Raw genomic sequence first — 144,179 nt, 5'->3', positions numbered from 1 at the left:
GAAAGAAGGTTAGTAGGAAGGGGGTTGTGGACATGTTTAGAAGTAGTTCCTTGGGGGGATTCCACCCTTCACTGTCAGGATATCAGCAATTCAGTCCAATAGCAAATATCAAACACGAACTGCACCTCGATCCAGCAGAAACTGCAAGGCTCCGCTGAATTGGCATGAGTCAGCAGAGGCAGCCAGAAGCAGCTGGAATACCACAAGAAGTTCTTTGACGAGTTTCTCTCTACGCAGTGGAGATCAGCGAAGTGTCACATGGCACCACAGTGTAAGAACAACCTCTCACTGTCTGTGGGGTTCCATTTATACTCTTCCCACACATCACACACCCTCTCAAGCATCCGCTCCAGGAAAACATCACATGCCCTCTCACGTGTCTGCTTCAGCAAAACATCCCCTCACAAGACAGCTTCCAGACACACACACACACACACACACACACACACACACACACGACATAGTTGAGTTTCCAAAGAAACTAGAAATTTCCACTTCACCAAACACTCCGTTTTCTGTTTCTAAAATTAAGCCCCACCCCTTGGCATTCTATCTTTGATGTTAATGAATGACATTTCAGAACCTGGCTCTGAAAATACAGAATCTCATTATTTTATTAAAGTCTAATGAAGAGGTGGAGGAGGGGGAGTTTCCTCTTCACAGACTGTGCAAAGGGAGAGAGTTTCTTCTGTTTCATCTTCAAACTTGGTAAAGTCAGGTGTGAAGGTTTGTGATGAGGTCTGGTCAGTTGCTGTGTACGGCAATGCTAAATTCGGCACCTGCCGATGTAGGCCTATGGGTGACTTCTCATGGTTACCAACATTTTTGTGTGTGCAAAAACTGTTGAGGCTTAGTCTGTTGCTATGTGTTGTGATGCTAAATACTGGCTCTGGTTTCCTCTGGGATGCAGAGGTCTTCACTTACACCAGGCTATCCCTGATTGGTCAATAAAGATGCCTACAGCTTAAAGCTGGGCAGAAGAGAGGTAGGTAACATTTTTTTTTCTGTTTAGGGGGCTTGGGGTCTGAGGTAGGACTATGAGAAGAGAGACAGGGTGGCGAGAGAATCAAATGCCATGGTGTAGTTGAGTCATGAAAACATGGCCATAACGGCTGGCCAGTTGGAGTAAGAGCAGCCCAGGCAGAACATGACACGTTATAACTCGGGGTTATTGATGGGAAAGTAGATACTAATAGCTTAGAGGGTAATATCTGCCCATCTCTAGTGAGGTTAAGGCTTATTCTAAATGTAAAGGTGTGTGTCTTTTCTCTGGGAACTAAATGATCCAAGGTGGTGTAGAAACTCCCAATTAATATTGAATACTTACAACAGTTGGCCATCTCCCCACCACCACCTCTTCTGGCCTTATCTCCCCAGTGCTGGGGATTCTCCTGGAAACATTCCCAGCTGCTCCCAGCTCCTTCTAGTCTCTCTGTGTGTCCAGCACTGGGATGGCTATTCCAACAAAGGAGGCAATCAGACCATGACGGTCTTAGAAACTGTTATGGTGGTGTGTGAGCCCAACCCTTGGTGACACCTGGAATTGTGACTTCAGGTTGCTGATTGGTTGCCCTGGTGGTAAGGTTAGAGCTGCCACTTGGGTTCCCAAGCGTCATAGACAGGGCAGCGTTGTGCATTCACATCAGAACAGGACCTTGGTTCTCTCTCCTTTCCACTCACATAATGGACAAACAAAAGTCTGAGTCCTTGGCACAACAAAGGCCTTCAGAGTCCTGGGCTATTTATGTTTCCACGTAGGTATATGGTTGCCTCAGCAACATGGACCACAGCAATAACCTCGGTTGTGACAGAACTTTTCCTAGGGAGAAGCTACACACACATCTATCACCCCAGTTAGGGAAGCCATGACAGATCCAAGTACAGATATCACCAAAGTGCAACTTGGTGAACCATGAGTTTTACTGGAGTCCAGCAATCAAAAGCCCGCTCTGGCTCACCTGATTAACATGCCCAGTTAAAATTAAACACCGTATCCTAACACGGGGTTTCCCTTTTACCTTTATAAACTGCCATTTGTCTATGGGCCACGTCTTCTCTTGATTCAGAGGCAGTCCTTTCTACCCCTCCAGGACAAGGATCCTTGTTAGGAAAAGTAGCAGCTCAGAGAGTTTCATTTAAAGCCCTTCTAGATTATTCCACCGTCAGTATGTCTGTGCATCCCTTTCTTGAGCTGCTCCAGGGTACATGTTTGAGCATCTGGGTTAATTCTCCAACCTGCTTAAGGTTTGTCCTATACTTCCGTTTGCTTTCCCTTTCTTAGAAACATTGGAAGTTGCTCACCTTTATTTTTCAGATCACCAGTGGAGCTTTTAGTTGTATAAGCTCCAGTCATTATTCATTTATTTAACAATGAGTTCATGATGTATGACAGACCAGACACAATTTTAAGTATAGTTATTTGGCAGTAAACAAAGTTTTTTTTTTAATTGGGGGTTTCATTTTCTTTTTCTCTTTTTTGTTTCTTTTTTTTTTTTTTTTCCCCGAGACAGGGTTTCTCTGTGTAGCCCTGGCTGTCCTGGAACTCACTCTGACGACCAGGCTGGCCTCAAACTCAGAAATCTGCCTGCCTCTGCCTCACAAGTGCTGGGATCAAAGGTGTGCACCACCACGCCCGGCTGGGGGTTTCATTTTCTAAAAATCGTCCCTCCTTCCCTCACTACTCCCTCCCTCTCCTCTTTGTCCCCACGGCCTCACTGGTTAGGCCACTGCTCTCCCATTGAGCTACAGTCTCAGTCCCTAAGAACTTTTTCATGACCTAAGTATTCTTGTATGTGGGCAAACTATGCTTAAGTGTCCTGGAGTGTGCCTGAGTTCTTTGTTGGTATTATGAGAAGGTTTTATTTGTATTTCTTTTTTTCTCCCAAGGCAGGACAGTCTGTCCCAAAATGTTCACAAAACTGTGTTTGCTTCGTGTTTTGTGTTTGTGTTTGTTTTGTTTTTCATAATATCTGGTAATCCTGACTACATATGAAGAGCTGGATTTACAAATAAAGACCAGGCCCATGATGAGAGATCAGTGTCCCAGATTTTTTTTTAAAGATTTATTTATTTATTTATTTATTATATGTAAGTACACTGCAGCTGTCTTCAGACACTCCAGAAGAGGGAGTCAGATCTCGTTATGGATGGTTGTGAGCCACCATGTGGTTGCTGGGATTTAAAGATTTATTTATTTATTTATTTATTTATTTATTTATTTATTTATTATATGTAAGTACACTGCAGCTGTCTTCAGACACTCCAGAAGAGGGAGTCAGATCTCGTTATGGATGGTTGTGAGCCACCATGTGGTTGCTGGGATTTACTCCAGACCTTCGGAAGAGCAGTCGGGTGTTCTTACCCACTGAGCCATCTCACCAGCCCAGCGTCCCAGATTTTTAATCTCTTGTATAGATGTACACCTGATAGGCTTTCTCACATCTACAAGTAAGTTTCTCCTAGAGGGTGGATGGACATGTTCACAGGAAGCGTTTACTTACAGATGAGTAAGGGTGGGATAAACAAACGACTAGTCAGAATTCTTGGACCGGGAGGCAAAACACAGGAAGGGGTGTTAGGAAAAGCAGTCTGCAAGGAAGGGTGAACGCAGTGGGCTTCTTCAGTTGATTCCTGTGGGCTGGGTTTTTTGGTTTGTTTTGTTTTTTGTTTGTGTTGCTATTGTTTCTCTCTGTAGCTTTGGCTGTCCTTGAACTCACTCTGTAGAAGAGGCTGACCTTGAACTCAGAGATCCACCTTTCTACTCCTCCTGAGTGCTTGGATCAAAGGTGTGCATCACCACCTTCCTGCTGATTCCTGTTAGTGTATGCGGACGAGTTAGTGACAGGCTTTTGGTTGCTCACAAAATTGACCAGAAGGTTAACAATCAGACTTGGAACCAGAAGACCCACAGTCCAGGATGCTGTACAGAAACAGCTGTCAAGATGCGGGGGTATCTGTCGGGCAAGTGCAGTTGCCTAAGCTGGGCAAGACAATGCCCCGAGGCCCATAAGCCTGTAGTCACATTCCGTACTTGGCAAAAGGGAGTTTGAAGATATGACTGTTGAAGCATTTGAGACAAAGAGAGTATCACTGATTATGCTAGGACAGAGGATCTTCCCCAGCTGAACAGGGAGGGGTGTGGCTACAGAAAAGCACCAGAGAGCCACTCTGCCCCTGGGTTTGGAGATGGAAGAGGAGGAGCAAGGGGTGTGGGTGGGCACCAGGTAGATGGGAGTGCCTCCTTCAAACTTCAGAGAGGATGCACTTCGGATGATTCTAATATCTCAGGCTTGTGTTATACTTCTGACTGTAGGACTCTAAGGAAATAAATGTGTGTTATTGAAAGCCACGACACTCTCCGTCTGTGTCAGCAGCAATAGAAAAAATGAATGTTGGCACATCTGCCGGCTTCCTCCGTTGGGATGCTGAAGAAGCCCACTGCGTTCGCCCTTCCTTGTAGACTGCTTTTCTTAACACCCCTTCCTGTGTTTTGCCTCCTTGGCCTCTCTCCTACCCAGACTTCCTTATAGCTAGGTTAGAAGGTCATGGCTGTACATAAACTCCTCACACTAAAACTCTACCGGCTGATCCAGACCCTTCTGCAGTATCACCAAGTGCCTTCCTGAGTTTGGATCCTCTCTGGATTGGCTCTTGTTTCCCCATCTGCTTAATCCTTTAGTTTTCTCTCTTACTTTAATTTACTTTTAAAGACGGGGTCTCACTATGTAGCTCAGGATGGCTTCAAGCTCAGAATCTTCCTTCCATGGCCTCCCGTGTGCTGGGGTGATAGCCATATGCCATCACAGCAAGCTGCTCTAATAATCATTCGATGCATGCACTTTCTTCTGTTGAGTCTAGGATGTAGGTTTCTCCCCCACCCCCACTCTTATTGATATTGAGTTCATTTAACTTCTCTCCACCAGATATTTCAAAATTCCCTGGTAGTGACACCCGTTCCACTTCTGGGCTTTAAAAAATCTCTTTCCCCTATATTATTATTATTATAAAATTGAGGGTGAGTGGGGACACAATTTTGGTTCACCATCTCAAAGCAATTATTTGTCATTCATTCAAACTGGTTGTTCTCCTATGATGAAAAGGAATGCACAGTTCTCGTCAGCCTCAGCTACAGGAAATGGGCTAACTCTAGGGCAATCCAAGGGGGTGGAGGTTGGCGAAGATCTGAGTTGTCCTTTGGGAATCCTTTCTGTGTATGTGTGCGTGTTGGATGCATGTGTACATGTTGATATCTGTCAACATGTGCTCATGCGCAAGTGTGTGTGGTGGCCAGAGGTGGAGATTCAGTGTCTCAAAGTTGTTCCATCTCCATGTTTGAGGCAAAGACTCTCACTGAAACAGGAGTTCATTGCTCAGCGAGCCTGGCTGGCCGGCACACCCACGAATCCTCCTGTCTCCACATCTCCAGTGTTGGGATTACAGGCACATGCCGCCCTACTTGACTCTTGCATGGCTTTGGGCTCTCTGAGCTGGGGGCCTCACACGTTCGTGACAAACATTTTGCCAACCGAGCACCCCTCGAGCACCAGGGAAGCCTTTCGATAGGAAAAGACAAGCTGGATCTGGGTTCAAATCCCGATTTTGCCCATTTGCCAACTATGCACATCTGGTCTCCGGGCTCCACCTCTGGGACAGGGATGACAGCGTCTATCAGGTCACCTGCAAGGATGGCAGAGGTAACGCCAGCAAGTGCTACACCAGATGGGCATACGTGGCTTCGGGGTATTTCCTCAGTACACCTACATGGATTTGCCTTGCTGAATCCTCATCATTAATGCAATTACAGATTAGGAAGCTGAGGAACGGAGAGTGGAGGAAATTGGTTTAAGGTTATGATTGTAACGACAAGGCAGGAACTTGAACCTCAGGAGCCTGGGTCTGTCATCTCTTTAACCCCATGCTCACTCCCCTCCCTATGAAGAAGTCCTTTCCTGCTAGGGGCTCTCCTCCAGCCTAATGGGATTCATTAGCTAGATTCATTTTCAGAGTTATAATGGAATTGAGTCAGCAGAGTGAGGTAAGTGGCCCCAATAATAGGCGAGCTGGAGCCAGCAGGTCTATTGCTGTTTAGAATCAGTATTTGTTTATTGGCTTGCTTTCTTTTACGATGTTGCTTTAGTGAAGGTAACATTTCCATGACACTAAGGCATATGGATCACAAGTGGTGGAGCTCAGTGGATTCTTACACATGGCTCCTGTGGGATTGGCACCTGGTCCCTATAATAAGCTCCCCCCACCCCGTTTTTCTTTTCTTTTTTTAAAATTTTATTTTTAATATATTTTTTACACTCCATATTCCATTCCCTGCTCCCCCATCGACCCTCTGTCTGCTCCACATCCCACACCTCCTCCCCACACCACCCCAGCTCCTCGTGGATGCCCACCTGGCCTCTATAAACTCTCTGGGGCCTCCAGTCTCTTGAGGGTTAGTTAGGTGTATCATCTCTGAATGAACATGGACCTGGAAGTCCTCTACTGTATCTCTCCTGGTTTTTCAACAGGGTTTCTCTGTGTAACCTTGGCTGTTCTGGAACTCACCCCTGGAGCTCACTTTGTAGACCAGCTTGTCCTGGAACTCCCACAGATCTGCCTGCCTCTGCCTCCTGAGTGCTGGGATTAAAGGCATACATCACTACCACCCAGCTACTTTTATCCTTTTATATGATTTATTTTTCCTCAATTTGAATTGGTATTTTTCCTGCGTGGGCATCTGTGTGAGGGTATCAGACCCTTCATTGTGAGTTACTATGTGGGTGCTGGGAATTGAACCTTGGTCCCTCTGGATGAGCAGCCAGTGCAGCACTCTTAACTGCTGAGCCAGCTCTCTGGCCACACTTCAAAGAGGAAACTCTTTGAAGAGGCTTCAGGCATCCTCCCTTCTTAACTAAAAAGATTTTTTTTTCACTGCACATCTTTTCTTTTAAAGCTCAGTCAGGAAGTTAGCATGGCGGCTGTACCTGTGATCCCGGAATTTGGAAGGTTGTGATTGCAAGACTGAAGTAACAAGACTGATCAAAGGACTGGAGAGATGGCTCAGTGGTTAAGAGGACCTAAGTTCAATTCCCAGCAGCCACATGGTGGCTCACAACCGTCTGTGGATCTGATGTCCTCTTCTGGTGTCTGAAGGCAGCTACAGTGTACTCATATACATAAAATAAATACATCTTAAAAACAAACAAACAAACAAAAACGACTGACTCAAAAACACCAAAACCAAACTACAACCCAGGAAGTCCCTGAGTTGGACCGCACTAGCTCGGATGTGTAGTTAACTTGGTAGCAACTGTTTGATTTCTCAGTTGCAGGCTGAATATGCTGCCCAAGTTGGCTGTGCACCCTTCAGCTCAAGCCGTTCTCCTTCTTCAGTCATGACTACAGGCCCGCACATCTGTGCTCTGCACTTAGGGTGAGACTGTCTTAGACATTTTGAAAGCAGTTTAGAGAATCAGGCCTTGGGTGGTTCAAACTGGTTGAAACCACTGTTTTCAGAAACGTCTATAGAAAGTGTTCTGTGGGCGACATTTTGATGTCAGAGGGGCAAGCATATGCTGGTCGAGTTGAATCAATGCTCCTGTTTTCTCAAAGTGAAGAGCCACATTGTTTATACCTGACAGACCACCGTTATGTCATCTTCCCTCTAATTACCTTTTCTCTCACCTCAGACCACTTTGTTTATTCCACACTACAGACATCTCTAGGCCCTGTAGGAAGGGAATCAGGTCTTGGACTTCTAGCTCTTTATGCTTGGTTAACTCCTGAATTTAAAAATGTTCCCCTTGCCACCCCTAGCCCCGAAATGGGACAAGTCCAGGATGAGATTTGCCCAGGTAATGACCTAAGGATACCTGGTTTGGTAACATAGTCATCTTTCTCTCAAGCTCCCCTGTGCCCACTCCCAGTCAATGCCTGGCCAAAGATAACTTTTCTATTAAGCTTGATTTTCATAGGTGAATTTAGTTTGTTTTCTTCTTAAGATGTATTCATTTTATTTTGTATGTGTTTTGACTGCATGAAGAAGGCATTGAATCCCCTGGAATTTCCATTACAGGTGGTTGTGAGCCATCATGTGGCAGCTGGGAACTGAACCCAGGTCCTCTACGAGAGCAATAAGTTCTCTTAACCGCTGAACCATCTCTCCACCTGTGAATTTAGTTTGTCTTCAAACTTTATGTAAGTGGCACAGCGTTTATGTTACTTCGTGTTTGGTTTCTTTCACTCATCCAGTTTGTTTTGTTTTCTTATCAAACAAGAGGTCCAACAAGCCAGCAATGTGTTAACAGATGATCAAACCCTGTGGACAGATAACTAAGATTTCCTGGCATTGATGCCAAAGGCACTGAACCAAGTGCCTCTTGGCAGTTATGAGAGAGAGAGAGAGAGAGAGAGAGAGAGAGAGAGAGAGAGAGAGAGAGAGAGAGAGAGAGAGAAATGGAGACTGGAAGAAAAACCAGACTGGGCAGGTCTGTCATTTGCTTGATGTCCCCCGGAAGTTCTGGGCACTCCTGAGCCCTGGGCTGGGGAAAACAGTCTTGGAACATCACAGGTGAGCAGGGATGGACACACCTTTTGTCTTGCTATAGTTAGCATGAGTCAGATGGTAAGCTGCAATGACCACTGGGGTTGAGTTCAAAGTAGCTCATTCCTCGCCCTTTTGCAGCTGTGTTGCAGGGAACACTCCAGAGTTGCCGTACACACTACGTGCAGGAAGACCGTGCCTTTCTCACCACTTGGGGATGCCATTTCTGGGGTGTGTCTGTTTCTTGTTCCCCACTGGAAGCAATGTAGTGAGTTCCATGTCTCTCCGCCCCCCTCCCCTTCTTAGGAACATCCTTTTGAATATTCAAGAACTCTTAAAATTCCTAGCTTTTCCAAGATGGCTCTTGGTGCACAGACACTTGTGAAGCGGACACTTAGGCACATCAGGGAGAATTAAGGCAGGCTTCTTCTTTCTAGTAAGAAAAAGAAGAGGAAACAACTTTTTCCTTCTATCGGTAAGTTTCCCATAGAATAAAAACTGGGACACTAGTTACGGTGCCACTCACACACACTGGACCCTGCAGCTCACTCTATGACATCACCTTGGAGAGACTACAAAGAATGGAAGAATCACTTCTCAAGCCAGTTCGGCCCATATGTGTTACCAACCTTAAGGGATGTTGTGACTAGTAAATGAAGGTAGCTATTTGTCAAGCTTAGAGTCCTAACTAGTGTGTCTCCTGACTTTAATTCCCCTGCACTGGAGGAATCACCTGCTTCTGTAGGCCAACAAACACCTGGCCTGGATGGGGCTCTGGGAAGAGAGACGTGACTGATTCTGCCAGGTGCGACTCCTGTGGAGTTTGAAATTTGCTAACTGTCTCTGTGATGCTATTTAATAAGTTCCCTTATTTCCTGTGCTGCCTCTAAACTGGCTTTTAAAAGATCTAGACGTTTCATCTGATTTGGGGTATGTGTGTCTAAGGGGGTTTGGCAAGAGTACCTCACGGGTGACATGTTGGGCTTTTGAATGAAGGCATGTGACTTGTGCACTCTTCTGTTTCTTGATGTTTGCAGCAGCTAATGAGCCTTGTACAGTCTTTCTTTACTGATGACGACCCTCAGTCTGGTCCTTCTCAGTCTCACACCCCTTTTTCATGTGTTGTTGCAACAGGGGAAAATGGTTCCTTGGTCATAAGCTCATTTTTCCAGGTGAGACGTCATTGGAAAACAACCAAAAGGCTCTTTTAACTTTTAGTTCATTTAAGTCCATTTTTTAAAGTTCCCACTCCTGTCAGATGTTATTGGTTGTGTTTATTTAACTGCCACCTCCTCCCCACCCTAATGGAAATCTCATTTCCTGCTATGGCCCTACCACCTACTCAGTCTTTGAAGCTCAGATGGTTTCCAGGAAGCCCCCTCTGTTCTTACCAGGGATACTTACATCTTGTCCATGTAGCATGGAGAATATTTGGAACTGCAGCAGCCTTTTTTTTTTTTTCCTGAGACAGAGTTTCTCTGTGTAGTCCTGGCTGTCCTGGAACTCACTCTGTAGACCAGGCTGGCGCCTCAAACTCAGAAATTCAACTGTCTTTGCCTCTCAAGTGCTGGGATTAAAGGCCTGGGTTCAAATATATCTCTTTAGTGTTGATGTGTGCTATTTAAAACCTGGGTACTCGGAGAGGACGTCTATGAATCTTTCTTTTGAGTTTTAAGCACCCGAGTGGGAGAGAATTTGCCTAGCATACCCAGAGCCATGGGTCCAGGCACCAGCTCTGCAGAAAGAAACAAGAAGTGGGGGAGATGACTCAGTGGTTAAAGTGCTGAACACGCAAGAAAACTGTAGTTTAGAACCCACATAAATGCTGGGTGGGTGTGGTACCCACCTATAATTCCAGTCTTGGAAGGTGGAGGCCATATCCTCACAGCAAGCTGGCTAGTGAGACTAGTCCTATTGGTGAGCTCTAGGTTTGATTGAAAGACTGTGCCTCAAATAATAAGGTGGAAGACTTACTCAGGAAGGGTCTCCATATCACCTGTGTGCACACTGAACACACAGACTGAAAGAACACACAGAGTGCACACATTAGTGCAGGCCACTCATGCACACATACTGGAAAAAGAAGAATAAAGCTTCCTACTCTAGTAGAATCTAAAGCACCGAATTAGCAAAATTAACCGGTGGTGTTGCTATATTAATAAAACTAGCTTTGAGTGGAATACAGATTTCAAAAGACATAGAACTTAAGTAGAGACGGCAGTTTCGTGTCCTTTATCTATGTTGGCAATAAGTACTGAAACTAAAATATTTTTCAAGGACTATTCTCCAAGTACATAATAGAAGTGACGTGGAGTGGTGGTGAGGAAGGAAAGACTTAATGCATTTGGCTGGACAAAATATTCTCATTAAGTGGACGAATTTGACTTTCTGAATTGCATCCTTTGTAATGAAACAGCTGAGTTTAAAACAGAATGTTCAGGATTAACAGGCAGAGAGGTAAAGATTTAATTACAAGGAACATAGTGTGGACTGGGGCTGCAGCTTAGTGGTAGAGCACTTGGATATACGAAGCCCTGGTTTGAACCTCAGCACCGCACATATATGCATATATGGTATATATGTGATATACATACATGTATATGTATATATATATATATATATATATATATATAGTGTGTGTGTGTGTGTGTGCGTGTGTGTGTGTGTGTGTGTAGTATGATGTCTTAAGTCAAAAAGCAGCCATAGAGTCAACAACGTCTAGGACAGATGACAGATGATGATCTGTCTGTCCCCACTCTAGTTTCTAATCTTGCCATCCTAGAGTGAGCTGTCTGGAAGCAAAGCTTTATTGTGCCGTGGTCAGTAGATTGCACCTTTGTCCCTGCAGATAGCAAGGTGATGACAGTGCCGGTTCCAGGAAAGCCCTGCCAACAAACCCTCTTTGTGTTAGGTGAGGAAACACTGGCTCCTAAGTGGATGACATCAGCAAGGCTCACCACCCACCCCGTGGCTCTCTCACAGAGATTCATTGTTCGTGACTTTCACTCTGAACAGCTACTGGCTCTTGCTGGCTTCATCCACTGTGAAGATGGTGATCATAAACCCAGCTATCAAACGATCTGCCCTTTTGTCAAACTGTGGGTCAGGCCATCTGCCCTGGAGTCTCATTAGGAAAGTCTGATCACTCTGGTAATAGCACTAAGACTCCCAACTCTTCTACTCCCTTAGAGGGCTCCTCCGCACAACATTTTGAACATCTCTGTAGGAGGCTTCCTGTCTCCTGAGTCCTACAGGCAAAGTTCCCCATGCATCTTCAGGAGAAAGACTGGCTCGTCAGGGATCCTGCTGAGAAGGAATTTCAACTTAGTCAATATTAAATATTGAAATTAGACAAAGTAAGCTGGGAGGCAAACTCCTTGTGAAAAGGCACCTGATCAGAATTCTGAGAGAATAAAATGTCCAGGACCCCAATGAAGTTTAAAGCCGTTACACATGCACAGAGTGATGGACTCAAGCAATTGCATTGAACTTGCCATGGGAAAGTCACCAACGAGAAGGTAGCTTAGTTTCAGGCTAGGAGGGCAGAGAGGTGTAGAGAGTAACTTCTAAGCCCACCTCAGTTACTGTAGCTCTGATGCCAAAGACAGAGACTGTTCAGAATCACTGGTATTTTCTAAGATGGTACTGAGTGCAGGTACACAGGGCATCCATGGGTGCTCAGGAAATTCTTGCCAGCCTGTTTTGGTCACTTGCTGCCATCTCTGTAGCATAGAGCCAAGCAGACCCTCAATGCAATGAGGAGAGTTTGTATTTGAGGATAACTTTCATGAGGACAGGGGTTTTTGGCTTTTTTACTTTCCTGCTTGTTTTCCTTTCTAAGGGATTTCATGTAGGAACGATGGGAAATATAGAATTTAGGAGTCGACCGACAGACCTTGGACAGGAGATGGACAATAACTTGGGACAGCTGAATAAATACCATGTATTTATCTGGCTCTCTGGGCCTTACCCAAGCCTTTTTACAGCTACCCCTGGTAATAGGATACTTTCTCTTTTTTTTTTTTTAGATGAAGCAATCAAACTATAAAGAGAATGAATCTGGACTGATAATGTCTTTAAAAAAAAAAAAGGAAAGAAAGAAAGAAAATGGAAGAAAAGTATACCCCATCATTTTCCAACTGAAATGCCTGCTGTTTTCAGACTCACAGGGTTGTGGATGCAAAGACTTCTTTGGGACTGTGGACTGTCTGTCACCAATAGTGAGTTCTGTTTAGAACTGTCCAATACGTGTAACCACAATGCTCAGATTTAAAACTGCTATGCTCACTGCACCCCAGACTCAAGTCCAGTGACCCTTCTACAGTGTTTGGTATACAGAATAGGGGACTTTCCAGAATGCTTGCTGGGTAAATAAAACATCCTGCTTAGCTAGCATTAGCAGTACTTATAATGTCTACCTTCTCCTCCGTGTTTGTAAGTTCCTTGTGTCGAGGGCTACCTCTCACACACTCGAGTACTTCTTACCACACCAACATACATCCCCTTAACCGAGTGGCTGAGTCTGGTGTGGAGGAAGGCCATGGCTCTGCATGCTGGTGCAGTGTTTGTGTCCTATCACCAGCCTTGTCCAGTCATTAACAGAAAGAGTCCTGCCTTCCTTCCAGGTCTTACACACTCCTGAACAGAGTTGAGAATGGACCCGAGGGATTATTTAGGCTAAATGCCTTATGTCATAAGTGACTAGATGAGGGACTGACAAAATGGAGAGACTTACCTGCCTCTGGCACAGCTGAGATAAAAACTAACATCTCGTTGAAAGTAATTTTTCTCTTTGAAATATTTCAAATTTTATCTAAAATGTCCTCATTCCGTTGCTATATATGTCCTCAAATAGTTGTTATAATCAGTTCGCAAGAAAACTCTTAAAAGCTTTTTAGCTATTTTCCATATGACACATTTCAGAATATTAACTAAGAAGTTCTCACCAAGTTACCAAGGTGGAACATACGTGACAAGTCAGAGAAAGGCATCAAAAGAAAAAAAAAAGGTATAAAAAGGAAGAAAAAAAACATGACTCAAATTTTTCATGCCTACTTCCCACCTGTTTCTCCTTCTTGTTCTCCTTCCTCCTCACAACAGGGTCTCATATAACCCAGGCTGGCCTTACTATGTAGCCCAGGCTGGCCTTACTATGTAGCCCAGGCTGGCCTTGAGCTTCTGATTCTCCTTCTTCCACTTCCCAAGTGCTCTGGTTTTGACTGCATGGCACCATGCCTGGCTTCCCTGCCTACTTATAAGGCGAGAAGATGCTGGACCTCTGCGGAGATTTCTCTTCCCGTTCCAGGTTTTATACAGGTTGGAAAGGGAGGAGCGGGCTCAGTGGTTAGGAGCACTGGCTGCTCTTCCAGAGGACGGGGGGTTCAATTCCCAGCCCCCACATGGCAGCTCACAACTGTCTGTAACTACAGTTCCAGGAGAGCCCTGGCACCCACACACAGACATACACACAGGCGAAACACTGATGTCCATAAATAAACAGATAAATAGATACATGAATGAATAAACAAATAAAATTTGAAAAGAAAATGAAAAATAGATGGTAAGGAAAAATAAATATTACCTTTATTAATGAGAGAGGCAAGGTGGAGGCCAGGCTTGGTATGCCAACCAAGAGGACTGTTGGCCATCCTTGAGCTGTAGACTAGCCAACCTTCTAGCAGACTGGAACTTTTCGACTGAGACGGGCCGGGAGGAGGAAGCCAAGGGCTGGACCTTGTGCTCTCTGAGTGGTGTTGGTGTGCTTACTAAGTACTGTTGGTAAGTTACGGCTTACTGCGTGGAGTTAGTGAGTACATTAGACTTGGAGAGAGTGGTGTTGGCTAGGTGACTTGTAGTTCAAGTACAGGGCTCTTCACACAACTTCCTACAACCAAAACTCAGCCAAGTGAGGATTTGGAAGGATGGCAGGCCAAGAAGAGACAGGCTGACAGTTCAGTACCACTGCAAGCCAGCCTTCCCTGGAAGAGACAGTGAAGCAATGCTGGAGACTAGTGTACGGTTTGTTTTTTTGTTTGTTTGTTTTGTTTTTGTTTGGAAGTTCCTTCCTCATCCCTCACTCCCTACCCCCTATTCTCCACCCCCTGCCCCCTCCCACCATCCCACCTCCCATCTGCCCACCCAAGAAAATTCTCACTTTACAGCAAAAGGCTGGTTGCAGGACTGGCTGGGACCAGGGTTGGGCGGAATGGGTCAAAGGAGACGTTAACTTCTGTCCAACAGGGCCACCTAGAGGGGCTGCAAGGCTCCAACATGGGGAAGCTAAAGTTTGACTGCAGAGCTGAGGGAGTTTGGCTGGTCAAGGGGTGTTGGGGGCCAAGTCATGCCGCTGAGTAACAGCAGTGTCTATGAAGAACCAGCAAGGTGATCCCTGCAAGTAGGGGCAGCTTTACTATGTCACAGTGTAGCTCAGGAGGAGAGAAGCTGCTGCATGAGATGGCCAGTTAGTTTCAATCTTCCTGCTCGAGCCCCAAATTAACCACTGTCCATGAAGTGGGGGCACAGAGCTGGAGGGAGAGAGGAGCGGGTCTGCCTCACTGCCTGACTTTCCTGCTGCAGGAAGGCCTGCTCGAAGCAGATGGAGGAGTTCCAGCTGAGATGGCGAAGACAGAAAGTAACTATAGACTTCTTTTTCTTACTTAACATGGTGAAGTCATAGGATGTTGGAGGGGTTCATTAAGGAGAAAGGAGAGCACTGTTCCCCTGCTAAGGACTATGAAAAGAGGCGGTTATGGGCCGCCGTGTTTGAATGGATGGCTTTCTTCTGAGCTGAAAAGCCTATTCACTTCACTTTGTGAACCTTCATTCCTCTAAGTAGTCAACACTTTAGTACCACAGAACTTAGAAGGTATGAAGCCCGAGCCAGCATTTGGGACACTATGTACCGGAGAACTGAGAGACCAGGCAGGGGCTGCTACTTTCTCCTGGAGTGGCTTGGTGTGTTCACAGCAGTGCCGGGGCTGGTCCTTGATTTAGTTACGAACGCAAGGTGTTTAAATGTTAGATGCAGAGTATGTAGTTATCCATGGTTTCATAATTACACCAAGGAGATCTCTTTCTCTTATCAGGCAGCACTGATTTTGGTGTGAAATACCTTAAAAGCTCTGCCCAGTCCAGCCTGGAGCTGGCAGAGGTGGCTGGCTACCTCAAGCTCTTGTCCGTACATCCCTGCATCCTTTGTTGTTGGTTGGAATAGTTTCTGTCTATAGGACATTAATGATCCCAAGGCTGCTTTAAGAAGTTTCTCTATTTTACGGGAAGTGATTGAGGACTGCCAATCACGAAGCTGCCAGTCCCTGCTCATGAGCCTAAAGACTGTTCTGATTACGATAATTACATTTTTATGAATATCCTACCTAGAGAGCAACAATTTTACCATGTCAGGCTACACCACACAAAGATGCATCAATTTCATCTGCAATGAAAAATAGAGCCTAATAGCTCAGTTATATTTATGATAGTCAACATCAAGATGCAGTATAAGCACCTCGAGGGAAAGAATTCTGATCATTAGTTAACCCTGAGATGATTAAGGGTGAAGGCTTGTCAGCCTTTCTCGTGATTTTTTTGCTGTTTTGATTTGATTTTTTAAAAATCCATAATTAACATCTATTAGCATCTCGGATCCCACTACAAATGCCAGGCTATGTGGCGTAAAGGGAAAACAACAACGAAGTGAGGCTAGCAAGACAAGGAACTAGGACTCATGGTCAGAGAGGATGGCATAATTATGAGGCATAATTATGTTCTGAGCACACCACCACCATGCTGACGGCTTTACTCCTTTAATCAGCTTAGTCAGTGGAAATTGTGGACAATAGTTGAATGCAAATAAAACTATTTAATTATTATAGATGTGAGTGCTAGTTAGACAGGGGCCATCAAAGGCCCAGTAGTCAAGTCAGAACCGGTGGCTTCAGGCAGCATCCCAAAGCCTGTTGGACATACAGACTCTCAGGCTCTGCCCAGAGACTCTTGACTCAGAATTTCTAGCAGAGGGTCCAGGATCACAGGACTCTGTCCTAATACATTCTCAGGGGGAATCTCTCATGAGAACCAGTGCCCTGCATCGCTTAAGGGTTTCTCCCACTACTGGAGACACTTGGTGAGTGTGGAGGGGAACTATGAAGTGGGAATTCCCTGCTAATGGTGGGAGCATCATCCCCGGGAGGAGGCCATTCTAACAGGCTGCTCTGAGAGTCTCAAGGCTAGATTTCTCTCCAGTAGCTTCCTCTGTTTACACACCTAAGGTCCCAGGGCCTGACTTACCATGGTTTCTCTCCAATGTCCTTCATACTGGTGAGTCCACCATTGCTGGGGAGGAATGCTTATGATGGCCAAAGACTTCCTCCACCCCAATCCCTGGTGATCATCTCCCTTTGGTACCTACCATTCCTTAAAATCATCTTTTTTTCCTCTCTCTCTCTCTCTCTTTCTACAAGATCTCCTCACTGTGTAGCCCAGAGTGGCCCAAAACTCATCATTCCCCTGTCTCTGCTAAAGTAGCAAAAATTACAATGGTAAACCATGCCAGTTCTGACAGAAAATTTTAAAATTTTGTCATTCTTGTGTGTACATGATGCGCGTGTGTGAGTGTGGGCATGCACATGCCATGGAGTATGTGTGTAGAGGTCAGACAACAGCTGTCGGGAGTCAGCTCCCTTACTCCACGTTCTGGGTGTCTCCTTGGATGCCAGGCTTTCTAGGTAAGCTGGTTTTATCCTCTGTGGTGTTTGAAATAGCATGCTCCCCATAGACTCATCTATTTAAATACTTAGTCCCTGGTTGGTTTACCTGTTTGGGAAGGATTAGGTGTGGCTTTGTTAGAGGAGGTGTGTTACTGTGGGTGGGCTCTGAGGTTTCAAAAACCCGTGTCATTCCCAGTTAGCGCTCTCTCTTTGTGACTCACAGATGATGTCTCAACATATAAGCTCTCAGCTACTGTTCCAGCGCCATGCCTGCCTGCCTGCTGCCATGCTGCCTACCATGATGGTCATGGACTCACCCTCTGAAACTGTAAGCAAATCCCCAATTAACTGTTTCCTTTTATAAGTTGTCTTGGTCACAGTGTCTCTTCACAGCAATAGAACGGGAACTAAGACATGCTCTCTACCATCTTGGCACCCCCGACAGTTGTTAAGGTGGTTCCTTTAGAGACAGTGCCATCCTAATGGGTCAGCACATGCAGGCAGTGTGCCATGGAAGCAACGGGCCTGACAGAAAGCGAGGCCTTCGTAGTGCTTTGCTTCATATATCTCCATATGGGAATGTTATTCTAAAGGTTCAAGGCAAGGGCAAAGCCCAAAGGACGATAAGTCTGAAACGTGAATGTGCAAAGCCCTGGAAGCTCTTTGAGTTCTGGGGAGTTTTATTTTTGTGAGTCCTGGTGTCTGCACTTGACAAGCTCTCCGGTGGTCCTGGAGGCAGGAGTTCTCAACTAGTGCTGTGAAAACCTGCGAGTCCAAGCCAGGGAGACGAGGCACCGATGCGTGTGTGAATCAACACAGCACAACCCAGTTCCCAGGGCTCAGTCTTTCTTTGAGTTCTCGGGAGGAGATATTATTTCAGAGCAGTGGCGTGCCCTGCCTAGCTCTGGGGTTATAGGCTAGCCCTGTAAACTCTCTCAAAACATCATTATTATGTATTGCAGATCCTCATTTCTTCAGCTGACCTGACCCTTTGTGTTCTTATTATTGAGACAATACTCAGTAATATGTGTCAAATAAGTTAGTTCAATTATGATAAAACTGCCATGGAACAGTGTGAATGAAGTGGTCATAGTGATGTGATAGCACCCCTCTGTAATACTGGGGACTGAACTTAGAGTTCAGTATAGGCTAGGCAAACCCTCTACTGCTGAACCACATCTCAAGCCTTTTGTGAATTTTTAAAAATTTGCACAGGGTCTTGCTAAGTTACCCAGGGAGGCCTTGCCTCAGCTTGCAACACAGTTGGGCTCACAGGTCTGCCTGCATGCTTGCCACAATGCCTGACCCGACCCCCTATTTACCCGACACAAATGCTGTGGGATCTTGTCAGAACAGGACTGTAAACCCAGCACTCGATAGGTTTGATCATGAGTTGTAGGTCAGTGTGGGCTACTTAGCTAGTTCCTATCTCAACAGTACCAACCAACCAACCAACCAAGTCCACGAGACCTTGACTGGCTTGTCACTTCTCAGTGCTGCTAGCTCTGCATATGCAAAATGGGGACAAGTTCCTTCCTTCTGCTGCGGGTTCAGTGAGGTAAAGCACAGGGGAAGCCTTCGATACTGATGGCACTGTCTCAATCTTGTCAGACACGAGCCTGTCTTTTTGCTGTAACCTTACCTCCCCTCTGAATATGTGCAGGGCTGGGTGACTGAAGCGCAGAGAGACGGCTTCCAACTTTGATAAAAAGCAACTCCTATCATTTGGCATTTCATCGGGGCCACGTCGTGTTTTCCAACTCCAAGGAGAATCAAAGATAAATTCAGTACCACAGATTTACAATATGAACCCTACGAGCGCCCCACAAATATTGGATAGTCCAAACGAAGCGAGGTACACAGGAGAGAACATTAACTCTCTACATCACAGCTCAGCCCATCCACAGAGAGTCCCAGAAATCTGAAACTGTTCCGTGAAGTGTCGGCTGCTCCTCTGAGGTCATTTTAAAATGGCGTGGGTCTCTGACAGATGCAAGTGGAAGAGCACAGGCATAAACGTCTCTTTTAAAGCCTCAAGGCAAACATTAAGCTATCTGTGAGGGAAGGAAGAGAGAAGAGAAGGAAGTTAGATCACATACATGGAATAGTATGCAGGTAAGCAGGCTAGCCCTGCCTGTAATCCCAGAACCTAGGGCAACCTAGGCTGCATAGAAAGACCTGGAGGGGAAGAAGGAGGCGGAGAAAGAGGATAAGGGTGATGGTGATGGTGATGATGATGATAATGATGATGATGGAGGGAGCTATCAATGTATCCCAGATTGTAAATGCTGGTGTAGGGCTAGAGTCAGTCCAACCATGGTCCAGTGAGCAAAATAAGGACAATGTAAAGTTTCCCATTAAGCTATGCTGTTTAGCTGCACTTCCTGTCTTTATGGAATAGCAGTATTTTTGAGTTTGAATCCCAGATCCACTGGGAGCAATTGTCTTGAGGCAAATTTAGGCCTTGATTTCTCATTCCTTTTTTTTTCCTTTGTTTCATTTCTTCTCTTTCTTTTTTTAAAGACATTTTTGTTGATTTTGTGTGTGTGTGTGTGTGTGTGTGTGTGTGTGTGTTAGTGGTGGGCACATGTGCCAAAAAACATCTGTGGAGGGCTGTGTTGGTTAATTCTTGTCAACTTAACACAAACTAGATCACCTGGGAAGAAGGAACCGCCGTTGAGGCATTGCCTCCATTGGCATGGTCTACGGGGATGTCTCTGGGAACTTTTCTTGATTGCTGATCGATGTGGAGGACCCAGCCTTATGGGCAGTCTAACCCCAGACAGTCATTCCTAGGCTGCATAAGAAAGGCAGCTGAGCAAGCCATGGGGAGCAAGGCCTCCTCCAAGGCCTCTCTCTCCTTTAGTCTCTGCTCCTGGGTTGAGCTCCTGCCTTGGCTTCCCTCAGTGAAGGACTGTGATTGGGGTAAGCAAACCAACCCTTTTCTCTCCAAGTTGTTTTTGGTTATGGGTTTATCACAGCAACAGAAAACCAAAAAAACAAACTAGATCATGGGTAGAGGACAACTTCTTCCCACCATGTGCTTTCCATGAACCTTGTTCATTAAATATGTGTGTGTGTGTGTGTGTGTGTGTGTGTGTGTGTGTGTGTGTGTTCAGATGGGCCATTTGAATGTGCTCAGAGTAGGAGATCAGGTGTCTTCCTTTACTGCTGTCTCTGTTGTTGCTTTGAGACAGGGTCTCTCACTGAACTAGAAGCTCACTAGTTTGGTTAGGCTGGCTGGCCACAGGCTCTCAGTATCCATCTGTCTCTGCCTCTCAATACTGGGGTTATAGGCATGCAAAACCACACACAGCTTTTTATGTGGATGGTGGGGATTTGAACTCATATCCTCACGCTTGCACAGCAAGGGCTCTTAACCACTTAGCCACCTCTCCAGGCCTTGATTTTTCTATGTGTAAAGATACAAAGATTAGCAGTAATACATGTGGTAATAATTTGTAGAGACACTAGTTTAAGTTTACAGTACATCACAGATGATAAATAGTGGTTATTGCAGGAAAAATAACACACTACTGTTACTTAGATAAATAAATTAGGCAGAATTTTGATACCATAATATTACTATACCATCACTACAGTGTTCAGTATTCCCTGGCCCTATGGCCTCATTTGGGGACTTCTCAGGCCTTTGTCCCAAGAGCAAACCATTAGGGAACAAGCATAAGAGAAATTTCCCCTTTCATGTATACAGTCAACCCAACAGCCCCTATGTTGATGGTGAAGAATATTCCAGAACCAAGGAGTAGCAAGGTTGTGCCTACTTGTTGAAATTTTCTTACATGTATTTTCAACATACACTCTTGATACTTAAACTAACACTTACAAAATTATATATAGATGGCTTTTTCCTCTTGAGGCTTCACGAATACCATTCTTTCCTAGTGTTGGATGGCGTGAATGGGCGAGTAAGCATAGAAGAGCTTCCTGCTGCTCTTGGGTATTCTCATGTGGCCTGTTGCTGCTTTGTTCTGGGACTGGACTATCAGAAGCAAACAACATCTTGACGAATGACGTTTACCTTACGTAAGACGGTAAACAGGAGGGGGGCAGGGAGCTCCCGGCTGAAGCCCTGACATCCACGATGTGTATGCCAGGTGTTCAGCAGGCTTCTTATGCTGAAAATTTAAGCTAAGAACACCAGGCTTGTTTCCTCCAGGGGCCTCAAAGGTCAAATGTGTTTCCCTAGAGAGGTCACGTTGTGGTGGTGCTCAGATTCCAAAACAGTGTGGGCAGTTCAGTCGGCAAATTACCTTAGAGTGTTTCTGGTCATGCTGGGGGGTGAGCACCTGGCTGTCTCCCATCTGCCAGCATCCCCACCACTCCTGGGAAACCAGTAACTTAGAAAAGCTTTTAAAATGTCCTCTAAAGCTTAGTTTTGCACCTGAAGCTAACAAGAATGATAACTGAATGGCAGACTTGGGTGTCATGAGGCTCAAAGCTATGGCAGTTTAAGGAAAGCAATAAAGTGCTGTATAAAAATAGCTATCTCCAGGCAGTGGTGGTGCACGCCTTTAATCCCAGCACTTGGGAGGCAGAGGCAGGTGGATTTCTGAGTTCGAGGCTAGCCTGGTCTACAAAGTGAGTTCCAGGACAGCCAGGGCTATACTGAGAAACCCTGTCTCAAAAACAAAAACAAAAACAAAAACAACCCCCCCAAACAACAACAACAACAACAACAACAACTAGCTATCAAAGTCCTAGCCAGGTCTGGTAGGGGGTGCTCACTTCCCAGCACTTGGGAGACAGGAGCAGACAGATCTCTGTGAGTTTGAGGCCAGCCTGGTCTACATAGTGAGATCCCTCAGAAGAAAACCAATAAGGCCAACCCAAATCATAAAAACCTCCTTAATGAATGGATCCCTCTTGCAGTGTGTGTGTGTGTGTCCTTAAAGCCTGAGTTTAAGAAAAATGTACCTGGGCACTAACAGAAGCAAGGTTCTAAGACACAGGGATCTGTGTGATAATGTTGATGGGTGGGATCTGAATCCTGGCCAGCAAGAGAAGCGCAGCCATATGTTAAATGTAAGTCCCTGACTAGACACGGAGCAGCAGGTCTTCCAAGTGGGGCAGAGCAAGGCTCAAGAATGACAAGAGAGACAGGAACACCGGTGACGTTAAAAATCTAGGGAGCCTCTGGTTAGTTGGACTATTTAGAGAACTGGGAACCCTTAAGTTTACTTTTCAAATGAATCAAAACAACACCCCCCCCCCCCCCCCCGCACACCACCAACTGGCCACCAAAAACCTTTCTAAATAGTCTAGGCTTTTTTCCCCTCCCAAATTTACCATAAGAGTAAAAAATTGATATAATTTATCCACTGAGATGACAAAAACAAAGGAATCAAATACATTACTCAATTGGGCGGGGAGATGGGCACTGGAATGTTTATTACTATAGAGAGCCCCCTGCTGGCTGAGTGCAGTCACTCCATACCTGATGGCCTCTGCCGGACACAGGGGAGGTCACCTCACTGACATGGTGGTCTGCTCTTTTGTTGCCAGGAAGCTGACACACACCCAGTGTTCACTAGAATCTTACTGAATACATAAACAAACAAATGAACAGTTCCAGTTTGAACAAGTGAGGCCAGTTCTGAAATGTATTTTTAATTCTAACCATTCTGTGATTAGATCTCACCAGCCTCCTCGGTGCAGAGAATTCTTCCCTCACTGCAGCCTGTGTATGCTGTGGGAATAGCAGAATGATATACAGCCAACTGTTACTGAGCACCAGGTATGCGCTGTTTTCTCTGATGTTTGTATATGGATTGTTGTAAGCACTGTACACTGGATGAAGGCAGTGCAGAGGGCTTCAATAACCCATCCATGGCCTCACAGAGGAAGCGCCCAAGTCAGTATCCAAACCTATGTGTGTGTGTGTGTGTATGGTGTGTATGTACATGTGTGTGAGTGTGCATGTATGTGTGTGTGCATGTATGTTTGTATATGGTATGTATGTATGGTGTGTGTGCATGTGTGTGTACATGTACACATTTGTATATGGTGTATGTGTACATGTGTATATGTAGTGTTTGTGTATGGTGTGTATGTACATGTGTGTATGTGCATGTATGGTTGTATATGGTATGTGTGTACAGTATGTGTGTGTGTAGTGTGTGCATGTGTGTGTGTAGTGTGTGCATGTGTGTGTAGTGTGTGCATGTGTGTGTGCATAGTGTGTGCATGTGTGTGCACGCACGTACACATTTGTATATGGTGTGTGTACATGTGTATATGTAGTGTGTGTGTGGAGTGTGTGTATGTATGTGTGTGCACGTGCATTTGTATATGGTATCTGTGTACATGTATATGCGTAATTGTGTATGGAGTATGTGCATGTGTGTTTGTGTATACACAGAGCATCCTGACTCTGTGGACTCTCGATTGGCTGGCTTTCCTTTGCAACAGGAACAGGGACAGGGACAGGGCAGGGAGGACTTTCACCACTGCACTGTGTGTCTGCATGTTTGTAGCATGCCATTTGATGGATGTTAAATTGCCCCTCTGAGAGATGACAGTGACAGGACTGAATGACTTCTAAGAGGGGAGGACACATGGCCTAGTTTGCTGGGGTAGCCTCAGTGGCTACCTGCTGTGCCATGGAAGCTTACCATCACTTTCCACCCTGAAGTATCCCACTGCAGATGTGAGTTTTAGGGCTGCCCGATCTAGAAGGTTCTTTTCAGCTCTTAATTTCTGTGAGTTCAGATTGGACATAATTGACTGGTAACATGAGAGTGAGGACTAAACGTGTCTACAGGACCTGGATTGCCTAGAGACAAACCTTAGGGCATGGCTGTCAAGTTTCTAGATAGTTTTGATTAAGGTGGGAAGATCTACCCTACCATCCCAAGGTCTGGGCTTTCCAGACTGAATAGGAAGGAGAAAGCAAGCTGAGAACCAGTATTGGTTCTCTCTGCTTCCAGACTGCAGATACAATGTGACCAGCCTGCAGTGCTTCCTGTGCCACAACGGACCAACCACATCCTCCAACCGCGGGTCTAGAGCCTGCAGTGATGACGGAGGACGACGATGGAGTTGGTTCCCTGCTGGTGCTTGCTTCCTATAAAAGCCAATCCTTTACGAGCTGATTGTCTTCCAATAAATTTGGGGTCGCTGCATTCGTGCTTGCCTCCTGCTGCACACAGCTTCCTTGCTCTGGAAAGTCAGCCGAGTGCTTCACCCTGTCTAACACATGTTGATGCTGTTAGACAATTCCTCACTCTGTACACACACAGCACAGGGTTAGAGAAATGACTTTGAACAAAGAGATGAGGCCAGGTCTATGTGCTCATCTGCTGTGCTTTGCGGAGGCGTGTGCATGCAAGGCACACGTGCACCACAGATGACTGAGGAAGCTCTAAGCATTCCTGAGCTCCCAGAGGCTCTCCCAGATCTGTGTCTCCCTCTTCCATTGCTTCCAGGATCCATTTTACTAAGATGCAGTCTCAGTTAAAGACAAGCATCTTAGTAGGGATCCTGAGGTGTGGTGAATAACGAATATTTATGTCCTTAAAAGGGTTTCGTTGTTGTTGTTTTTTACTTTGTCTTTACTACCACAGTATAAAACATGAGGCAGACATTAACTTTTTTGTTTATATGTACACAGACAAGAAAGCCACAAGTCGACACTGTATCGTTCTGCTTTTTATTTATTGTCTGGATAATTTACAAACATGCAGGTGTCTATGGTAGATTCTACCCTACCATTTAACTACCCTGATGACACAGATGTCTGTGTCTGTTTACACAGTGCAGTGGTATGAAAAAATTCCTCTACAGCTCCTGCCTATAAACAGGGAAAGTTAAATTTCATACCAAAAGTTTGAGGAGACTTCAATAACCACCCTGTTTCTGGTACTAAAATAACAAAATCGATATTACAAGTTAAAATATAAAGGCCTAACAGTTTTTACAAATATGCAACAAATCCACTACTTAGACATAACAAGTCAATTCTTTTCAGATCACCAGTAAGGCACCATTGGGTTAAATATTTCTCAGCTTTCAGTAAATAAAATGCATAGTGAAATAGACACAGAACACTGAATTTTAATACTGCAATATATTTCCATATAAAATGAGTTGCAAATGTTAAAATACTGCATTGCCTCTTAAATACACATAACTGGAAATATTATGGAAAAACATACATGTAAGGTTTGATTTCAGGGAAGAAAATAGTCTTTTTTTTTTTTTTTTTTAAATGATCTACCATAGGTTAAGCTAAACCCAGAACTTCTCAAGAGTTTTAAATGCAATTGGGTCACTGACTTCCAAAGATAGGATGTAGGTGTATTAATGAAACATTCTTTGCAAAATGCATCCTAAACCTTCTTTATTATGAATGGCAACTTTGAGCTGTGACCCCACTCCTGACTTAGAAATGACCTGAAAAACTGGGATTTATTTACCAGAACGTGTCCAATTTTCACTATCCCTTAAAAACCTGAGACCCACAATTTTTGAGTCCAACCTTTCTCTTCCATACACAGCACAAGGAAGGACCAATTCTACTTTCAGTAAAGTAGGTCATTGAGCATCTATCAAAAGGATGTTTATCCTAGTGAATATCAGATCAAAGAATTCGAAATACATTTAAAAATGTTAGGAATAAAAAAATTGTCAAGCTTGTTAAACCTTTTATTTCTTTGTTCTCATGGAAGACCGACAAATGGCGGAGGAGAAGGGAGGAAAGCTACTCTTTAAAGAACTAGGTCTGGGCTTTGGCAAGGAAAGTTATAAAAATACAATATATTCAAATCAATCACTTTATAATTTATTAGACTTTTCATCTATTAGAACTCCTAAGTTATGCCTTTATATAAATGAAACAATCATTCTATAAATAGGAATGTCTTTCCATTTTTCTTTGGATTGTTTTTTTTTTATTAGTTTCTCTCAGCAACATGTGACAGCAACATGTGAGCAATACGCTGGACCCAAAATACAAAGTTCAGGTAGATACACATATGTGGCCATGTGCTTTAATAGACAATGGTAACATTAAACATGACAATATAAAACATCAAAATGGAAATCTTTTTCCAACTCTACAGCTAGGTTTGAAAGTCCCAGTAAAATGTTGTAAACAAAGTCATATATATATATAAAAGGCAAGCCTGGCCCTTTTTGTGGTCTGTCCTTTAGTGGAACTTACTTGCACAGATCCAAGACAATGATTCTCCCAAGAAATTCAACACCAATGCTTTCTAGGTTCCACTGGTAAGCTCCTTAATCTACTTGACCCCAGTCGGTTGTGTAGAGCTCTGCCCATCATCAACGCTATCCTCTTCTCCCATAGTTCTGATACATTCTCTGACTTTCTTCTCCTATCTTGCCCTACTAGCCTTTCCTGACCTGAGGAAGGAGTTTTCTCTGGGGTGGAGGACTGAAGAGCCACAGAAGATGCGCAAGGCCAGTGACCAGCGAGTGCACAAGCCAGCTGGTTCTGAGCCAGGGAGTGCCCACACAGTTTTGTTTTCTTGCAGTGGAGTTTGCAATCCACGGGACTGTAAACTCTACTAGATACATTTCTCACTAAGATACTTTGAAGAAACACCTGGACATACATATTAAGGACAAAGGCAGAATAAGGGTCAAAAATCTAAGGTCTCACTGCCTGCCAAACATTGTATCAAGTTCTCACTGCCTGCCAAACATTGTATCGAGTTCTGACTCTGTCTTGGGACATCTCCTGAATTGCTAAAACTCAATTTGCCTTTTTAGGCACAAGCTTTCTGTCCTAACTCCTGTCTTCCAGACCGTCTGACAGTGTGGTGCTGAGGCCCGTGTGGACACTTGAAATCTGGCAGTGTGCTTGTTCCAAGTACAGAATGGTAACTCGAGTGTGAGGACTTAGTACCAAAAATGTAAATAGCTCATTAATAATACAAGTCGAAGTGATATTTCAGATGCACAGTGCTGAGTAAAATGCAATTCTTTTCATCTGTTTCCTTCTACCTTTATAAAACATAGCTGCTGGTCATTTTCAGACGGGGGAATGGGGCTCACATTATGTTTCTGTTAAGACAGCTCTGTCCTGGAGCCTTCCTCAGACAGCCAAAGATCGGACATTCTGTAACCACAGGGCTTGCTCAGCAACTCGCTTGGGCGGACTGTGGTTCATGGAAACAGGCCAGAGGCCATGTGAGCAAGAAAGGCATAGAGAAAACCAGCTCTCAGGGAATTTAACAACTACAGTCTGTAGCAAAAAAGCAGTGAATGTCTGACCTTGTGTGGCTGAAAGCTGGGATACAATTCTTCTTTGCCTACTTAAAACAAAAGCTTATCGATCCCAGCGGCCATCCCTGGCAGGCTGCAGCTGATACAAGCAATAGCTCAGGAATATATACAACATAAACAGCTAGGCGCTTCTTTCCCCAATCCCCACCCCCCCACACAGGGATCCCCTCCTCAGCTTCCGTTCCTCCATCCTACTCTCTCTGAGGGTGGGGGCAAATCAAGAGGAGGGGTGAGCAGTTTTCAAACAGCAACAACAGAAGCAGCTTTGGAGCTTGGGTAGAAAGGAGCAGGCAGAGATCACCTCGGGATGGGAGGAAGGGGTGGGGCGCCCCTTTCTCTTCTGTTGGATCCACCTTGATGAAGAAAGCAGATAAAATATAATTTTGGTTAGATGCTTGTACTGGCTGGTTTTGTGTGTCAATTTGACACAGGCTGGAGTTACCACAGAGAAAGAGTTTCAGTTGAGGAAATGCCTCCATGAGATCCAGCTGTGGGGCATTTTCTCAATTAGTGATCAAGTCGGGAGAGCCCCTTGTGGGTGGTGCCATCTCTGGGCTGGTAGTCTTGGGTTCTATAAGAAAACAAGCTGAGCAAGCCAGGGGAAGCAAGCCAGTAAGGAACATCCCTCCATGGCCTCTGCATCAGCTCCTGCTTCCTGACCCGCTTGAGTTCCAGTCCTGACTTCCTTTGGTGATGAACAGCAGTATGGAAATGTAATCTGAATAAACCCTTTCCTCCCCAATTTGCTTCTTGGTCATGATGTTTGTGTTTCTAAGCAGCCTTGACTTCAGCTGGTATTCAGCTGCTCAAAGACTGGGCACCCACTGACCAACGGTTACTCAAGAGCTGTGTGCTGAGAGGGACTCAGCAGGCCCAGAGCTTCTCTGAGGTACTGTGCTACGGGTGCTATCTGACTTGAGGGATTAATTTCGAGGCTTAGGTCTCTTCGAGTCTGAGTCTTGTTGGAGCCTGATGCCCATCAGTAGCTCTTTCCATATTCCATGTTAATTTTCTCTCAGTCCTGTGCATACTTTGGTGTGAAATTCCATGCCATTCTTTTTCTTAGTCCTGTGCATATTTTGCTGTGAAATTCCAATGTTTCTATTCTACCTTTTGGTTCACATTTCTTCTCCAGCAGGGAGAAGATGATGGAGGCAGCATGCACGTTAGCAAGCAAGGGGAGACAATCCAAATGTGCAATGCTGGCAAGTTTTTGTATGGAGACTTAATGGACTCCCGTGGAATAAAAACCATGTGATAAAACAGGGGCGTGTTTACTAAGCAATGCTATGTAAAAACCTACCACCAGATATGGTCTACTGTCGTTACCACTGTGTAAAAAGTCAGAATTAGATGGAAAACAAGAGGAAGAGGATCTGGTGGAATGAAAATGTCTGTTCTGTGAGAATATACACACACACACACACACACACACACACACACACACGTATGTATATATGAACCTACACTGAATATATATGTATAAATGTTGAATACATATACAAATCTGTGGTCATAATGCATTTAAAAGATCAAGGCAGTATTTTGTTTTAATTTATATGACATTTTGCCAGTCTCAAACTAGTAGGAATAGAAGATGGACTGACCTTTCATCTCCTAGGAAGGTCAAAATGAAGCAGATGACCCAAAGAAGCAAAATAATATAATACTGGCCCACCAGATGTATTCTGAGATGGCAATGTCACCTTCAGAGAGCTACTGCTCATTCTGGGTGTGCCTGAGAGGCTACCAGAGTGCACACAGCTCTCAATGGAGCTTCCTGTTCAACCCCAGGCAAGTGGGCTGGCGTCCCCATACCCTGCCTCTGGAACCCAGGCTCTCACCGGGTGAGCCTGCACAGCGCTCAGCTCAGACAGCGACACTTACTTCGGCTTTCGTTTCTGGCCACTTTGCTGGGATACGTCTTGGTTGTTGGTACGTATGGCTCGGGAGGCGGCAAGTCAGAAATCGGATGGAAGTAGAATCTGCTTTCCCACTCATCTGTGGGAGAAACAAACAGAACCTCAGCACAGGGAATCTGCTGGGAGGATGTGGAGGAGAGACAGACAGACAGACAGACAGAGGGAAAGACAGTGGTGCACAGAAACCAGTTCCAGTTTTGTGGCTGGAAGTGCACAGAGAAGCCACAGGGAGATCCATGTGCCCGGCTGCCTCAGTGACCTCGATCCTCAGGTCTCGCTGGGGGCTAAGATACAGGGCACTTTAACTCCACCATTTATTTTTTTCATTTTATTTTAATTTTATGTGTATGGGTATTTGGGCTGCATGGATGCCTGTCCATCAAAAGGTTTTGGAAATCAAACTCAGGTCCTCTGGAAGAACAGGTAGGTGAGTCTAACTGGGACCTTTCTTGTTTTTTGTTTTGTTTTGTTTTGCTGTTTTTTTTTTTTTTTTTTTTTTTTTTTTTTTTTTTTTTGTTGTTGTTGTTGTTTTTCAAGACAGGGTTTCTCTGTGTAGCCCTGGCTGCCCTGGAACTCACTGTGTAGACCAGGCTGGCCTCGAACTCAGAAACCCGCCTTTCTGATAACATGACAGATGGAAGCAACTGGGCCTTACTGACAGATGTTCAGAAATGTAGATCATAAGATGGTTAATTTGCAGACACCAAAAAAAATTACAAAATCTCTGATGAATTCAGTTAACCACCCTGAAACTCAAACAAGGAACTAACTAGGAAAAAGAAAAAAATGAGCTGCCCTTTTGGAAAGTGGGAGGAAGAGGCAATCTTGCTAGGGCATCATGGCGAGCCCTAAAATGGAGTGTTCCGTGCAGGGTGGATAACAATGATGGAACGAGAGACATCACTTGAAATAAACGAATGTCACTTGCCTTCACACGATGAGTCTTGGAAGCCATTGCGAACTGATGTGGAGGGTGGGGGTGGGGGCGGCACCCCAGCACCAGGCCTGTCAGGAGGAAGAGGAGGCCTAGGCCCACTTCTGGGACTGTCCATTCCACTCCTGGATGGCAACTGAGGGGTGGCAGGCAAGGCCCGAGCTGTGCTTCCATTTCTGTTTATTGGAGGTGGTGGTGGGAGGGGGCCTGGAGCAAAAGACAAGACATCTGGTGAAGCATTGGTCATCATCACTGTGCAAGGTGGAGCTCCTGCTGAATATACACACCCTTGAGCTAGGGAAAAGGAGAAAAGGTGGACACGGATAGAAACCTGAAGGGGACATCCGCCCTGTGGATGTGTAAAGTCAGTGCATGCTGTCTGGCTTCAAGTAACCACTGAGGCTGGGGACTAAACAGTGAAATTAGAAACAGATAACTATATTGATAACCATGTCATTGAAAAAGCATTTTACCCTGTTAAAGACTTACTGAACTAATTATTGCGATACCACAAAAGAATTGTTTAAAAGGAGTGAGATGCTTATAAAGTTAGTTTAGGCCCTTAGAAAAATTAAGATTTCTAGATTTAAAAAAATTTAAAGCCAGGCAGTGGTGGTGCATGCCTTTAATTCCAGCACTTGGGAGGCAGAGGCAGGCAGATTTCTGAGTTTGAGGCCAGCCTGGTCTACAGAGTTCCAGAACAGCCAGGGCTACACAGAGAAACCCTGTCTCAAAACCAATATATATTATTGGTAAATTATTTGTGCGTATATGTGTGCACACACTATGTCACACTATGTCACACATACGGAGTTCAGAGAGCAGCTTTGGAAAGTTTACTTTTGTCTTCCACCTTCACCTGGATTCCAGGGGTCAAACTCAGGTCGTCAGGCGTGGGCCACAAATATCCTTACTGGCTGAGCCCATTGCCTTGCTGGCTCTAGTACTAAGTTTTTACATGTACAGTATTTTCCTCTGTGTGTGTGTGTGGTTGTATGTATGTGTGAGTGTTGCATGTGTTGTGTAGTGCATGTGTGGTTGTGTGTTGTGTGTGTAGTATGTGTGTGTGCTGTGTGTGTAGTGTGTGTGTGTGTAGTATGTGTGTGTGTGGTTGTGTTTATGTGTGTGTGTTGTGTGTGTGTGTGGTTGTATGTATGTGTGAGTGTTGCATGTGTTGTGTAGTGCGTGTGTGGTTGTGTGTGTTGTGTGTGTAGTGTGTGTGTGTGTCTGTATGTCTGTGGGGTGTGTGTGTTGTGTGTGTGTGTGTAGTGTGGTGGGTGTGTGGTATGTGTGTGTGTGTGTGTGTGTGGTGGGTGGGTAGAGAGGCACAGGAAATGAGAAACCGCTGATCTTATTCTCCCATTACAGACAGTAGGTGGTGGGTCCGGCTCCCAGGTATGCTCTTGGCAGTGGAGCGTGGGTCCCTGTCTACCAAGAATAAGGTAGTTGTCACCTTTGTCACAACAGTGCCAGGAGCAATAACTGAAAAGGCGAACTAAAAGTATTACATATAATCCAGCACTCCTAGGGCAGAGAGAGGTGGATCTCTATGAATTTAAGGCTAGCCTGGTCTACAAATCGTGTTCCAGGCTAGCCAGGGCTACATAGTGAGGGCCTGTCTCAAAATTACTTAGATATAAAATAAAGATATACATATATATATATATATATATATACATATATGTGTGTGTGTGTGTGTGTGTGTGTGTGTGTGTATTACCAACACATTTGAATAATGTTACATCTAAATAAGATGTAACATGTGAGGTGCGTTTCCTCCTGAGCCTGGGGCTCCCGCCACTCTCTGAGCTGAGCTACAGGCTTTTGTCCGGGTATTTGTTTCCACTGCTAGAAGTGCTCCTGACCTCTCTCTGAACATGCCACCTCTCCGGCTCGCCTGCACTGTGGGCAGAGATGTAGACTCAGCCTGGCGTAGGGAGAGGAAGAGAGTTAATTCTGGTTGTGATGTAACTGTTTTGTCTTTGGCATTATGGGCACTCTCATGGGGACTTTCTTCCAACCAAGACAACCCAGCTTCCCATTAGGGAGCAGGGCCGGGTGGAAGATGAAAGTCTGCTCGCCTCTTAGACACAAACTATCTGGCCCCTTTCTTGAGATGTCACGGCTCCACCGTGACATTAGACCATCGGTATGGGGCAGCATACCTGGCTTTACTCGGTTTTGTTTGAGACATTTGGGAGAGCAAGAGCAGGGTTTTAGGGAGGTGACATCCCCGGTCTTGCCATACCTGATCTGCCTGGTGGATCCCTTACAGGAGGAGGGGGCCTCTCGCTGGGTGGGGGAGGGAGAGGCCCCGAGCGTCCAGGTGAAGGCAATGGAGGTGCAGAGGACGTGAGGGACACGTTCCGCTGTGGCAGCCTGGGGATCTCATCGTTGGAAGCTGGAGGCAGAGGAGGGGGCCCTGGCCGGCTGGGCGGTGGCGGAGGAGGTGGTGCCTGCGAACCCAACCCAGGCCGCGGGGTGGAAGGCACTGGAGGTTTGCTGGTCTGTGAGGGGGGAGGGGGCACCGCTTCTCTGTGCATGGAGGGCCTGTTGCCCACGGGAGGAGGTGGTGGAGGGGGCTTGTCATCCAAGGCTCGGCTTGGGGTGGGGGGCAAAGGGGGCCTAGGAAACGGAGAGGAGGAGCCTGAGGGGTTCTGGCGCACAGAGCCTGCTCCAAAAGCAGCACCTCGGTTTCCGGGAAAGGGGGGCCTGGGGGCTCCCAGCCCTGCTGGGGATCCCCGGTTGTGCAGACTCGACGGAACAGGTCTTGGCGTATTTGGTACCGGAGGGGGAAGGCTATCTGGTTTTGAACCCACGTCAGGCCTCGAAGGAGGCATTCTGTTCCTGGGTGGCTCTGGGGGCCCACTCCTGTGGCCTGGGGAGGGTGCGGGAAACCTCCCCGGGCCACTCGGGGGTGAAAAGGGCTTGGCAGATGTGGCTCTTCCTCCCGGTGGCAAAATCGGTGGTCGGCTTCCTCCAGAATCTAAAGAACAAGAAAACGGATACCGGATTGAAAAGTGAGGAGCGCGCCCCCCCCCCCCAATCCAGAGGGCAAGGGTGCGTGCTGGCCCTTTCCCACTGAGCACTGATTACCAGTAACTAGTAGCTTTATAAACTTAAATTGTTTGATATGTTGGTGTGCGTCTTCTGGAGGCGGAGATATATCAGGCACTGGTTTTACAGCCAGAGTTTCAAAAGCATGCAATACTTCATCACCTGCTATAGTTCTGGAAATGTCTCTGTGACTAGAAGACAGAACAAGGCAGCATGGAGAGCCTGGATAGACTTCTGCTAATGGCTGTCATGGATCTCCCTGAGCCCACTGCTCAGATTTGGGGGAGGGGGGGGGAGATTTCAGTCAGACATTTTAGGTGTGTGAATGGAGTTACTCCAAAGAAAGTCTCTCTGTGTGTGAGGGTTTATCTAGTCCCTTTGAGGGAAAAAAAAAAAAAAAAGTTCAATAAATGTGGGTGGGGTGGAGTGGGAAGGATTTAGTGAAGAATTATGACTACATTAAAAATAATTAGGAAGGAAAACTTTGTATGAGTAAGAACTTCATTGCAAAGTAGGCAAGCTGCTTCTCAGGACTAGGCCCACCCTCAGTATTGGGAAGATGTAAGAATTCTGTAACACTTGCTGAAACAAGTGCAGTGGAATTTGGTCTCACTAAACTATGGTTTAAGGAGGAACGAAGTGGGGGAGAGAGGAGGGGGCTCTCAACAGCCTCTCCCCAAATTGGAAACCCAAGTTAATTTTTTTTAACATTCATTTATTTTTATTTTATGATTATGGGTGTTTTGCCTTCATGCACCAGATGTTTTACAGTGCCCTTGCAGGCCAGAAGAGGGTGTTGGATCCTCTGGGGTTAGAGTTACAGAGAGCTGTCAGTTGCTATGTGGGTGCTGGGACTCAAGGCCAGGTCCTCTGAGAGAACAGCCGCTGCTCTCAACCCCTGAGCTGCCTCTCCAGTCCCACAGGGTCATTCTTGAAAAAAGGTTACCATTGAAACATCTTCCACTTTAACCAGGAATTAAGTAACACACAAATATTTACCGCACACCCATTTTCCTAGATGTTAGAAACAGCTGGATGAGCAAAATAAAAAAAAAAGTTCTCTTTCTTGTCTTTTCTGTTCTTATGGGAAACAAATGATATGCAAGTGAAGAAGCATTTTCTAATAGTTATTAGCACAGAAAGGAAGCTGAGTGATCAAGAGTGCTCAGAGAGGCCAGGCCTGGTGGGGGAGCTGCAGACAGTGCCCCTGAGGAGAGGTTGTGAGTGGAGGCCTAACAAGTAGCCAGCATTGGGAAGATGAGGCAGTGCACACTTCAGGTAGAGAGAGTAGGTGGTATAATCCTGCCCACTGGCTTACTCTATGACTTCCAAGTTCACATAGAAGCTGAAGTTACCATCCACCTTAAAACAGCACAGGCCCCGAGCACTGACTTCAAAGCCTTCTTCATTTTCCTTTTGTTTAATTTTTCCATCTTTGTTAAAAGCACCGAGTGCATGCATCTGTCAGCTGCTTAGCATCCTTTTGTGTGTTTCAGGGGAATAATTTTATATTTGAACACAAGACTGGCAAGTTAGGACCTACAGCCAGCCAGCCACCTGAGGACCAGTGACTTCCCCTTTGGACGAGAGTGAGACTTTCATCCCAATACGGGAGATTACCTTCAAGCTGAGCATAACAGGCCTACTGGAAACCTACGTGAACTCTGTGTTTAGGCATGGATGCCATCCTCAGGAAAGCTCATCATGGTCGCGCAATAGCCGAGACTGAAAATACAACCTTCAAGGATCTCAGATAAGGGCTGCTCTATCTCTACTCAGAACACTGGCTTCTAATACCAAATGTCTGCCATGCAAAACACCTGTTGCTCTTTTAGTGAGGTCTGGAGCTGTGTCTTCTAGGACATGTTCCACAGTGTACTTGAAAATGCCTTCTGCGTGTTGCTATATATGGGTTGTCTGACAAAGAAAGCTGCACCCCTAGGTTACTGAGTAGAGTCTGGGGTGGGGGAGGCAGGTCCGATCCCTTCCTTCCTCTTTTCCACTCCCCATCCTTCCAGATCCAGTTCACCCTTTAGAAAAGCACTGGAGGATGGGTTACCACGAGGATACTGTCCAAATATTACATAGCTCTGCAGGACTGCCTGGTCCTCACTGATAAGAAGCCCCACCTGATCCCTCATAAAACAGGGTGACATCTTCAACAGTGTAACTGTTTTAAAGGGCAGAGCCCTTGTTTAGAACATCAGAGAAAGAGTTCTACTTACCATTATCCCTGTTGGCAGTGGACCTCAGCTTTGGCATTCCAGCCTGGAATAGTCCTCCCAATCCTGGAGGACCACCCCCTCCAAAATTTCCACCGCTGCCTCCTCCTCCTCCACCACCACCTCCACCGCCTCCACCATAGCCACCACCACCACTGGCACCGGCTCCCTTTGGTTCTGCAGATGGAAGGGAAGACCCTTGAGAACATGCAGGAGTATTTACCAGTCCTAACTCCAGGAAGCTGTAGCACAGGAATGAAACAGGATGGGCTGACCCTGGGCACTTAAAATAAAGGGACAAAAAATTTCCTCTTACATTTTATACTTATTATTGGCACCAAGAAATTTCATTTGATTTAGCCACTTTGCTGTATATTTTCAGTTAAAAATTACAAAAAGAGGATGACCTTTCATTTTCTAATAGGCACACAGTTTCAAATAATAAATGTTCCCCCTTTCTAAGAACTGTGCCCCTTCTTTCTGTTTTATATAAATAATTACTTTGATGGCTGAACCTCCTTAACAATGTGGATTATCAATGTTGCTATGGTAACAGTGTTCTGATTTTAATGAGACCGCTTCTGTTCTGAAGCTAAATATTAACTATTAGGTTACCATAGTTTTTTTTTTTTTTTAATATTTACTGTAGAGGAAGATTCTTCTATTTTAGGCTTAAATATAATATGGAACCTTATCAAATACCTACTTAGCATTTACTTAGCTGATTATATAATTTTTATTGTTTGATATTTAGTATAGATTTTAAGTATAGTATTAAAAATGGGATTATTTTTGGTCTTGGTCAGTTACTCTTACTACCTTTTTTGCTTAGGGTTTTCTTATCATTAATGCTATATGTCATTTTCTTTCTTATTTTTAAAGATATATTTATTTATTTAATTTATATGAGTACACTGTAGCTGTCTTCAGACACATCAGAAGAGGTCAACAGGTCCCATTACAAATGTTTGTGAGCCACCATGTGATTTCTGGGAGTTGAATTCAGGACCTCTGGAAGAAAAACAGCCTGTGCTCTCAACCACTGAGCCATCTCTCCAGCCCATATGTCATTTTCTTATTTCTGGAACTCCTTGCTGACTGTTTGGGTGGCTGTCCTGTCCTTGATAGAATGTTTACAGTGTCTCTGACCCTGCCCACTAGAAGCCTCCCATCTCTACCCAGGTAGAGAGGGCTAAGAGTGTCATCCAGGCTTGGCAGGTAGCTCAGCAGCAGAGCGCTTGCCTAACACGCTCTTGGCTATGGCTTTCATTCCCACGACAAAATGAAAACAAGAAAGAAGAAACAAAACGCTCAGAAGAACATCTGGAGACGTCACCACAGGTCCTCTGGGAAGCAGGATCGTTCCCAGGTAGAAAGTACTGGTCTGTATCTCACTGGTGTGTGCACTGCCTGGGCTACATTCTGGTATTAGGACGGTGGCAGTTTCATGACACCTACGAAAAAGCTTTCTGTGGCTTCCAGCTTGGGAAAGATTCATACAGCATTTGAATTAGCTGTTTATTGAGGACGGAAACACAGAACTTACCAATAAAAACCTTTTAAATGTGAAGTTTTTCAGAGAGAAACTAATCTTAGAACGTTTCTGTCTTTTTCCTTGTTTATACAGGCTTCCAGAGTAAAGTCTGACAAATTAATGATTTCCTAGGAAATTAACTTCAAGATTTTAAAATGAGCCAAGCATCGTGAAACACACCTGTAATCTCATCCCTCACAGGAGGAACCATCCGAAGCTGGCTCCGCACGGGGCTTCATTACTCTATCCCCGACTGTAGAAAATCCATCTCAAATCTCTTTATCGACTTGGGAGACTTCATTTTATTCATTAATGTGTTTTTCTAAATTAGCCATTCGTTCTCCATCTTCCTTACATGTACAGCTCTCTGCTGAAGACGTGGCTTGGTGAAGGATGAGTAAGGATTATTTTACCTAACACGCTAAACCCAATCACAGCAACAATTTCAGGAGTGTTTGTGACGCTGCTTTACTATGAGGTTTAAAATTTCACTAACTTTTAACTACCAATAGTATAACAATTGTCCTCACCATTCAAGTATTAGTCATTGCTGAATAAGACAGAACACCAAGCCGGGCGTGGTGGCGCACGCCTTTAATCCCAGCACTTGGGAGGCAGAGGCAGGCGGATTTCTGAGTTCGAGGCCAGCCTGGTCTACAAAGTGAGTTCCAGGACAGCCAGAGCTACACAGAGAAACCCTGTCTCGAAAAACCACAAAAAAAAAAAAAAAAAAAAGACAGAACACCACACACACACACACACACACACACACACACACACACACACACGACAGTGCTGTACTATCAGACACATCCATCAGCATTGTCTCCCTGGAGCGCCACCCATTGTTCATATAGGGAAGTGCTATATGGTTTAAATGTAGCCTTCAAGGCTCACATGTGAGAAACCTGGTCCTCAGTGTGTCCATGAGAGAGGGTGTGTAACCTTTAGGAAACAGGAACTGGTGGGAAATAATGAGGGCATTGAAGGGGTTGGCTACTACCCTCAGAAGGAGCTACTACGGTTTCACAGGACTCTAGTTAGTTCTGAAAAGGGTTATCAAAAATCAGCAAGACTGTCTGCTCGCCAATCAGGGTTTCTGTCTTGCTTTATGATCTGCCTTATGCCTTGACTTCTGCCATTGTTGTGACACCATACCCATGAGATCCTGATCAGAGCCAGGCCAATTCCAATGGCATACTCTCAAACCTCTAAACTATATATTAAATAAGTTTCCTTTCTTCATCAAATACTTGCTGTCAGGTATTTTGTTATAATAATAGAAAATGGGGGCTAGAGAGATGACTCAGAGGTTAAGAGCACTGACCGCTCTTCCAGAGGTCCTGAATTCAATTCCCAGCAACCACATGGTGGCTCACAACCATCTATAATGGGATCTGATGCCCTCTTTTGGTGTGTCTGAAGACAGTGACAGTGTACTCATCTGCATAAAAAATAAATCTTAAAAAAAATTAAAACAAAAAAAGAAAAGAAAATGGACTAGTAGAAAACAACTGAAATTGGGGATAGCTGACTGGCTTTAGGTCATTTGGTATATCCAGCAGGACAGGGCTAAGTTATAAAGCTATCGTTCATAAGCCTTTGATATGGCACCTAGGGAGGTTTTGCCTGCCATCAAATTCAAAACAGGGTGAATTCTGTTATTTGCAGGAGCTTGGACAGCAGTATAGGTGTCCAGTTCAGCACAGGACAACAAGCATACAGTGGATTATAGCTTGCTTCTGACAGATACTCACTCCTCAGCACCACTGAGCTGCTGGAGAGGAAAGGCTAGCATTATTTCCACACAATGGATGATGGGCCTGGAAGACTCTGAGGAGTTTCCACTAGAGAGTCAGGAAGCCCAGACTGTCCAGTTTCCTTCAAAGTTGGCAAGGATCTTGCACTCACTCCGCCAGGGCCCCAGATTCTTATAGTAAAGAGAGCAGGCATCCTCTCTCTGAGACTTGGTAGCTTCGCTAGTCAACAGCAGAGATCACAGGTCAGATATGGTTGTTGAACCAAAGCTTCCCAGACAGAACCCAGACAGAAACACTGTTCTGATCTAGAGATCAGACTGTTAGTCACGTACTGAGAACCCACAGTTCCTCTCCGAGTGCTGTGCATTCATTCCCATATGCACCTGACGAAAGAACCCTGGTCAAAGCCTTTGTTTTCCATTTCTCTTCCAACTCTGACTCCCCCAGCCCCTGCCACTTCTTCCTTCTCTACCTGTTAGCAGCATTCCCCCAGTGATCTCCTACCTACCTCGAAGCCTTCTAAATCCTGAATGTTTATTCACCTGCCTGCGAAGCTGTGTTTGGTGACTGTCATGTCATTCCATTTCCTGAGTCTAAATGAGAGCTGAGGCTATGATAAATCTGGTGAGACAGAAAGGACGGTGTCAAGACGTGGATCCAATCAGGGACGTTTTTTCAATTCATAAATGCCGACGAGGAAGCTTACATTGTGCCTACTTGCTTGTTTATAGAGATCCTGTGTTACTGCAGGAGGCTTCTCAGACTCAGATGTAGAGATAAGCAAACTTGTGATCTCATTTCCTGTCTTCAGGCTCCCGGGAATCACATCTTTCTCTAGAACTGCTCTTAGCAGACAAGAGAGCGTTGTACACGCATCATCTCGTGTGGCCAGCAGAGCGGTACCCGTCTCCACTTTACAAATTAAGACATTAAGGCTTGAAGTTGTGTCCTGGTGAAGTTGTGTGCCGGGCCCTGACTCCTGATTCCAAGGCCGGGACACTTCCCACGTTTCATGCTGCCTCATGGTCTCGGTCTCGGACGCCAGGAGCAATGGGTTAATCTCCAGAAGGCGCTGTGAATAATTCAGAGAATTGCTGCTGTGTGTTTCTTGGACAAAGAATTATTATGCTGGCTTCCTGTGGCATTAGAGGGGGCTCAAGCTAAAGCAGCGGCTACAATGACTAACTCAGTTCTGCCTTTCGCTAGCTCTGCAGCTGGTGTGTGTGTGTGTGTGTGTGTGTGTGTGTGTGTGTGTGAGAGAGAGAGAGAGAGAGAGAGAGAGAGAGAGAGAGAGAGAGAGAGATCTGGTCCAAGGCATAGGTTGACAATTAAGCTATAAACCATTTAGACTATGGAAAAGGGGTTTTTACTTACTGTCCAATATTGGGGCACTTCTGTCATTGGTGACCGTCTTCTTTAGCTTCTTCCCTTTGCTGATGTCAGAGAGAAGAGCATTCCTCCCAGCCTGTTCTGTCTTGTTCAAGGTGGGTTTCTCAGTGTTAGCCTGAAAGGCAACCACATGGACTCATCTGCTGTTCTTGGGGATATGACCATGCACTGGGGTGCTCAGTCAGACAGGGGGCTTGGTTTTGAGATTCTAGGCAATAAACTCTACAGGAGTTTTGGATTTCGTAGTCTCTTTAAGACCCAGATTCCTGGGAACAGATAACACCAACAAAACACAAAAATACGAAGTCTGTGAGAAAATCTGAACGTTCAGACCATAATCTGCCCATAAGAAGCCAGGGTGGGCTGGTCCTTTCACGTGACAGTAAGCCTGCTGCTGCTACTGGTCCTCGTCTGAGCTGTGTCCGGAAGAGCAGAGGGCCTCTCCCATCATTTAGCACTCACCTGCTGCAAGAAAATGCTGGACTTTGTCCGACCAGAGGGGGGTTTTCAACTCACTAAACCTCTAGAAAACAATTTCCTCCAAATATATTGACGAAAGTGTGTTTCTCTTTTAATTTGTCAGATTTATTATGGCATAATTTACATATATTGAATCCCTCCTGTCAGCTCACATTACTATTAGTTTTGACAAACGTATAGTCAAAATATGGAATAGAATATTTTTTCGTACCCCCACAATTCCCTCACGTTCATTTGACCATACCATGGTATTTAATTCCTTTGAAAACTTAGTCTAGAGCAAATACACAGCTACTTAAAGATGTTTGGGCATTTATTCTACAATCATAAAGTTTCTGGCTGTGAAACTGACATCCTGATTCTTTAGGGTTGTTTTAGGAATGTGGACACTCAAGTCTAACCCATAGGCTTGAACGTAAGCGCCTCTCCTGTGTGGATCCCACCCAGGGTGAATGTGGCTGCCTCAAAACTGGCATGAGAGTCTCCTGGGCTGGCCCCGCCCTTGAGAAAGGGGTGAGATCCCAGATAAGCCAGAAGTAAAGGTGAGAAGCACGTGGTTTGATGCCTCCCTCCACCTTTTATTGCCAAAGTGAGAGGTGGGAGGGCAGCTCAGCTGCACGGAGTTACTGTACACGGAAATGCAGACATGGTGAAGCAGCGAGAGATCCTTTAGCTGTGATGCTAACAGTTAAGCACCTTCTGCGTGTTGTATTTAATTTTAATTTAGTCTTTATTGACCCTGTGTGTTATTTCTGCTTTGCAGACACAGGCCCACAAACCCAAAACAAAAACACCAATGTAAACCTATAGTGTAGAAAGTTAAATCATTTGGTCCAGTGGCAAGGGTGTCAAGGCTGGAAGAGGAGCTGAGGTCTGAACACTGACAGTCTGAAGCCAGGACTGTCCCCTCTCGAGAGAAGGGTGAATGTGGGCTCCCAAATGTTTCTTCCCTGTTAGTCCTCAAAAGCCCCCGGAAGCAGCCTGTAGGGAGCTTCCCTGATCTCCTTTCATACACAGTCTTCACACGGCTAACGTGGTTTTGTTCTCTATTATACCTAAAACACCATGGAGAGACCCTTAAAAGCCACCTGGTCCCTTCACTTTAAGAATGAAAATCAACTCGGAATAACTGGTGACTACTGGACATCCAGCCTTCCACAGTGGCTCCCCATGGCTTGGAGATTTATTTTGTCACCTGACTTCCTTATGCTAACCTCCCTCAAGTGGCAGACCAGGACCCTTAACTGTATTGCTCAACTAGGTCAGTGTCATCTGGTGACCACCAATCATCTCCCCCTTTTCTCCCGGCCGGCCTTGCTTTGAGTTCTGTATTTATATCCCTGGCTGACCTCAAGTCTCCTGCCTCAACCTCCAGAGTTTAGATTACAGGTGAGCCCCCACGTCTGGCTTCAAATCTTAATCCTTTAGGTTCAACATTCATGATTTATAAAATCTTCTCTGTGCTAACTGTGTTATTATTTAATATTTTCATTAAATTCATTTACTATATTATCTTCTGTACTCTCTTTTAATGAATACTCTCTTTAAAATTATATCACTGGCTTTTAAATCAGCCACTGGCTTTGATATGCCAATCATTAATTTTTAGAACACATATTAAAATAAGTATGTCAGCATTAAGATTCTAAAATGTAACCCATGTGCCAATTAGTAGTGATAGGCAACTCAGATTTTGGGAGACATACAGATAAACCACTCTTGCCACATCAGCCAGATAAATAACCACGTTTTCCAATTAATCCACACAATTTCATAGACTGACTCTTATAAAATGATAACTAAATATGATAAAAAATGAGTTTGTTAAAGAGATACACAAACCCTATCTGAGAAGAAACCGAACTCCCATAGAATTGCTATAAATATTTCTAAGTGCTTAAACACAATTTCTGTCCTCGTGCCCTTAGGGATGCTCACAGGAGGCTGGGGACCAATTGTTAGTAGGCCAGAGTCTCAGAAGAGTTATATAAAAGTGTGCCATGGGAACCTGGAGCAGGAGACTTTTTCTTCCCCAGCCTCAGTTTCCCAGTACAAGAAATGAAAGTGTCAGTCATCAGGGTGCAGCTCCTAAGCAGCAAAGGCTCACGTGGTGGGTGAGTTGTGGAGCCTTCCTGCAGGTGAATGTACTAAAATTCCCGGACAGGCTCATCTAAGGACCAGGAGGAGTCCAGTGATGAAAGCCTTTGTGACATGATCATCTAGGACAGGTTTAGAGGGGTGTGAGAGTGTGGGGGGGGGGGAGCCGGGGGGCAGGGGAGGAATATTTGTTGAGAACAGAGTGTAAAGGGGTGGGGCAGAGAAGAAAGAGGTGAGGCTGGAGAATGGAGAATGCCGGATGCCTTGCAGAGAGCCCTCACTTTCAGGCATTAGTTCATCTGAATGGGGAGACAGTGCATCCTGCTTCCGAGCTCCAGAACTGTCCCGCCAAGCCTTATTTTAAGCTACCATCACATTTGCCTTGATAGATCTGGTAGGTGAAGACTAGTAATCCACACTCCAGGCCTGTAAGCTTGGATCCCAGGAGACCCTGGACCAAACGCATTCTTTCTGTTATCTGAATTTGACAGGTCTCAACTAGGTGCTAACCTCAGAAAAGACTGGGCCCTGGCAAAGCAGACCTCTGCGGGAGTGCCAATGCCCTTACGACACAACCACCTGCCAGCACTTGACTTTGTCCGGTGGTCTTCATGCACAGGATGAAGGGAGAAATCTATTGTATGGTCATGCTCAGAAATAATGCCAGCCTTTGGGAGGTGAAGGCACAAGTTGCAGACCAGCTTGGACTATGCAGCAAGAAGCTTTCTAAAAAGCTGTCTTGTATGTCTTTTTTTTTTTTTTAAGAAAACCTGAATAGAGAAAATATACTCACGAGTGCAAACGTTGGTGGCGGTGGGGGTGCTGGTGGGGGAGGGACAGGCATCTTGGGTAGTTAAAATTTCAGCAGTCTTGAGGGTAAATCTGTAAAAACAGAACACATTGGTACATTAGAGGCTTGATAACAGTCTGTCTGTCATAACCTCCCCACTTCTCTTCCACAGTGACATAGGACACCTTTTAGAGGGGATGGGATGCACTACACTTCCCTCAGTTACCCTGGCAGGACTGTTCAGGAGGGACCCTAGTGAGAGTAGACATTTGAGTTGGAGATACGGGGTGACTGTCAACACCAGGACTGACACTGCTCAATTCTGTCCCTGCATGGCGCTGTAAGCGTGGGTCAGCAGATGTTAGCCTGTGCCTGCAGAAGCAGGCAGGATTTCTGGAAGCTACTAGAAATGCATCCCTGTCTGGCCAAACACATTTCGAGCAGTACCTACTCTTCCTCACTCATTTGCATAAAATCCTTTCTGCTCTCCTGCCTCTTATACCCCCCCCCCACAGGTCCAACATTTTAATGAGATCTCTAAATGTTCTAAAAGTGCTGAAATTTTAGAATCTCTGTTAGAGAGTTTGAGCCTTATTCCGGTGAGCAACCTGGGACACTGACCACTCTGAGGTCTATGCAACACTATGCCCAAATTCCAAACACAGGAATTATTTTCCTTTATTCTTAATAGTCTCGTCCAGCTGCAGAAAACAATTTCTTAGCACTTAAATATTAATTTGGCTCAACCACTAAAAAGTTAATGTGGAAAATTTATACTTTAAGACAAACCATTCATTGAAGTATGACAGGACAGCCTGCTCCCTGTGAGCGACACTGATAGGTGCAGAGGCAGAGGCAGAGGCAGAGGCAGAGGCAGAGGCAGAGGCAGAGGCAGAGGCAGAGGCAGAGGCAGAGGCAGAGGCAGAGGCAGAGGCAGAGGCAGAGGCAGAGGCAGAGGCAGAGGCAGAGGCAGAGGCAGAGGCAGAGGCAGAGGCAGAGGCAGAGGCAGAGGCAGAGGCAGAGGCAGAGGCAGAGGCAGAGGCAGAGGCGGCGGCGGCGGCGGCGGCAGCGGCAGAGAGGCAGAGAGGCAGAGAGGCAGAGAGGCAGAGAGGCAGAGAGGCAGAGAGGCAGAGAGGCAGAGAGGCAGAGAGGCAGAGGCAGAGAGGCAGAGGCAGAGGCAGAGGCAGAGGCAGAGGCAGAGGCAGAGGCAGAGGCAGAGGCAGAGGCAGAGGCAGAGGCAGAGGCAGAGGCAGAGGCAGAGGCAGGAAAACATGGCAAGTCTGAGGCCTAAACAGTGAGTCTGGTCGATGTTGCAAGCCCAGGTTAGCCAGAGCCACAGAGAGATCCTGAGAGGGAACATATTTTCCAAGTTTTTTTTTTTTTCCATTCCTGTCTAATCCTGGGGTAGAGGGGTTCTATGAGAGACTGCTGGAAGCGGTTTTATCCAGTTGTGGTTTATTACTGCAGTGGGCTGTTTGAAAACTCAGAGCATCTTGCTCTGTAAATATTGCCGGAAGTTGCTGTGCTACATAAGATGGAAGGGTTGAATCAATAGTTGGGTGTTTTATCTGCTCTGTGTGTGGAAGGATGGGGGTGGGTATCAAAGGAACAACTCAAGACACAGAAGGCCCCACTGCTCGCCCGCCCTTGCTACGGCTTTTACATTCTAACAGTTTCCATTTAAGTCCAATGACAGTTTATGAATAACATCCTTAATATATTTTCATGATGTTTTTTGTGTGCACTCGGCTCCTTTCCAACTTAGTTTTGTTATTTTCTCCCCTGATTCTGAGGAGAGCACTGTGGAGAATCGCAGTCGGCAGGAAAATACAGCCAAAGTTCTACTTGTCCTCAGAAAAAAAGAATTCGGTAATAATTAACTTTTAGGTTAAAAGGGACCTTGGGTAAATAACAGCCAGAAATAGTTCTTATTTTGATGTACATTCGGCTAGCTTATAAATGCGTAAGCATGCATGCCTAGGCACCCATTCCCCACCCTCAGGCTGGGCAAATGTGTCCTGTCCCTCTCTCTGTCTCCCTCTCTCTCCTTCCTCTCCCTCTCCCCCCTCACTCCCCCCCCCCCCAAATTTGGCCAAGAAAGATCAATTAAGAAATTTTAGAATACACATAACTCAGTAGTGTCTAAATGCGTCAAAGGTCTTAAATTCACACTGTTATTACAACCATAAAAATAAATATACAGATCATCCAGAAGCTGTAGATCCACTCAAAGGCACATAGAACTATTTAGTAATACGAAATTGCTGCTAAAATCGTGAATTTTTTAAAAGCCCAGAGTTTTGAGAGTCCTACTGGAAAAATTCTTCTTGATTTTTGTTCTTTAGAGATTCCACTGTGCAAACCAAGTGTTGGATGTCTTTAAAACTTGAAAACCATTAAAACTCATTAAGGTGAACTTAGCTTTGTTCTTCAACTTCCTGTAAAAGGACTCAACGGGAAAACTGATGCTCACAGTAAACCACAGTCATCCTGTTTCTTTCACACAATCTTTTCACAGGTGCAGTTGCCTGTAGTTTCTATTTTATGACACCAGTTGCTAGGCACCCCCACCCCACCCCCAAGACCTCTCTGGCCATTTTAGAGACTTTTAATACCCTGGCAGAAAGGCTTGCTGGTCTTTTTTTTTTTTTTTTTTTTTTTTTTTTTTTTTTTTTTGGTTTTTCGAGACAGGGTTTCTCTTTATAGCTCTGGCTGTCCTGGAGCTCACTTTGTAGACCAGGCTGGCCTCGAACTCAGAAATCCGCCTGCCTCTGCCTCCCGAGTGCTGGGATTAAAGGCGTGCGCCACCACGCCCGGCTCAGGCTTGCTGGTCTTATTGCTAATTACTTCACCTCTCCTGAGCTGAAGGTCCCTGCTCCAGCAAAGAGGCAATCCAAACAAGACAGACAGGAGGATACAGAAGGCAAGGCAAGCACAGCTCGCAGAGTCCCCAGGAGTGATGGTTTGCCCCCACTCATGTTCAGTGGAACCCACACTGGCTGCACTTCCCACAATGCACTTGCTCTTTGCCTATTTGAAACAACAGCTCAGTGACTACTTGGGTTGTTCTCGCGGCAGCAGGTGAGGGAAGGGCACGCGGAGGGCCCACGGCTAACTCAGACACGCTGCATTCAGAGTTCTGGATAAGAAGGGAGTTTAGGGCTGAGATATAGCTCGGTGGCAGAGCATGTGTCAGCCTGCAGCCCTAAAAGTGTTCTCCAGAGCAATACTGAATGTGGAGAACCTGGGAGGCAGACTCACACTTACACTCCTGCTGGAGAAGCAGAGGTTACCATGGAGAGTGTATTCTAACCTACTATCTTACATATTTAATTTAAAAATTAACAGAAACTGTAGACATTTGAGACCCCTCTAAAAGTAAGAGCGTGAAGTTTGGCTGGTGACTCAGCTACCTGTGGATTAGCTTAAGAGATAAGGACCAGGAATCCTATACTTTTTTTTTTTAAAGATTTATTTATTTATTATATGTAAGTACACTGTAGCTGTCTTCAGACATTCCAGAAGAGGGCGCCAGATATCGTTGCAGATGGTTGTGAGCCACCATGTGGTTGCTGGGATTTGAACTCTGGACCTTCGGAAGAGCAGTCGGGTGCTCTTACCCACTGAGCCATCTCACCAGCCCAGGAATCCTATACTTTATCCATGTAAGTGAAACCGATTTTCTTCCCCCATCTTCCCTCCTTTCCAAGTACCTTCTTTAAGGGGCTCAAACCTCAAAGCTGAAGTTTCCCTAAATCCTCAGCACCACATTTAGTATTCCCAAGAGGATTAATCTCTGCCTCCAATCTGCAGGATACACACACACACACACACACACACACACACACACGCACACACACACGCACACACACACAGCACTCAAATCAACATACTGAATATGTTTATTTTATCATCTCAAGTATAGCCTTGTGATATGTGCTGAAATGTCACCAGATTTATTTCTAAAAAGGTCAAAACACTTAGAAAGGAAAATATTTAACCTGTGAATAATCCTTTTAAGCATATATTAAATGCTGCTGTGATCATTAAAACAAAACACTCTGTAATCCCTGATTCTCAGGTCTAGAAAAGGACCTGGAAACCAACTGTACAACCTATCATGTGGTCCCCAGCTATGCAGGTGGGAAAAGTTCTTGGAATCCAGAATATTTCCTCTACACGCAATAGTTAGGTAGCCTTGGGCAAATGACTTAGCCTGCCTAAGCCCCGTTTCCACTGTGGATGGATATAAGGCTATCTACTCAGTAGGGCTACCCAAGAGTTCAACGAAGCAGGGCTTATTAAGAATTAGCCATTTGTTAAAAGTTTAAAAAAAAAAAAAAAAACACCAACAAGCACATGGAAAGGATGTCAAGTGACAAGTGCCGCCATCTTTCCCAGGTTCTAACCACAAGAAAGGGAAACCTTAGCCCCAGTGTACACACACAAGCTGCACAGAATCACAAAGGAGTAAGGGAGTGTGCTTAAAGCCAGTCTGAGATGCAGCAGTGGTTAAGATCTCTTACTGCTCTTCCAGAGGACCTAAGTTCAGTTCCCAGCACCCATATCACAGCTGCTGGTAACTCTAATTCCAGAGGATTCTCTACACTCTTGTCTCAGCAGGCAAGATTATGTGCACATGATATACATAAACTCACAAAGGCAGCCACACACACACACACACACACACACACACACACAAACCAACCAACCAAACAAACAAACAAACAAACAAAAATAAAGCACGTCTTACAGTTCCCAGAAAAGTATCCTAGTTTAAGGCATTTCTTACTCTTGTTTTTTGTTTGTTTTACTTTTTAGAACTTAAAGGTCACAATATACAGAAGTATATTCATGGTAGTCCAAAGTAAATGGGTTTTTTCCCAATACATGGCACACATGACAAATTGATAAGGAAACAAACAAACAAAAAAAAGGCCAAACCTTAAGGCACAAATGTATCAGAATTTAAAGAAAAGCTTCACACTTCTAAACAGAAGTTTAAAGAAGCTGGCAACACAAATAACATCTTCATTAAAATGTCACAAGATCTCTAGGGTCTGGGACTCAGTAGCTCACCTCCTCTAACACGGTTACAGGGCAGAGCTAGAATCTGCGTCCTCAACATAGGGACTCTGCTGCTGGCACCAGGGAATTCTCTCCAGCACAGTCCTTCCAGGCTGAGTCCCCTCCACAGTTTAAATGGAGGTATTGACGAGCTGTGCATAAGCACCCACTGATACACTTTGCAATGAGCATCAGAGAAGCCGAATGTGGTTTTAGGCAAATCACTTAGTCTCTTTAGACCGATAAAAAAGAGTTTTGAGTAGATCAGAATCTACAAAGTGCTGGGAGGCTAACACAAAACCCTGAGGAGGGAAACGGTCTTAAGGCGCACCATCTAGGTGAATCCACAGCCAGAGCCTTCCCTCGCTCCTCCCCTTCCTCTCTCTCCTCTTAGTCTAGTCAAGTCTACGAGTAACCCTCTACTATCTGAACTCTCTGTAGCCTTCCTTTACACTGGTGTTTCTACTCTACATAAGAGCTGCACCATCAAGTTAGTGACGACTGCTTGTGCCTGTTGACTAAAGCTGTACACGCCCTCCTGGGTGAGAAAAGTGCCCCTCTGTATTTCTGCAAGGGGAAAGAGGAACATGAAATGCTTTTTCAAACACAGCCTAGAGAATTTTGTTTGTTTGTTTGCTTGTTTTTACATAAAACATTTCCTTACCCCTGGTCTCTGTGTGCACAGCTTTAAAGTTACATTTTATTTTATAGTTGATGTCATTTAATATTAATCATATTAGAGTTCATTATGACAAATGGCACTGAATCTGATTAACATCAGTAGTTTCCTAGGCACTGTTCTGATGTGGATAGAATTACTCTAAAATACAAAGTAACATCTTCCCAATAGACTGCCTGAGCCAGGACCACACCACGTGTGTGTGTGTGTGTGTGTGTGTGTGTGTGTGTGTGTGTGTGTGTGTGGCTGGACAGCTGCAGCCTCGGGCAAGCAAGGGGTCCGGTGGTGCTGGCTTTGAAACTGACAGTGACTACTTAGACTTTAAAAATCCTTTGGCAGATCAGGCTGAAGACTCAGAGGCAGCTCTATGGATCTGAGTTGACTTTACAGAGCAGAGGCATGTTAACTGACACAAGGCTCCATCCATCTTATGGAAAAATGGGAAAGAAATTAATATGGATCCAAATCTGTCCAACGGTCAGGAAAAATGCTACAGAAAAAGCTCAGTTACATATTGGCTCAGAGCAAGTTCTGAAGCACTCACAATCATCATAGCAGGCAGCAGGAATAAATCACACGCCGTTCTACAGAACAATTAAACATCTTTATCTCGACACACTATGGCCCATTAAACATCATTTAGTTCTTCCCTTTTGCTGATAAAGGGAATAAATTTAGTTTGAATACAGTTTTTCTTACCGTTAAAAAAGGAAGGCATGATCAGAGACTGAGGCAGAGAGAGAGAGAGACCAGACAAGACAAGCGCCAGAAGAGAGAACTGTCTCTCAGAAAGGCATTATCTTCTTAACACAGGCGAGGGGTTGTTTCTGGGCAGCCATGTTGGACAAGCTCTGGCCTCTTGTTCAGTGTGACACACCAAGTCAGAGGCAAGCATCCTTCTGTGGTATTCACTTCCTGCCTGATTAATTTCTCGTTTGTTCCTTCCTCCTTTGCTATAGAAAAAGAAACTAGATTGGTTTTACTTAAGAAGCAATGAGAAAAAAAAAAAAACCACCCAAGTTAAAAAGTTTCTCCTTCCTTCAGGATAGAATATACACTTGATGCAGAGGTGAGTGGATCTCTGTGCCTCTCTCCTGTTAACAGTTCCCACCCCCCAACACCTCTACAAAAATAATTACTCCTGGAACTTGAGATTTTTTTCAAAAGAATTCAATTAGAGAGCACAACCCTCAATTCTGACTATTTCATTTAGCAATATTGAGAAGAGTCACTGAAGAAATAAAAGAAGCCCTTAAGTACGATGAGAATTAACCTAAGTGAGCCTTTCTCATTTGCAGAAAGTTCAAGTGTGTGGGGAGAGAGTCAGGATGCAGGTGAGGTGTGCAGTTGAGTGCATCACAGCAAGCGAGCTTGAGAATGCCAGCAGGGCTTAAACCAAGATAAAGGGTGCACAGACAAGCTGCAGACCCGCAGCTTTCTAGACCTGAATGTTTTGTTCCCTCTCTCCATACTTACAGGGTGACAATCAACTCTGCTAGAAGATATTTGACAAAGGCAGACAGAGACTGAAGGCAGAAGAGGGAGGCAAGTTCTTATTTCTGAGGTAGATGGCAAGGGAGGGAATATAGGATTTCACAGCCTTGGGTCTGGCATAGAGTAGCATAAAATAGCCATACATTTCTCTTGATGCGTCTCAGAAATTCACATTCATTTTTGCAACACATACCATGTAACTTGGCAAATGGCTTCAGGTGAAAGAATGAAAACCGAGATATATTTCAGAACACTTCATTATGAACCGTGCATGTGAGATCCTGACTCTGGCGTACAAGGCCCAGTTACCCTACACTTCGTGACTTACGTGAGCCGGTGGGGCGGGGCGGGGCGGGGCCAGTGGACAGTCATTGGAGGAGATGTTTGCAGGGTGCAGTGGGACCAGAAGTATTACATTTCCTCTGGTGCTTATGATAGCTCCACCCCAATACCAGAAATAGTATTGAGGAGTGCTGGACAGGTGGGTTTTGAGTTCAAAACGTAGTAACCCCAAATCCCCTGAGATCTGAGTTGACGCGAATGAACTGCGTCGCCGCCATGTTAGGCCATGGGCCCAGTTCCTAGAAGTGGATATCCAAGGGTCAAATGACCGAGGTGCTTTTACTTTTCTTGGAGCTGCCTGAAGGAACTCAGGACCTCGTGCCTAAAGCAGGGCCTAGCGCGGGTGCTGTTCAAACAGGACTTACTAGGCAAGAGGCCAGGCAGAGGCAGAGGCTAGCAGCCAGTATCCACGCCTTCTGAAAACCCTTGGGGCCACAGAAAAGATTATCAACTCTAACTTAAATGCTTGGGTGAATCTTTGAGGAAGTCTAACTATAGCTGGCTCTAAAACGAGAACATGGGGCAATGGGGGTGAATTGTCTACGTACTTACAGAGTTATTTTGAAGTTCACTCTGTTAGGCACCCCAGATTCACACATACAGAGAGAGGAAGAGAGGGAGGAGAGAGAGCATGAGACAGAGACACAGGCACAGAGAGAGAGACAAAGAGACCATTCTGTGTGCACGTTTTTCCAAGGCTATTCCGTCTATTAGTGAAGCTCGGTAAGAAGGCAGAAAGTCACTTAGCAGGCAGAAGCTCTCAAGAACTCCAGAGAGTAGGCATACAGGATCTGGGTCATTTCATCTTTAATGAGATTTGCAGACGCCGTCTACACAGGCTATACTTGAGGAGTGTACTATGTAAGATAGAATGCGAACCCAATAATGATCCTCTTTTTTAACCCCCTCCAATAGCTTCTAGTTCACTTATAAACTCCAACACCTTGCCTACACCACAGAGTTCCATAAGATCTCTTTTCCTAGCCCTCTGTCATCCTGGCTGGCGTTGAATTTGCTGTAATCCTGCCTCTGCACTCGGCCCACACAGGGCTGGATTTCAGCTGTGCAACACTACAGCTTGGCTCAAACTGATGCTGATTACCCGCAGCCCTTTCCGTTCCTTAACTGTACCGAGTTCATTTGCATCTTGGGGCTTTGTAGTTATACATCCTCTCACCTGGGCCCTCCTGTCCTGCGTCCTCTCTTTGTTCAGCTGTTGGTAAAAATGCCCTCCAGGTCCACCTCTGCTTTCTCTTTGCAGAATGTGTGCCCTCACTTGATAGTGGACCTGTCTGTGTGCACTCCTCACCACGATTGCAGCTCCATAAGAGCTGAGACCCTGTTTGTCGTGTTCTCTGTTGTCTCCTCAGCATCTAACTCCTATGCCTGGTAGGTGGTCAGCATAGTGGCTTTGAATTTCTTGGAACACAACATTCCTTCCCAAGCTTCCCATAGTGAGCGTCCATTGTCAATTTGACAGACACTAAGAGGCTGGGAAGAGAGGAGCTCAGCTGAAGAATTACCCTGATGAGAATGGCCCGTGGCCATGTCTGTTATGGGATGGTCAGCAGTATTTCATAACTGCTAAGTGAGCTAGCCTGGAACCCTCACATAAACTAGTCTAGCCCCGAAATAGCAGCGATTTTCATGCTGGGCCTTAGCAGTCTGGGCATTGCAGGTCCACCTGAATCCTTGTGCTTCTTCTTCCTCCCTCCCGCTCAGACCCAGAGATGTTCTCAGTGCACTATATCCACAGCCACAGCATCAGCAGTACAGCGGTTCACAGCTGCCCATACTCTTGTGTGCACTTAGATCTCCAGTCCTCTTTTTGCTGATGGCCCACTATGTAATCAGAACCAAGAACCAAGGCCTGGGAAGAGACTGGATGTGACCTGTGAGGATACAGGGGTTGGACCTGCCACACTCATCCTTTGGCCATCCTGGGTATGAAACTAAACATAAGCAGGAATTGGGGTGAAGACAAAGCAAGCACCCAAGCCCTGAGCTGAGGGCTGAGCTTTGCCTGCACGCAACCTTAATCACAGATGTGTTTGCATTTTGGCTAGTACAGACATTGCAAGTGACATAGTAACTGTTACTGGTACTTGAATGTGACCAAGTAACATAGTAACTGGTACTGGAGCTGGAGGCGAGTTTTGAAAGTGACCCTTATATCTGCAATTGGCTGGATTAATGTTGGGGAGAGGCTAGTATGGGTTCTTCAAGGCTAGAAGTTGGTATCCTTACAATGTATGCTAGTTATGATGGGACTTATTAATCTGTGACCGAGACAAGGAGCCTGTTGGTGGCTCACGACTGACAGAAAATACTTCGGATGTTGGGCTATTCTGTTTGGTGCTTCCTGCTAGGTTCACTCCCGACAAAGCAGGGACAGAAGGCAAAACTATACCAGGAACCAAGTCTGGAAGACACTGGAAGTTGATTCGTTGCTGTGTCTGCACAGCCGTTCTGTTACTTGTCTGAAAAAAAGGGGATGGCTGCTTCCACCTGTTGGGCTGCACCTTACCAGCGAGAAGCAGGTTATCCTGGGAGCAGTCTGGATTTGGCAGATTAGATGCCTTTTCCGAGAGTTGGGGGTCCTTTTTGAAACTGTGTCTGGGGTAAACAGTCTACTTGTTAGTCTGGAGTTGTTCAGTGTCCTCCCTCCCATCCCTAGAGTAAGGAGCTCAGAACTGTGAAGAGATTGTTGCTATTGTAGCAACTGGGCTAACTCTACTCTGACTCCAGGAACAGCAAGTAACCAGCAGGCTTCAGGAGTGCTTCCGGGTTCCCTGGCTGCAGTGACAGGTTCGGAGATGAACATGTGACTTCTTCCGAATCAAGGAGAGTCAATGAGAGACATGGGGCCAGTGCTGGCTGTATTGCAGTACATTAGGAACACGGGGAAGGGGTGACTGAGAAGGAAGCTAATTCAGAAAGAGCTAGAAGGAAGCCTGAGACTTAGAGGACACAGGAATCACATGCAATGTGTAGGCTCCCAATTCAAAAAACAAAAACCAAACCAAACCAAACCAACAGCAAGAAAAAAAACTAAACAAAACCACAAAGCGGCTAGAATTTAAATGCTGATTGTCTATTTAATGACATGAAGATAGCCCTGATTTTAGATTCGATGTTATTGTAACTGTTATATTTTACAAAGAATCCTGAGGTTTTAGAGATTTGTACTACAATATTTGTGAATGAAATGGTTTGTCTGGATTAGGGTTAAAGTAATAGAGAATGAAGGCAGGTGGGTCAGGGGCAGGAGAGACCAGGCGGTTCCGAGGCTGGGTTTAAAGGTGAGCCAGGACCGTATGTTAGGGTTGTACCCCACCACACTTGCTTTTCCAAGAAAAACAAGCAAGCGAGAAGCAACAAGGCCTATGGCTCATTGCCGTCTTCACCCACCAGAGGCTGTAGGAGGGGTTTGCTTGATTCACTACCAACCTGCTAGGATGTGGAGTTAGGAAAAGTTAGTTTGTTCATCTCAAAATAATGTCTTGGCTTTTGGATAAAATGGAACACTGAAGTCTTTTCTGTAATAGTCGAGGATGTAGGTAATCCTTTCCAGGAAAGGATTAAAATTACTGAAAGGGATACTAGTGACTGAAATCAGAGACCTTAGTAACTGTGGCAATAGAATAAATAAATAAACAAACAAACAGGCAGACAAATAAATAAATTCCCAACCAGTGAGCTAAGAAACAAGAGCCAAAAAATACTCCAAGAAGCAAAAAGAAACAGGTGAGAAGGTAATGAGACGCCTTACTTACTAACACAGACGGCTCAGGCCTGGTGGGTGGGGCCTGCCTTCTGCATTGTCTACTTCTCTGCTAGGATGACCCTTAACATACACGCTCAATCTACGTCACTCCTGGGACCGTCTTAACTCACCCAGATCCAACTCTGGGCTAGAACTATAAACTCCCAAGAAGACGTCATCATGTTTGAAGCTATTTCTGAAATGCGGGCATTGACTAGGCATTTTTGGGCACGTGGCCAGTGACATCAAGTCTTCTCCTTCCTGGAGTCATAATATTAATAACCTGGAGTCCTGGAGGTGACTCCGCAGCTGGGAGATGCTATGGTAGACAGTTTCGGTTTAGACACTCAAAAGAAATCCATGGGCTCAAAACCTCGGTGGCTTCTCAATGATAGCAAGTGAAGTCTAAGTTCCTCCATGCTGAGCGAGGCTGTGGGGGCCGACCCTCCCCTGCCAGCGTCACCAGGACTTGCTTCTCCTGCCCTTCCTGCCTTCTCTGTGTTCTCCCTCTTCTGAGCCTGCTGAGTTCTCCCCTAAGAGTGCTCCTTTCTTGGCTGTCCACCTCACTCACGGCAGGCATTATTGACACAGTCTGCTTCCCCCGATACAGTGGCCACTATGGCTGAGGGCAGGAACTTTATCTTGTCTATCACTGTCTTCTCAGCTGTTCGGAATAGTAACTGACACATCACAGAGCACCGGGGGACCTCCCAGCTCCAGGTTAGAACATCACTCATCTTATTTCTTTGTAGGAAAAAAAAAATGTTTGTTTTGTTTTGTTTTGTTTTGTAAATGGAAAGCCCATGCCTGTGCCCTTTGAGAGCACCCTCTTGTTTTCAGTAATGTCATTAAACTGTGAAAATTTTCCAGTTGATCACCAACTTCCAGCACAAGTGTCTCCAGGGGAAACCCATACAAAACAGAGAATGGTTTCTTACAGCCCAAGGAGCAAACTACTGGAAAGTCCCCCTCCGCATCCTGCCATGTCTAGTCTCTGCACATATACCAGGAGTTGCTACTGACATGTGGCTAAACACACATTCCTTTTGGTTGCCTATTGATGGTTTGAAGACCGAATAAGGCCCTTATAGCTATTTCTAGGATGAGGATAATGGGCCTCTAGGTTCTTGCCAGCCTTCTCTGTAGCCCAGAGTTACTCCACGCCTTCTCTTGGAGGACAGAGCCATAAAGGCACAGAAAGCCTTCCCTGGAATCCCAGGGCCTAGGGCCTGACATCATGTCTCTAAACGCTGCAGGAGAAGCGCACTGACCCAAGATGCCCCTTGGAGTTCTCTGGTTGCTCGTGAGCCAGGCTTGGCTGGTAATGTCTCCTGAGAGAGGCTGACCCAGCTGCTCTGTGAAGACAGGAAACGGGGGAACATCTGCAGGTCCAATGATGAGTGGCTTTCCTGGGACAGTTTGCATTGTATCATATGAAAGACTATCCCATGCAGCACAGAACTGCCCCCTTCACAAGTTCTACTAGATACTTATGTAGGTGGGAAAAATGCATATAGAGATCTTATACCGGACCTTAACTCCAGTGTATATGTAAATATAAAGTAATTACATATGTTCCTTGACTTACAAGGTTGCAGTTAGATAGACACAACAATGGCGTGACTGCAAATAACAGACACATATTGTGTACCTCAAGAAGTTATAGGAAGGATTTGGGAGTTTTCATCATAAACAAATGATGTTTGAGGAGAGACATGTCTAAATGATTTAAACATTACAGATATCCAGACATCGTTCCATTAATATGTATCTGTTAGAATGTTTTATGTATCAGTTCAAAAATATACTTTAAAGAAGAGTTGTAAATTTACATTTAGTAGATTACATGCAATCAACTAAACATCCCAGCTTAGAAACTAAATCTGCGGTGGCTCGTCGCTTGCTTCCCCTCCCCTTCAGAGGCTATCAGCGGATTCACTGCCCCTGTCCAGCACCGTACCCAGGAGATCGGCAGTCAGAGCATGGTCGATGCTAATGCATGATGCTCTTGCAGCCGAGAAGTTGAAAACCCGGAAGCTGAACTGCCTTAATTCTGGAAACAATGGTTGCACTTCATTGCCTGACTTTCCAGAAATATAAATATTCCATCAGTGAAAAGGGTTGCTTTGTTCAGGTTGTGAGGGAAATGAGAAAGTTGTCAGAATAAAAAAAAAAAGAATCAACGCTAACAACAAGGGTGGGGGAGGGATGCTGGAGAGATGGCTCAGAGGTTAAGAGCCCTGACTGGTCTCCCAGAGGTTCTAAGTTCAATTCCCAGCAACCACATAGTGGCTCACAACCATCTCTAATGGGATCTGATGCCCTCTTCTGATGTGTCTGAAGACAGGGACAGTGTACTCATATACATAAAATAAATTTAGGGGCTGGAGAGATGGCTTAGTGCTTATGAGCACTGACTGCTCTTCCAAAGGTCCTGAGTTCAAATCCCAGCAACCACATGGTGGCTTATAACCATCTGTAATGGGGGTCTGATGCCCTCTCCTGGTGTGTCTGAAGTGTACTTCCATATAATAAATAAATAAATCTTTTTTAAAAAAAATCTTCATAAAATAAATTTTAAAAATAATAAAGCTGGCTGGGCATGGTGGCACACACCTTTAATCCCAGCACTTGGGAGGCAGAGACAGGCCGACCTCTGAGTTCGAGGCCAGCCTGGTCTACAGAGTGAGTTCCAGGACAGCCAGGGCTACACAGAGAAATCCTGTCTCAAAAAAACAAAAAACAAACAAATAATAATAATAATAAAGCTGAGATGTTATAAAGTGATAGTACGAAACCATGTCGCCTGACAGCAACCATTACACGTGGGTTGACCAGAACCACAGCATGCACAGGGGTCACAGCAACCCTGCAGAAAAAGGTCTTCTCCAAGGGCATCTGCCCAGTAACTTTCAGCCTCAACTGAAGCTACTCTTGCTATCAACCACAGTGGCCAGAATATTGTTTCAAAATATCTGATATTGATCCTCACTTTTGGCTTTGAAGGCTCTGCCTTCAAAACCCTTTGACCACACCCACAGTTCACTATCACAACCTCCCCCTTCAGTGGTCTGTTATTCCCAAATAAATAGCAGTTATTGTTCTGAGACTCTGTCCTTGTTAAAAAAAAAAAAGTTTGGTGAGATTTTTATCAAAAGCTTGTCACCACTTTTAGCAAACAGTGTGCCCAAGGCCGCTGATGACCAGTCTCTAAAGTCTCTAGCTAGAGTTCATTACAGCGGTCGCTGTAATCCACAGAGAATCCACACACAGATGCAGAGGCCTGACCACTGGCTCTGTGTGTTGTGCCTCCTCCCCCACCCAAGATGATGTACTTGATCACGTCCAAACTCAAGTTAGCCAGGTAGTAGTGGAGCAGGCCTTTAATCCTAGCACTCGGGAGGCAGCGGGCAGGTCTCTGAGGTCAAGGCAAGTCTGGTCTACAGAGTGAGTTCCAGGAACAAAGGGGTTGCCACCCACAAGTTGAGAAACATACCTTAGATGTTCCTTCCTCTTTAAGCACTGTTTAATTTATCTGTTTGTTTGTTTGTTTGTTTGTTTGTTTGTTTGTTTGTTTGTTTGGGGTGTGTGTGTGTGTGTGTGTGTAGGTCAGACAACAACTTGCAGAAATTGTTCTTTGCTTCCACCATGTGGTCCCAGGGATCAAACTCAGGTTATCAATTTGATGGCAAGTGCCTTTACTGGCTAAGCCATCTAGCCAACACCCTCACACACAAATAAAAAGCAGTGGGACTTGGGAGATGGCTCCGAGGTTAAGGACACGTGCTCTTGCAGAGGACCAGAGTTTGGTAACATTGTGCTCATGTGCATGAGCGGGGGTTGGGGGACGTACACGCGAGTGCGCGCGCGCGCACACACACACACACACACACACACACACACGGGGCAGTGACAATATCATGTCACAGGACATTCAGTACTTCTGTTCCTACAAACCAAGAGCATCATGTGTTTAGCTAGAAGAGAAAGCAGAAGGACTCCAAGTCCAAGCAGGGTCAGGGCAAAAGGAAAAGACAAGGAGAGCCAGGGCCTCAAACTTAGAGAGGCTTATCTAGAAGGGGAAGCTTTGGTGACCAAGAGACGCATGGGACTGGGTCAAGTTGTGGGCAGAGGTGGAAGTGATGTTGGCATAGTCTGTCACACCGGCTTTGACAACCATCTGTGCGCTGTCAGGATATAAGTGCCACACAGAAGCCAAGAGTAGGGCCCAGGTGGAGTTCTGTCAGTTGTTTCATTTTATTTTGGTTTGTCTGTCTGTCTGGTTTTTTATTGTGTTGTGGTGGGAATAAGACAGGAAGAGAGTGTTTAAATTGTTTTTTTTTTCCTTCTCTTCTGCATGCTGCCATATCTTCCTGGAGGTAGCCTAGGGAATACGATCCATGTGGTTTTTATACTGCTTGGTATTTTGTTATCCTCAAAGCTGTCAATATTTAATTGTAGCCATGGAGCTCCTTTGTACACAAGCCACCAAATGGTCACCCTGTTGGAATGGACCTGAGACACAGAAAATGGTCCAAGACTTGGGCTGGACAGCTTCTGGGGTGCAGAGGAAAGAGTCATTTGGTCAATAACAGGGTGGGTGACCCTGCCAAAAATGGTAGAGTTGATCACCTTGGTTGCATCTTTTCTGATCTTTGCACACACATTAGGAAGCAGGAAGCATCTTCTAGTGTCTCTTTGGTAGCCTGACAGGATACTGACTCCACTGCAGACAAGCTGGGAGGGAGGGTTTTTTTTTTGTTTTTTTTTTTTTTTTCAAGTTTCCCCAGTCAGTCATTTGGAGAACTCAGAGCAGCCGGAGGGGAAGGGAGGTTCTTGGAGGGAATCTGGGGTCATCTGGGTAGAACAAACTCTCATTTGGCAGGCCACAGAGAAAAGCAAAATGTGCTAAGAAGCAGGAGAAGAGAGACTCAGGGACCCTGTGCAGGGGAGCAGAGTGTGAACTCTCTCTCCCCTAGGCGGTGACAGTGACGGTGCTGAGGAGTGATGTTGCCAGCTGCTTCCCTTCCGTAGCAGCAAGAGTTGCTCACCACTGGAAGCAGAGGCTCTCCTGCTCACCTCACCCAGTGCCCACCGTCAACAAGTGCCCTCACCATCTTCAGAGAAGATTTCCCTAAGTGAACGGACTAGCCTGGCCTCAGACATCACTTCCAGTTTTCAAGAAAAGTCAGGGTAATCTTAGTTAAAAGGGGAAATAAAAGCAAAGGGGATCTTCCTTTCTTTCTATCTCTCTTACTCTCTCTCTCTCTCTCTCTTTTTTTTTTTTTGTTTTTGTTTTTGAGACAGGATTTTCCTGTAAAGCCCTGGCTGTTGAACAGTCCTTTCACAAATCAGATATTTACATCAAGATTCACAAGAGTAGCAAAATTACAGTTATGAAAGAGCAATTAAAAAAAAAAACCCTTTAAGGTTGAGGGTTGCTACAACATGAGGAACTGTATCAGAGGGTGGAAGCATCAGGAAGGCTGAGAAGCACACAGCTAGGGAGGTAGTAGCTCAGTCAGTTAAGAGCTTACCTTCCAATTATGAGGACCAGTGCTCTATTTCCAGACCCACGTTAAAAAAAAAGAAAAAAAGAAAAAACCTAAAAAAACAAAAACAAAAACCCCTGGCCACCATGGTGACGCATGCAACCGCAGCATAAGGATGTGAGGATTTAAAGAAAGATGATTGCGGCTGGCTTGCTGGGGTTCACCTATTGGTCGGCCTAGGCTACTTGTTGAGCTCTGCCAGTGACAGCTGCTGACAGAATGTGGACAGTTCCAGAGGATACCTTTATATAGTATAAGAACTAAAATAGAAAATACTAATAGTCTGTGTTTCTTTTAAGGGTTTTGATACCTCAGACTTTTAGCTGACATCCCTGTGACCATTACGTTTGTTTTCAATATCTTATTTATATTAATCTTTGTCAATTTATTAGGTAAAAACTGCACACATGGGCACCATTAATTTTAATTCTGATTATCAGTGAGACTGACGATGTCTGGCATTTGTCCACTTCTCATTACATCTTTTTTAATTATTATTATTAAATGTTATTTGATTTTTTTTTAATTCCAGAGTCAACCTTTTATTTACCCAAAGCGTCATGCGTTATATTTTTCCCTCAGTGGTGGGGATCAATTCCAGGGCCTCGCGTGTACCAGACAAGCACTCTCATACTAAGCTTCATGATTTTTTTTTTTTTTCAAAAACAAAATGGAACATTTACCCACTGGGCCTGGTGGGCAGTGGCTATTCTCGGGAGCTTATAAATTAGACCACCTTGATTTTGCAAGTGTGGTTAAATTTTACTGTGACAACTGTGGGAATGGTCTCTGTGCCAGGCTGGAAGGAGGACACAAGGTGTCTAAGCACATGGCCCCACAGCAATGCAGGAACACCTGGAAACTTGTGTTATATCCCTAAAACAATGAGGAATAATCGGTCTAAGCTTCCTTTATCTTCACTGGCTTCGTCTGCCATTATGAAACGATTTAGGAAAAAGGAAAATCAATTTTGATTTTTTTTTTTTTTTGCAGGACTTCAGAGCTGTCAAACAAAGTCTGTTTGAGTACAGGTTGTCCAAAGCAACTCTAATGATCTGTGACAGTGACCTCTTACAGCTTCCTCTTTATCTAGTTCTGACCAAGTCACAACCTGAGATGAGGGTGGGTGGTCTTTGCTTTTCACAGTCCACCCTACTGGACTGAAATGTTTGATATGTCTAAATCAGACCCGCAGATTCCCCGGTGCAGCATGCACGGCACACATTACACATCAGCATTAGGCTCCAGTAGTTATCACATCGTTAGTGGCCTGAGCTTCCCGGGTAGTGCTGCTTGGTGAGGAAGAAACCTGAGTAGGCGGGGGCAGAGAGTGAGGCTGCGAGATGAGGAGGGTAAAAGGGCATCAGAGGGATGCAAGGCAATGGAGAATTTGATTTGTGTGGTACTTGAAAAGCACTAAGTACTGGTCACCTCAGTCAATTCATACCCAGTTCCCAAATACCCCTTAGCCCCACTTCAGATATCTTCCATCCATCCATCCAATCTGTGCCAGCCCAAATTCCCATCCACTAGCACAGAGGTGTGCTCAACAAACCTAGACAGACGCTTCCTACAGGTTGAGCCAAATTAGACACATGCTCACCGCCTTGTATGCCACCTGAAGAGAGTTGCTGCCAACCAATAGGAAAGTTACAGTCCAGGAGAAAAAAGGGGGCCACCTGTCCCAGAATCCTACATTACAATGGCCATGGCCTTTCTTGGACTTGCTAAGATGACCAATGGCTCTTCACGGTGGTCTCGTCCCACCTGTATAGTCCAGAGCAGTGGTTCTCAACCTGTGGGTTATGACCACACTGAGGGAAGAACAACCCTTCACCTAAGACCATCCTGCTTACCAGGTGTTTACATTATGAATCATAACTACCAAAATTACAGTTATGATGCAGCAACAAAAATAATTTTATGGTTGGAAGTCACCATAACACAAGGAGCTGTATTAAAGGGTTGCAGCATTAGGAAGGTGGAGCCACTGGCCTAGAGGCAAAAAGGTAAACAAAGGAACAATAATTGTGGATGTTTCCAGCGGTAACAAATAACAAACAGAACATAGGCCTAAGCAAGGGCCTGGTCTCTCTGAGCTAGTGGGAAGCGAAGCCACCAGCCTAGCAATCTGCCCAAATTCAGCCATTGCCAGGTGATGGCACCCTGACTGGGGAGACACCAGTGACAGGAGCTGAATAAAGCTGTGGTAAAATGTGACGCCCCTCGCTGGCAGGGTGCTCGTGGAGAGCCGTGTGGAGATCAGGGTGAAATCCTACTCTGTTCACAGGACCTCCTCCATATCCACACTTACTCTTCCCTGAGGCCTCATACCTTGAGGAGCCTCCCTTGTTTTCCTCATCCTTGACACAGGCTCTCTCTATTAGCCCATGGTGATCTTCCTCACCCCTTTGATTACAAGGTCTTACTATTAGCCATGAGAGCGCTCCTCCCCTCCTTGATATAAAGTCTTGCTTTGGACCCGTGCTAATAAGATGAGTAACAGCCCTTGTACTCCTGGCAATCCTCTGGCCTCAGCTTCACAGGGGTTGGGATCACATGATGGACTTCCATAGTCTGCCCTCTATTTTCCAGTACTGGGTATCAAACTCATCCTCCGTGGTCTAGGTAAGCACTCTGTCCTAGACGTGGAGGCTCAGTTCCGAAACTCCTCCTCTACTGTGGGCACAAAGGCTGAGGGCAAGCTCCCTCCCACTGCTTCCTCTATCCCACTATTTTGAAAACGTAGATGACGATTTCTCAGAGATGCTGAGAGATAAACAAGGCTGCAGCATGAACAACGACTCAGGCAACGGAGACCAGTGGCTCTCTCAGGCCCGGAGCTACTCCGGCCACTACCTGCACCATGTCTGAAAACAGCCTTAGACAATGTTAACATCATAACACTCCATTCAAACATGCTCCAAGACGATTTTTAAAAAGAGCGCACAGTTATTTGTTGAGAAGCAAATGATATCTGGTATCACTTTGCTGGAACCAAGTGTTTGTAAACAAAGGACACTCTAAAAAAAAAAAGCCCATGGAAAACCCTACTCAGCACCAATTTTCTAGTAAGGCCAATTTCTCTGCCTCTTTTGGTTTTTTTAAAGATTTATTTATTATTATAAATAAGTACACTGTTGCTGTCTTCAGACCCACCAGAAGAGGGCGCCAGATCTCATTACCGATGGTTGTGAGCCACCGTGTGGTTGCTGGGATTTGAACTCAGGGCCTTTGGAAGAGCAGTCGGTGCTCTTACTGGCTGAGCCATCTCGCCAGCCCCCTCCTCTGCCTCTTATATAGAAGAAGCTTTTGAAAAGAATCAATTTTAGCACGTGAATCCGATACGATTACCATCACTACAGAAGTTCGGGCTGATACATTTTAAGCTTCTAGCTCTGTTTTCCTTTGTAAAAAGCATAAATACATTTGAAGTTTAGAATTTACTCATACGATATTTTATAGCGTTACTCTCTTCACGGCAAAAGCAGTTAACAAACTTATGGGAAAGAATGTGTAGTTGGCATACTAACATTTAAAAGTATTATGGTCTTTAACTGTTCAAAAATATTTTAAAGAATAATAAAAGGAAAGCTAAGGATGGCCTTACTCAAACTTCTGTCTCTCTCTGTCTCTCTTTGTCTCTCTCTCTCTCTGTCTCTCTCTCTCTCTCTCTCTCTCTCTGTGTGTGTGTGTGTGTGTGTGTGTCTCACTCTGCAACCCATGATCCCATGATGTCCTCAAACTCAGTCATCCTCCTGCCTCTGCCTCCCCCATGCAAGGAGTTACCATGCCTACTTTCAATTTCTACAGTATATCAGGACCAGAGAATCTGGGAGCATCATATTCTAAAGCGCGGTGTGAATTTCTCAGATCAGGCAGATGTCAAGCAGAACACGACCCCATCTAAACCTCTGCATGTCATCATCAGGGCCGACGCCTCAGTAGCAACATGAAGCATTTCCTGGAGACCCCAGCCATATTACTGCCAAAAATCATTTTCATGAACTCACCCTCAAACATGAAACACAGGGTAGGGCTGCTCTGCTGTCCCTCGGTGACCACTGTACCGAGCTGGCAGGAATCTCTCCCTGTACAAAACTCTTTCCAAGCAATGACTTGGGAGGAAGTGGTATACTGATACCATGGTAGGGGGAAAAGTCCTCAAATACAAAGATAGCTCAAAAGTCTCTGTGGATGGCTTAATGGAAATAAACAACTCAGTTAGTTCCAGTTCAAAATAAACCCAAGAGTCCAGTTTACTTTGGCCATAGCTGCATACGTGTAGAAAGCTGAAGGTCCCACTTATGCAGTAATTTTGTTGTGTGCTAAAGGAATGAATAGCCAAGGCTGTCCACCCTGAGGTCAGGATGCAATAAAAGCTACATCTGCCCAGTGTGGCTGCAGAAACAGAATCACACGAGTCTGAGAGGGTTTCCCATCTTAAGAGAGAGGTGGGCTCCCGGCCATTTTGCTCTCCAGGAGCTAGAGCAAGTTTGACACATTTTCCTCGGGCTGCTCCTCACTGGTAGCCCATTCTGAGTCCACAACAGTCTCCTGCTGCTGAGACCCGCCCATGGAGACTTCTTGCAAGGGTACTTTCCCTGCAGAACTAAGAGAGGAGAGGGAACCCTGAGAAGCCATGGTCTAACCGCCGTTTTGAAAATTGCCAGTACTGAATTTTCATTTTTGCTCATTTAAAAACAGTCTGTAGCTGGACCTTGTGGTACCTGCCTTTAATTCCTGGGGGGCAAAGCAGGCAGGGCTCTTGAGTTTGGGGGCTGCCTGCTTTATACAGTCAGTACCAGGCCAGCCAGGGCTATGTACTGTGACCCTGACAACAATGACAACAACAGTAATAGAGACTAGTGTTTTACTTGGTTTTGGGAAGCAGCGTTTTTCTGTTAGAGCAGTTGTTTTTTCTAAGCAGAGGGGTGTCACCCAGCAAAATTTCAAAAAGCATTTGATGTTTATTTCACATAAACTTTTACTTGGGATGGACCTCGTCAGCCACTTTTTAAATCTTGCTTTTAATCTCGGTTTTATGCTGTTTTTTTGAAGTATTTAACCAGATAGGATTAAGGGTACACAAATAATTCCTCATTTTTGGTCATACAAGAAAACTGACCTCATGCCTGAAGGAGCATTCTTTTCCCTTTGTCCCTTGGGGATGGGAGGGGAAAACAGAAAGAGTGACTAAGTTTAATATTTTGTGTCATCAACTTCTAGCAGGTTGGTGAGGTTCACTCAGGGCCCAGATCATATGTTAGAGCAATTGGACAGTTAAACAGCAGTTTGCCTCTTCAGGGATCGGCTATGACACTGAAGCTGGGCTACCTGCTCATGGTGGACTCGGGAGGCCTGTTAAAAGCCTTACACCTTCTGCCATTTGTCTTTCTAGGTGGCTCGCCACTCGGCCAGCCTCTGCAGCCGATCAAACCCAGCAGAACCTTCTAGAGTGCCCTGGAAAGAACACTTAAGGGCTAGAGCGAACCTGTGTTCAGTGTTTCCATGCTAGTCTCTGGCCAGGGGAAACACCGAATCAGAGGCATCTGGGAAAGACAGATGGCCCAGAGGAACAAAGACCTCTCCAAGCCAGAAAGCACCAGCCCGCCTACGTGCCCACCTGCCTGTCCTCAGCTGCATGCAGACACCGAGCCAGTGGCACCAGGGGCATGGTAGCTTAGGTCAGACACAGCCTGCAGACCAGTGTGGTCTAACTCCCCAAAGAATAGATTCTTATCACGTCGGAGCACAGAGTAGTGGAAATGCGTGGTTCTTTAGCAATGCCAGAAAACAGAGACATGTGGTCTGTGGGGAGCTCTACATGCAGTGTTACCATCCTTCCACAGAGCTTTCACACAGGTCTCTCTCAGTTCCAGAAGGGCATGAGAACGCTCACATCTCTCCGTGTGGTGTGCACACCATGTTTTTCTTGGCTGGTCTGTGAACAGGCCTAAGAGAGGGGTGGGGCTGCAAGGTGAACAGTTCAGAGGTAGAAAGGGTATGGCCTATAAAGGCCAAGTTCAGCCAACGTCTTTGAGGTTTTCTTTCATTTCCACAGTTCTGAGTCACATAGCTTCCTCTTTGGACTTTAACAATAATTAACGAGTCTTAGAAAATGAATCAGTATTCATTGGAAAATGCTAAATGTCATCTTGTTCCTTATCCATGGTTTTATGTCCCTTAGAAATGTTTTTCATGGTCTCCAAGACTATTCAGAATTGAAGTTCTGTATTCGTAAGTGCCTCTGTGCGGTGTCTCCATTTCCCTGTGAGAGCAACGCCAGCCCTAGCCCACTGGAAAAGAGCTGACCCCTGGACCAGGGAGATGTACACGCAGGATGCAGCTCACACTGTGAACTGCTCTGGCCTGGAAGGATGGAAGAAGGAAGCCCTAGACACCGCCAGTCCGTCCTAGTCTCAGAAGAAGGAACTGGGAAGCATGGAGTCCAGGCACAGACAGAGGAGAGGCCAGCATCTGTTTTATAGGGATGTAGGCATCTGAGCCTTCAACAATCCTTATGATATGAATACCAAGAACGATAACTAACAGTTACTGAACTCTTGCTACGTGATAAGGAGTGTTCTAGGTGCTTTTAAGTGTCATCAACTCCTATCTCACCACATGCTGGTGGTGTTTATGATGATGACTGTGGTAGTGTTGCTGGTGGTGATGGTGCCGGTGGTGATGGTGATGATGATGGTGGTGGAGGTGCTGTGATATGATGATGGGGGATGATGATGATAATAATGATGGAGTAGTAGCACAGACAAGGCAAACAACATAGCAAGAATCTGATCTTACATGATCTGTCTCAGGAGCCCATGCTTCAACATGGTAAGCACCTCCCTTGGTACTGGTCCTGGATTCCCTGCCTCCTTTATTGCCTATCCTTACAAGGAAATCCCTCAATAAAAAAGTCTGACTTAGGAAATGGTGCAGGCTCTGTTGGAGGCCTTCCTTCCTGGGATGCGGGGTTCGTGTGAGCTTAAGGGGTGGCCCAGTGTCCTACTAAAGCTGGCTGGATTTGTCCTGAAAGAGGGCACTGCTGAAGATGGTCCCATGGGCATTTATGGGTCCTGGCAAGGTGTCACCTGAGGTGAGGCACACAGACGCCTCTTTCTTCACTAGCCTATTGTGCTCGATCCTAGATTCCCACTGCCCCCAAACAGTCACTGCCAGGTGTCTGTGGCCCTTACAAGTCAGTGTTACCAGACACCAGGCACCAGGTCCTCCATCTTTCTACATCTACAGCACTCAAAATAGTGCCTTTGACAAGCATTTCGTGTGTGCCTTTTTTCTTTCTTAAAATATGAGAATAGCATCCATCAACTCTGGAAATCGGTGACACAATTAATTTTTTAAAGATTTTACAGTAGTGATAGGAAGCAATGAACATTGATAACCTTTTTTTTTTTTTTTTTTTTGAGACAGGGTCTCACGAAGCTGTCTAGCCCAGGCAGGCCTTAAACTCCTGCTTCTACCTCCCCAGTGCTGTGATTATTGGCATTAGCCATTACACCCACTCACCCACCGACAACTATGGAAAGCATTTTCCTCTAGTTTTACATATGCCTCAAATATTTTAAAGTTAGAATTATTCATGTATGTGGTTTGGAATTATCTCTTAACACAAAACCTTCCTAGGTTTTATTTTTTAAAAAATATTTAGTTTTATTTTGTGTGTGTGTGTGTATGGGCTTTTTGCCTTGAATGTTATATATGTACACCACACGCATACAGTACTCACAGAGGCCAGAAGGGGGAGTTAGTGCACTTGTGGGCAGTTGTGAGCTGTCAAGTAGGTTCTAGGAATCCAAGCTGGGGTCTCTGCAAGAGCAGCCCGTGCTCTTAACTGTGGAGCCATCTCTCCAGCCCAACTTTTCTTACTCTTTCATACTACTTAGATGCTCTTTGAAACTGTGAGTTTTAAAATAACAGGAGCGTTTTTACTTAACATCCTCCTGCCATTAATCGCTTAGTTCTACTTTGCTTTTATAACTATGCTGGCACTAATATGCTTATAGAGTCTGCGTATGGAGACACACTTTTAAGCCCAGCACTCAGGAGGCAGAGGCAGGAGGACTGCTGTGAGTTTGAAGCTAGCCTGATCTACAGAACAAGTTCCAGGTGTAAAAAAATAATGCCTATATCCAAACTTGTGCCCAGCTAGTATTTTGCTATAGAATCAATGGTAGACACGGAGGCGCCAGATCAGAGGTTGAACAGTTTAAACTTGCTTGAGTGCAGACTACCCACTGGGAGTGCTTACACTCCCTCCCTCCCTCCCTCCGGCCGAATAACATGAATGCTCCACTTGCCACTATATCATGGTTAAAACAAAAGACTACATTTTTGGGAAATATTTACCCTAATTGATTTCCTCAAAGGGTCAGAATAGTGACCCACACATTTTAATTCCATGTACATATATAATATGCCAGAAGGAGGGTTTACCCATTATTAAGAACAAACCCATTATAACTGGAAATTTCCAACTTCAGGACCCCACAAGCCCAACACGCTATGGCATTTCAGAATGGAAACTGCATTAGAAGCCATCGAGCCAATCAACTATCTTATGTATGAACAGAGTAAACAAACTCAGAGAGATTCAGTGGCCCGGCCAATGTACCAAAACTGGAGCAGGAGTGTAGGTTCAGGCACCAAGAGTCCAGGTTGGCACTTCAACCTAATGGAAGGAGCAGCTCAGTGTTAGCGAGATAAGAAGAAAGACGATACAGATGTATTTGCAAAACAAGTTATGCTCTAAATTCTATTTTGTCTTCAAGTATGAAATCAGAAAGAATTCTTTTATAGGAAAAAGCAAATGTTAACATCTTAAATTATACTCTATTGAATTTACAAGTTTCTTTTCTTTGCACCATTGACATAGTCAGCATGTATCCACTGGACTCTCATCCAACCTGCAGTTAACTAACTGTCTACAACGGCAAGTTCCTGTGCAAGTACTGAGGTAGAAGGAGAGGAGAGTACCACAGTGAGGAGTGAGGTACTCCCTCTGGAGAGAGGTGGGGAGGAAGGCGCATGAGCCATAATCATAACATGTCTGACTGGGTTATGATGGTCATGCAGAGTATACCATAGATGCTACCGAGCAACTGAGAGGGGCAGCTTCCTGGAGGAACTGTGCCTACACTTAGAGGAAGCCGGGGTAGAAGGAGAAGGGCATTGATGAAGTGCTGTCAGATATGGCTAGCAACAGCCCTGGGGAGAAACCTATGTGCAAGGTGAAGCTGGAGAGGTGTCCGGGGCCAGGCAGTGCTCAGGAATCCGTACCTTTGTGTAGCCTGTTGAGGAATCCGTGGAAACTACTGAAGCCTCTCACCAGCTCCTCAATGGACCATTTCATAGTATTCAGACATGTATAGTCTCTGGATAATTTCCCAGCTTCAGACACTTACAATTAACTACACAGTTCTGAGACACTTCCACACTACCAAAATAACAGAGCTGTGAGTTACACAATGACATTGCAGTCAGGGATGAGACCTCAGAGATGATGATGGTCCTGTTGGATCCTGCTTAGCGCAGTTGCCTTTTGTATAAGTGCACTCTGTGATGTCAGCACAATGATGACATCACCCACAATGCATTTCCAAGACCATGTCATCCTCTATAAGAAGTTATATATACAGGCTGGAGAGATGGCTCAGCGGTATGAGCACTGGCTGCTCTTCCAGAGGTCCTGAGTTCAATTCCCAGCAACCCCATGGTGGCTCATAGACATCTGTAATGGGATCCAGTTTTTTTATCTTTTTATTTTTCATCTAATCTAAAGAAATCTTAGTACATATTTGGGCGCTATCCTAATAAAATGTAAAACTACATCCATGATTTTGTTTGTTTTGTTTGAGACAGGGTCTTGCATAGAAAAGTTCGATCCTCCTGTCCCCACCTCCTGGGCTACAGGGGATGACATGTTTGCATGGGCCACCACTCCCAGCCTTGAATTTCATATGGTACAATGTTTTTCTCCCTAAGGAATATTTTAATTAATAATTGTTTAAATAAAGAATTGCTTATCCATAGTTCTCAAAACCATCTTCTAAACCACCAACAGGAAAATGGAGGCACGCAGCGCTGGGGAGGGAAGTGCGGACGCCATCTTTACAGTAGGAGAGTCCGGAGGGGAGGGGCACATGCCCTCCCCCATGCCTCTACCCTCCCACGTCAAGCCGTGACACTGTTACCCATTGCTTGTTATTCAGACTGGTCAGCACTCGCTCCCAGCAGCTGTTAGACAGCTCAGCTGTGAGCTCTACCTGCAAGGGTGCAACCACCTTCCTATTCATCTTCCAGAGTTTTCGGAGCTGATTAAGTTTGGAGATTCGGCTTCTATCTATAACTCCCATATGGCAGAAACAGCTGTAATATCTGCCAATGCCCTCCTAATACTTCTTGTTAGCTTAGTTATTTTTCTTCTGTTAAAGATTAATGTACTTATTTTATGTATATGAGTACACTGTTATTGTCTTTAGACACACCAGAAGAGGGCACCAGATCCCATTAGAGATGGTTGTGAGCCACCATGTGGTTGCTAGGAATCGGATTTCTGGAAGAGCAGTCAGTGCTCCTAACCACTGAGTCATTTCTCCAGCCCTAGCTGGATTTTTAAAAAATTTGGTTTATCCATAAGCCCTGAAGACCTTAATAACTGAGAAATTTCAATGAGGGAGTTTCATGGTATCAAACCGGCTTAAAACAAATTAGTTATACATTAGAGTATGTGTTTCCTTGTGTGTTGAATAGCAAGATCTAGTGGATAGGCCATTATGTTCTTCAAAGTGGAAATGGGCATAAACAATATATAGAGATGTCTGCAATTTTAATATGCACCAATTAATCTACTGTTGTGTAATCAATTACCCCAGAATCTCACAAGCACTTAAACCAAGGCTATTACATTATATCACAGAACCCATGGGGCAGAGATCTTCTCACACAGCCTAGCTATATTGCCTCTGACTGTCTATCACAGGACTGCAGCCAAGGTTTCAGTCAGGGCTGTAATCTCACTAGAAGGCTTGACTAAGGGAGAAACTGCTTCAGAGCTTACTCATGCTTCAGTCTCCACCCTCCCCAGCCCAACCCCCTCTTCCCCACCTTCCCCCAGCTGTTGGCAAAATGCCTCCCTTGGCTCCGTAGCATTTAGTTCTCTATAGGATAGTTGCTCATGACACTGTGGTTGGCTTTCTTCAGAGAACAAGACAGTGAAGATGGAAGCGGAAGTCTCTGCAACCTGATCTCAGAAGGGCATCCCTTCCTCTCTGTATACTTCCTTCACCAAAGTGAATCATTAAATCTGCTCCACAGGCAGGGCAGCTCACCAACAAACGCTTGTCATATCGCTGACTGTGGGTCTGAAGGAAGGGTTGTATAGAAGAACTTGAATTTCAAGGGACCTGGATCACTGGACACTGTCTTGTAAGTCACCTGCTACCTGGTGACATACAGCATCTACAATTTTCTGCACAAGATGTCACAAGGGTCCCTAATTCTACCTCACTTTGCTGGCTACATTCACAATGCAAGGAAATGCAAAACTCCTAGGGGCTAGTAAAGACAGAGAAGGGAAGCTTCCTCCTTAGTTACCTGCATTTCTATTTTATGTGTATGAGTGTGGTGCCTGCATGTATGTTTGTGCATCACATGCATGCCTGGTGTTCATGGACGAAGGCACGGAATCCCCTGAAACTGGAGTTACAGACAATTGAGAGCCACATGGGTGCCGGGAATCAAACCCAGGTCCTCCGCAAGTTAAGTGCCCTTAGCCACTGAGCCATCTCACCAGCCCCAGAAGCACCATTTCTCTCTCCAGTTTATAGACTTCAGGTAGAATGCCTCTTCGTATGAAGTAAACAGTCTATCTTACACCATCTAAAAGCCAGTTGGGTGCTTTGGGGGATGGGCACAAAGATTCTCTTTTAAAGCGTGGGTTTGTGGTCCACTCAGAAATATATCCAACTCTGAAGACCTCCCTTGCCAAAGGCAAATGTTTGGCCTCGGTGAGTAACTCCGGGAGTTCAGTTTTAGGGACTCTTTACCTACTCTGGACTTCAGCAATCTGCGTTAGCAAACAAGCCCTGGTTTGAAGCAATAGCCACCTTCCTAATGCAAAGTAGAAAACAAGAACAGGGGAAGAGCTGGGTGGTGGTGGCACATGCCTTTAATCCCAGCACTTGGGAGGCAGAGGCAGGCAGATTTTTAAGTTCGAGGCCAGCCTGGTCTACAGAGTGAGTTCCAGGACAGCCAGGGCTACACAGAGAAACCCTGTCTCAAAAAAACAAAACAAAACAAACAAACAAACAAAAAAGGAACAGGGGGAGATAAATGTTTTCCTGCAGGATTCTTCTCTTTTAAAAGCTGGGGCCACTGAAAACAGGACCAAAATCCTCCCTGGAGGAGGGTGGCGCTTTACCTCTGTTTCTTTCATAGTCACGACCCCTGTAGCCACACTGCCAGCAAGTATGGAATAGCCTGGGCTACTGTGGAAGAGGCTGAGCCACAGAACCAGTCAACTCCCCAACACACGCTTGCAGGTTTCAATTCTGCCATCCCGGACCTCAGTGGAAATCTCTTGTCACTTGCTCACAGGAATGCTTTGTTCTCATTTTCTCAGGGTAGGACAGAGGCCACATATAACATGTTTCATAACTGGACTCTGTCAAGTGCTAGAACTCGGTCCCAGAGCAGTGCCTGGCACTGTCTTTTCAGCTGTGGAATTACAGAAGTCTTGGGGACTCTGTTGTTCGCTGAGGCAACAGAAGCTGCAAACAATTCACTAACTGGTTTTTGAAGCATCCCGATTGTTTGATAACCAGCATTTCTGCGTCGGGACAAACAAATACCAACTATGGAGAGTACTGCTTGGAAACGTCCCCTTGGGAGGATGTTGCTTATTGGAGCTGACCTCCATCCCTGCAGCACTCTGGCCTGCGTGGAGAGGACAGAACCCAGCTTTCTTCCCAGTTCCTGTGCTGCGGCCACAGCCTCTGGGTCCTGGATTACTTCTAAGGCCTGCAGAACATTTCACTCATATCTCCCTGGGGCATCTGCCTGACAGTATCCCCGAGTCCAGTTATATCTGGGCATACAGACTGGGACACTGCTGCTGGCTAACGGCTTTTGTGTGGGAGAGTTCAAGTGTTCTGTGGGTCTGCCTGATCAGCATGATTTTAACTCACAGGTAACATCGCTCCCAAGGTGCCCATCACTGTATGGGGCAGAGGCCGAGGAAACATGTTATTCATGGATCTGTGGATTGTCCCACCTAAGAGCAACTACTTGAAATGGGTGGGTTCCATTATGTTAGGTTTACTGTGAAAACCATTCTGCAGTGCTGCTGGCTGCTCGTGCTTTTTGAACTACTAAAATGCTCCAGTTTGTTTTACTTCATGCTTCTGGGAAGTGGATGCAGGGAGCTCTGAACACACACAGACCTGTGGAATTCAGTCAAGTCACTTCCTCCCTGAGGAATTCTCATCAGAGTAAACAAGACTCATGCGGCACCTGCCTCTGATGCAGGTTGAAGATCCAATGGAGATAATTTACAGACAGACGTGACAAATGGGCTCTTGGTATCTGAGAGCAGCAGTAGAACTTAATCTGTTTCCGTGAAGAAGAAATGCCAGCCAGTATCATAATGCAATATTTACATAAACATAAAGGTTGAGGCTGTCTGACCTGTCTTGCTAACGTTTCCATGTCAGCAAAGGCAGGCTGGACTTGATCAGCCATTGATTTTGCCAATGTTGTTAAGACACAGACTTTTGATCCTTAAAACAAATATTATAGAATCCATTGGTGATTAAGGAGTTAAAGGCAAGGCTTGAGACAAGAAACATGCCTTTTCCCCACTTACCCCCAAGAGCTCCGTCTCTCTGAGCAGACATCAGAAATCACAGGCTCCACAAGACGCAACACCAGCCCTGCCCCACCTCCTCTACAAGTGCTTCATGGGTCACAGGGTAATTTGGGAGTGACACTGGACCGCTGAGACCACTGAGAAAGAGCAGTCTGTGTCTTCTAGAACCCTCTTTTAGGTATACACATATATACCCCACTCTCCTCATGGACCTCAAACTGGTATCTCGAACATGATAAACCATGAACTCTAGATGTCTCCTGCTGTATAGCCACCCTGCCCACTGCCTACATTCCTTTTTTGACAACATTTCCATTTTTTCATGTGCTTTGGCCAAAATTCTAGGAATTCCATGACTCCTCTCTCCTCCAAACGCTATTCAACCCAATAATTAATCTTACTGAATTTTGCTCTTTAGATTTTATTTTTGATTATGTGTATGTGCGGGTTTGTGCATGTGAGTGCACTGCCCTAGGAGACCAGTAGGGGGCCTTGGGTAGCTGTGAGCCACACCGCATCGGTGGTGGGAGCGAAACTCAGGCTCTCTTAATGGAGCTATTTCTCTAGCTGCTCTGATTGTTTCTACCTTCAAAATGTCTAGGCTGTGCACCTCCTCAGGTCTGTCAGCCTGGCCTGTGGCACCTGCCTCCCTCTCTCTCTGGTGCAGCACCCAGGATTCTTAACCATTTCTTTCTTCCTTTCTCCCACTCCCACAGTCTACAGTACAGTCAGGCCACAGCGCTTCCTTCCATCGCCTGGATTTTTCTAAAGTTATTTCTCACTTTGAGTGAGGGACAGAGTGCCCGCTGGCCCACTGGACTCCAGCACTCTGCTTCCAGCATCTGCTTTCTCCCTTCCCTGCCCGAGTTCCAGTGGCTCCTGGTTACTCCGTGGGCATGCCAGCTTTCTCCCATCTACCTGGGTGGCATCTTCTCTTACTCCTTCCAGGTCTGTACTGTCTTCTCACAGGCATCACCCCATCAACCATTTAAATTCACACCCACCACTGCCCCGTTTCTTTCCCTTTCCTGTTTACTCGGTGACCGTGACTCTCTAACCTTCTAAAAGTGTATGTTATAAAAGCTCGGTATGGTGGTGCATGCCTGTAATCCCCACACAAGGGAAGCCAAGGCAGGAAGACAATGAATGTGAGACCAGTCCGAGCTACAGAGTGACATTGTTTCAAAAACAATGAAAAATCATGTAGTGTTTCTTATGTATATTGCTCAGGGTTCACAGCCTCCAACTGGACAAGAAGCTCTACATGGAAGGTGATCAATAAATATTTCTGAATTAAGAGGAAATGTCAAGAAAGGAAGAGGGGAAACGGAAATGGAAAGAGAGGGGGAAAAAAGCAAGCAGAAAACAAACCTGACTATGTAATAAAGCCCAGCATCCTAAAGGGCCTTGTGAGTTCTACTGCAGAGCCTGTATGTGTGCTGTCTTCTCTCCTTGTAGCACTTGTAGGAGAGATGGCCCAGTTGATACAGTGCTTGCTCTACAACCCTGAGAACCTTAGTTCAAGTGTCCAGAACTCACTTTTAAAACCCTGCTGTGGTGGTTCCTGCTGGTAACCTCAATGCTGCAGAGGCTGAGTCAGGAGGATCCTTGGGGCTTACTAGCCAGCCAGTAACCGAGTCAGTGCTGGAGAACAACTGGGAAACCTTCAACACTGACCCCGGGTGCCCCACCCTGCTTGTAGTATTTCATTCATTTCATGTGCATAGGTTTTGTTTTGTCTGCATGTATGTATGCACCAGGTGAATAGCTGTTGCACACAGAGGTTAGTGGAAGGCATTGGATCTCCCAGGACTGGAGTTACAGACAGTTCTGAGCTGTGTGGGCGCTGGTATTGAATCTGGGTCCTCTGGAAAAGCAGCCACTACTCTCATCCACTGGGCCATCTCTCCAGCCGGCATGGGATATTTTAGAGAAGAACAGAGGATAAAAAAATGACACCGAGAAGAGGCTGCTGTCTGCCCAGGAAAGACCCTAAAGAGTGGCTGTGCTGTTAAAAGGCACAACCTGTAGTTTTCATTTGCAGTTCCTGACCAAGGCAGGCCCTAAGAAGCTAGGACTTCCCCAGGCGGATCATGAAACATCTAATCTTCTCTAGCCTTTTACTCTTGGAAGAGGTCACAAAGGAATTCTCCAACTTGCCTCTGCCCTACGGTAGTCAGACGACCCTCCATTCCAGAGGGGTTCCCTGCCCCACACCCTGGGTGGCAGAACTGCTGCCTGGAAAGGCCAAGAACGCTGAACACACAGGTTTCCCTGGTCAGTCTCCATCCAGCATTATCTCTGCAATGAAGCTTCTATCAACCCAGTAGGATAGGGCTAGAGAGTTTCCAGAGAGCTGGGGGGGGGGGGCAGACAGTGGAGATTTCTGCTGAAGGGGGGCACACCAAGTCCCTTCTCCCACATTTCAGCCTGTGTCCTTTGTGATACACTTCATAGTCAATGGGTACACACAACTGTCACCCTCTGTTCTACAAGCTTCTCTAGCAAATTAGTCAAACCTGAGGAGGAGTTGTGGAAATACCAATTGGCAGCCCATTAGTTAGAATCACAGGCAGTGCAGCTTGCAACTCACACCTAAAGTGGGGAGGTGGGGAGGTGGGGAGGTGGGGAGGTGGGGAAGTGGGGAGGTGGGGAGGTAGGGAGGTGGGGAGGTGGGGTGCCGTCTTGAGCCCTCCACCTGTCAGACGCTATCCCGGGGTGGACCGTGGCAAAACTGAGCTGGCTCAGAGGACATCAGCAGGTGTCTACAGCACAAGTGCCTGCTCGCTCATGAGTGTAAATTCTCTCGTGCTTTCCAGGGTCAGAGATGTGATCTGTGTTATGAATGTGTGCAAGGAGAAGCTTGAGTTCAGCTGGGAGCTAGCCTAGACGCAGGTTAGCAACTTCAAAGCCAGCCCCCACGGAAGAGGTCCTCTGTCTTAGGCTCAGGATGGCTGACCCTCATTAAAATTCACAAAGAGCTGCTGGGCATATGAGAATATACAGACAATGTCATTCTTTCCACTGAGCATGCCTACCGTCCGGACGATCCCCTCCGGAGACAATGGAGTCTGCTGTGGGTTTCAGAAGGTGGACCAGCAGTCATGTCATCAGTGCTAAGGGTGACTGGCTCTCTCAAGGACTCTTCACCCAGCTGACACGTATCCATACTTTACAACAGATTTCAGCCATAGTTTTGATCCACATCTGCGTCTACAAGAGTCAGTCTATTTTCCTGTCCTAGTCCATTACTAGCCATTCCTCTTCCTTACTTCTCAAGGACCAGGTCCTTACACACAGGCTTCATCTGGGTAAGATGGATTAGGTTTCTGCCTCCAAGGTTATAGTTACATTGTTGTCTGTCAGGGGGATGCAAAAGGAAGTAGCAGCAAGCAGAGGTGACTTTGTCAAACCTGCAACCTCTTGGTCTGCCCCACATTAAGCATGAGTCGGCAGAGGTGCCACCGAGGCTCTGTACTCAGGCTCCAGCGCTGGGATCAGTTCTAGGCTGGAGTGCCACTCATATAAGCTGTTCTAACCTCCGTCAGGCCACTTGACATTTCTGGGTCTGTTTCCAAATTTTAAAATGAGGGAGTCCTAAAGTCTCTTCTCTTTCTTAAAAAAATAAAACAAAATAAAATCTATTTTCTATTTGCCTCCTAGAATTCTAAATGATGACCAGAGCATCTGCAAGCCTCTTTCCTAAACTCTTCCCAAAGCCAGATGTTCCTGGCACCAAGGAAGGGAAAAACAGTTCTTCAATAACCTGACATTTGAGTCTTTTACCTCTGGCTTTTCCAGATCTTCTCTTACCACTATTTCCCTTATAAATCCTTAAAAGGAAAAAAAAAAATCGTAAACCATTTGTCCTTCCTGATTCCTCAGGATCTATCTTATACTAATGACTCTTTCCCAACTATTTCCCTTGGGCACACCTCTCGGGCATTTACCTCTGGGAAGCGGCTCAGCACCCTCACTCCGATCCCTTTTTACAGGGAGCCCTGTTTAACGCACTGAGTGAGTGGCTGCACAAGGAACTATATCATCTACACATAAAAATTCTGGCTTCAGAAAGTGACAGTCACGCAGTGGCAGGAGACATCTGGGAGAAGAAATGGAGAGGAAGACATGGCACTCTGTGGGAGAGGTTCTGGGAGAAACGCTGGTAGCGGTTCAAGTGTGCTCATGTCAGTGAGTTGTAGAGTTGTATTACTTTCCCAAGAAGGCCCAGTGCAGGGAGAAGCTGAGCTGAAGCACCATTGCTTTTCCTGTAAGAGTTTCCTCTGGACAACTTTCTGCAGAGCAAGTCGGTGAGGTACCGGGCAACCCCTCCTCTGGACCTATACCCAGTCCTCTGAAGTCAGAAACTTCCTACAGATTTCTAAGGCCTTTAAGGAAGACCAGGTCTTCCCACTGGTGACCCAGAGATCAAAGGAGACACTTTAAGTACCACCACACAGAGAATAGCAGTGCCCACTGGCAACCTCTTCAAATGAGTCCACACATACATGGGTAACATCTTAGTCTAAACATGATTCAAATAATTGTAGACTCCAATATACCATCTCATCATGCTTCAGACAGAGTCTCACCATGTAGCCCAGGCTGGCCTCAAACTCAAAAATTCACCTGCCTCTGCCTCTCAAGTGCAGAGGATTAAAGGCATGCACCACCATGCCCAGCTCATGGAACAAGTTTTAGCTGAGAAAATAAGATCCCTAAAGGATTCTTCCACATATACCACAGATGCACAGACACACACACACACCTTATTACAACTCAACAACTTCCTTTTATGCCACACTATGATTTCCAGCTGTTATAGCTTTGACCTGAGGAGTTCTTCCTACAGCTCGAGCTTTAGAAGCCGAGCTCCCACTGAAGCAGTGCTCAGAGCTAGGACTGTTAAGATGTGACTGGATCCTGAGGGCTCTGACTTCATCAATGGATTCATTCCACAATGGACTCATAAATGGATGCATTATTGGAAGGCGTGGACAGTACTGGTGACACCTACTTATAGGTGGCAGGACACTGAGGTTGTATGCTAGAAAGATAGACTTTATCCCCTGTCTCTTCCTGTCTCTTTCTTTGCTTCCCTGCTACCGATAGGTGGATTTCCCACTGCCATTCTCTTACTCCACAACGGTCCTGTCATGCTACAAGTACAGGAACCAGACAACCATAGGCTGAAACCTTCACAACTGTGAGCCAAAACCATTTATTCCTCCATAACATAGCACATACCAGAAATGTTATCACACTGAATGAAAAGTCTTATTAAACCACACAAACTGATGTTAATGTAAAATCCATACTGAAACGCAGGATGAACACAAGTGCAAAGGAGCCAAGGTCACTACACACAACACCAAAACAGATATCCTGCTAAGTGTCTAGTTAGTTGGTCTCAAAGCAATAACTTTTCATTAGGACAAAGAAATCACAAAACTGGCAGGTAAAGGAATATCCACTCAAACAGCTGTGGGTTTTGATTCCCAGCGCTGTGCTCACCTCACATGGAATTCTGGGAAAAAGATGCAGTATGTGTCAGGTCTGGGAAAGGAAGGTTGAGGGCCCCACTCCTAGTTTTTCTTTAGAGAATCCGTAATACGTCCATACTGTCTCTCACAAAGCTGGCCATTCTTCTCTCCAGCTTTAAGATGACAACTCATCTCTTCTCACCTTCAAGCTGAACTCTGTTTAGCTTGGCAGTAACGCCTAACACTAAAACTCTCTAGTGCTTTCCCAGTCAGCATGACCTACCATCTGCCACCCTGGACCCACCTCTCTTTCAGACCCCTTCCAGCCTGGAGGTTAGGATGTTGTATAAGGAGAACCCTTCATAAACTTTTTTGTAGCATCTCTAACACAGTGGAGGCAGAAAGCTGGTTTAAAAAAAAAAAAAAGGCCAAGAAATGCCTACGGGAGAGCAGAAGAAATGGAAACAGCTTTTGGATCAATACATATGCAAAAAAAAAAAAAAAAAAAAGACATCAGGTCCATCTGGAAAGCATTTTAACAAAACAAAAAGGCCCTTTCTAGTATGAACAGCAGATTAGCATAATTCAAAACTCCCTAAACAGCAAAGCTCTCTGACAAACTTTACAAAGGGAAAGAGGACCAAAAGAAGTGCTCCTTCTAGGGACGCCCAGCCATGGCTGAGCCGAAAGTCGCCTCTCCCCTGCTCTAGGGTAGCACCAGGAAGCAACAGGAAGGAGGTCATCCTACTGCAGACCCTGCTTCAGGGTCTCAGGCATTTGTAGTAGAGGCTCCGACCGACCTGCTCTGGTCCACCGGCTGCAATCCTGAGCTGCCCCTGTCAGCACTAGGGAATGGTTTTTGGGAAAACAGTGAGGCTCGGATCTCAGCTTAGAGAGCCTCCCTTCAGCATCAGCTTCCTCTCCACTTTCTTGCACAACGTGATAGTAAAAAATGAAAATAGGCTGCAATCCGAGTACATACCAATACCGAGTCTTTACTTTCATCACTGCCCTGGTTATTTTGCACTACTGGAATGTAAACATTCCACCAAACCTTTCACCCCTTGTTGTTTTTCAATCCAGACACGTTGGAAAACTAAAGCCAGACCCAAGACAGAAAGGAAACCGGAAACTGATCCTAGTCCCATCTCTCGGTCGCTATTTGTTTAGGCATTTGGTTTTAGACAAGGCCTCTTGTAGCTCAGACTGACTTTGAACTCATTCTGTAACTGAAGAAGACCTTAAAGACCTGATCGTCAAGTCTCCACCTCCCGAATGCTGAAATGACGACCACACCCAGTTTCCGTGGTGCTGCAGTTAAGAGCGTCAAACCCAGGCTTTGTGCACCCGAGACAAGTGCTCTACCTACTGAGCCCCAGCCCCAGCCAAAGCAAAACAACCCCGCTGGCTAACTCGGCTGTTCTAATGCTTTACGTGACCTCCTTCCTCCTCTTGACTCAGACTTGAGACATTGCCCTTGCGCTTCACAGGTCTGGAAGCAGCCGGTTACTTTGTGAGAATTTCTGTTGACTTTGCTCTTCGTGCGGAAGTGTTCCCTCGGTGGTCATCAGATTATCAGTTCCGGGCTGGTTAGACACTCCGGAGAATTGCTCCCGCAACCCTTCGCCCACCTTTCTGACACTGTGTTAGACTCACCCAATCTTCTTTACCATGTGTGGACAGGAGGAGGCTCTAGTCAACGACAAGCCTCGAGGCTTCTCCGAACCCAATCAGCTTTAGTCCAGGTTGTGTTGCCTCTTAAACCGAGGACTTCCCCATCTACACTCAAGCTGCCCTACCCCCCTCTTCTCTCCCCACAGCTCATGTAAGGAAGGAAAGGAAGGAAGGGGGTGGGGCAGAAAAATGTATGGGCCTGAAAAGTTATTCTGTCATGAAATGCAAGCCAAAAAAACTCATAGGTTTTATGAGATGAAAATTCCATAAAACAAGCTTTTGCACATAGCCGTAAAGCACGTTTTTTTAGCCACAGTATTTCTTCTCCAACACCGCACAGACGCCCCACACATGTCTGCAAGCACAAATTGACCAGTCCTGTTTCAGATTTGTGCTAGTAAGTAAAGATGAGAAGAGGCTAAGCTGCATTCCACGAAATAACGTATTTAACGAACATCTGAAGTTTATTCTTTTTAAAGGCATAGAAGTTCTAAACAAGGAAGCCAGAGATTCTGAGAATTTCATTTCCACCACAGTGGCTCAATGTTTGTTCCTCTAACAACGTGTGGTTACCAGCTTTGCACAGACTCTTACATTCAAAGCCAGGGCAGTTTTTTTTTTCTTTCTCTCTCTCTCTCTCTCATTAGAAACACACATAAAGTCAGCTCAAGGAAAGGTAGTCAAACAGGTGGGTATTTTAGAGCCACCATGGAGGGTTTTCAGACAGAAAAAGGCACTAACCTGTGTTGCTTTAATCCGCTGAGAAAAGCGACTGAGCGCAGCAGCATCGGTCCTCAGCTATATTCTGGCCAGCTTCCTGTGAGGCTGCATGTGACATTGCACTTCCTCACAGCACCTTCTCCTGCCTGCCTCCCTAACTGCTCAGAGGCATGTGACACAATCGGCCATCTGCTATTTACACACATCTTTTCTATAGGCCCCACACCTATAGAAAAGACCATCTCCTTGCAGGGATTCCCTGGCCTCTTTCAGATGTTCATAGGGCACAAGTAAAGAGGAGATAAGACTGGAGAGAAACCCCCACATTATGGGACAGAGGAAAGCAGGGAAAGAGACTCCATTTTCCTAGGCTCTCCAGTGTAGAGTTGGGGTTCCATAACCTGCAAGGGCGGACGGGTATGAGAGCCTGGGGTTTGGATACTCTCCTGCAGATGGGTCTCTGATACTGATGCCCAGGAGACATCTAAGGACCCTTCATAGTGCTGTTACCAAGATACCCCCCCACTCTCCTCTAAGAGATGCCTTATCGCCGACGGAACAGAACCGACACTTGGCTCCCGTTTCTGGGCCCCGCTGCAACCATGGCCACTCACCCTGAACTTCCTGAGAGAGTCTCGAGTTCACGCAGCCTGTTTAGTAATGCTGTCAGACACTGTGCCCTAATTCTTGGGTTAGAAAACAGAGCCACTGTGTTGTTAGCCTTCCTGGACTAAGTTAACTTTGATGCATGAAAAGAAGAAGGGGTGTCTGGCTATGTCCCTCTTTGTCCCAGATGGGGAAGAAGGCCATTTCTAGCTTTCCTGTCTGGCCATCCTCTTTCCTCTGGTAGTCACCCCAGCTCTCAAGAGGATCCAAACACACAGAAACCTGTGGATGTAGGAAGTGGTATGTGGGATTAAAACTATGTCTTAGACCAGCAGGAATCGTCTCCAATTTGTTCAACTTGACTCTTGCAAAAAGCCCCAAAATGGTTTCTTTCTGGCCACCCCAGCACAATTCTTTTCTCAAAAATTGCTTTTAAAGGGATTTTTGGTTTTGGATTTCAGCAAGGTAACTCTAGACAAGTGTCAAGGGTCGGAACTATTTCCCATGTAACTCTTGAGTGTGGTTTCCATGTGAGCCCCAGAGTAAGGAAATTAGTCCTGAATGAGCGCTGTAGACAACGGTCAGACTCTAGAGTCTCACCACATGATTACAGCTCTGGCTTTAGGAACACCAGTAACTGTCTTCCCACTTTGACAGCTGTCAGCTGGTTTGGGGGTTGGACTGTACATCTGGATTTGCCAGCCGAGCCAAGATGGCTGTCTATATTACAGAAACGGCATTAGCTTTACAATAATGGTAACTCTTCGCCATCTTGGAATCAGACATCGCAAATAACTTTGTGGAGAAAAACAGTAAGGCTCTATGTGAGCATGTGACAGCATTAGATGTCTCACAGTCTGAGTCAGTTTCTAGTTCTGTTTTCTACTAAGTGGGTCTGTGTGTTCTCGTGTGCTGTGGTGTGTAAGGTCAGTAAACATCTTCAGGCACCTAACCAGGCTTCTCCATGTATTTCTCTGTTTTTTAAATTTTAAATTAAAAATGTTTAAGATGTGATTTAAAATTTTTAAGACTTAAAAATTTAGCGGCAGGCACTGCAGACTAGCACAGCCCCATTCCTTTCTCCAGATCCTCCACTCCTTCTGTTTTAGGGGCACCCTGCTTTTCCTTTAAGGAATGGAGAGTAACCCAACCATTCGCCACTGCCACATCTCTCAAATGAACACAGACAAAATGCCCAACCTTGTCATGCAGGTGAGCAAACCCGGGCATCATAACAGTTCTTTGTCAGATTCCTACATGAAAGGTGCTGAAGTATTGACGGTGCCCTAACCATTTCACCACATAGCACCCAGAATAGGCTGGAAGACATGTTGCTACACTGACTGATGTCTCCATCAGTCATTTATCGGATCATTGCCACATGTAGACGCCCAGCTAAGTGCTTTACATATAGATGTTAATTCTCCTTGCAGTGCTGTGAGTTAGATATGGTCATCTCTACTTTACATATAAGAAACCAAACTTAGAATCACTAAACTGTCCAAAGTCCCCTGGTGAGTTTAAAGCCAACTTGCACGCTCAGTTCTGTCTGATTACTAGGGAAATGTAAATCAAAACCATAATGTGATATCATCTAATTATAGTTAGAATGACTATTCTCTCTCTCTCTCTCTCTCTCTCTCTCTCTCTCTCTCTCTCACACACACACACACACACACACACACACCACCACCACCACCACCACCACCAACAACAACAACAACAACAACAACAACAACAACAAAGAAATAAGTGCTGACTGAGGATGCAAAGGGTAACTTTCATATATGGTTAGTGGGCGTGTAAATTAGTGCACCCATTATGCAGAAAGAGTATGGAGTTTCCTCCAAAAACTAAAGTAAAACTCCAACAAAATCCAACACTGTCATTACCTTGGAAAGGGAGATGTTGTTGAGATGCCTGGCCTGTGCCCATACTCACCACAGTTCACCACAGCTCATCCCACAATAGTTAACTAGGCTGTCCACCCACAGAAGGCAATGTGGAATACACCCATACACAGCATTGCTCAGCCCCAGAAAAGGATGAAATCTTGACACTTCTTGCAATGTACAGGGAACCAGAAAGCATGATGTGAACTAAAATGCAGCCACTGGAGGGCGAATACCACACGTTCTCACATGTAATGCAGAAGATGGACGGGTGCTTGCAGGGGCTGGAAAGCGTGACAGAAGATGGAGAAAGATGTCCAATAGATACAAGGGTGCCTCTAGATGGGGAGAACAAGTTCAAAGTCATCAAGCACAGCCAGTAACTGTGGCTAACAACAATTAATTGTGTGTTCCTAAAGCAGAAAGCAATAGAAAGAATTTTCCTTGTTCAAAACACAAAGGAGAAATGTATGATAGATGTGCCAGCTACCCTGACCCCAGCATTTCAATTATGTACACATGGTAAACTATTAGACTGTAGTTATAGATATGTTGTATTTCATGTGTTATAAGCAAAAATGTTTTAAATTTTCATACACACACAAAAAATACCAACAAAGTTTCAACACTTTTCTGTTTCTACATGTGGATAACTCATGTCTAATTCTCTCTCTCTCTCTCTTTTTGGTCAGCTGAACAAAAGTTTTTAAAATTGTATTTAATCATTTCCTACAAATACCTTGTATCTCTTTAGCTAAATCAAAAGTAATCCTGATGTCACTCAAACACTCTCTTGTATACCTTTTCTTCATCAATCTAATTCTGAAAAGATTTAGTTAAATTCTCCTAATATGATTATGAGAAAGCGTATTTGTATTTTTACGTTTCAGTTATATCTCATGTGTTTCACTACTTTAGTTGCACTAACAGATTTTGCTTCATTTAATTAAGTGATAAGACAGTCATACTCATGTTCACTGTGGGTAAGTTTTCTTCTTGGATTTACACTCTTGTGTTTCTATAGCTTTGCTTAAGGTTTTTATATTTAATAGTAAAGTTTCCATTCCTCCATTTGTTTTGTTAGTTGGCATTTTACCAGCTGCTGCCGAATTGCTGTGCAATGTTAACTGACACACAATCCTGAAGATAGCAAACAGCCAGCAAGTGTTTTGCTCTTCCCATGCTGGGAGTTGAACACAGGGCTCAGTCATGGTAGACAAGTGCTTTACCACTGAACTACATCCCCATCATCTGTTTAATGTCTCTGAGACCCAATGGTTTTATTAGAACTTAATCTACTCACATTTGTTTCCATTTTTAGTATACGTATTATTATATTTCTTTTTAGTTTCCCCCTTTTCTTAATTTTTTGCTGACTGAACATGCTTTTTATTATTATAATATCCTCTAACCTTGACTGTGAATACGTGCATTCAATTTTAATGGTTTAGAAATCCTACCTATACATTTCTCTAGATATTAAATACAAGTGACCTTTCTGAGTCAGTGATAGAGCACTGTCAGCAGGACCCTGGTAATGGTAAAGTCACCGTTTACAGGAAATATAACTTCATGTTATTAACAATAATGGCAGAAGGGTGACATTACAGAGCACTTGAAACTGTTCTCTTTGGAGGTATATGAGGAATGGGATAGAGTCTTGCTATGAAGCCCAGACTGGGCTCAAATTTGCAATCCTCCGGTCTCAGCTTTCTGAAGACTGGGATTACAGGTGTGCCACTACATCAGGCTCTAGAAATTGCTATCAGAGGGCAGACTGCAAGCTCCCCACTGACTTCCTCCCTTCCTGTATGGAGGGTAAACTATAGTTCTAACCAATAGTGTGGAGTAGAGGCATCCAGGAAACCAAAGCTGGGACACAGCCAAGACCATCCTGGGGGGGAAAAATCTTGTCAAACTTTAGGCTCTGAGGCCCACAGACACTAGGACAACCTGCAGATGTATCTACAGGAGAGAAGTTGCCCAAGGTGTTTCTGACTACCTCACGCCTCATTACTAGAGTCAACAGCTAAGGTATCTGCTCTAGAATGAGGCAGGATCACAGGAATGCTAACACATCCTCTAAAGAGCTAAGGAATTCAACTGAGAAAAGCAGCCAGAAGTCTGACTTTCCTAATGGACAGCTAAGAAGTCAGAGGATTTGGACCCTGTAAACTTCTCATTTCTGGAAATGAGGTAGTTGTCAATCATTTAAACATTGGTATGACTAGGGGTGGGAGGAAGGAATTCTGGCCACAAAATGCATGTGTTGGTTGTACAGCAGTGTGTGTGTGTGTGTGTGTGTGTGTGTGTGCACGCCCGCGCGCATTGTACATTTACAATGTATGCATTTGAGTAACAGCTAACATTTAAATTCCATACTTAATTTTTCACAGACTGGAGCGACAGTAAAGAAGGGAGAGGGGCCGGGCAGTGGTGGCGCACACCTTTAATCCCAGCACTCGGGAGGCAGAGGCAGGAGGATTTCTGAGTTTGAGGCCAGCCTGGTCTACAAAGTGAGTTCCAGGACAGCCGGGGCTATACAGAGAAACCCTGTCTCGAAAAACCAAAAAAAAAAAAAAAAAAGAAGGGAGAGGGATAGAGGTCTAGGAACAATCGAAATAACTTCCAGGAACTCCGATTTACTGCTCAGAAACTGGTTAGGTAGGACTGCCAAGAATCGATAGACTGCTAGATAACAGTGCTTTTGTTTAAGCATAATTAGATCAGTTTTAATTATTCAGGTTTATCGTCCCAAATGGAGAGAGCCACCTTTCAAGAATTAAAGGGATTTCCCCCAAACCAGTAAATAAGTGGTGGACCTTGGATTTGATACCAAAGCTTCTGACAGCATCCAGTGTCACTTCCTGTGCACGTGCAAACAGTCGTCTTGCTGTTCAGGCTCCGAGAGAGGAGAGCCAGAGTCCGTCCATGCGCATTGCCCTGGGTCGTCCAGGAAGAGGCTTCCCACTGAAGTCAGCTTGTCCAGACAGACAGAGAGCAACTGCTTCCCTCAGAAACTGTGGGGGGATTTTTGGGGCATTACATCATGCAAAGGCTTTCCCCTTCCCACTCATTCGAAAAGACTACATGCACGGAATCTGTGAGCCCTTGGAACAGTTAAAGGGAAGTTGAAAGGTTGACAAAGTTCTCCTGATGGTGCCCCACACAGTGGAATGTTGTTTGTGTGGTTGCAATGTAATGGAAGCTGGAATTATCAGGCTTTGGACCATCTGCTTCCAAAGCCAGAGCCCCCCCTCCCTCCCTAGCCGGCTCACTATCTGGCATGCCACAGGGCCTGACGCCATACACCAAGTTGGCTTCTTTCAATCTTACGGAACTGGATTGCAAATAACCAAGCTGTTTGTTCATCTTTATGGCTAATCAAGACAGAAGGGAAATGAGGAGTTTCTTTGTTCATAAAAAGACTGGCTAGGGACACAGAAAAGCCATGCTGCTACACAGGTCTCCTCTAGGGGGGGCCCTAGAGCTGAGAGGATGAAGGACACATGCCCCATCCCTAACCCAGACACTAGCTCCAACTCATAATGACTAGCAAATTGAAAATTAGAATTTAGTGTTCTCCAAAGGAGTCTCACTGGGGACACAAACTGTTCCTCAGGGTAGGGCATGCCCGGCACTAAATGCCAACAGAAAGCAAGCTCAAGGGAGTCTTTGTTGGGTTACTGCCTCACAATGTTGGGTCAGGCTTTTTTCCTTGACTTTTTCTTTTTGGTTTTTGTTCTTTTTTTTCATATATATATGTATTTTTTATTCACTCTTTTTTACCTTACAGGTCTTTTGCATACATAGCATCACAGTATTATGGAATTCCCGAGAATGAGAATGTGTGTGTCTCTTGTGTCTTCCTTGGGCTTTTTTTTTTTTTCTATTTTGTTCTATCCCAATGTGTAGATTTTTTTATTCCTATTTTATCATTATCCCTTAGAAGCCTGCTTATTTGCTAATGAGAGACAGAAAGGGGGTGGATCCTGATGGGAGGGAGGTGGGGAGGAGCTAGGAGGAGCAGAGGAAGGGAGAACCATAATCAGGAGATATTATATATATATATATATATACATATATATATACACAAGTGAAAAAAAACCAAAACTATTTCAGTAAAAGGAAAAAACCTGAAAGATAAAATAATATTTAGAAAGCCCCTATTTTAAAAGTGAATTATGAAAACACGAGTGTTCTCAAAATGATAATTATGTAATTATTAGGAATAAAAATAATTGTTAGTCATAAAAAAAAAATTCCTGTTGTCACCCAGGATGAGGTTAAGAATCACAGTAAGCCGGGCAGTGGTGGCGCACGCCTTTAATCCCAGCACTCGGGAGGCAGAGGCAGGCAGATTTCTGAGTTCCAGGCCAGCCTGGTCTACAGAGTGAGTTCCAGGACAGCCAGGGCTACACAGAGAAATCCTGTCTCGAAAAATCCAAAAACAAAACAACAACAACAACAAAAAAGAATCACAGTAAATACAGGATTCCAGAAGCAGGCAGGGCAGTTCTAAGAACCATGATGCCTGTGTTCATACGCTACTCAGCGCGCGCGCTCGTGTGTGTGTGTGTGTGTGTGTGTGTGTGTGTGTGTGTGTGTATGTGTGTGTATGTATTGTGTATCTGTGTGTATATGTGAATGCATGCACATGTGTGTGTATATGTATTGTGTATTTGTGTGTATGTGTATATATGTGTGTATATGCATGTGTATATATGTGTATATGTTTATATTATGTGTGTGTGTAAGCTGGAAATTAACATCAGCTCTCTTCTTCAATTTCTCCCTCTCCCCCCACCTGAAGTGGGGTTTCTCACTGACCAGAACTCACAGGTTCTGCTGAACTGGTTGCCCAGCAAGCCTCAGGAAAGCCCCTCCGATCTCCACTTGGATTACATCCATCTCTCAGGGCTTGGATTATAAGCACATCACTTTAGACCACTTTTTATGTGGGCCTTGGAGGTCAAACTCAGATCCTCACACTTGGATGGCAAGAACTCCTACCACTTTGCCCCTGTCCTTTCTTGTAGAAGGCGTGTCATTGTTGATAAGTAGAGAATTTTAGGCTCAGGAAATTCTAGATTAGCAAAACAACTGGTCAGGCAAGGGACTTCACTTCTGAGGTGCTCCGCATGCAGACAACAAAGGCTATTTGGGAATCAGGAGGAATGAAGTTTAGATCATTCTAGGAAGCCTCAATCAGAGCGCCACAAAACAGCTATGAGCCTGCAGGTGGTACTGCAGCACTTACTACAACATTGCCACGATAAATAGACAGGAAAAGCACCATTGGTAATGGGAAGCAATGTGGTTGGGAGAATTTAAACCAGACTTAGAATCAGCCATGGGCTCTGAGGGAAGAACAGGTACCCTCAATGAACTTCGGGGAAGTGTGTGTATTATAAACACTTACTCAGTGCCTTTTGGAGAAACCTGGATTAAAGAGATGTGTTCTTTAAGGCTCCTGGTATTAAAGTGGGTGTTCTCTGACGGAGACTCCAGGGAGAATCTGGTCGTGGGAAGCCCCAGATTTATGCAGGGTATAATTACAGTGGGGGTCATATCCAGCTGAGTAACAGCAAACCCAACCTGGTGTGTTTATCCTCTTTTTTTTCCTGGACTCTGATTTTTAAGGGGCCGCAGAGAGCCTAAATTACACACTCTGCAAAGGAAGTAAATTTACAGAACGCAAACGTTTGCGTTTACAGAACGCAAGAGTTTATCAATTAGTAATAGTCATAGTGAACGAGGAACACCATATTTTGTATATCAACATCTATTATTTTCTTTGCCTTCAATCAGCTCTTGGAAATAAAGTTGGTACTCTGGGCCATGCCTAAAATTTACTAAATTACTGTTGTATATACCTCAATGACATACTTAGGTACTAAACACAACATAATGCCTGACAATTAACTTCCAAGGACAAATTTATATACAGAAATAATCAACCACCTTTGTTTAATAACGTGAAGTGTGTTTATTGAGACATGTCTCCTGAACATTTTGGATAGGCTGCACTTTCACCAGGATACCATGGAGCATCAATCACAATGGCAAGAGACAGCCAAAGAGACTCTGTGGCATGTTACATCACGCTGATTGCAAGTTTCAGTTTTATGGATTTTTAAAAACATACTTGTTAGTGTGTGTGCGTGTGCGTGTGCGTGTGTGTGTGTGTGTGTGTGTGTGTGTGTGTGTGTGTGTGTGCGCAAGTCAGGCGACAACTCTGTGGAGTCAGGCTATCTCCTCCCATCTGTATGTGGATTCCATGCAAATGCATTTACCAGCTAAGCTGTCTTCCTCTCTGGCCCCAGTTTTTAATAAACTCTACTTCCCTCATTATTGGAAAATCACTACTATAAACTATAAAATTTATCAAAGCTTGATCATATTTCAAGTAAGTAGATTTTATAGGTGGGAAGCTCTCCTAGCAAGAAGAAATTTGCGTGAGAGAGGATATACATTATTTTCAGGCACAGTGTGCTACAGAATACACAAGATGCTCAAATAAAGGTTTAAAAAATAACTAGCCTGATTAAAAGTACAAACTGAATGTTACAAAGCAAACATTACCACTACCCTGGATTGTCATGATGATGGACTGCAAAAAAAAAAAAAAGAAAGAAGCCAACCAACCAAAGGGGGACCTGAAAACCCATCTGTGGACTGAGACTAGAGGATTACTTGTGCAGTGTACAGGGCAACGTGTGGGGTTGGGGATTTAGCTCAGTGGTAGAGCGCTTGCCTAGCAAGCGCAAGGCCCTGGGTTCGGTCCTCAGCTCTGGAAAAAAAAAAAAAAAGACAAAATAACAGGGCAACGTGTTTATTGCCTACACACAACTCTTCTGGCCAGAAAGAGAAAGAAAACACTGAAATAGTCGTGGCCACTCCATTCCCCTCTCATACCACGGTGACACACTTAGAGTGACCAGAAATGAGCCAGGAATCTGCAGCCTTCTTGGGATGTGTCAGCGTCCTGCCATACCTGATGTGATTTCAGTTTTCAAAAATACCCAGTTTTCATATTCCAGAGTCCATACCCGATAACCATTTAAGTCCATCTGTGTACTGCGTATACATATACACAAACACAAAGGCATGTTTAAGAAGTTTTAACTCTTTTTTTTTTTTTTTTTTTTTTTTTGGTTTTTCGAGACAGGGTTTCTCTGTATAGCCCTGGCTGTCCTGGAACTCACTCTGTAGACCAGGCTGGCCTCGAACTCAGAAATCCACCTGCCTCTGCCTCCCGAGTGCTGGGATTAAAGGCGTGCGCCACCACGCCCGGCTAGAAGTTTTAACTCTTAAAGGCAGCAAAAGCTTTCTAGCTGAGAAAGACCCTGTCCTTGGGCTATGCAATTCTTAAGGTGGCAAGGGTTCAGCCAAGAATAGGCCCCTGGCAAGCAAACTCACCAATGCAGAGCCAGACTTCCTCTACCAGACACCCAGGAGGCCTTTAGCATTCCAGAGCTAAGTACCAGGCAAATAGGGACCTCCTCCACAGCCTGCAGTCCTCTAAAATAATTCAGACTAGCCGGCCTCAAAGGTCTACCCTATCCTGACTTGCCTCTTCTGCAGAATCTCTGATACAGTATCTGGCCTGAATATTTTTCTCCAGGAGAGTAGTTATGCCTCCCAGCCCAGTCTGCTTCAGTTTACAGATAATGCTCCGTGGCATGACACGCCTCCTTTCTTACAAGCATAGTCGATTTTGTTGTTTCCGCTTGGGGCCACAACTGACTTACCATTGCATAAAGGATGTTAAAACATCTGGACATCAGGCAGGAAAGAGAACTCAAAACTAACTAAACAGATGTGTTTCTACCTCAGCAGGGCCCGTGAACTTTAACCCCACTGAACGGTGTGGAACCAGAAGCCCGTCTCCGCGTGGCTCTTCCTGTTCTGGCGACAGCTGAGAAAAAGCCCCACTGCGGTGACTTTACAGCTCCGTGATGAGCACCCTTCCTATGACAGCTTCTCCAAAATCAGTTCCCTTCAGTAAGGTGAATGAGAAGATTGTCAGCCCTTCTGGGCCTTGGCTCAGGGGTCAGTTTCTTCCTCCTGGACCCGCCCACATAGGATCATAGCCCTGGATTCTGATGGCACCAGCGCAGGCCACAGCCCATCCTCCCACCCAGATAAACTTCCTCCCTCAAGGGAAAGAGTTGGCTGACATCTTTTAATGAAGATTACTCTCTTCCAGCAGTAGAGAACAGAGGTGCCCTCATTCCCAAAAGCCACACTCTAACTCAGTCTGTCAATGGTCTATGCTGTGCACACAACATGCTGCAAAATAAAAGGTGCTGACCCAGCGTGTAAGTCAGCCTTTCTAATCATTTGCAACACCCTCATCTTCCTAGCGTCTCAGTGTATGAAAGCATTTTCTAGACCTGTGAGAACAGCCAGCCAGACCTTTTCAGGAATGACCAAGCCACTTCAGCCGTTCAGATCCCTCCTCTTTACTGTTAAGCAGTGCTTCCTGACAACGTTTTTATTAAGAAGAGGGATATTCCAAAAGAAAGCACCGACCCTATACTCACTCAGGACTGTGCTTTGAGTACTTTTGAGACAGGGTTTCTCTGTGTAGCCCTGGCTATCCTAGAACTCACTCTGTAGACCAGGTTGGCCTCAAACTCAGAAATCTGCCTGCCTCTGCCTCCCGAGTGCTGGGATTAAAAGTGTGCGCCACCACTGCCCAGTTGTGCTTTGAGTACTTGTGGGCTCTCCTCAGAGGGATACACAGTAAGTAATGGCAAGATGGTCACACTAGGAGGACCTGGGTAATTGTCACATAGCCTGGATGGAACCATCTGAAGCCTACAGAGACTGCCCCAGTGAGCAACATTGGATGCGCCATGGAGTTGCTATGCCAGACAAAGCCCATGCTGCTTATCAGGCTAAAAACACAGTGAACAGAGCGAGGTCTGACTGGTCTTTCCTACTTTGTGGGTTCTTCTTTTTCCCACACTTTATCCCCTGCCCCCGTTTCACCCCTTATCACCAAATAGGAGAGAGACCAACAACCACTGACCCCGCCTACTGGGGCTCTAGCGTTTATATACCCTCTGAAAAGTTCCCAGAATTCCAAATGTCACGAAATCGCAGAAACTATCTGCAGCTGGCCTAACCATGCCTCTGCTAGAGCACAAGGCAAATCATAGTCAGCTGATGCAAAGCAGCATCCATAGCCTCACATCTGGGATGAAAATGAAAACATATTCTTATAATATTCCTGTGGTTTTTCTAAAGAAACTGAAATTCCACAATTCTCATTACACAGAAGCAATAAAAATCTTTTAGGTCACTGGGCATTGTGGGATCCAATCATGTACCCTGTGATCAGCCACATCCTATCTTTCAAACTTCAGCTCAAGTACCCGTTCATAAACAATGATAAACAAAGTGGTAACTCATCTAGTTCCATAAGGAAGGACTGACATGTCACGTCAGTCCAAGGGCCTCTGCAACACCAGCTACTTCAGGTCCCAAGAGCCTCGTCTGCCCTACGGGCTCAGATTACTTTACAATGAACACAGTCTCACAAATTATCAGTGTTAACCATTTGTGATGGTTTGTATATGCTTAGCCCAGGGAGTGACACTCTTTGGAGGTATGGCATTGATGGAATAGGTGTGACTTTGTTGGAGTAGGTGTGTCACTGAGGCAGGGAGTTTAATACTCTCATCTTAGCTGCCTGGATGCCAGCTTCTCCTATTTGCCTTTGGAACAAGATGTAGAACTCCCAGATCCTCCTACACCATGCTTGCCTGGATGCTGCCATGCTCCTGCCTTGAGGATAATGGACTGAACCTCTGAATCTGTAAGCCAGCCCCAATTAAATGTTGTCCTTATAAGAGTTGCCTCGGTCATGGTGTCTATTCAAGGCAGGAAAACCCTAACTAAGACACCATTAACCATAAATAATTATTACATTAAATGCTTATGGATATGAACAATATTATCACTCAAAAAACCTAAAGTGCCTTTTTGTGCATTTGTCAAATTTATTACCACTGGTAAGGAAGCAATGGCCTTCAGTTATCAATAAATGAAGATATCAATAGCACACACTTCCAAGCAAGCTGTAAAACTGCAGGAGAACCTGGATTGTCACCTTTCAAATGTGTCCCAGCTCCAAACTCTCTGTTAACTCATCAACTAGATGTGTCAGTTAGCTTTGCATTGTTATAACAGACATCTAAGATAACAGACATCTCTTAAGGTTTATTTGGGCTCACAGATCTGAGGGTTTCAATGCATGACCTATAAGTTGAGCCTGTGGCAACATCACATCATGGTAGGAGCACACAGTAGGTCTACAGAGCTCACCTGCATGCAGTGGGTCTACAGAACTCACCTTGAGACCAGGAGGCAAAAGATAATAAGGAAGAGCTGGATCCCATAATTCCCAATGGCCTAAGGGCTTCCCATAGGCTCCACATTTCAAAAGTTCCAGCATTTCTCAAGGGCACACCATTGGGGGCCAAGCCCTCTAGGGACATTATAGAACCAAAATACATGAATGAATAAATGAATGAGTGAATGGATGAATGGTTAATATCTCCCTGATTATCTTTCGTGAGAAAAAAACTAGCAGTTGTATAGCACAGTTTGATGGGACCGGCAATCTTCGATCATGACCTTGCAAATACAACGTGTTATATGGTGACTACTAAGCCATGTATAAAATCAGGCAAGATTGCTGGTTGGCTATTCCAGGCATCTATTAGCATGTACTAAATGGCCCTAAAGCTAGCTGTATAAAGCCATTACCATTTCCCTGCCCCTTTAGGTCACGCATGTCCTCAGGAATTCAGAAACAGTACAGTGGAGGCAGCTTTGTAACATCTGTGGTCTCCACTGGGTTCACCAGCTGCACTGGAAGCTTAGAGCACTGGGGCTGGAGAAGCCATTTTCAAGATGGCCTCTTCATTTGCATACACATGTCTGGCATGAGCCTAGGGCAGCTAGGTTGAGCTCTACTGAGATGGTCAAGCAGATATATGCACTGGGTCTTTTTAAATTTCAGCTATACTTCTCCTACTTAACTTCTCTGTTTTTCAGGTTATGAGTGTGCTAAGAAAATATTCTATACCAAGCTATTGCATATACCTTCTGTCCTTAGATGGATTTCTTTCTTTCTTTCTTTCTTTCTTTCTTTCTTTCTTTCTTTCTTTCTTTCTTTCTTTCTTTCTTTCTTTCTTTCTTTCCTTTCTCTCTTTCTTTCTTCCTTCCTTCTTTTCTTTTTTTTTTTTTTTCTCTTCTTTTCTCTTTTGAGACAGGGTCAAAAAACTGACTACGTAGCCCAGGCTGGCCTAGAATTGTGGCAATCCTCTTGCCTCAACTTCCTTTGTGTGTACACCACCATGCCTAGGTGTACTTTTTTCATGTTTGTTCAAGGAAAGCTCTAAGTGACATTATTCGTGCGGAACAAGCAGAGTACAGTCTTTTATGAAATAGCCTTGGAAGTCGCATGGGGTTGCTGCTGCCATGCGACACCAGTGAAGAAGTCACAAACGTCCCTAGCACCAGGTCAAAGAGAGAGCGACACAGGCCATCTCTTACCTGCAAGAGTGATTATTTAATGGCACCTTTTAAAACACTTTGAACTTGGACTTTTGTTGATAAACATGGTTATTTATAGAAACCAGCCATGAATATCTATAATTATATTTGTAACTAGCTAGTTTCTACATTAGAAGGGGTCATAGTCCCAAAGCAATGAAAGCTCTGCATTGGTGTTGGGTAAATATTAATTTAGAATAACAACAAAGGAGACAGCTGATAAAAATGTTGTCACCTTTGAACCGTTAATTTTATTAAAATGTATCAGTTGGGCAAAGAACTCAGAGCTCTGTAGGTGCTAGGCAAGTGTTCCTCCATTTTGCTGTGCCCCAGCCCTGCTTTTCATCCCTCTCTGGGACTCTAGCATTCACTGTCTAATTCTGTAGTTAATAATAACACTCGCTGAGAATCTCATCTTGCCCGGGTTCTGAGTCCATGCTCCACGGTCTTCTGGCGTGGATATCTCTAGGCTTCTTTTACAAACAAGGAAACTGAGTTTATGGCAAATTAAATTAACAGGTAAAGGAGCCAAAACTGATGCGCGGCAGAGATGGAGTTTACCCGTAGCTATGTTTGATTCTGATATCGCGTGCTGTTTAACCTGATGCTTCTGATAAAAGCGACTCCTCTCAGGTGAGGCCGGTCAAAAAAAGCATGCCTTGCTGGGACTTCTCCGAACACCAACAGTGGTGTGCCTGCGGCAGGCAGTACACAGCCGACAGCCTCTTATCTAGGAATCCTAGCATGTTAAGACTGTGTAAGAAACTGTTCTGCTGACCCCTGACACTTGCCCTAGATACCTGGGAAGGGACCTTGAGCCTTCTGGAGGATGGGCAGTGCTTGCACAACTAGTCATGTGACGGAGGATCCTTCCCCAGAGAGATGCTTCTCACACACTTACAACAAAAGCATAAGGACACCGGGCTCCAAGCCCGACCACCTTTCCTGGCAGACCCCATGAGACTCACTCATCAATGAATCTTCGTAGAGAAAACTCCCTTTAAAATCTTGCTGTTTCCTGGAAGAGAAAACTCAGAGTTCTCATACATCACATGTATGACAGACAATTTTTAATCGCTTAAATAATTTATTCTTCATTGTTTAATGCTTTATACCATTCCTTCATGCATAATTTATTATGCCATTTATGTTTATTAAAAATTGATCATGGGGACGTGTTCCCTCTCTGTTCTCCGAGGCCACTGATATTTCTCTGTCAGACCACTTGGGAGGCGACAACAAGGCATTCCACTCCATTTCTTAATTCGTGTTAACCGTCTGCACGCCCTTTCTTCTCCTACAGATTCTCTTCATCACAGAAGGTCAAGGGGCTTGGATAATAACTACTGAGATAATATTATCTTGGGTAATAAGTACCCACCTCTTCTTTTTGTATAGCAGGGACCTTATCTAAAAGCCTATTCCCTATCCCACTGAGGGCCTCAGGGGGGAAAAAAAAAAAAGCCTATTTTACTTTTCTAATGTTTAGAGGTTAAAAGGAGGCATAAAGAAACAAGATTCCAGAGTCTTCCATGGCGAAGCCAGAGCTTCCGGAAGCAGCTCTTTCTTTTCTCTCACACGATGCGTTTTTCTTTCCTTTATCATGTCTTCAGTCATGGGGTCACTTTGGACTTTTCTTTTTCTCTATTTTCAATTTCTCCCTAAGTCATCTCACCTTTGAATGTCTCTACCCTCTGACCTGAGCATGCCTCTGGAGTCCCATGACCCTTCATCCCCAGTGCCTCCACGAGCCATCCTGGGACGCTCCTGGCTCAGACCTGACCATTCCCTGTTTCTCTGAGGGAAGGAAGGCAGAAGGGATTCACGGTGTGAGAGCTGAGCAGAGGTTAGGAAGCACCAGAGGGGCCCACAATATAAAGAAAGGTCTCCATGGCATTCATCTCATGTGTCAAAGGTCCCCTTGGTACCTTTTGTACAACCCTCCCACCCCCACGGGTCCGACCTGCCTCACTCCAGTGTCTCCCACTGCAGTGGACGAGACTGTCACTGACTATTCAAGTCAACAGCATGACGGTCAGCCTTGCCTCTACACATGACCTCCATAACCAGTGTAACCAACATGTCCAGTCCACTCCCTCTGACCTATGACACGTGTTCCCTAAACTTGACGCCATGGTAACACTCTCCTCCCTTTGCCTGACCCTCTGCAACTCTTTTTGGGTGTCTCCAGGCCCACCATCCCTCCATAGTCAGTGTAATCTCTCCAAAAGGCATGTCTGGCTTTGTGACTGAGTTGTGCTCACCGAGGACCACGCTCACGGGCAGAACTGTGCTTCACTTATTCGCTGCATGCTCAGTGCCTGGCATTGCTTGTATTCAATGGTATCCACTGATTGTGACCTAGATCAATCACTATGGCTTTGCTTGGCTGTGTTCTGGTTTGGCTTGTACTAGCTTGTGTCCTTTCACAGTTTTATACATGGATATAACACATTCTGATCACTCTCTCGTACCTTGCCATATCCTCTTCTTCCATACAGATCTCTTTCTCATATTCATGATTTTTGTGTCCCACTGAGTTTGACACATACTGTCTGTGTCCATGGGTTTGAAATAATCCGCTGGAGCCTGGTAGCTATGCAGTAGGTATGTACCTGAGTACTCTGCCCTCCTCTCTCCAAGACTCCGTTCCTTGTCAACAGTAACCAGGAGGGCTCTCTTCCTTCCACGATCCATAGCTGACTTTGGGTTAGCCAGATTTGTGCAGGCCCAGTGCCAGTAACCACAGCTGCTGTGCGTTCATGACTGATATGCCTACGTCATGCATACCATTTTGCTCTTTTTGACACGGGGTCTTAGTGTGTAGCCAAGCCTGGTTTTAATTCAAAATCCTCTTGCTTCCTGTCCCAGAATTCTCCACAGTGTCAACCTCATGATGACTGAGTTGTTCTCACCTCGGACCACGCTCACGGGCAGAACTGTGCTTCACTTGTTCGCTGCATGCTCGGTGCCTGACATTGCATGTACTCAATGCTATCCACTGATGGAAAACGACAGTGTGGTGACAGAATCCTTTGGTGGCCTCCAATAAGCCATGCCTGCTGGTAATCACATTGTGAATAGTCTTCTACCTTGAATTTGCCCTATAGCTGTGCTTTGCTACATGGAAAAAGAAAGCGTCTAAACCCGCTTCCCAGTACACTCCTGCCCAGCTAGGGTATGAGAGGAAAACCACCAGCCAAACCCTAGACAAGCATAGCAGGAGAGCTGCCCAGCTGTGACATCAGCCCAGACTGCAGGATTGTGGGCAAGTACAATGACTAATGTTTTAAACACTATGTCCTAAGGTGACTTGTTACACAGCAATATTTAAAACCTATTGTGACATCTGAATGAAAACCGTCCCCCATCAGCTTGTACACTTGAATGCATGATCCCCGACTGCTGATGCTGTCTGAGAGAGCTGGAGAACTTTTAGATGGTGGAGCCTTGCTGGAGGAAGGATGTCACTGGGGGGCAGGATTTGAGTTTTATAGCCTCTCTCTCACCCTGCTACCTGCTCCTCTTTCTGCTCCCTATGTTCAGAGAAGATGTGATCTCACAGCTTCCTGCCACCATGCCTGCCACGCCGCCCTTACGATGACAGACCCTCCCTTTAGAACTGTAAGCCTGGTAAGCTCTTTCTTCCTTACAGTAGTCTTTGGTCACTGTGTTTTATCAAAAGAAAACTGTGCCGGGCGTGGTGGCGCACGCCTTTAATCCCAGCACTCGGGAGGCAGAGGCAGGTGGATTTCTGAGTTCGAGGCCAGCCTGGTCTACAGTGTGAGTTCCAGGACAGCCAGGGATACACAGAGAAACCCTGTCTCGAAAAACCAAAAAAAAAGAAAAGAAAAGAAAAGAAAACTAGTACACATATATCATACAAATACATGTAAGACACTGGCTCCATAAATAAAAGGAAATCAGTCGCTACACATGATGAATTTATGTGACAACAAGCCATTGTTTTAAGTAACATTTACATGAAATAGCAGACCGAAAAGAAAACAGCAAGCTGGCAAGATGGCTCCGGGGTACAGCAGGTCATCAAGCCTGACAACCTGAGTCCCATCCCTGGAGTCAGCAAGCGAGTGGTGAAAGGATGAAGCCAACTCCCTGCCTCCCAGGAGTGTCCTCTGTCCTCCACTCACTATGGCATCTCTGTGTCTCTGCATCTCTGCGTCTCTCTCTCTCTCTCTCTCTCTCTGTGTTTCTCTCTCTCTCTGTTTCTCTCTCTCCCCCTCCCTCTCCCACTCTCTCTGACTGTCTCTCTCTCTCTCTCTCTCTCTCTCTCTCTCTCTCTCTCTCTCTCTGAATAAATGTATTTTTAATAAAGAAAACAGCAATGCAATGGCAAGGACACACATGGAGGGACGCGTCCCGCCAGCCTCTACAGTTCCCTCTCTCTGCTGTCCGCTTTGGTTTTAAGACATTTTCCAATGGAAAGATTTTCCTCCCTCTCCCCTCTTTTTTAAAGACAGATTCCAGGCCTGACATTAACATTAAGGAGTTCGACCAAGAATGTAAGAGAACACTAACAAACACACAGAAGCTGCTTAAACTCCCAGGGCTGAGCCATCCCTGCTGGGGTGATGGTAGTGGGGGGGTGGGGGAAGCAGGGGAAAATGCCCAGTTCTTACACACACAGCCTTGTGACGCGTCCATGGACTAGGGGGGTGGAAAAGCAGTTACCCAATGTTTTAACCCAGATAGCCAAACAGTTGCACACGTGCAAAAAAATCAACTGAGACTCCACAGAGACAATTAATGCACACCATGACAGGATCCACGGTGTGCAGGTCCTTTCAAAAACCCGGATCAGGCACATCCATTAGCATGGCCGTCTGCAGAATGAGGAGGAAGATGCCCACATTTACCCTGCCTTAGTGGAACTTGGGGTTACTCCTCCTCATCCGTCATAGGTGTTCCTTCAGAAAGAGAAAGAACTGTTGTGTAAGAATGTGGCCTGGGTAAAGGACCTGTCTCTTGGTTTTATTTTTTTTGTTTTTGGGGTTTTTTTGGTTTTTGGATTTTGGTTTTTGGAGACAGGGTTTCTCTGTATAACCCTGGCTGTCCTGGAACTCACTCGGTAGACCAGGCTGGCCTCAAACTCAGAAATCCATCTGCCTCTGCCTCCCGAGTGCTGGGATTAAAGGCGTGCTCCACCATGCCCGGCTGTTATTTTTTTAAACAATCAAAACCAAAACGCCAAAAGCTACTTTAATATTTTCTATTGAATTAAAGGCATGAATTTTTAAAAATAAACTCGGGGGCTGGAGAGATGGCTCAGAGGTTAAGATCACTGACTGCTCTTCTGAAGGTCCTGAGTTCAAATCCCAGCAACCACATGGTGGCTCACAACCATCCGTAATGAGATCTGACACCCTTTTCTGGTGTGTCTGAAGACAGCTACAGTATACTTACATAATAAATAAATCTTTAAAAAAAAATAAACTCATGTAGGTAAAACTATCATGTATTTTAGAATTTATCATGTTTCCTTTGAAAGTATCTCAAATTAATCTATTTCATATGTTGGAGACTTTGAATGTAGAGGTGGATTTAGGAAAGATCTGACAGCCCAAACACTGCATGTGCAGAGAGAGAAAGATACATTCCGGGTGTCTGCAGAGCTCCAGATGCCGTGAAAGGAAAGAAACCTGAAGCATAAATACCTATGTCTGCCTACTGCCAAGACTGGGCATGTGTACCTACCACACGTGACCAAGAGCAAATACTGCTAGTGTCAAAAATTGTAAGTATACTCTGGGCTGTGGTGGCGCACACTTGGGAGGCTGAGGCAGACAGAATTTCTGAGTTCAAGGCCAGCCTGGTCTACAGATTGAGCTACAGAACAGACAGGGCTACACAGAGAAACCCTGTGTCAAAAAACAAAACAAACCGACAAGAAAGCCCAGAGGGTAGGGAGACGGCACGCCAGGCAAGCCTGAGGACCTGAGTTCAGATCCCTCACTCTTAGAAAACTGTGCGAGTGGGTAGTTAAGATAGGCAGATATCTAGGTTAACCAGTTAGCCTCACAGAGCTGAATGACAGGTTCAGACACACTATCTCAAAAAATACAATGCAGAGGGCTGGAGAGATGGCACAGCAGTGAAGAGCACTGACTGCTCTTCCAGAAGTCCTGAGTTCAATTCCCAGCAACCACATGGTGGCTCACAACCATCTATAATGGGGATCCAATGTCCTCTTCTTGTGTGTCTGAAGACAGAGACAGTGTACTTACATACATGAAATAAATAAATAAATAAATCTTTAAAAGTGATAGAGGAAGAATTGTCCCATATTTCTAGCCTACACACACACACACACACACACACACACACACACACACACGCACACACCCCTTCCTTTCTTCTCCTGGATAATGACTCTCTTTGAATAGATGCTATCTCAGTTGCTGACCCAGGGACACAGAGAATGAAGTCGTAGTCTGTAACTTTCTTTAGAGTAACTTCTGGTAAAGGCTCCAGGTAGAGGGCAGAGCAGGGGACAGAGGAAAGGGACCAAGTACCAGTCGCCACCTTCTAGGAAGTGGGGACTTGCAATAGAAAAAACATTGTTCTCCTGACCTGATGACCTCCAGGTTGCATCTTCTCACATGATTTTATGGAGTAGGTATTTAGTGTGTGTTGGGTGGGTGGATGAACTATGGAGATTGGCAGGCAGATCTGAGGACAATCTGACACAGCAGGTTTGTATCACAGTGTATGGCTATCATCAGAACAAGGCAGAGATGGGCCTGAAGCATGAGTGAGTGACTAAACCATAAACCAGACTCCACTACCGCACTGACTGCTCCATCTGGAGTTCTGGCCTCAGGTCTGCCATGCCCACATTTCTGACGTGGCCCTGAACCTCTCTCCCACAAGCCCACCCTCACCTTTCCTTAACCGGGATGTGTGCAGCTTTTTCTCACCTCAGGACTGTTGCTTGCCTCTGCCTGACATATTTTCCCCGGATATCATGTGCCTGGTCCCTGGTTACTCCGATGTCAAGTTTCCTGGACAGCTGTATCACAGGCAATAACTCCGCTGTTCTTTAGCCCCGTGGTTCTCAGCCTTCCTGATCCTTTGACCCTTTAATATAATTCCTCAGGCTCTGGTGACTCCCAATCATACTTTTGCTACTTTATAACTGTAATTTTGTTACTATGATGAATCGTAATGTACCTATGGTTTTCGATAATCTTACAGTTGGTCCGCCCCTAAAGGGGTCATGACCCACAGGTTGAGAAACAAAGCTCTAAGCAGTCATCTGGTGAGCTTATCACTATCTTAATTGACTTAAGTTACGTGTCTTCCTGCTCACACTTCTCTCTCCCTCACAGAAGACAAACTCTGTGGACACAGGGACCTTGTCTTAAACCTCCATAGTAAGTACTCAACAAACGACCACTGAACAAATATAGAACACAAACAGGCTGTAGACAGGTGAGGGGATGTAAGAAGGCTGCCTGGAGTGCTGGGCTCAACTCTACGGGTCAGTGGGTATGTGTGCTGTCTGGGAGGCACACTGGGGAGATGTGTCACCTGACCTCACCCCAGGTAACCGTCCACATCAGTGGCAGAAAGGGAGGCCTCCTTCGGCTCTGTCTCCTGGAGGGTAATTCAGCTGGAAGCCTCAAGAAGACCGGAAGCCGGAACTGAGCCATCTCTGCTCAGCACCGCAGAGAATCTAACAGCTCTACCGATGTGGACCGCTCAAGGCCTTCTCATCTGGTTTCTGTAGAGTGAGGGAATCCATACATATCAAACCTCAGCTAATTCTGAGCATCCTAAGGTGAGGGCCAGCCATAGAAGGCTCTGATGCCCTGTATGAAGAATCCCCAGCCCTCCCGGGTAGCAACCCAGACTCGGCAAGCTCACTGCAAACATGTACTCCGTCTGACGGGAACAGGAGGGTGCTTGGGCCAGAGGGTTCTGCACCGCAGACCCGGAAACAAAACAAAGAAAGAATGTGGTCCCTGCTAAGAAGCCTTTGGCATCCATCGGCCTACTGAATTTGGAAGATTTTTTCCAGAAAGGATTGGAAAGAAATATTTGAGATTTTTTTTTGAGGACATTAATTCAATACCTTCATTGAGTGTTGGTAAACGTGTATTTCTCCTTAACTACTCAGAACTCATCTCTAGGAAGAATGTCTCTGCTCAAGAAAATGAACCCTAACCTTGGTATCAGTGGGGTGTGGGGCAGTAGAAGAGTCAGGAGCAGGCTGAAGGGGAACGTGAGCCACTTCTGGGTAAGCTTGTCCTCTGGTAATCTCTGGAATTGGGGTCTGAAGCAGGGAGGTGGTAAGCAAAGCCTTCAGGGGCATTTCTGGGGAGCAGGGCAACAGATAAGGCTTGGTGAGCTAAACAACACTCTAGAGACAGTCCCTCTCCTGGCCTGGGGTTAGGAGCCAAGTGTACAGGTCTATGTGGCAATCACTGCCAGCCCCTAGTAGAGGAGTCGCTTGACAGAAGAGAAATCAAATAATAAAACAATTGCCCCTCCCGAGCTTTAGATGATGTTTCTGACGTCACAGAGAGCAATGACCTTCACTTTTAACCGATAGAAAGATTATAGTGAATGGTGGGGAGAGAACTCAAGAATTCAGAGTCCCCTTAGCCCCAGGCTCAGTGCTCCAGGGACAAGCGGCAAGCTACGCATTGGTTTTGTTTTTTAACGTTTTATATTGAAATACACCAAGCCTTGCCTTGCCCTGCCCTGCCCCGCCCTGCCCTGCCCTGCCCGGGCACTGAAAAGCAGATCTTAGGAGTGATTCCATACAGCAAAGCCGCCGTGGTAGGAAACGCCGGGGAAACTCAGGCCACGTCTTTCTCTTTTTCCAGCGGCCACCACCCAGCTCCTCTGCTCCGGGTGAGCTCGGCAGCGTTAGGGCCTTGGCTAATCTAGAAATTGCTTCCATATGCAGGCACAGGAAAGAATGTCCTCACTGGCTGCCTGGAAAGGAAACGCTGGCAGCCACTCCTTCCTGCCAGAAAACACTCCTCAGGCCAGAGAGAGCTACAGGCGCTCAGGCTGATATCACACACATCTGCAACCTCCCCAGTTTATGGATGAAGAAACTGAGGCAAGGTCACACGGATGGTGGCAGAGCTGGAGGAAGAACTTGAAAATGCCCCCTCCCCCCTCTCCCTCCCCCTCTGCCCCCTCTCTGTCCATCCCTCCCTCCCCCCTCTCCCTCCCCCTCTGCCCCCTCTCTGTCCATCCCTCCCTCCCCACACCCCTCTCTATGAAAGAAGTATGTAGCTAATGCAGTGTTGCAACAGAGGGTCTAGCCGGAGTCTGAAGCACCAGGTCTCAGGCTACAGGAAACACTTCAGTACCATCAGCTGAGCAGAACTCATTTAAGGACCAGTGCTGTGGGGGCGGGGTGCAAAGGACTGCACTCAACTCTGTGTGGGGTTACACTAGGGTCTCCACTGATCTTGACTCCTCAGCCTTGAAACGTGTTAGTGCTAGAGCGATCCTAGATGCAGTGAGAAGATCCCAGGAAAATCAGGACCCTCTTTCCCACAGAAACCTACCACGTATAAACCAGGCTGACTGAAGCCTGTGTCAGGTCATCCGGAATATTGACCTTGGAAGGAAAGCTCAGCCCCTCTCAAAAGAGCAGCTTTGGACAGTCAGGATATGATGACCAATACACACACATTCATTTGCTTCACATTTGTACACACACACACACAAAACACACACCTTCAGTCCAAATGCATTTGGGTAGTTCTGGTATATGACCCTAACTTTTCTGTCCCTTTCTCTGCTACATTGATCAAGTGTGTCAAACTGTCCTTCAAATAAACACTTCATTAGCAACACTGATCTCTGTAATTAGATGTTCTTGTATCTATATTATATATAGATAGTATTATATAGAGAGATATAATTAAAAATATCATGATTCTAGTTGAAAGTATTAAACAACTCGCTTCCTTTTTCTTTTCTTTCCTCTGTGTTGGATGTATGTGGTGCTGGTGTTGAACCCAGGGCCTCAGACTTTCAGGGCAGGCAGGTACTTGAGACATAGCCCTTGCTCAACAGAACCATGCAACAACACTTATTGAATACCTACATAAGAGACACGAAATTAGAGACATAACACTGCCTACATCCTGTAACATGGCTCCTGCTCAGGGACTCTGAATAAAGCATCATTTATGTCTCTATGTCACTATAAAGTCATACTGTCTTCAGACATAATACCATGGCAATTATCACACACACATTAGACCAGAGGCAACCGTAAACTATGAATAGGGTCCATGTCTTTTTTGGCATCAGGAATACAAAGCAAACGTTTCCTGTCTAACAGCATGGAGGTTCAGCATGTCCTTTCTTCATTAGCCATTACTTCCACTCCCTCTCTTGATGCTCCCTTGGTGCTCCCTTGGTGCTCCACCACCTCCTCACCAACCTTTAGTGACTACAAGAGACAATCTTCACCTCGTACCACCTAGCCTCTGTCACTGGATCCTGCAGATATCTGCCAAAACATCCACAAGACTGGTTTATACCTGCCTGATAAATGCTTATTCAAATTGGCATTTTTCACAAAGCAAGTTCCTGCCCATTCCCTGGCAAGTTCCAATCAGCTTTTCCTCTTTTTCCCATTACTGGGTCAGAGGCTAACTCTATAACATTGGCTCTCTCCTTCCACCGTCTTGTGTGTTCCCAGGGTTGAACTCAGGTCACCAGGCTTGAATGCCAAGCGCTGTTACCCAAAAATCATCTTCCTGGCCTTGGCCTTTTTCATTTTAAGGAACAGGCTAGAAGTTAAAGGTCCCTACCTGCTTCCAAGCCTCATGACCTGAGTCAAGTCAGTAAAATAATAAAGAAATGAAACAGTCTAGAATAGACAATTAGTATATTTGGTAAACATGGGAATTTTTTAATAAAACTTTTTTCTGTCCATCCATCCACCCATCTGCTATCTAGACATCCATCCATCCATCCATCAATCCATCTGCCCATCCATCAATCTATCTGCCCATCCATCCATCCATCCATCCATCTGCCCATCCATCCATCCATCCATCCATCCATCTGCCCATCCATCCATCCATCCATCCATCCATCCATCCATCCATCTGCCCATCCATCCATCCATCTGCCCATCCATCCATCCATCTGCCCATCCATCCATCCATCCATTCATCTGCCCATCCATCCATCCATCTGCCCATCCATCCATCCATCTGCCCATCCATCCATCCATCCATCCATCCATCTGCCCATCCATCCATCCATCTGCCCATCCATCCATCCATCTGCCCATCCATCCATCCATCCATTCATCTGCCCATCCATCCATCCATCATCTACCCAACTTCAATGGAAAACATATCTTTTACTGGACCACAGTGAGAGCAGGTCTCAGAGCACTGCTTTAGACCCTGTTTCTTTTCACGCTGGACTATGCTCACCGGACCCTTTCTTTCAGATGTTGCCACACTGTCTCTTCATGTCTACCAGTTATTCTAGTGTAGGCGAGGGCCCCAGCTCTGAGCATGCTCCATACACTCCCTTTTCAATTTACAGATTCCTTTTTGAGGGAGAGAGTGGTTTAGGGTAGTGTTTTGTTTTATTTGAGACAGGGTCTTACTATGAATCCCTGGCTGTCCTGGAACTCACTATATAGACCAGGCTAGCCCGGAACTCACAGAGAACAACCTGCCTCTGCTTCCAGAGTGTTGGGATAAAAGGCATGTGCCACCACTCCTGGCTGCTCTTACAGCTTCTTACATTTGCATGCTCTCTAAAAAGATTTTAATCCTGGCAAACTTTGAAGTAACCCCCCACATCTGCTTCCCTTGCCCCTAGAAGATATACAGTGCAAGCACCCTTGCTCAAAGAACTCAAATTAGAACTGAGTGTATCCTCAAAGCTGTTCTCCTGTGGGCCCTTTTGATTTACTTCATGGGGAGAAAAAATAAAAAAGGAGGAAGTCCCTGAACCATCTTATGCAACAAGGTCAGCTACAGCACACTCGGCTCTCAAGTTCCTGTAAGCAAGCCACTACTGGTTTCAGGGGAGTTCACTGATTTATGTTGGGGCTAAAACAGGAGAAGATGGGGGGGGGTCACTAAGTGCAGGTCCCTCCCTGCAGGCTTCCTCCTGGCTGTTTAGAAAAAGGCTAAAGCCTCTCTCTACCCTACAACTTCCAGTTCTAAGGCAGCAGTCTGCACATGCCCAGAGTCCTAACTTCACAGGAGGCCTGCTGACATGACAGAGTAACACACTCCACAGCAGGGCCTAGAGTGTCACTCTAGTCAAAGACAAGGTGGGTACAAAACCCTGGACATCAGGAACGTCTAAATCAGAAGCCTCGCTCCACCTCTAATTCCTTAATTTTAGAACGGTCTGAGTCACACCAGACTGTGGGAGACAGCTCAGTCCACACAGTGCTTGGTACACTCACGTGAGGACCCAAGTTACACCCCCAGAGCCCACATACAAGGCCAAATATGAAGCAGGGTTTGTAATGTCAGTGCTACAGAGGGAGACCAGAGACTCGCTGAGGCTCACACCTGGTCAGCCTGGTCTAATCGGGAAGCCCAAGGTCCTACTGAGAGACTCAGTCTTAAAAAGCAAGGTGGATAGATGCCTATCTTGAGAAACAGCTTTCAAAGCTGACTGCCGGCCTCCAGAAACATACACTTGTGCACACCACTTACATACAAAGGGAGGGAGGGAGGGAGGGAGGGAGTGGGGGAGGGAGGGAGGGAAGGAGGGAGGGAGGGAGGGAGTGGGGGAGGGAGGGAGGACAATGGATTTGAACCTGGACTCCACATCAGATAAGGCGAAGAGTGGGCATGACTTCAGATCTTGGGAGTGGTGTTTGTTAGTTTGTTTCATCTTTTTCTGGGATTGAAAGGGTGACCAGGAAGCCTTCCAGCAGAGGACTCACATGGGAGCTGACAGTGCCACAGCCCTGATGGGAGGACGGTGGGAAAGAGTGGACCACTTCCCATCCAGCCTACAAAGTACGGTGATCTGCAGTTGCCATGAAGAGTTTCACATCCTTGCTCTCTGGCCTTGCCCTTTCAGTTCCCCCAAATGCTCTTCCTGTGGAGAGAACTGTGCAGAACCAGGGCTGAAATAAGCTCCAGGCCAAGGATGCTTTATTGCTAGCATTTCTTCTAGGTTCCACCCAACAGTTACCTAACAACAGCCAAGTAGGAGCCTGGCTTGCTATAAAAGGACAATGTTTAGCCCTCCCCACACCCATCTCCTCTTTCTCTCTCCCAGTCCTCTCCGCACCCCCACCCCACATACACACATGTTCCCAGACAGCCTCTTCCCTTTTTTCTCTCTCCTCTCTCTTTCTGTCCCTCTCTGTCTCGTTTCTTTCCCACACCCCCCTTCTCATGCCCCAAATAAACTTCATTTTATACTAGACCCATCATATGGTTGGTATTTTGTGTGTGGGGGGGGGGGATGCTTCAGTAAGGGCTGGCTAAGGCATCCCATCCTGCCGCATCCTGCTGCCACATTATAGAACATATCAACGGTGTCATACCCCCTTCATGGCCCCTCCACCTCATGGACCACATCCAGACACACACCGTCTGTCACTGAGGTCATTTTCGGGTCATCAGATCGCTAGATCTCTCCATCCAAACATCGGTGACATTGGTAAGCTACTCCACTGGTTAGCATGAACATCGAAACTCCCAGGCACAGGCTTCATGCTACAGCTGGCCAGTCTCACTGACACCACCCCCCTCCAAACCCCCACCTTAGAACCTCTTCCCTTGGGTGAGATCTTCTCTGACCTGTATGGCAGCAGAGGCTGCCTACAGTGGTAGGGAGAGATCTTCTCACGTGCACAAAATGTCCTGCCCACCAGGCAAAACATTTCTATTTGTCTCCTTATAGGACTATTCGTTTCTTTGCTGATACATAGCCACACTTCTGTAAATAGAAGCCATTCCATTCTAAGACGCAACATAGGACTTTCCACCACCTTTGCTAAGGGTGGAGGAAGAGAGGCGGAGTTACAGTTTCAGTGCCATCTTAGCTAAGGGCAGTCACATGACTAGCTATAGCTTCAGCCACATGAAAAGATGTCCACCATCTTTGTTGTGGAAAGTCCCTGCCTCACCACCATCTTGCTTGAGAATAACCTGACTTTAAAAAAAAAACCTGCAGCTGGGCGGTGGTGGCGCACGCCTTTAATCCCAGCACTTGGGAGGCAGAGGCAGGCGGATTTCTGAGTTCGAGGCCAGCCTGGTCTACAAAAGTGAGTTCCAGGACAGCCAGGGCTATACAGAGAAACCCTGTCTCAAAAAACCAAAAAAAAAAAAAAAAAAAAAAAACCTGCAAAAACACTCTGCAATTGAGATAAGATTTTCATAAGGCTTCTATCCTGCCTCGATAAATAGTAATTTTAATATTACTTTGAAGACTTATAACATTAAAAGGCTAAAGATCACTGTCTTAAAAATGTTTAGCCTTGTTTTGCTACTGTCATTAAGTTACAATATAATCTTTTTGTTTGCTAGATACAATCTAGAGCAAATAATTAAAAACAGATATACAATGTATAACTCAGATATGCTTACTAGATATTAGCTCTCAATCTTGTCAGAAGTCTGCTAAATATAACATTAAATGTTTAAGCTCACTGTGACAGACTGAAGACTCCCAAATCCTAACAGTGACCCCCCCCCCCAGGTCTCCAAGAAGAGATGGCAAAGGACTCTACCTCAACCCTTCAAGCCCTCTCAACCCCATCCTGCTGCCTGGGACTTCGTTCCTCTGGCTCAGAGCTGCTCCTATCTTATCTGATAGAGTACAGAACTTCCTCCAATCTCTGAGGATCCCCAGGTCATTGTTCTACAGGTGTAAGGATGGCGACAGGAGCCATCTTGGTCCTGACACAGTGCTGGGTGGGGAATAACACCTGTGGGGAAGCTTTCAAAGGTTGCCCGAACCTCCTCTAGGAAAGGCTTCAAGCTCCATCCTGGAACCTGGCTAGAACCCACAACTTACTGTCCTCTCCAGACCTAAGGCCAGCAGGGCCACAGCTCCCTGAGCCCAGGCCCTTAGCAGCTGGGTTTAAGATCCAGTTTAGAAGGAAGTGGCCATTTCTCTCTCTCTCTCTCTCTCTCTCTCTCTCTCTCTCTCTCTCTCTCTCTCTCCCTCTCCCTCTCCCTCTCCCTCTGTCTCTGTCTCTGTCTCTGTCTCTGTCTCTGTCTCTGTCTCTGTCTCTGTCTCTGTCTCTTACTCTCTCTGTCTCTCTCTGTGTCTCTCTCCCTCCCTCTCTCCCCCTCCCTCCCAATCCCTGAACTCTGCTATGGATCAAGCCAAATGAGCTCCATCATCTCCTATTGGAGAAAGGCATTCACAACCTGAGTTCAATTCTCAGGACTCATATAGGAGATGGGAGAGACTCCCAAAAGATGTCCTTTGACCTCCATCTGCACAATATGCCATGCACGTGCCCACATCCATACACACAAAATGAAAATTAAATAAATGTAAAAAAAATATTGTTCCTGGATTATCATTATTCCTCTAAACATGGTTGTTCGCTGATTTCTGGGACCTTGGCAAAGTACAAGTGAGAGGCATCCAGGTCAAGAAGGAACTAGGGGACAGCCAACTCTTTGTTATTGATGAAATAGGTAAAATCTTGTCATTCTAAGTTTAGAACTGCACTGATAGCCAATATAACTGAGGGGGGCTTGGTCCCATGACCTACTTAATGGGTATCAACAGTAGCTAAGATTTCAATGTCCCAAGTTCCCATTAATAACGCTGTTTAAAAGCAGGTCAAAATCTAGAGCGACTGCTCTAGAACACACAATTTCATCCAGTAGTGCTTTGAGCACTTACTGTGTGTGGCACTGAGGAAAAGAAGGGTGAAAAGTCGAGCTTCCGAACCATCAAGCACTTCAGCACCCAACAGGAAGACAGGCACTCAAAGACCATGGAAGAGACTAAGTATATGCTACGCTGTAAGGAAGGCAATGGGGATTTTAGGAGGGAGGACATGCAAGCTAAAACATTAAGACGACAGGGAGTGTGCAAGGCAAGGAAAAGGAAGGAGCCTCCTTCACAAAGGCTGAGTTATCATGAGATGGGTATCCTCCAATGAGTGTTGCCTTCAAATCCACAGTTTGGTCCAGGTCACCAGCTAACTCCAAGCTAGTACCCCACAAGCTAGTTACAAGGGGCTCCCCATCCCAGCTGAGGAAGACGGGTTGCTGCTCTTCTCTCCCAGTTCTCCTGCTGGGCCTCTCCTTGAAGCTCAGAAGCACCTGACTCCTACCCTTCTTTCATTGACAGACTGTACCTTCCCCCAGGAACCACCTGGGTTTTCCTCTCCATCTCAGCATTACCAGGACCAGGGATGACAAGAAGATGAAGCTACTAGGACTCTACTCCACTCTCTCGGGTATCTGAGTTTATAGGGAAACCACACGTAAGCGTGCAGAAATGGAACCTTCCCATGCACAACTTGGAAGCCCTGGCTGGCCAGCACCAATCGGGACATTTCAAGAGTAGTGCTCAGCTCTTACTGGCTGGTTGCCATCCAGGATAGTCCGAGCTGAGTCAAAACAGTAATGTGTTGTCCCTCAGTAAAATTTACAAGCAACGGCCACAGTCATCCACCAGCAGCAGGTCAGACTTCTCAATGGTGCTGCCCCACGTGGGTATTCTTATCCACTCTCAGGAAGCACCAGTATCATGGCAAATGTGGCACACACAGTCACGTGGGCTTTGAACTGGGATGGTCCAGAGGCCTCATTAGGAAGCAGTGATGTTTGAACTATCTATGAAATACACATACACAGAGCAATGCAGCAAAACGCAGACTTGTCCAAGGTGCAACCTAGTTAGAGCTGAAGTACATCTGTGTGTGAGGGTGCACACACATGGTGTGGAAGAGGGTGTCAGGTTGTATGTTTGTATGCAAAACAAAGGTAGATAATAAAGGGTGTGTATGCATAGTGAGTGTGATTTTGATTTTTACTATATAAACACAAAATCTGCCACTAGCAATATTATTAAAAAGTAATAGTATGAGCCAGGCATAGTGACACATACCTTTCATTCCAGTATTTAGGAGATAGAGGCAGGAGAATCTCTGTAAGGTTCAAAGCCAAGTCTGGTCTACATAGCAAGTTCCAGGTCAGCCAGGGCTATCTATTGAGACCCCGTCTCAAATGAAAGTAATATTATTATAGCGTGCAATATATAACAACATAATACAATTATTAAACATTAGAAAAGCAATATTACTTTAAAACCCTCCTTGTTTTTAAATGATCATTGTTGCATCATTGTTCCAGCTAATGTATTCACTTCAGCAAGTGCATACTAAGAATAAATGCAGCTTTCTAGTTGCTGGCTAAAGTCTATCTTGATCTTTACATGTTACACATATGCTGTCTTAGCTCAGTGAGAAATGCAGGAGCATTGCCCTTCCCTTATTCATCACTTAGCAAAACCCCTCTGTGCTCATCAGATCTCTGACTGACAGCTTCTAGTAGCGACAGCATTGTTAAAGGTGCTCGTTCAGAGCAGTCCCTGGGTGGTCTGTCCTACCAGAGACCTGAACTTCATTCTCCCTCCAGATCCATGACCTTCCACATAGTACGGTAACATGGTCAAGTTCATCTGACTCTTATACAACAAAAACTGAGAGCATGTGTGTTCCTCAACGGCCCTGTTCCCTTCAATGCAAGGTAGCATAGGGATTGCGTCATCGAGCCAGGTGATAGTCGAGTCTTAATCTGAGATCAACACACATTCCTAGAGTCTGCACTGTCTCTGAAGACTGGTTGGAGTAAAAGACCAGATGGGTACATGGCCCTGCAGGGGCAGCATCCTTCCCAGCTACAGCACAGGCAGAGATCCTGAGTGCAGAGATTTCCCACCAGCAATCTCTGGTCCTTCAGTACTGCAGTCTCCATTATAACTGACTACCTGGAGCTATAGGGATAGGGCCACATTCTGTGCCCTCACCCAGCTGCTGTGGGCCTTTGAGGCTCTGGGCAAGGACATATGGATCACAGGAACTCTCTTCACCACAACAGGACTTTAGCTTCAGGGTTCCTAGGAAAAGATGCCTCATGCCTGATGTGGTCCAGATCTCTGCAGGCAGACATGTCAGTTTGCCTGATCTACCGTGTTGTCCTAGCCTGAAGCCCAGGACTTGCCTCAGTCCTTGAAGTCTGGCAAAATGGACAGACTTCTCTTGGGGGACACTGATGAGGACAATACAACCTTACTCCAGAGACACAACCCTTAGAGAAGAGTCTTTATTTTAAACAGGATGTCCCTTTATGAATCTTCCTAGCCTTTTAAGCGGTAATTAACATCAAAGACAGTACCACTTCACTATGGTGGCTATCAAGAACCCACAGTGTTTCCTAATTTTTAATTCCAACTTCTGTGGCTCCAGTGATTTTTTAACCCCATCTGTGTAAGGTTAGTTATAAAATGCTGTTATTCTGGGCTACACAATGTTGGCCTGACCTACTCAAAGACAAAAAAAAAAAAAAAATCTTGCTGATTGATTTTGTTGTTCTGTTCTTATAAATGACTGCAGTTGTGCAGCTGTTTCTGATTAGCCAGAACTCTGTACTGCTGGGGTTATACACAAATAATTTTATAATGAACTCAGCGAGCACAAGGGCAGGGGATATGGAATGTGGTCTCACCTCCCAGGGAAATCAGCAGGAGTAAGGAGGGTGGGGCTTTCAATGCTCTCCAGGTCTCAATCCCTATGTGGTAGGATTCCCTTTTTCCTCTGTGTGTAATTTCAGCAGAGCCTGCAATGAACGTCTTCAAAGAACCTTCAGTGTTTTTGGATTCAAGGGAAACCTGATTAGCTCTGTAGGCTTAAGACTCTGTAAGTATCCCCAACTTTGTATTTGGTACATTTCTGTTCTTTCCATTATTAAAACACTTATATTTTCTGAGACAACGTCTTAAATAATACACCTTTAGAAGGAAAAACAAAATCAGGATTGAAAGGTCTCTACTGACTTTATTATAAATAGAAGGTGTTTTGTTTTAGTTTAGCACAGAACAATTAATCTCTGTGAGATTAGGCATAAATTTTTCTTTTCTGATTCTAGAAGACAAACATATACACATATAAAAACTTAAGAAAAAGATCGGGTATGAATAATTTTAATGTGTGCTTTTTTTTTCTCTCCTTAAGGCAAAGATATTGTTAAGGATTCCGTAAAGGAATCATTTGAAATAAATGAAGAAATGGAGAACAGAAAGTTTGTACCCAAAAATGAACTGTGTGGCAGGGTTGTAGGGAAACACTTTCAAATCGTGTTAGCGAGTCTGTGAATTGCTACAGCTTTTGGAAAGTAATACCACCTCGGGGACCGACACACAGAAACAAAGCTTCTGTGTGCTAGCATGTTCAAACACATGTGCAGAGCATGTGTTAGCATGTTCAAACACATGTGCAGAGCATGATCTCAGAAGAGCTACTGTTGCAGAAGAAACCTTGAAACAGTATGGATGTGGAAATAAGTGACAGAATATTAAACATTCATGCTGCAATTGAGGGTTTTTTTTTTAACCTGTAGAGAATGCCTATAATGCTTTATTATATTTTTTTTAAAAAAAAAATTGTAGCCTGGAGCTGTTTAAGGTCCTGGGTTTAATTCTGAGTGCTGTGAAAGAAAAAATATATATATACACTAGTATGTGGAAGTCCATTCTTATTACTAGAAACTATTTGTGGAAATGTGGTTATTGATAGTTATGTAAGCAAAGAGAAAGCATGAGCCAGCGTGACTCATATTGACTATCTTAGGAGTAAGAACTTGAGAGACAGAGAAGGGAGAAAAAATATCAACTTTTTTATACATATTTCTTTTTGTCTTTTTAAAATATATGTATATATGAAGCACATAGGTGTGTCTGTGTGCACACGTGTGTATTCAGGTGTGCAGGCTTGGAGGCATGGAGACACCAGAGGAGGACATCAGGCACCACCCTCTAGTCTCAGTTTTATTTGGGAGGGGGTTTCTCATTGGACCTGAAGCTCCTGTTGAGTTCAAATCCCAGCAACCATATGGTGGCTCACAACCATTTGTAATAGGATCTTCTGGTATGCATGAAGACAGAGCACTCATATACACAACATAAGTAAATAGATATTTAGAAAAAGAAAAAAGAAAAATTATTTCCACTCACAAAGGAATGTTATAGTTAAAATAAGGCCATAATATTATACTCAGAGTTCTTTAATCATGAGAAACACTGTTTGTTTTGTTTTGTTTTGTTTTTTCTGATTCTAGCTCCTCTTCAAAAACAGATTAAAGGGGACAGGGAATTATACTGTCTAGAAATGACCTTCAAGCTCTCAACCCTACACTAACAGAAACTCCATAACCCTGTTATACAACCTAATTTTTTGATTTGTCTCAGAAAAAAATGTGAATTTCTGAAAGTAAGGAGTGTTAACACTAGGAGAAAGAACAACGTGTGATTTTACTATAAAACACCAGTATTCTTTAAAACTTCCATTCTGGGTTTCCTCTTTAGTAATGTGTGATCAGATTACAGCTGTAATGGATACACACAGGCCCTGATTAAACTAAACGACCTTACTAATATAAAGTCTTTTAAAGGGTTTTAACTATTTTGCCTTTTCTAGGTTCTCAAAAATATAATCAGGAATTTTTGGCCCATCTGAGAACTTGTCTTAATGTTCCTCCCCTTGCTGTCTGAGATGCAGGGTCGAGAACTGGTTAATTATTTCTTTCTTTTCCATTACTGTAGTCCTTCCTGGAAGCCACACCCCCTGCCTAACTAATGGCATACACATACGAGGGGGTGTGGGTTGCTGATGGGATGTGGCCTGTTTAAGAGCCGGCCGCTTCCTTTCTCCCTACCGCAGCCTGATCTGACTGTCTCCATTATTTAACTACCCATCTCCACAACACACGACTACTGTGGTGAAGACACTGCTCTCTCTGTTTACATTCCCAGAGAGTAAATAGCTAGGATACATGTTTTCTCAAGGTTCTGTGGGATGCAAATCTACTGTGCTGGGGGAGGGGAGACCCAAGGTTGCCTGGGCTTTATTTGATAGCTAATGTAACACTTCAATACTGTATCTCTCAGAGACCAGTCAGTCCTTTTCTTTGACCTTTGCAGGTCTGTCTAATTTTCTTGTTCAACATACTCAATTTCTTGCACATACCAATGAGAAAATGTTTGTGATGCTTAAGAAATGAGCTGAGGTCATCGGAATCAGAAATACAAGTGGCCAACACCCCCCTCCCCCCCAAAAAAAAGTCCAACCAGCAGCCCATTGGGTCTGTGCAGGGAACAGTAAATGATTACATATATTCTGCCACAGAGACAACTAACAGGTAAGCTGACAGTCGCTGACTAACAATGAACTCTAATGAGTGATTGTGACCAACCAATAGGGGACTAATTAAATACATCCCAACTTCAGAATGCTACACAGCGGCTAGAGACAGCATGGCGGATGGCGGGGGGAGGGGTGCTGGTCTATAGCCCAGTGGCATAGAACTTCATGTGCGTAGCGTGCAGACAGTCCTGGGTTGGACTCTCAGCTCAGTATAAAAATGGCCATGCATAGGAGGAAGAGGTTTCTACAGCTGCGTGTCCGAGAAACACTAAACGCTTCGCTGCTTGGTGATAATTTTTTTTTAATTTTACCACAAGAATAATTAAAAATAAAATAAGAGAGAAGTGTGTAACACATCCCCAAACCCTGTGGGGATGGTGAAAGTTTGAGGAGAAAAGGCATGACGGGAATATGGGAATGAGCTGAGGGAGAAGACAGCTGGATTGCCCATATTTAAAGGTACAAGCTTTGCTTACTGGAGACTATCTAAACATCTTAACACATAGACATGTTTTAAAGGAACACGCATTGTCTGTGTAAGAAAAATTTTAAAATAGGTAAAAATCAACTTTGGCTTAAAGTTATAATCGACTCCGCTAGCCCAGAAAACTGGATCCAAGTCCCCATGTCATGCACCAATTCCTGCTGCAGGCACCAGACAGAACTGGCCCAAGGTCAGCGGAGTCAGTGGCAGGGGAGGCCGGTGGCCTTCACTCTCCCCTGTGCGTCTCCTCTCACCCTCAGGTGACAGGGTCAGAGGCAGACCCAGGCCCTGCTGCAGAGGGCCTGGGTCATCCTTGCCTCTGGAGCATGAGAATGAGGCCCACGGATCAGAGCGAGTGAATGGAGAAATTCAGTGAGGGGAAGAAAAAGCTCTCAGCAAAGGAGAGGAGACTTGGAAACGGAGTGCCAAGAAGACTACCTGGGGTTTTTCTACATTGAGAAAAAGCAAACAAACAAACAAGCAAACAAAAGTCACTTTGATTTATCTAAAGGACCACTCACTAGGCTGGACGGAGCTCTCGATTGGGTCTGGGGACTGTCCCCCACCTCTCTCCCCTTTCAGGAATCACTATGAATGGGAGGAAGTAGGTTGGCCTTGCTTCCTAAAATAACTTGTATTTCTGGGCTTTTCTTATCCCAGGCTGGTTGTGGGGTCCCCAGGCCTGGGTCTTAACTACTGGATGCTCCCTCAGGATGTTCCTGGCTGTTGGCCTGTGTCACCTCAAGGCTGTACCCCATGATTAGTCAGGAGCCTTTTGTCCCACTTGCCTCATTATCGGGGTCTACCTACCTCTGTCTCTGGCCGTATTAGAGCAGAGAATATCACCTCTTAGGAGCTCCAGTAATGGTCAATAAGAACACAAATCCTATGAGTTATCAGAACTATATCCTATTTTGGATATAAAGATACTGTACAGTTAAATTAACCATGGCAATGAATGCCACTTTACACAGATCACCCTGAGTAAAAAGTCCAGTTTTAGGTTAAAACGTGTTTCCCGACATCTTAGAGTTTTCTGCAAAACAAGGGTCTGTTTTAACTTCCGAGTCCTTCACCTCAACTCTGACTGACAGGGCGAGGAAGCTGTCATCGCTTAATGATGAATAAAAAACGAACTGCATTTGAGGGGAGTAAGCGTAAAAATGGATGTTTTTAAAAAGTGACTGCTTTGAAGAGTCTGCTGTCTAACAGGGGTTAGAAAAGACCGGGATACAGGACAGAACAGAAATCATGGGCAGGTGAAGACTAAGCTAACAGGGACAGGTGACTGAAACGGACAGGTGACGTCTGAGAGAAATGAGCCAAGGGAGCAGGGAGTGTTTCAGTGTGTAGGAATGAGTTCTCACACAGTGTGAGCCATGCTTACCACCGTTAGCACAGAGGTGTGTGGCTAACGGTGCCTCCCACTTGCTTTCCTATGTCCTTGTACAGAGTAGTAACAAAGCCTATTGTTTCTGTCTTCCTAAGGATGTGTGACCAATCTGAAAAGTCTGTAGAACTCACCTACAGATGTATGTAGAGCGGGCAGAGGAAGGGATGTTGCCAGAAAGGCACTTAGATGGGAATGGGAACCACAGGTTAGCAAAAGCCAGGAATGGGAGGGTCATGTCCAACAAAGGTGGGGACAGGGCTGAGTTAAAGGTGCAAGGTTTGGAATAAGACTGCTCAGGTCTGAACTAACCCTGTCACTAACTAAGAAACTCAGTCTCACGCACCAAATAAACAGAAATCTCACAGGGTTGCACAAATATTCAATGAATCAACTAAAGGGCATGTGACTGGTAACATTATAGGAAGGAAGAGGGAAGGGAGAGGAGCCATAGAAGGAAGGAAGGAAGAAAAGAGAGGGAGAGAGGAGTGGGGAGGGAGGAGCTGGGAGATGCTCAGCCCCCACTCCATGGCTCACGCCATCTTTATCTCCGGTTCCACGGGATCCAATATGCTCTTCTGGTCTCCATGGACACCTGCATTCATGCGGCGCACAGGCACTCATCTCTCAAGCCTCTAGATTGTTTGATTTTGTTGTTGTTTTGTTTTGTTTTTAAAAACAGGGCTTCTCTGTGTAGCTCTGGCTGTTCTGGAACTGACACTGTAGATCAGGCTGGCCTTGAACTCACAGAGTTCCACTTGCCTGTACCTCCTGAGTGCTGGGATTAAAGGTACACCATCACCACCCAGCTTAAATGACAGCAGACTTTGTCCTAACACATTTTCTGTTCTAGAATAGCCCATGTTTTTTGTTGTTTTGTTGTTGTTTGGTTTTTCAAGACAGAGATTCTTTGTAGTCCTGGCTATCCTTGAGCTTGGAGATCTGCCTGGCTCTGCCTCCCAAGTGCTGGGATTAAAGGTGTGTGCCACCAAAATCACTGAAGGCTTTGAAGAATTTCATTCACTTAATTTAATTGGGCTGGGTGGTGGTGCATGCCTTTAGTCCCAGAACTCAGGCAGCAGAGGCAGGTTGACCTCTGAGTTCAAGGCCTATCCCGAAAAACAAAAACAAAAATAATTTTTAAAAAAATTTAAATTAATATAATTGGGCTCAGTGATAGCATCTTGCTAAGCATGTCTGAAGCACTGGGTTCAAACCTCAGCCCTGCCAAAAAGAAAAGCAAAATGCGCACTGGTATAACTGAGAGATAGGGCGAAACCAAAAGAAAACATGAATTATACTAAAGAAATGGCTTGCTCAAAGAGAAAAATTCATTCATCGTAAACATTAAAATGTAACAGAGACATTTTTATGTGAGTCATAGCAATCAAGACTACAATACAAAAGCTGTAGGTAATTACATCTCGTTACCCTCACCTGTGTTCTTTCACTGAGGAGCAGTTTATTGCTTTTGCTTTCTCAATCCGTATCTGTGACTAACGGCAGGCTGTAATGCTGTCCGGCCACAAGAAGAAATGGTGTTCTAGCTACTGGGCTTTGGGCTACACACCTGAGATCAAAGCTGCTTGGACTGAGAGAAGCAGCTAATATACTTGTTAAACTCCACTCCCATGGATGGAGGGTCATGATAACCAATACTTCCTGGTGCCAAGGGGCTAAGAAAGTGATGCATGCTGTCTCTGCATTCCCTGTCCTTAATCTGCCCCTAAAAACCTCAGCAGTGTAGGCTCTTCTGGGTGGACAGAAACTGCAGAACCCAGACATCAAGACTCTTCTCCTTGGGGCTACATGGTAAATGTCAAACATGTGATAGATCATGGGCATCCCAGAGACTATATGTTAATTTATACTAAAAGCGGCTCCTATATGTAGGCTATTTTGTTGTGTCCACACTGATTATAATAATGTTAACGATAATGGCCCACAAACACCAACAGCACCATTATATACAACCTGCTAAGTATACTGTGTACATGACCACATACGACCCTCATAGCAATCCTCTTGGAGAGATTGTTGATCTCACTTTAGGGGTAAAGGAAAAAAGACCTTGTAAAACCAGACACAAGATCAAGGAGACTTCGTGGTCCATGCAGTAACCACATGGAAACTAACTATATTCAGCACACTGGCATCACCTGTGGGCTCTCAAATGTGAATTCTCTAGAGCCAGAGGCCCATGCATGTAATCCCAGGACCTGAGTGGCAGAAGGAGGAGGACTGCTCCAAGTTCAAGGCCAGTCTGGTCTATATGGCAGGTTTCAGGCTAGCCAAGGTTACCTATTATAAACAAGCCAAACCAAGACTCACACCCCTCACTCCACACTCGCAGAATTGAGCCTTTGGAAGCCTCTAGTCACACATGGCTAACCACAACCCAGCCTACTCCACACTGATCCACACGTTAGCAGATAACACTACTCAACTAACTGATCCTCAGAGGTTTCTTTGTCCAAATGTATCCATGAGTCAGTTAGTGATCTCAACCTGACTGTAATACCCACGGGGGGAGCAGCAGCTGCATTTGTTAGGGTTGAGCAGTATAAGGGAGGCTCCGTGAGGAAGTCCTTTGTCCCGGGGAAGTGAAACCAGGAGTGGTTCTCAACTGAAGCTGGACAGTGGGACAGAATGTGAAGGCGCCTGCGAATCTCTCCATGGCAAGCACATACACAGTGATAAGTAATTGCTAACGGGAGGAGCCAATGAAAGGCAGACTCCCAGCAGCTGGAAGGAATCCCACTCCTTGAAACCCCTTGTTCTCCTCCACCTTACCACATTTGCCTTCCAGCCCTGCTGTTCCAAACAAAGTTGTCTACAGTGATGGTAAACATCCAGGACAAGCCCCTTCTGAGCTAACTCTACCCAGCGGAGAGCATGACTGCATCTTCCAGTAAAGACCCTCAATGCTCAAAGAGCGGTGAGCTTGATTCCAACTGCAGCCTAATTGGCGTGTGTGGGGCTGGTGGCCTGGCTACGTGGGTTGCTGGAAGCCAGCTCAGAGGGGCCTAGGTACGGAAATCATCAGAAATCTAGTAGACTCCATTGGAGGACAGGCCCCAGGAAGGCCAGAGCTCTGGGACCTAGATTCCTAGGTTCTTAGAAATGAACGGGTTGCAGCAAGAGATAAAAATGTCCCCGTGTACTTTAGAATAAAAGTATAAAAAGAATAAAAGAATATTTGGCATCACAGTGGAAAGTGCTCGACTTTAAAACTACAGCTATAGTTAGGAACACATTCAGTTATCCAAGACTGTGAGAAAAAACAGAGTATCATGAACATTCATGAAACCTGGCTCCTGGCGGCCAAAGCACCTTGGCACGGTCAATTTAAAAGACACAGGCATTCTGCTCTTTGCTACCTACCAACTCTCTGGCAGTTCTTTTTTGCTCTTGCGTCTTGGTGTTACACGGTGCCCGGTGGCTGGTTACTTTGTATCAAATTGCTTCTTGCTGTCTCATAACCTGTTATCCTGTTCTAGCCTCACACCCAGCGGTGGAAAGACTGTCAACCGAGTCACACAGTAGGTCTAAGGGCATCCGGCAGTAGCCAAACACACAGTAGAAAATGTGTGAAATGGACAACGGAAGGAAGATGCGGATCCCTCCATCTGGAAATCAGTTCATTCTCCCTTACTGTCCCAGAGTTTGATCATTCCCGGCTTTCAAATCTCTTTGCTTTCATTCCCGTAATCTAAGAGCGCTCATGTGATTCCCAAGAGAAAAGCTACTCAGGGAAGACGGTGATGCTGCTGAGCGGATTCAGAACACTTGCAAAACCCAGTCTGCAGCTTCTCTTCAGCCGGCAACCGGCACTCACGACCTGTACACATACGTGTACACCACCCCATGCCTCTGAGAGGATCGACCTGGTGAACCGCAACTGGCAGGTAATCAGGGTAGAAGGCAGTGCCCTGAGCACTGCAAGAAGCAGAGAGCCCATAGTTTATGCAAGACTTTCTCTCTTTAAGAAGTCAAAAACATGATCTACAAACTTTTAAGTTATTTATCAATTATTGAAATAAGCATTTTTAGGAGGCAAAAAAATATCTATCAAATGAAAATACAGTATTCAAGTTATATGGAAGCTGTTAAAAGAAAACCTACCCAGGCTGCACACGTGTCCGCTGTCCCTGAGGGTCTACCTGCAGGCCCGCTCAGGAACCAGAGAGATGAAGGGCAAGGAAGATCCAAGACAGACTAGCAATTTTCAGAGAAAGAGACCAAATCTGCTCACTGTAGAAACCCTGAGGGGTTAGGAGCGTATAGCCCGGGGATATTCCTTGGAGATTAAGCAAGACCCAGTCAAACCAGGTTCCACACAGACACACCTTTTGTTAATCTGAGTTCAAAGTCTAGCCACAAACCGAGGATCTGGGTCATCCCTATTGGATTTCTCTTGCACTAGTTAAGTTTAACAGTTCTTTCTTTGAAAAGAAAAGCATGCTAAAGTAGCGGGAGATGAAGGCTGAAGGGAAGCGGTCCACGATTTAGGGAGAGGCCCCGGGCGCAAAGCCCTGACCCGAGCTGGCCGCCCTTCCAGGAGCAGACATAGGCACCTAGAGCGCGCACATACCCGGGATCAGGCTGCCCGGGAGCACTGGAGCCAAGTTCTGGGATCCGTAAGCTCCAAAGTCACCCGCCCTCGGTGGAGATGGAGTTGCAGATGCGGCTCCCGGGCATCCCAGGGAGACCGCGGTTAGATCCATCGGGACTACGGGCGGTCCTGGGTCCGTGCAGCCCCACAGCGCTCAGCGGGGATCGCGGCATCTCGAGCCCCGGCAGCCGCCGCCCCTTCCTCCCGCGCGGGCTGGACCGCGGGCCTGAGCGGGGATCGCTCCCCTGGGCGCCGAGGACGCGGCCCCGACATCCCGCCCGTCTGCACCCCAACTCCGTGCACCCCGGACGCACCCTGCATGGTGGCGCGCGGCTCCCTTACCGTGCAGCGGTTCCGGGTGGCTCCTCGGCCCCGCGGCGCGCGGGGCATTTTTTTCTGGGAAACTTCTCTCTGGGTCCGCAGGGCTGAGCCGGGGCGGGCAGGAAAAGCGCTCCGCGCCGGGAGGCTGCGACCATCCGGGAACTTCGCCGAGATGTGAGCCCTCCCCCTCGGCCCGCGTCCTCCCCCTACGGCCCCCGCCACACGCGGACGCTGGGGCAGCCGCTGGCCCTTCGCCCTTCGCCCTCGCCGCGCCCTGACTTCCGAGGCCGGCGGGACCGGAGCCTGGGCTGGGCTCTCCCCGGGGCGGAGGCCGAGGGGTCCGGACCCGCGTGCGCCCAGGAGCCGGACCTGGAAGGGATACCCAACCCAAGACGCTGCCCCTAGAGACTACCCGGGCCTCCGGGTGGGGTGCTCTCCCCCCAACACAGGGAAAGCCTTTTCCGGTCATCTCCACTCCGCTCCCGAATCAGAGGGCGCCCCCCGCTTTGAGAAACTTAAAAGTTTCCATTCACTGTAAAAACTGGCTTCTAAGATGGAGTGGCCCCACTGAAGCCCAAGGGCCACGCGCGTCCCCAATCCCCGCCCACTGGGAGCGCACAGCTCTTCCCAGGGTAAGGTGCCAATCGGTTGGGATTCTTGGAATCTTTTTTTTCCACCGACTTCTGCAAACATAAAAAGATCAAGAGCCGAGAGAGTGTAAGGAGAAACACGAGGCCCTTCCACATGGCTCTTGCCAGGTCTCAAAACCACCACTCTCAGGCCTTAAAGGCAAGTTAACACTGGGATGACACATTAGAATATATACATTTGAAAAACAAAGACAGTTAGAGTCAGTATAACTACTGGACCGTATAGTAAAGCTACCGAGACGAAGTAGCTCTCTGGGTAAAGGCAGGGAAGCTTTGAGAGATGCACCTCATAATGTGGCATCTAGAATGCCTCGGCTTCAGGCTTTCTGTGCTGAGTTGTCCCTATGTGTGCAGTCTCTGTGACATGCTTCTGGCGGATACGATAATCCTGGAAAGAGCGACAGGGCCACCTCTCCTAAACTCTTATTAGCGTTTTTTTGGTAGGAGTCCCTAAATGCACTCTTTCCTTTTTGTTTTGTTTTTGTTATTTTTAGGTCTCACCATGAATTCCAGGATGGTTACAAACTCCCACTGTTAACTGTATTCGTCTAAGGTCTATGCTATATTTGTCTTTTATGTATGTATGTATGTATTTAGTGTGTACAAGTGGTTTGTCTGCAAATATATCTATCTGTATCATGTGCTTGCCTGGTGCCACAGAGGCCGTGTGGGATGCCCTGAGAATGGAATTACAGACAGTTGGGAGCTACCACATAGATGCTGGGAATCTAAGTGTCCTCTGTTAAGAGCAGCAAGTGCTCTTAGCCGCTGAACCATTTTCTCCAGTTCTGGCACATTGAGTTTGGATCTTTTCCTGGGTTAGCAGTGTGTGGTAAATATTCCCTCTTGTTGCTTGACAACACGGGGAATCCATGAGGAGGGTAAACAATCCATACTCTGCCGCTTTGTGCCGCCGGGTTGCTAAGCAGTGGGAGCAGCCAGGGACATTAAGTACACGTTCAGCTCGAGATGGTTTCTGCTGACATTTGGTCTTTCTATTGTAGACAGAGGCGCTCTGAACCTATTCTGCTTCTTGTTTCATGACTCCCATCTTGGGAGCCACTCTAACTCCTAATCCAGTGCCTTTGGACCTCCCACCCCCTTATAACCAGGACTTTATTTTGGTTACCTTCTCCTGAATAGATGGCAGTCTCAAACACCAGATAAAGGAGCTTTCCTGCCTCATTGAGTTCTCACAGGAACCTCTGTGAAACAGGCACCTGTCTCTATTGTACACATTGAACAGTGCCCCCCAAAGCCTGGCTGACCTGCTCAACATCTCTTAGCATATGAATTTCTAAATCCAGATCATTATAGTGTTAATACCTCGATCCAGCCACCAAGCCATAAGTCTCTTGACTTGATTTCCTATTTGTTCCACCTCTGAGCTGCTACTTGCGGGAGTGACCTGAATTAAGATCCCTGAATGCTAAGCCAGGAAAGAAAGACAAAGTGTTACAAGCTTTAGTAAAGAAGTGTTGGTGTCCGAGCAGATCTGGTTAAAGGCTCTGTGCTACGTTAGGTTCTGCTGGGTTCATGCAGGAAGGATGTGGAGTGCCAGATGAATGGAGCTCTGAGCTTGGCCAAGGGAAGCTGCAGAGGACCAGGATGTGCTGGGGAGGGCGGTGTCTGAGCCACACGAGTGCTTAGCATATTTAATAGATATATCCAAAACGGAAAGGACAGTGCTCCTGAGAGCTGATTATTTTACTTACTGACACTGCACTTTATTCCAAAAAGAATTTTTAAAAAGCCTTGAGGCAGAACTGAATATGGTAATATTTAGACCTCTGGGATAACAAATTCACCAAGTATTTTTGCTCCATTTTTTTCTTTCCCAAAAATATATACTTATTCTAAACAATTCACCTAGTTGATAGGTATTACAACAGAAAGTGAAAGCGACCTACAATCCCATCTAGAAGCAGCCACTTGTGATTTTCCATGCTTTTTCTGTGATATTTTGTTACACAACAAATAGGCATGATGGGGTAAGTCAGTGGTTAGAGTGTTTGGCTAAGATGCACAAGGTCCTGGGCTTGATTCCCCACCTACACACAGACACACACAATCACACACACACTCACACACACACACACACACACACGCTCACTCAACAAATGTTTATTGAAAGAGCTGAATAGGATCACATTTCCTGATAAAATAATCTATTGCATTGGTTATCTGCTGCTATATGAAATTATCATAAATTTACCAGCTCAAAACCACATTCATTTATTATTTCAGGGCTCTCTGTAAGTGAGCGCCATATGACTCAGTCCTCTGATGAAAGGCTGGGCTCTTGACTAGAGGCGCTGGAGGGAAGATCCACTCCAGGCTCATTCTGGTCACCCACTGGCAGAACTAAGCTCCTGACTGAGATGGGGCTGAGGCACCCCTTGCCTTCCTAGCTGCCAGCTTCACGGTTGCTCTTTGCACTCGGAAGCCAGCACAGGCTTCACATCCAGGAACAAAGACTCTCCGCGTGCAGACTTCTTGCATTCATATACGGATGCCAGGATAGGACACCCATTTAATCCCACTGAAGGTGACCCCCTCGCTTAAACTCGGGCTTAATTACATCTGTGACATCCCTTCACTGCAGCATCTAGATTAGGGAAAGTTTGAATAACTGGTGGAAACTCTAGGGATAGAATTCTCATGAGCATGAAAGTTTATCTTTCCATTCCTCTTAAGACTTAACAAATCTAATTTGTTCTTTTTAAAAAACTACATATTTTTAACTGTATTATGTGCCACAATCCAGCCAAATTCTCTAACAGTGGACATTTATATTGCTTTCAGTTGTTTTCCTGCTTTGTACACAATAACCATTGATAACCTTAAGCGCTTATGTGCCGTGGAATTCTCTAACTAGTAATCTAATGTATAGAGAGTAATGCCATAACTTATAAAAACAACATCTATGAGACAAGTGGGATTGAAAAGTGGGAAAGATCTGCACCTTCTCCTTTTTTTCCAAAGATATTTAGCACATTTTATTTACTGCTTTATGAGCATGAGAGGAAGTGTGTGCATCCCACGGCCTGCGTGTGGAAGTCAGCCTGCAGCGGCAGGTGCTCTCCTTCCCTGATGTGCATCCTGGGGGCTGCGGGTTGCACTCAGGTTGTCAAGCTTGGTGGCGAGCATCTTTACCTGCTAAGCTGGTAAAGATTTGTTCCTTTTGATTGACACTGACAATTTCTCCCCAAACTGTTGGTAGCAATGAATATTTACAACAGTATCTAAGAATTTAGATCTTTTAAATAATAATAACATATTTTATAAACAAATTCCATCCATCCATTGTTTCATGCAAGGCCTTACATAATGATAGTTGAATGTGTTAATACTAGGTCTGGCTCCTTATCTCCAACCTTGGAGCTCTAATTTCCTGTGTGACCTGGAACAGCTGGACAAGCTTTAGCTCCTGTCTGTATCTCTAATGGTGAGCTCAACGGCATTAACTAATTAGCCATTGCTGGGTAACAAAATACTGTAAAAAGTTGTGACTCAAAAAGCATTTATTGTATCATAGTTTTTATGGATTAGGACTGTGGGTATAGTTCAACTGGTAGTGTTAGCTGATAACCTCTGACAGGATTGAAGTCAAAAAAGCTGACCAGGGCTGCTGCGGTCATCTGGAGGCGTGTCTGGAGAAGGGCTCATTTTCAAGATGTCCTGCACCGCTGTTTACAAGATTCTGGTCTTCACTGGCTATTGGCTGAAGACATCATTCTTGATAGTCAATTTGTTGACATTGAGAAGTGTGTAAGTGACTAGTCGGGCACACTTCTAGGTGTGTCTATGAGGACAGTTTCGAAGAGAATTAACCTACAGGGACAGACCTGCCTGAATGAGGGCGGCACCATCCCCTAGGCTGGCAGGGCAGCACCATCCCCTAGGCTGGCAGCTAGGTAAATAAAAGGCGAAAGTGAAAGCAAACCAGCCAGCTCCCATGGCATTCTTTCTGTAACCCCTGGCAACTGTGATGCGAGCTCTTCTGTTCCTATCCACTCGGCACCATGCTAGACTAAAACGTTTTAAGCAAGCGTCCAAACACAGCTTTTTCTCCTTTTAAATTGTTCAAACAGATATTTTGCCAAAATGATGAAAAATCTGACTACCAAAAGATTAAATGTTGGGGCCTTTAATCCTGACTGTGCATGGTTAGGCCTTTGTGAGAAGTATTCACAGAAATTTCAGGAAGCAGTCTAAAGAAAGAGTGTTGTAAGCCTAGTGGGCAGACCAAACTGTGGAAATGAAGATGGATAGAAAAGACTACAGATGAGTTTCAGATACAAATAAGGACTCTGTTGTGAATTAGACTGGAGGCCACACATATGACATTCTGATATGTAACTTGTCTATGTTTTGTCCCTGTTCTGAGACTTTGATTGGCATTGAGTTTAAAGATGACAGACCGTTATGGCAGAGGAAATTTCAAGGCAGCTCAGCAGTCAGGCTGCAGTGTGGGTTCTGCTATCTTCTTTTAATCAAGCTTATAGTGGGATTTGGGATCGCCCAGGTTAACTTTAACTGACCCCTTGACACACACTAGAGTCAGCTGAAATTACAACCGAAGGATTGTCGTGATTGTTAGTTGATGTAGGCGGGCTCAGCCCATTAGTTCATCACCATTCCTTGAGCACAAAAGTAGCTGAGCACGGGTGAGCCAGCCTGCCAGCCAGCATCATTTCTCCATGACGTCCGCTTCAGGTTCCTGTGAGTGACTTATTCTGGCTTCCCTCAATGGACCTGTAATCTGGAATAAGCTCTGTTCTCTCCTAATTGCTTTTGGTCCAGACTGTTCTATCACAGCAACAAAGGTGAAACTAAAACAGAAAATGATGAAATAAAATGAAAAGGCTTGTAGCTTGCTCAGAAAGGGAGCACCGTTAAAGTCATGGATAGGCAGGGCGTGGCTCTCAAAGAGATTCGAACAGCTTAAAGGAAGCCATGGACCTCAGACCAGGGGGAAAAGGGTGTTGTGTCCTGCACAGCGTGCACCAGGAAAGCTGACTGGGGTAGCAAGAGACTGAAGGGGGAACAGACATTCAGATGCACACAGAAAAGCTGGGGTTGGGTGGGCTGTACACACTCCACAACAATCCTGAGCCCCAACAAGTTTATTATATGCAACGTGGAAGGAGGAGTTAGCTAGTCTGGGCATAGGAGTTCTCTATAGGGGAGCAGTCTCGGGGTGTAGCCATTTGGGAGGAGGGAGCTGCAGTTGCTGGCTTTTGCATACTCTGGTGTGTTTCCAAAATTTACACTCAGATGAGAGATGGTTTTGCCACTCCCATGGACCTGAGGCATCCGAGTCCTTGACACGACCATGCCCATATCAAGCAACACACGTTCACTCATGACTTCATCTGCTCTTTATACATTGACTCAAGGCTCCTCAGCTCCCCACAAGAAAGAGATTCTTTAAGAGTATCTCAGAAATTGGCCAAAACCATTCAGCCATTCATTACAGGGTCACGCACATAAGAGTGAAACCATTTGGAAGTCTCTCTCTCTCTCTCTCTCTCTCTCTCTCTCTCTCTCTCTCTCTCTCTCTCTCTCTCTCTCCCTCCCTCTCTCCCTCCCTCCCTCCCTCCCTCCCTCCCTCCCTCCCTCCGTCCCTCCCTCCCTTGTTTATGAGAACAGAGCTTCTGAATCTTTGCACTCTCTCAGAGCTGCCTAGGAAATTGTTACCCTAGAGTAAGTTTGCTCGGCCACCCAGGTACTCGGTATGGTCTACAGGAGCCCCGGCTACCTTGCTGACAGGCAGGAGACCTTGGCATTGTCCAGGTGACCATGGTTTGTGGGTTTACAGAAGGCAAGAGTAATGGGATCATGGAGACTTTCACCCAGATTTCAGAGGAAGAACTGGGAGACCAGACAGTGTGTAGCAGGGTCAGGAAGCAGTCAGGCCGCCCCTCAGAAGGTAATGCATAAAGCTAAAGTTGCAGTGGAAACTCCAGGAAGGGAGACTCTTGCACGCATCCGACTCGACCAGCAAGAACAACGCTGCAACAGGATCCTTCTGCACACGTTTATTGGGAGAGCTTGATTGTAGAGGCGAATAGACCCCGAGCCCAGCCCTGGTGCTGCTTTATATAGGCCTAGGAGAGGCGTGTCTCACACCCGGATTGGTTGTGCTTGGTTGATGCTTACCACCTCATTTGCATGCCTACATCTGATTGGTTAATTTCTCTCTCATCTGATTGGTTAACTTCTCTCTCATCTGATTGGTTAACTTCTCTCTTCTGATTGGTTAACTTCTCTCTCATCTGATTGGTTAATTTTGGTTAATTCTCAAAACCTCATCTTGGCAAAAAACTTTCCTGCCTATGTATGCGTGGTGGCCAGCAGAAGCCTGTGCCACTCTGCAACGGCACATGTGGCTTCCCACAGGAGACATGCCAAGACCATGGAACATCTGGTGGAGAACCGCTGCTAGCCCAGAGCAGAACCAGCTTCAAAAAGGCCAGCCTCATGGGCTGCAAATGACAAAGCCAAAGAGTGAGGTTGTCCAATCCTGTGGTGCGGGGGACACAGGGCTAATGTTTGCCCTGCTGAGTTTGGTCCGGTGCTTCCTCTCTGTTCCTCAGTCTCTCCCTTTGGGAATGGGAATGTGTCGTCCTCTGTGCCTCAGTGTGACAGGGGCATATCACTTGTCTTTCCTTTTTCTCACAGCTTTGAATCTCACAGAAGACTTTGAGGTTGAACTTTAAGCAGTCTTGGAAATCTTAAGACTTTGGGGACCGTTGGCGTTTAGTTAGCATCATGATCTGAACAGAAGCCTTTGGGGGGCCGAAGGCAGAATGACATGGCTTGGATGTGCAATGCCCTCTACACTAGCAGAGGCTGGCTGGCTGCTTCGCAGCGCTTGGCTTTTAGGGAAGTGTTATAGCTGCAGTGTTATGTCTGCAGGGTTATAGCTAATCAAATGGATTACTCCCCAGTTAGTCTCATACTGCGATGACATTGTTAGCAAGTCATTTTAAAAAATGGGAATCAGGCCACCATCATGGACAGAAGTCACTTGCAGCCCATCAAACTGGCTAGGGTAACCAAAGTGCTGGACAGGACTGGTTCACAGGGACAGAGCACACGGCTGATGTGGAATTTATGAATGGCACCAGGTGCTCTAGCATCTGAAACATCAAAGACCCTGCTCAAGAGGGTGCCGTGCTCACTCAACTGGAGTCAGAAAGAGAGGCTCAGAGGTTGACCAACCTCGCTGCTGGGTCCTGGATATTCATCACATAGCCCATGGAATGACGTTTTGTGTGTGTGTGTGTGTGTAAATGGGAATCAGGACCTACTTGGAGAAAACAGGTCACTGGTGTGTGTGCTCCATGGTTGCATCTTACCCTATCCCCCTCTGTTCCCTTTCTCTGTCTACCATGAAGCAAAGAACGTCTTTTCCCACAATCTTCCACCACTCTGGTGTTCTATCCAAGTACACAGGGCCAAACAAATATGGAGGGAAACCTCTGAAGCCATGAGCCAAAACCTTATTCCTCTAAAGTTGTTTGTAGGAGGTAGTGAGTGTGTCATGGCGATGAGAAGTCCCACTAACACGCTGGCTATGTGCATTTCCCTGGTCTAACACAAATCACAGTGACTTTTCTCCCTGGAACTGAGCCGGGTACCTAAAGATGGACGCCATGGTCCTTTTGTAACCCATTCTTTGGTGGCCCATCACGTTGCCATGCTCTGCTTGTTAAACATCCCTAAGCTAGGCATAATGACACATGCTGATCATACCAGCTTCTTGGGGTGCTGAGGCAGTAAGATCATGAGTTCAAGGCTAGTCCAGGCAATATAGTGAGAACTTCTGTCTCAAAATTAAAAAGAAGAGGTCACTAAATCCAGATCACACTTACGGTGAATCAAAGAGACACAGGGATGTAGGGATCTGCCATCATTTTGGAAGCGTCCTGCCAGCTTCCTCAAGAAGGTGAGTTGAGACTTGAAATTTATATATATATATATATAAATATATATATATATGGTGACTTTTTGTAGTAGGCATTCAAAGTTTATTATTGTTGTTGGTATTGTTTCTATTATTAACATTATTATATATTGATTATACCCACTTTCATGCTTGACTTAGTTTAATTAAGAACAAAAGAATAACATCTAAAATAAAGCTATTATTTGTATTGTGAGCTAGCAATTTCTAGCAAGAAATAGAAATCTGCCTAAATGAGGTAACATAGGAAGGCATTAAGTAGGGATTAATGACTAAGATGCTTAGGAAGGGAACTAGGGAGGGATGACGCATACCCCAGAATGAGGACAGCGGGTCTCACTGTGATTCCTCGGCCTGAAAGGGGGGCTGTCAGGCAGAATGGGAGACAGATCTTTTTTTTTTTTTTTTTTTTTTTTTTTTTTTGGCTTTTTGAGACAGGGTTTCTCTGTATAGCTCTGGCTGTCCTGGAACTCACTTTGTAGACCAGGCTGGCCTCGAACTCAGAAATCCGCCTGCCTCTGCCTCCCGAGTGCTGGGATTAAAGGCGTGCGCCACCACACCTGGCTTGGGAGACAGATCTTAAGGAGAGGCTGCTGGCATGTGACATTCAGCTGTGGCCCAGCAGGGTGGGGGCTAAAGGAATAGATACCTTGACTTATTCCTTTCTTGCAAGGGTCACTTGTCTCCTGAGCCTGGTTGGGAGCCTTGAGTGTCCATGTGGCTCAAGTTTCCTTTCTAGAGCAAGGTGAAAAGTGGCCACCACTGTGAGTGACCACTGTGAAGGGTGGATGGAAGATGTGCAACCCGACAAATATTTAGAACATTTCCTGGGGACGTGGGGACTTTTACTGCATGTAAAAGGGGGAACTAAAGCCTTTGTGTTTCCAGGGCAGTGGTCATAAAAGGTGGCATCAAGAGAATGGCACAAGGCATTGATGTTATCATTGGCTTACGTGTCTCCTGCATGCAAGACCTTACCTATGGGTCAATGGGGATTTAAAATGACCTGAGGATGTAGCTCAGTGTTCAGTACCCGCCTGGCACACGTAATCCCAGCACTGCCGAAAACATCAAATAAACAAAAGCAGCACAGACTCAGGGCTGGCACAGTCCTCGACAATCCCACGTGGGCTCTGGCTTATTTTAACTGATGTGATGATGTGGAAGGCATTTGTGTTGCTCACACCTTTTGATTGCACAGCTGGCCGCTGACTGGTGGTGACGCCTCGGCTCATTTGTGCGGAACCTGTGCAGGTACCTGCTGAAGGCGGGGCAGACACTCAAAGGCACAGAGCTTTCCCGAAACCATTCTCCAGATGCAGCAGCCTTGTGAGAGGAGATGGCAAGGAAACACAGCACCCGCTGGAGGCTCAGAGAGAAGTACGAACAATACAATGACAGAGAAAAGGGGTGCTCACATGGAGTGGGCAAGCGGGGTACCCTTCCAGGTCTTGGCATTCATGAGGCTCTCTTGTGGAAATACCAAATGTTTTTGTTTTAAATCCATTTCCTATTTGGTGTGTGTGTGTGTGTGTGTGTGTGTGTGTGTGTGATATGCACCCCTACTAGGGTCTTGCCCACTCTCACTCCTAGAGAGATCTTCTTTCTTTCTTTCTTCTTCATAACACTTGTCTCTCTTAACATGTCTCTTTTCTTTCCATATTCTTTTCTGTGACCCTCTGTATTTAATTACAGTCGCTTGCATGAACTTTGGGGAGGCGTTGTTTAGTGGCAGATAGGCAGCTAGCCAGGGCTGTACCACCAAAGAAAGGGACTCCCTCACCTCAGGGCATTGGAATAGTTTGTTCCATGCTTTAAGGTTGCAGAACTAAAAGACACTGCAAGGTCCTAGAGGACTGAATTTATTTAAATTACTTATTTGTTATGGCAATTGACATTTATTTTTATTTTCAATGACATTAGTTTTTATTTTATCTGTATGAGTATTTTGCCCCGTGGATGTATGTGCATCACATGTGTGCCTGGTGCTTGCAGAGGCCAGAAGATTTTACATCCCCTGGGACTAGACCTCAAGAGGATGGTGAGCTGCCATATGGGTGCCATATGGTCTTGAACTTAGGCCCTCTGGAAGAGTAGCCAGTGCTATTAATCACTGAGCTATTGCTCCAGTACGATGTTTATTTATTTATTTATTTTTAATGTGAAGATGCTGTTAAAATATGAGTGTTCTAGATGATGAGAGGGCTGGAGAGATGGCTCAGTAGTTAAGAGCACTGGCTGCTCTTCCTGAGGTCCCAGGTTTGATTCCCTGCAACCACATGGCAGCTTGCAGCCATCTGTAACTCCAGTCCTAGAGGATACAGCGCCCTCTTCTGGCATCTGTGGGCACTGCATACATGTGGTAAACACATAAAAATAATAAATTGTTTACAGTTTTAAGATAAACATTTTAAAAAGGAGATGGGGGCATTTATTAAAGTATCCCCAGATAATTTAGGAGTTATGGATGATAGGACATCAGAGGAATATGAGGATAAAAGAGATATCAAAGGAAGACTAGCAATTAATACTTAAATGAACTCATTCCCAGGAAGGCCTGTGACATAATTGTTAATAGATTCCTTGCTAGGGACATATAAAGGGTAACAAAATTTTAGCCCATAACTGAAGAAACATCGGAAAAATGCTATTTAAAATGTGCGGATTCTGACGTTAAATGTGTGCAGGAGACTGGCACACACGGGAACAGACACGTTTCTCTGCTTTGTTGTCCGCCACTTACAGTCCACCGACAGGATGGCCTTCCTCCTATGTCTTCCTTACTTCATTTTCTTTTCTCATTTTTAGGGCTTGTTAGCATCTCCATCACTGCAGGGAAAGCTCTAGAAGATTGTTCCACATTGTTTTATGTTACGATCAGTCATGTGTGGCCTGTGGAGAAACAGGAGAGGCTCTGGGGAAGAATTTCACACTCACAGTTCCCAGAAATGAGAGAAAGCACCTGCCATGCCGGCATAAGTGGAAAGACGTGAAAAGGCGTGGCCAGGAGGCAGCGCCGTGGGGGTGCGGGGGGGGGCGAGCAGGGTCGGGAGAACCTTGGTCAGCGCTTTTATTGAGGTTTTTACAGGGTGATTGAGCAGTTTAGAAGCTGCAATCTGAATTGTTCTGGATGACTTTAAGCCATAGGAGTGTTCTCTGGCTGCCTGGAACCTGGTCCTCCGGCGGTGAGGGTGAAAGAATTTTGCCTCTGGGTTGTAGGGCAGATAGAAGTCTGGCTCCAGGCTGGTCGGTTTGCAGTTCACAAGGCTGCTCTTGTCGGGAGCCCTTGTAATCTCTAGGAATTGGAGCTTGCCCAATAAGGGAGGTCTTTCCAAGCCACAAAATGCCAAAGGTAATAAACAATTATTGTACGCAAACCAGTTGGCGCCAGAGCGAAGCGTAAGCTGGAACTGCTCTCAGGAAGGAGCCAAGAAAAGGAAGAAGCTTGGGCCTCGAACACACTCTGGAATCATAATGAGGGTGTGGAGGAAATACTTGGGTACCATGTGATCTATTCCTCTTGTGTTCTAAATGAAGAAATTGAGGCCCATGAACACGGCAGTGTGTGCCTGCTGACCTGGACACGTGGAAGGCTGAGATGGGGGATTTTGAGAGCCCCCCCCCCTGTAGTAGTGTAAGGGCAGCCTTCACAACTCAATGTAAATATGCAAACCTACCTGAAAAGAAAAAGGGATGGGGAGTGGAGGGAAGCAGGAGGAGGAGGAGGAGGAAGAGGAACCCATATAAAATAATGCTTATTGTGGCAGAGGCTTGTAATCACAGCACTGCAAAGCCAGAGACAGGCAGATCCCCGGGTGTCCCTGCCCACCCAGCCTTGCCTACTTAGCAAACTCCTGGCCACCTAGAGACTGTCTCAAAACCCAGGGTAGGTGGTTCATCAGGAACAACACCTGAACTGTGCTCCCTGGCCTCCACACAACCATATACACAGAGACACATGCACAAAAAATTTACAGATTTTAAATGTTAGACTATCCAAATATGAATAAGTTAATACAAATAGTTTGCAAATATTTTCACTGTCTGTTTAAATACTAAACCTAAATTTTTTATGAACTGAAAATGTATTGATGATTTTTTTCTTTAACTTTTCCTTTCTTTCTTTGGACATTATGGACAAAATACAACATGGCTATAGGAACAGCAAACTGCAAAGACAGTGGAGAAGAGAACACCTGGTTTCACTTATAATTAACAGGAAGGCCAGTCACTAAATTAATAACAAATGGGTAGGCTTCAAGGGAAGGCCCTTTCCTAATGACCACACTTGTGGAATCCCCACTCTGTTGTGCCATGGACATACCTGCTGTGTTCTGAGCCAGCAAGAGATTCAGCAAAAATGAGAAGCACAGTTGCATACAACAGCCCATCCTTGGAAGCAGCCAAAACTGGGTTGGCTTGACATTCTATGCAGTGGTCCACAATGTGGTTCCAGCAGATGGCGCAGATGTCATCACCACAATCTCCCAGGCCACAAGGCTACTGCCTTCCACCTTTTCACTTAAGAATGCTTCCCCCAGCCGAACAGTGGTGGCCCACGCCTTTAATCCCAGCACTTGAGAGGCAGAGGCAGGCAGATTTCTGAGTTTGAGGCCAGCCTGGTTTACAGAGTGAGTTCCAGGACAGCTGGGGCTACACAGAGAAACCCTGTCTCAAAAAACCAAAAAGAAAAGAAAGAAAGCAAGCAAGCAAGCAAGCAAACTTCCCCCACCCCACCCCCGCTGTTGGCATCACTGCGGATACCCACGCCCATTTTGCCACCATTTTGGAAACATACTGATGATGCTTCCTTTTCAAGATGACAGTTGTTCTTGTCTTTTCTTTTATTTGATTTGTTTATTTTGTGCTGTATACACACGTGTGCATGCCATGGCACATGGGTGTGTGTGTGTGTGTGTGTGTGTGTGTGTGTGTGTAGTCAGAGGACAACTTGAGGAAGTGGTTCTCTCCTTCATTTTGTGGGTCCTGGGAATCAAACTTGGGTCTTCAAGCTTGGTGGCGGGCACCTTTGTTGGCTGAGCAATCGCAGTAACCCTGGCCCTGCCCTTCTGTCGATGCTAAGCAGCTGTCACCGGTCAGCCACCTGGTGCTACCTGAAATATTCAATAGTTTAGAAAAGGAAAAGTTCCCTCTATCTGTCCCCCTAATGTAAAGTGACATTTTAACAACAACAACAACAACAACAAATGGCATTTGAAAACAAATCTGAAGTATAGAGAGAATATTTTTTTAACAGGGGCTTGAGAATATCCAGTCTATGGTCCTGATAAAAGAAAAGTTTGCTATCTATAAAAAACCCTTACACCTGTATACTTTCAAACCTCAGAGGAGGGCCTGGAGAGATGGCTCAGTAGTTAAAAGCACCTGCTCCTCTTCCACCGGACCCCAGTTCAGTTCTCAGCATCCACGTGATGGTTCAGAACCATCTACGACTACAGTCCTAAGGGATCTGACACTCTCTGACCTCCAGTGGCACTGAACACACATGTACACATACATATATACAAGCAAAACACTCAGAAACATAATACAGAGTGTTAAAAAAAATACCCAAGAATAGATCTGTTTGTCTTCCAAAATAGAAGACAAAGCTGTCTGAACCCTCTGTTAAAGAAAGATGCAATTAAGGAGTAAGTACTTATTCCCTAGTATACATGAAGCCTGGGTTTGACCCCATATACATAGATACATGTATTGTTAATAACTCAGGTTCTAGTAAGCTTATAAGAGCAATGATGGGCTTCACTGAAGAGAAATATTTACCTGCCAAATTTCAATAAAGTCCCTGTGGATCCCTGTGGATGGGACTGAAAATGTAATTTCCCAAGGCTTGTGAGTGCTCAGGACCTTTAGCGCTAGGTCCCTTCTGCTGGGCCGGCAGCAGGGTCCAAAAGCAAGCAGTAAACTCAGAGGCAGACTTTTTAAATCACTTTACCACATAGTGGGACAGTAAAAAGGTGGGTGGTTCCCGGGGTGGTGGGGATGCTTGGGATGGGGGGCGTGTTCTGTAAGATAATAGGATGGGTTAATCCATGGTACTGTGCACTCATGGAGACCCACAGGATGTGTATCACCAAGAGTGGAACCTGAGTGAACTGCAGAAGTTAACAATAATGTATCAGCATTGGCAACAATAATGTTAACACTAAAGTTAGCAACAATGTATCAGTATGACAACTGATGGATCTCACTAGGAGAAGATTCTGCCCATAGGAGAAGGCGATAGATTCTGTTTTCAGGTTGATGTTTCTGTAACCCAAAAACTGCCTCCCAAAATAATGTCTATGGCTTTTAATAGAAGCAAGTCAGCCATGATCTTCTGGTTTACTAACGTGAGAACCCTCACTCAGACTATTAACAAAACAGTTGAAAACATTGTTTTCATTTGTATTTTCTTGTATGCCTGATAATGTATAACGTGGGTTATTAGCTCAGCTTTGATATAATTTAGAAGTGAGCCTATATCACTCGGTGGAGATGCAGCCTTGACATTTGTACACTGTGCATTCTCAGTATGTGGCACTTTCTGGATAACAGCTTTCCTACTAACGGAGATGACTTTAGAAAACTCCATGACTCCCCCCCGGGGAAGCAGCAGGGGCAGGTACTGCCCAGAGGATGAGCAGTTACTCAGGCCGTGTTCCTATGGTGCTGGACCTAGGGCAGCACCAGCAGGACATCGTCTAGAAAAAGGAGTCCAGCGGAGCAGCAGTCGTTCAGGGCCTGAGGAACTTGACTTCTGTGGAGGATCTGAAAGACCGAAGTTCATGACCTGATCGAGTGCAGACAGCCTGAGAAACGGTGTGGGTCCCCAAAGCAGGCCAGGGTCACCTGTCGCCATCCAGCCCCAGGGAGATAGAGGCAGGAGGAGTGCTACAAGTTTGAAGGCAGCCTGGGGTACATTATGAGAAACAAGCTAGCCCGGGGTTGTCTAAGAAAAGGGAAGAGTGAGGAGGGGGATCAGGAGATGGAGGGGGAGAGCAGTAAGAGAGGGAGGGGGAGAGGTTAAGAGAGAGGGAAAGAAACAATAATAGTAATTACTAAACGAGGGGCAGAATGGTGGGCTAATTGGCAAGGCCCACAAAGCTTTAGAACGGGCGGGTTTCCTCACTGAAGTTAGTTTGGTGGCACAGGGGGACCGGCAAGCCTTCGTAATCTCCACCACTGGATTCAGGCAGCAACTTGACGAGCATGGGGAGACTCAGGAGTGGAGAGGGAAGGGCTGCTCCTGCCCTTCATCACAGAGGAGGACTGGGAAACCAAAGGGCCACAGCGGGTCCTGTGGAGAAAGCGCTCTCCAGGGTATCCACCTGTGCTGGGCAAACCTCTAACACTGGGCTCCCAAATGCTCGCATACTGAGATTGTGTCCTGTTAGACATGGCAGGGTGGCACACACGGTGCAGGGAGCAAAGAGGCAGGGTGGGGCTGCCTGAGGGGGACCCTGAGGGAGGGTGGTATGGGACTCAGGTGGACGGCCTGCTGAGCCTTCCGAAATGGAGCCACAGGCATGCTTTGAAAAACACTGCCTGGAGAGCCAAGTCTAAGCCACAATGAGAAAGTGCAGACCTTCCTCGACATCGGTCCTAGTTTTCCTGTTGTTATCCTTGGACAACCCTGGCTTTGCATCCTGTGCTCCAGAGTATAGATGTGCTTGTGCCTCTGTTCTCAGCTGGAGCCATCTCTTCTACTTAGGATGCCCTTTGCATTGCTATCTCTGGTCTAGCCTTCAGAAGTGACTGTGACATCATCTCCGACGACTCCTCTGGGCTCCTTGGCACCCTTGATATGCCAGCTTCTGAGGAGAGACTCTCTGCTAGAACTCTTTCTAGATCTGTACCCCAACCCCCCTGACCCCCTGAGTTCCTCAAGTGTAAGGATTTGTTGTTGTTGTTGTTGTCTTGTTTTTCTGAGTCCTTCATTTGCATATTTGCTACTTCTTGAGGCCTTGTACAAAGAACCTATCTCAGGGCTTTACTGCTGTGAACAAACACCATGACCAAGGCGACTCTTAAAAGGACAACATTTAATTAGGACCGGCTTACAGGTTCAGAGGTTCAGTCCATTATCATCAAGGTGGGAGCATGGCAGCATCCAGGCAGGCATGGCAGGCAGAGCTGAGAATTCTACATCTTCATCTGAAGGCTGCTAGGAGAATACTGATCTCCAGGCAGCTAGGATGAGGGTCTTAAAGCCCACAATGACACACCTACTCCAACAAGGCCACACCTTCTAATAGTGCCACTCCCTGGGCCGAGCATATGCAAACCATCACAGAATCCCTTCTGGAAAGCAAGCTTGAAAAACAGAGAGAAGAATGCAGACACCATAAAGATAGGAGGACATGCGCATAGTGACGCACCAAGGAGGTTGAGGCCAGACAATCAAAAGTTTGAGACCAGTCTGAGCTAGTTTCAGTGGAAGATGAGGAGATGGTGGTCATAGCATCAGGATGGAAGAGCTGAGAAATAGGAGGCTGGGGACAGCAGATGTTGACATAGTTCAACAGTGTCACAGTTCAACGGAGGGCTCACGTTGGGTTGTGGACTTGTCCCTGGTGTGCCCTATGACTGGGAGATGCACCCTGGCTGCAGTAACTTCAGGCCTTATGGAAGGCATAAGGCTGCTTCCAGGTTGGAAGCATGGAACAGACTCTGGGGAAGGAGATGGCTATACCAGGCAGGTCAGCCTCTGCAGTGATAGCAGATTGGTTACGGACTCCCTCTGATCCGACTGGCACTTGGGAAACAGTTTCTTATGGGATTCATTTCCCTGTGGTTAATGGGGAAAGAGATGAAATAGGTTTTGACTGATGAGAGACAGATCCAAGCCTTTTGTTAGGGGTTGGATGTCAACTGTGCCCCACAGGCTTCTGTTCTGAGTGGTTATTCTCAAACTGGTGGCACTGCTTTTGGGGCCGTGGATCCTTGAAGGGGTGGGGCTTGATGGGTGGTAGTGACTCAGTGGGGGTGGGCCTTTGAAGGTTATTAGCCAGGTCCCTAGCCCCTGCTGCTGCCTGTTTCCTGGTGGGCGGGCATGCAACTGAATCTGCCTCATGGTCTGTCGTGCCCATCCCCCAACTAGTCACATGAACACCATCTGGGCAGCTTGTTAAGACTGCAGTTGTGGGCCCTGCCTATACTCACTGGGCCTGCGCCTGTACCTTAAAAGATTTCTAAGTAAATTCAGGTTGAAGAATTATGGAGAGGGTCTGGAGATCACCACTCATCACTAATGACAGCATATTGTATTAGAGAAGTGTTAACAGGGATTAAGGGTTCTCAGCATACACACACACTAATAAGTATATCAGACATGCACACGTTAAATAAGTTGGCAATTCATATATTGTACATCAGAAATATGTATAATTTTTACTTGTCAATTAAAAGTGATTTTTTAAAAATGCTAGAACTAGAGAGGTGGTCAGCAGTCAAGAGCTCTTGCAGAGGACTTGCGTTCAGTTCCTAGTACCCACAGGACAGCTCACAGCCGTGAGGGACGCCAGTCCCAGGGTGTCTGATACTCTCTTCCAGCCTCCATACAGGACACAGATGTACACACAGGCAAACACACATAGGCATAAAATAAAAGGGAGAAAAACGATGATAAAGAAGCCAGAGACCTCTCCTCTTCTCCTCTGGCTCTTACTCCCTTACCCTCTTCCTCCCTTTTCCCCATTTCCCGCCCCCCCCACCCTGCCATGTGCTCATGGCTGACCTCCTCCACTCCTCCTCCTCTCTCTGTCTCTTTGTCTGTCTCCCTCTCTGTCTTTCTCTGTCTCTAGTACCCTCTCAAATCGCCCCTGCATGTCCTAAGTCAACTCTGTTCCATATTAGAGGAAGAAGGGAAAAGAGGAGGAAGAGGAGGAAGAGGAGGAGGAGGAGGAGGAAAAGGAGGGGGAGGAGGAGGAGGAGGAGAAGGAGAAGGAGAAGGAGAAGGAGGAGGAGGAAGAGGAGGAGGAGGAAGAAGAGGAGGAGGAGGAAGAAGAGGAGGAGGAGGAAGAGGAGGGGGGGGGAGGAGGAGGAAAAGGAGAAGGAGGGGAGCCGGGCATGGTGGCGCACGCCTTTAATCCCAGCAGTCGGGAGGCAGAGGCAGGCGGATTTCTGAGTTCGAGGCCAGCCTGGTCTACAAAGTGAGTGCCAGGACAGCCAGGGCTACACAGAGAAACCCTGTCTCGAAAAAAAAAAAAAAAAAACCAAAAAAAAAAGGAGAAGGAGGAGGAGGAGGAGGAGGAGGAGAAGCCTGAGATGTTTGCCAGTAACTGATTTTGTCACTTTGGACAAGTCACTTATGACCCTGTGTTTATGCTGTGGTCCATAAAACCCTTCCTTCACAGGATGACAGGATTGCAGTGCCTAAATGATAACAATGTATCATGCCCTGGGGCCCTGGCTCAGCACCTGCGGTAAGGAGCAATATGCAACCCGGATGGCCTCCTCATTGCTCAGAGCATCAGTTTCCTCCCAGTTAAAATCGGAGCAATGGGTATCCTAGCCCACAGGGATGTTGAGGGAGGATGTGTACACCAGGGTCCAGCCAAGCCTGGTGTTGAAAGCTCACTTTAGCCTTATTGGTGGGCATGTGGTGACCTGAGACCATGGTGTGAACTCTGATTTGTCTCTGTGCTGCAAGGAACACCTGCTTCTTACCGCTTGTCCAACAAGAACGTGGCTTCTGGGAGCTGAACCATGCGTGCTAAAGGGGAGGGGACCCAAACCTTTATAGGCCAAGGAGAAAGGGAGGGGGAACCAGGTCTGGGAGGTCAGACATCTACCCTGTTTGTCTACCTGGATGTCCCACTAGACTTTAAGGACAGGTAGGTTTTCTTTCTCACCGTGAAGCTTGTGTGACCCTAGAGCAGTGGGTCTCAGCCTTCCTATTTCTGTGACCCTTTAATAC

At 45.6% G+C, this 144,179-nt stretch overlaps 1 protein-coding gene across 2 annotated transcripts; it reads right to left on the bottom strand.

Moving 5' to 3' along the window:
* Positions 1–24,898: 24,898 nt before the first annotated feature.
* On the bottom strand, positions 24,899–125,166 carry Wipf1 (WAS/WASL interacting protein family member 1). Of its 2 annotated transcripts, none has more exons than XM_021156502.3 (8): positions 124,655–125,166; positions 43,696–43,784; positions 40,311–40,440; positions 35,646–35,819; positions 32,612–33,349; positions 30,358–30,570; positions 29,395–29,508; positions 24,899–27,860 (listed from the first exon to the last, which is right to left on the bottom strand). In XM_021156502.3, exons 2-8 carry the CDS (start codon positions 43,744–43,746, stop codon positions 27,805–27,807), a joined length of 1,476 nt encoding a protein of 491 aa, XP_021012161.1. In that variant the 5' UTR covers positions 43,747–43,784; positions 124,655–125,166; the 3' UTR covers positions 24,899–27,804. The 2 variants fall into 2 exon arrangements, with proteins under 2 accessions (XP_021012161.1, XP_029329685.1); XM_029473825.2 differs by lacking the exon at positions 124,655–125,166 and adding an exon at positions 82,382–83,223.
* Positions 125,167–144,179: the final 19,013 nt, after the last annotated feature.

The sequence above is a fragment of the Mus caroli genome, unplaced genomic scaffold (genome assembly GCF_978045245.1).
Source record: "Mus caroli unplaced genomic scaffold, Mus_caroli_1 scaffold_2, whole genome shotgun sequence".
In the NCBI taxonomy this organism is placed as follows: domain Eukaryota; kingdom Metazoa; phylum Chordata; class Mammalia; order Rodentia; family Muridae; genus Mus; species Mus caroli.
This window is presented reverse-complemented; position numbering and strand designations above follow the sequence as displayed.

What these genes read in the sequence shown, in the direction of transcription:
- Wipf1 (XM_021156502.3), bottom strand. Translation starts at nt 43,746, where the DNA reads ATGCCTGTCCCTCCCCCACCAGCACCCCCACCGCCACCAACGTTTGCA. An exon ending in CGCCACCAACGTTTGCACTC is followed by an intron (nt 40,441 to 43,695) that starts GTGAGTATATTT and finishes GTTGCCTTTCAG; the next exon opens with GCTAACACTGAGAAACCCAC. An exon ending in AAGTGCCCCAATATTGGACA is followed by an intron (nt 35,820 to 40,310) that starts GTAAGTAAAAAC and finishes TTCCATCTGCAG; the next exon opens with AACCAAAGGGAGCCGGTGCC.